Source organism: Tinamus guttatus, unplaced genomic scaffold (genome assembly GCF_059628265.1).
Source record: "Tinamus guttatus ecotype Peru unplaced genomic scaffold, ASM5962826v1 Tinamus_guttatus_pri_ptg000035l, whole genome shotgun sequence".
Taxonomy (NCBI): Eukaryota; Metazoa; Chordata; class Aves; order Tinamiformes; family Tinamidae; genus Tinamus; species Tinamus guttatus.
In genome coordinates, this window is record NW_028288569.1 from 6,126,535 (window position 1) to 6,270,713 (window position 144,179).

Here is a 144,179-nt window from a genome sequence, read left to right on the forward strand (position 1 = left end):
TGCAAATGAAACAAACCATTTCATAAGCATAAGTGGATATGAGAAACACTAGACCAGCAATCCTAACGTTTCAAGTCTGGGAAGCACAAGAGGAATGGACAACAGAATGTAGGTCAGCTCATGTACTCCTCCTGAACAGTGTCCTTTTCTGCCTCCATTAGGGTAGGATGGACCATTACTCTGATCTAAAAGACCCCTGCTCATACTCTGTGTTCATAAATGTATATATTACCATCCCTCACTTTATATGCACTCAGGTATAAATCCTCATTTATGCATACATCAGTTTCAGTTCTCTATTTTCACACCTTCCACACATTCATCCATACCTGTATTCATCCATGCTGTCAGAGAATGACACATTTGAAATGTATTAATGAAATGTGAAGCAGCACAAGGCTTAAACAGGGAAAAAAAGAAGTTGTATATTTGGGTTGGGAAAGCCTGCTGCACCGAGTAGTTGCAAAATACTCCGTATGCCTAAAAAACATTTAGCTAATTACGCTTTACCAATGCAGAGTACATTAGCTACAGCAAAGATGAATAACAAACAAAACTGAACAGATCCGAACTGTTTCTGAAATATACTTCCATTTAGCATCTCTTTACATGTGCTTCCTATCACATTCGCAAATTAAAATACAATGGGGAGTAAGGTCTCCAAAATTAAGAGGATCCATATGATTCTATTCTATTCTATTCCCTCAGCAAGTTTGCTGATGATACCAAACTGGGAGGAGTAGCTGATACCCCAGAGGGCTGCGCTGCCATCCAGAGGGACCTGGGCAGACTGGACAACTGGGCAGTGAAAAACCTCATGCAATTCAACAAGGCCAAGTGCAAGGTCCTGCACCTGGGGAGGAATAACCCCAGACACCAGTACAGGCTGGGGACTGACCTTCTGGAGGGCAGCTCTGCAGAGAGGGACATGGGCGTCATGGTGGACGACAAGTTGACCATGAGGCAGCAGTGTGCCCTCGTGGCCAAGAAGGCCAATGGGATCCTGGGGTGCATTAAGAAGAGCATCTCCAGCAGGTCGAGGGAGGTGATCCTGCCCCTCTACTCAGCCCTGGTGAGGCCGCATCTGGAGTATTGTGTCCAGTTCTGGGCTCCACAGTACAAGAGGGATGTGGAGCTGCTGGAGAGAGTCCAGTGCAGGGCTACAAGGATGATCAGGGGCCTGGAACATCTGCCCTATGAGGAGAGGCTGAGGGAGCTGGGCCTGTTCAGCCTGGAGAAGAGAAGGCTGAGAGGGGACCTGATCAGTGTCTATAAGTACCTCAAGGGAGGCAGTGAGGAGGATGGTGCTGGCCTCTTTTCAGTGGTGGCCACCGACAGAACTAGAGGGAATGGCCACAAACTGAAGTACCAAAAGTTCCACATGAACTTAAGGAAAAAAATTTTAACAGTGAGGGAGACAGAGCACTGGAACAGGCTGCCCAGAGAGGTTGTGGAGTCTCCTTCCCTGGAGATCTTCAAAACCCGCTTGGACGCAGTCCTGTGCCACGTGCTCTAGGTGACCCTGTGTGTGCAGGGGGTTGGACTAGATGATCTCTAGAGGTTCCTTCCAACCTTAAGCATTCTATGATTCTATGACTCATATAGAGAAGGCGAAACATTTTTTGAAGTACTACCAACTCTCCATACCATTTCAACCATTCACCACCCATGCCATTCCTACTGTCCCCCCTTGCATTGCTGTGACTGGCAGGTTGGCTGCATAACAAAGATGGCTACCACTGGCCACCTTGTTACTCCCTCATTCTACCTTCTCTTTTGATATTTTTTTTTCACTTGACCATTCTGCCAGCCTTGAGAAGTTGGAAGAGATTGGGAGATGCACGTGACCGCTCTAACGAGTTCATCCTTTGGGAGTCCGTTGTATAGCTCCTTGGGAATTTACCGGAAGGTGCCCCACACATACTCCTGGCTTGCCTGTCTCTGGAAGAAAGCGCGTTTCATGTAGAAAAGAGCTAGCTCCTGAGAAAGGTCTGATGGAAAGAGGAAGGGGAACAAAAGTAGCAGATGATGTACCCAGCCATTGCTCCCTTGCTCTCTTTCTCAAGGGTTTCTCTGGATTGGCTCCCTGGTGAGCAATGGGAAGGAGAATCTGCGCTAAAGTAAATACACTCTTTGAGGGATCATGGTAGCTCTCTTCATTTAGAGCAAATCAAAGTCTTAATCCTCATACGATGGCACCATGCCTCGGCGATTAAGTTAATATCTGATTCCTAATATCTCCCTGCAGCTCTGTTAACCAAAGTCTCCTTCAGTTTTTCAGACAATCAGTATATAAATGAGGATCCAAATTTTCTTTCCAGCAGTTCCAAGCCATTAGGCTTTCCACATTATTTAACTGTCTAATCATCCAAACCCTCATCCTCCGGGGAATTTAAAATAATGCCCAACTCACAAGTAATGAAAATGAGGTTCTTTTCAAACCTCACACCTTTCCTAAAATCCTTCATGACAGGTGATGCTACCCATATTACTGTGATGAAAAATAAAAGCAGATTCTCCCATCTTATCTTCCTTCCCTTGGTTATTTCCACATCAAGCTGAAAAGACAGAATGAAGGGCTGTGAAAAGGCATAGATAATGAGGATAAAACTTCACATAACTTAGGCTTCCTGTAATAATTCTCCACACCTCAAGCATATGACTTAACATGTAATGTAAAACTAAATACTATATATTTATGTGTATTGACCATAATCCTAACCACATTTGGAAAACAGTGATATAAAAAAACAACTCCTAAGCATTTACCTGCCAGGTGGGAAACTGCACACATCAGAGCAACATTTTATAGAGACTGCAGAGTGGAAAAAGTTCTTGACTACAATTTCAGGGAAAAGGCAGGCTCCAATTAAACAGTTATTACCCACTTAGAGGAAAGAATGGTTCTTCAAAACTGGATCTTTTCAACTACCATTGTGATCCTCAATGAGCCTACCCAAGAACAATCCTACCATATGAGCAACAATTGAGATTGTTTGGAATTTTTATATATTCCCTGCCCCAACCTCAGAAAAAACATAACCCACATCATTATTCTTTATTAGGAACGGAAACAATATTCATCCAGCACTCACTGAGGGGCTTCTGGACTCAGATAAACTATGACAACAAACTTAAAATCCATCCTGTTACTAAACAAATATTGAAGTAATTTTCATGTCCCAGATCAGGTCTGGAATTTAACATCTGAGGACTAATATTGTCATGTCTAGTCAGATTTATAGATGCTTTACTGAAGTCCTTCGAAGATGTCCTTCCAATTTAGGGTGAAAGTATTTGTCTGAAATTTTGGAAGAAGAAGAGCTGCAAGCTCCACTTTTGAGTTTGTTACAGAGCTAATCCCGAATATTAGCCCATGATTACAAACCAAAATGCAATCTCCTTTATATGAACCTCTTAATTCTTTAAGCAGCAGGACAACTTTGGATATAGAAATTCAGGACAGGCAAGACTTACTGGAAAGGAGAAAGCCTATCTATAACAACTCCCAAAGTCTATTCTTATTCCAGTATCAGAATAAAAGCTTTATATCCACAAAATATACTCTGCATTTTCAAAATTCAAGACTTTAAAAGAAGTAAACGGACAAATTCACACTATGTTACAAATAGATGGAAAAACATGTTCTTAGTTTATTTTTACTGACTGAGGTGTGATGCGTTCCCTTCTCAAATAACTATATTTTCTGATAACTGGCCCAGCATGTCATAATCTCTTCATTTCAACATTATTTAAGTTTGCCAGATGATAAACAGTGTTCGCAACGGAGCAGAAAATGATATATACAGTATCATTAGTGTTTTTATGCACTGCAAGATTATGGACACTAGGGATTCAGGCTTCTCACTTATTGTTCAAAACATTCCAATGATATTCACTTTCCATTTTTTGTAAAACTTTTCGTACTTGGGAATTACGGCTTTTCTAGGACTTTTTCATTCTCTCTCTCCATCTGCCTATTTCCACAAGATCCTGTTCATGCAAAACTTTTTGCATGAAAGCACTGGAGGAATCAAGACGAAAGAAAATGTCAGCAGAATACTATCTCTTTCCACAAATACTTGTACTTTCTGACTGCCAATAAGAAGCCCTATTATACTTTGATTTGTCTACTGTGTTATGCCTACCATTCTGACATAGAACAGAGAACAAGGATAGCTTTGCTTGATACCTTTTCATAATTACAAAGTCTTTATCCATTCAGATAAATATAGGTAGACAAAGACTAGCATTCAGTGAAACTGATGAATACTACACTGAATGCAGAATGCATACAGAGCAACAAAGACAAAACATAACATTTCACACTGAAGCTTTCACATGTCTCCAGGGCTTTGTGCAACTTTCTGTCTTCATTGCTCAATATACGTAACTTTTCAAAGATCTTTTCAAAGAGCTGCTGAGGAACTAATTCACATTTTTATCTAAGGGAAAAACAAAATGTTTAATTCTGGTGTTAAGCATACTTACTCCAGTTTCAGCATTCGCTTTCCCTTTAAATAAAAGGTTCTTTAGAGAATGTATGTTTTGATTTGAACTGCCAAGTTTTGCTTTTTTTGAGTCAAAACTGGTTACTGGGGTTGCTAGCCACGTATGAAAACAGATGGGAAAAGATCGAATATAGCCATAGCATCTTACACCTGTTAAGCTTTCGTCTGACTGGATTTGACAGCAAAGTGCTCTCTAATTACTATTATTTTTTTTATTATCCAGGACTGGAACTTTAATTGCACCCATAACTTCCCTTACCAATACATCTGTACACAATTTGCTCACACTTTACTCACCTTCAACTTTTTTTTTTTTAATTTTGTGAGCATTTCTTCCTGGTTCTAAACAACATAAATTTGGCTTCCTCATCAAGCAGCTCATTTAGTTGCAGCTTGATTGCAAGTAATTTGCCCTAACTGTCTCTGTCTCTTAATTGTTTGTGCCTCTTCCTAATCTATAAACTGTAACTTCAGGCAGGCCATTTTTGTCTTACCATTTCCTCTTTGGAAAGACATATCTAATAACCTATCTCATATCCCGTGGCTTTAGGCATGTGAAATCATATGAACAGAAGGGATAGACCATTGATTCAACTCCAAGTTCATTTAAAAAAATCCTCCATAAATTTTTTTTTTTCTTTCCCCCCACCATCCGGGAAATTTGGTTTGGTGAATACGCATCGCCGTTGGTACAGAACTGACTCTCTACTCTGTTTCCACAGTGTTTCCTTATGACCTCCGAGAGACATGAAATTCTAAGTACCAATTTGGGTACCACTACAACTGTTGAGTTAATCAGAGTCCAATGAATTTTATTCCCACAGTTCTGAATTGGCATCATTTACCCTACTGGAGTCAGAACACATGATCTCATTAGAGCCTCTGGACTTGCTCACGTCTATGCATAAGGCAGCTTTTCTTAAAGTAATCTCATTAGAAGTTCTACCAAATATGGTATCCATATCAAATCTCTTTAATTCCTCCCACCTAATCCCTTTTACCCCCAAAGTATAACATAAATGTGTTAGTCAGATTAGCTGCACATCGAGGAGTAATCCCTTCCAAAACAAGACAACTGTGTGGGTTTTTCCTTTTGTTTGTGCTAGTTATTTTAAAACTAGCTGACAGTCGGCATAATATTCCTTCCTCCTCCTGTGTGAATAGAAATCATGGAATTTGCATCTGCTTCTTCTTTTTGTTATGAAATATTTCCTATGCGTATTGTTGTTCTGAGCAATCCCCTTCTTTGACTCCTGCCGAAGTCTGCGGCCAAGCTCCCAAATGAATACTTTCAGCTGTGTCGTATTTTATGGCACCTACATAAAGCACAAAACACACAAAGGAGTAGGGCAGCCTTGGGATGGTGAAAGAAAGCCAAGCACAATTGGATTTCTTACTCTTGAAGGACAAAATTCCTTAGACTTAGATATTTTATCACATGATCTCAAGACCATGGTTAGCTATTGTTCTTGACTGATGGGGACCAGGGATGCTACCCCAAGCAGGGCTTTAACAAAAGAAATGAAAAGGGTTTTGTGATTGTCATAATAAAAATTTAGAAAGCTTTATCACTGCCTTAAAAAAATTCCCTTCCAATGTTTAAACTTCTGCAAATATCAAGGCTACATTACGAAATGAAGATCACATTCATGCAGTTGAACTACAAAAGAAAAAAAATAAAGAAAAACTTTAAATGAATCTTTGTATCAGTTCTCTGTGAGGAAACCAACAAGTGTGCACACATACTTAAACATGTATGTGCTGTCTCTTCAGAGCTTTCTTGACTATTTAATATGCTCTGTTGATGGATAAATAGAACCAATAAGATTGGAAAGTCTGTACACATTACTGACATTACCAATATGCAGCTATTTTAAGAAGAAGACATATTGACTGAGAAGTTCTATTTTAAAAGCTGAATTGCTCATGCCTGCTCATATGAGTATGCAAATTATTGAGGTGTTTCTGAGCTCTTCTCAGAAGAGCATGATTTCAAGAGTTTTCTTTCAAAAACTCTTGAAATCATGCTGGAAGCTTTCTGAGATTATTATCTTGTAGAATCTCCCATGTAGATAAAGGGGAGACTTCCAGCAGGGAAGGCCAGACTGGCATGAAGGAGTGCCAAGGCTCCTTCCAAAACAACAAAATTAAGTCCTTATATTACACTACTAAAAATAGGATAAGAAAATGCTTTTAATTCTGAAAAACAGAGCTTGATATTGTGTGATAATTGTTCTGATGACCTCCCCCCCGCCACATACACATTCACATGCGGACACACTTTAAACAAGGCACCAAGCACTAATCCCCTAACAGATTCCACTTCAGAAACAAAACTCCAGCTGGCTTTATGGAGACAAACTGCTTTTGCCTGAATGACTTGGGATCCCAAGTTCCATTTTTAAATGTGACATTAAGTGCTTGGGAGCCGAAAGGATACAAGAATTAACAAGACTGAACTGCTAAAATACTTCCGAAAACAAACTATTAGCATAACATTTCCAAAAGTCCTTGGGAGAACAAAACGGTGCAATTCCTATTCAGAGACTCTATGATAGGCTCTCTGATCTCATCTGTGGAGGGAATTGTGCTCTCACGTTTACTGAAAATTCCATATCACTTTTACAAAAAAAATCCTCTGGTCTCATGTAGTCTCTATTCCCACTGCAGCTAGTGAGAGACTGAGCTGCCTAGGAAGGCAGAATAAGGTATTTTGGACACTAAGAGCATTAATTCTACAATTTAAGTAGTAAGTTTTTGGCCCTTAGTGAAGTAAATATAGTTAATAAGAAAAGAAAGATACCAACCAAAGTGTCACCCGCATGCTGAGTGGGAGTAGTATAGTACACCATGTCCATATAGACTCAAGGGAGGAATTACATATGAGTGACCCATCTGATCTGATGTTGCCAGGCTTTTATCACAGATAGAAATTTTTCAGTGCTATTACAAGCCTTTTGTTGTAATGAAGAGCATCCTCCCCTTTCACCATCCTAATTACATCTAAGTAATCGTTGTGCACAGATACAGCAGAGAGTGAATTCCTCAGAGCAGATGCATGCTGAGAAACAGTAAAACTTTCTTCATGCAGTCATGAAGAACCTCTGCTGGGTTCATTTATTACAAGTAGATAATTAAAGTTTGCCTGATTTTGGTGGGGAATCCCGTAAATTTTAACACTATCCATGTAGTAAAGAGAACAGAATACCACAGTAAAAGAAAGAAATCAATCAAACAAACAAAAACTTTTTCTTTCAAAAACAAAGTTTTTCTTTTTCCCTCAGAATTACTCAACTTTCATTAAAAAGAAAATACTGAAGGAAAGAAAGAAAATAACTTGCATGCTATCTGTACATCCATAGATTCATTGGTCAGTTCGAATGAAGGCAAAGCACACTACACAAAATGGGAATTAGCTTTGAAAATACAGAGTACTTCCCAGACAGTGGAGTGACATATTCCTCATGGTACTCCAAAAGCATGAGTTTTCTTCCTGTCCCTACATTTGCATCGAAAATAAATTGTTTTCAGTGTGAAATGACTGCTTAGTCCTTAAGCAGATTTTACACAAGAGGCAGAAGCAAGGAGAACAGAATAGCAGTTACCATCTGAAAGGTGCAATTGGGCTTGGAGGGCAATAGTGCAGTTTGTGTTTCACAGGAGAAAATGACAGGAGAATTCTCCTTTTTGTTAGTTGGGTGGGAGCTCGTAAAAGTAAGCGTCCATATAGAAATACTTGCCAGTGTCTGCTTCAGGCAGACCTGTCGTGCACTTTGCCACAACAAGGGCTGAAGGAGAAAGGGTCAGGCTAAAGTGAGACGGGGAACATTTAAACTATTGGATAAATCTTTTTGCTCATATGGAATGGGGACAAACCTGGAGTATTTCCAACTAGCTTACTAGGGTTCTCTACAATGAAACTGAGACCCTAAACAACCATCAGTACACACAATAACAGTTTTGTTGTAGTTGGTTGGTTTTTAACCTTCAGGGGAGCTAGTCAGACACAACACACCTCTTTCTAATGGGCACTGCAAAAACATGAAAGATTACAGTTTCACACTACAGGCAATATCAAAAAAAAAAAAAAAAAAAGAAGTTCATGAACGGATTTGCATCCTGTAGGAAATTCAAACTGTGTTTGATAAAGAATTAGACACAGCTCAGAGTAAAATTTGGTTCTCTTGCTTACTGGCCATAAGTGAAGAACAGAAGAACTGGTAAAAAGTATCCTTTGTGCCAATTTATAAACCGATTACACCATGCTGGCACTAAAATGCTTAAGACAATTTGCTCTGTCCCTGTAAGGGAATTATTTTACTCCATTGCTTATGTATGATTTACAATGTTTTCTCTACACACACACACGCACACACAGGCACAGCAATCATTTGGATGGAGCAAATCTGATTGAAAGAAATTTTCCCTAAAATGTTGGCTAGAGAATTGTAGCCATGCAGGCAGCAGCTCTGACAAGGTCTTCTCTGTAGCTCTGCGAAGAGATATTTGCTTAGACTCGGGGCAAAATGGGCAGATTTCCACACTGTGGTCCAAACTCGTATTTTTCATGAATTTACATGAGGTGAAAGTTTGCAGTGCTTTCAGGGAAAGAAAAATGTCAACAGCTTGACTAAAAAAAAGAGCTCTTTGCTGCAAACACTCATTGTTTTTCTTTCCTGTATACAGGAAAATTCCTTTCCTCTATATAGAAGAAAAGGCATTAAGAAAAACCATGTTGCTTTCTCAGAAGTTGCACATTCCCCACTGAGAACACTTTTTCCCATCTAGCTCCAGGTATCTGAAATCACAGAACCATTTTTTTTTCTAAGATGGCATCGTGTAGTCATACTAACCGCATTAAATCTCTTGTTCCACTCCGAAGCGACGCTGGAATATATCAAAGACTAGTACCTGCACATGAGGATTAGTTCCGTTTATCCTGTGCAGAAAAAAAGGTTCTTGTTTCCTGGGAAGGCTTGAGAGAGTCTTATGATGTGCTATGAAGTTATTAATGTTACTTGATATTTGCTTTGACAGCTGCTCTGTACTCTCTTTAATCATCTTCATCATGGTTCGCAGCTCTTTTTTCCCCTTCATTTCATTTTTGCCTATGCTTCCTAGAGAGAATGATGCAACATACAAGTTGATAAATCTTTCAACCCTTCATGTATCTCCTCTCTTCATCTTTACTCCAAAAGTTTCACTGTACGGTATTTTTTTCCTACTGTTCAATAAGGCAATGGAAAAATATTCCAGATGGAAGTACTGCTGGAGTATAGTATTTTAAAAATATTTTGACTCTCGAGGGAGAAAATTTGTTTGCAGTCCTCATCCATTCAACAGGTAATTTGGTTATTCATTAAAAGGGCTCCATTAATACTTGGGAAAACTTTTTAAAAATTGTATCATGAACATTAGCTGACTGCCTTTACTGTATGTCTGGCTTTCCTTTGAAGCTATTGGTAATATTTAGTGGAGTAATCTCTCCTACACACAAAAAATACTCCTCAGCAGCCACCTTTTGGAATGATGTCATATGTCATCACCTGCCTTTCATCGCCCAGAACAAATTGTTCTGAGGAAGCCGCAGCTCTGTTCTTCCTCTCTGCTGTCTGTCAGTCTCATTAGAGACTTAAGGAGAAAATTAATTATTACAAAGCTTTCTTACAGGGCTGGTAACATATTTCTCACGTCACTGGCTGGTGTCTACATTCCAACAGGGTCTCTGTTGAACCAAACATCTACATTTACACATCCTTTCACAGCCCTGAAGACCTGTATGGGCACTGACTAGCAAAATGATACTCTGACTGGTTAGTATTGCTAAGAGAGCTGATGTCCAGCCAAGCTTTGACCCCTTCGGCCACAGTGCAATTCTGAAAACAAGGAAATCTGCAGAGGTTAGGGAGGTTATCCACCAATTCTGGGGATTCACCAAAAGAAACTATGGAAAAAAATGAAAAGGAGATTCTCCTATTATTTGCTACAACATGTTAGAAATACTCTTGTACTTCAAGTTTTCCAAAAGAAGTCTTGATTCTACATTTCCTTGTTACGAAATTCTGCTTTTCTCAATCACACAGAATGCATTCCCTTTGTGTCAGTGGATTGCACACTTTGTGGGAAAGGAATGCCTCTCAATATCTACCTGTTTGAAAGTCAGCTGATTATGATCAAAGTTTGTGATCTCCGGGCCTTACAGGAAAAAAAAAAAATTAGAAAAGTGTTGAGGGAGAACAAAGAAGCGAGAGTAGAACTACTACACTTTGATTTCTAGGAAGGGTGCATTAGGAACTGAAAAGACACAGGTACAATCTTCTCCCTGCTCCTGAACCTTGCAGTGTTCGTGAGAGCATCTCCAGGCAGGTGTCCTCCCCATACTCACACTCTTTACGCCTCACAGCTCATAGAAAATCAACATTTCACAGAGCAGAACGATTGTAAGGTGACTTTCTCCCCTTTATTAAAATATCTCTGTCCAGCTATACCCAGCTGCATATGACAACAGTTTCCAGTTCGGCTGCTGTAACCTCCAAACCCACACGAGACACTGCAGTCCTCCCAGTCACCGCTCTGTATCACAGCATCAGACTCTTTCTAATTAATTTCTTTTGCTGTACAGAGAGCATCCAGCAGCTAATTGCTCTGATGAGACAGATAAAGCATTGCAGGATGTTTCAAAATGTGCTTCTTAAAAAATGTGGCAGCGTTCACAGTGCTGCAGCCTGAAGCCTACTACACCTGCAGCAGCCCGTGCCCGGGAGAGCTTGTCCTCAGGGGCACTGGAGTGGTGCCAGGGCCACCTGCCTTTGCAGGGCACTCGTCTGGGTTTATGATCTCCTCTCCCTACTTTTGCCTCCTTGGCTGAGCCTGTTCACAAGGATGTGGATTCTCTCAGCTGCAGGGGTGGGTGCTGCTTGCAAGGTGATAGAAAACCACCCCCTGCTCTTCTTTCCCTTTTAATTCCCTATTCCCATGTCCCCGTCGCCTCCACAGACATTCACCGCTACTGATTTCAAGTAAGTCCTAAGCAGTCATCAGATAGATAGCAAGGAATTTTTGCCACTGGCAAGCTGAATGGATTTGAACTCCTGACCCAAGAATTAAAATGCTCCATGTATAGTTATCTGTGCATTCAGTAATTTCTCTGTGTCTCACAAAGTGCCCAGCAAACAGCTTTGATTTCTGATGAAATCCTTCCACCTTCCTTTGAAAATAACAATACCTCAGCTGGAAACAGGAAGCTCTCAAACCTCCACTGCCCTGATGCTTAGGGTTTGGTCTACTTCAACAGACCCGAAACATAATATAAGAAAACTTGTCAGACAAATTCTAGACGCTGTAACAAGCATTGCCCATAACGAGATTGTCCACTTGAAGAATAATAAGAAACACAAGGGAAAGAAAAGTCAAGGGCAGCAAGAAATGGAACGTCCTGATGTAGTCCATAGTCCCATGCTTGTGTGGCGCTGCAGGACAGAGGTGGCGGCACAGTTACTGCTGTGAACAGGGCTGTATCTTTGACACAGGACTGACTTAGGCAAAGAGGAGAGCGGAACCGCAACACGAGCACAGCAAGTATCCAGATCAACCTCCCTCCTGCTGCTGGGCTGCCAGCACTTTTTTGATGCTTGTTGATGTGGGTACCGAGTGGGCTCGGGAGGTCAAACGCAGCGCTTGGAAATGGAGCAACAAGTTTAAGGAACGCGCGCAGTTGTTTCGGGGTCTGATCTCCAACAATACATGAAGCTGGCAGGGTAAAAGAAAAAGAGTTAGGAACATAAACTCAAGAGAGCCTTGCAGAGCTCTGCTTAAAATGTAAATGGGAAAAGGAAACAGAGGGAAAACATTCACATGCGATGAGCAAAAATACCCCCCAAAAGCCTCTATTAGACCTGTGGGAGGGAGAGAAATCACAGCAGATGGATTTCCTCCCCAGCAGTACGTTACGATTCGGGCAGAGTACCTGAGAGGACTAGCCAGCCCAATCCAACTGGAAAGGCTATTTTCCTGCTTCAGAACTCAGACGTTGTTTTAGGTTATTTGCAGCGCTGTTGATGGAAAGAGATTAAGTCTCCCCTTCCCTGTCTCCAACGATATGTGGACAGAATTCATCGCCGGAGCCCAGCTCAGGACTGGGAGCGACGGCATCGTGACACGGCTGCTCCCAAGATGGAGGAGTTTCTCTGAAAACACGGCCACACGCTGTGTTACATTACATTCATTACATGTTCTCTTACCTTGGTTTCTCGGCTTTTAAAGTGAGACAAACACCACATGACTAAAATATAAAGAGCTCAGAGACACAGAAAGAGATCCAACACAGGGAAAAAAAAATGGATATTTGTTAGAAACAGCTGAGAAAAGGATTTTCCTATCTGGGTCCTGACTGTATTTTTTCTTTTCAAATGGTGATAAAAAGTCAGTATTTCCTTTTTTTTTCTTTTTTCTCCAAATACAACTTTGAAAACTTTCCAATCCAATGTTGACTCAATGGAATTATTTTCAATAAACATTTTCTAAGCTTATTTCAGAAATGAAAAGTCAGTGTGAAGGAAAAATTCAAGCTTCCCATTTGTACATACATCAGAATGAGATCTTCAAGCTTCAGAAATCTTCATCTTTAAAAATTCTTATTTGAAATAATAACACATCAGCATAATTATACTGAATTAAATTAGTCAGAATGGAAACTTTTTTTCAAGAAAATTCTGCAGTTGACTGCAATACCAGCAGTACATTTGAAATATGAAGAAACACCAGTATGCTGACCACACAGCCTACACTCAGCCTGGTAACAATGTTGAGCATTCAGCAGCATTTCCTCTTCTGCTAAGAAATGCATTCTATTAAAAGTCAAGTTCAGGATTACCATCTCTGTCTTATGTAAGGCAAGGAGGCTTGCTCAAGGACATGGAGTAAGTCAGAGCTGGAGATGAGCTAGACCTCCGTTGTCCACAACTGCTAATCATGAATTCAAACCACAAGTTTCCTTTATGGGGAGCATTGGAGAACAGAAAGACCTAGCAGTTCATATAATTTAGAACCTGGAAGCCTTATTATAAAGACAGCAGTTCCTTAGGGGAATATTGCATTAAATTGTCAAGAGAGCTTCACTGTAATGGGGATGAAAATCCCTGCACAGGAGACTTTTGTAGCTGGGAATTCACGCACATTAAATTGTGGAATCAGCCTTAAGACCACAGGGCTGAAAGGAGGGATCCGAAGGTTGAACAGGACTAATTGCTGACCTGTTTTTAGTTTCTTTTCTCCTCATAGTTGACATGAATTTATCATCATCCTTTTGGTTAAAAAGGTTACAGATACCATCTAGTTCTTTCCCCTTCATCTTTTCAAGCCTGGAAATGCCGTATTTCATGGCTATGTCCCCACAGCCCTACTTTATAGCCTTCTGTTTATATCATAATAGTGAAATATTGCTTTTTTCACAAGCTGGAAGCCAGATTTCTCTTCCATTCATTCATTATAGAGCGAGAAAAAGAAAATGAATACTCTTATATCCATTATATATATATATCAAGAGACTGAATCTACCTTTTTATTTCAGGAGTTAGAGATGACTGCATAGCTCATGAATTACAAAGCAATTTTGAGACACAAAAGCAGCAGAAACAGTAGTAGCGTTTGGCACAATGTACCACACAGATGTGGTATCCAGAGATTGAAAAGTTGAGGGAGTTTCTATCTATTTATCCATCCATCTCACTATTGTGTTGCTTTTACATTCAATGTGGGAAAATAAAATCTTATTTTACATACTATTTTTTCCATGAATGCTCAACTTAAATACTGTTGATTTATGAAGCCTATATCAACGGCATAAAATATAACTATGTTACACAATTTCGAAAGGAACAGTCAGAAGAATATGCTGGAATACCTGAATCTGTGAATTAAGATGCATAAAATAAAAATAATACACATATTGTTTACCATAAATTAAATCTCCAAAGATTTGCTTTTTTATTTGTTGGCAAAAGGAACGATCTCTACAGTGTCAGGACTGAACTGCAGGGCACTAATAAAACATGACACAAATAACAAATAAATTTCCTCTGTATTGAATGGTTTGAGATTTATTGAGGTCTCTTATACCAAGATCTATAGGGAATTATAACATCTAACATATAAAATTTACAGCTGGGAGATAAAATGTGGATAAAAAAACCATTACCTTATAATATTATTCCAACTCTTGCATCTAATTTGAATATTGTTTAATACAGAACATGCAGCTTTGGTGGAGAAAGGCATTTACACTGACTGAAAGTCATGACAGTATTCTGAAACTCATTCACAAAGAGAAAAGAGGGTACATTAAGTTTTCATGAAGTTTTACAAGTACATAGATTTACATATAAACCAATGATCAACTCTCTTTAAGCTACATGTTTTTTCAGTCATTTATATAAACATTTTTTTCCCCAGTTCTCAATGGATTTCTATTACTTCTAGTTAACAGTTTAGATAATCTGTCTTGGCTAATTTAAAATTCATGGACCAGATCCTTAGCTGGAGATACAGTACAGAGGTGCACTGATTTATGCTATCTGGAAATCTCACCAAGTTCAGCTCCAAAAATAAATTCTAACTAACCTGACTGCATGAATACCTGTCTAAATAAGAACAGACTGTATCTCTAATTCTGTTTTCATTTATTCATGGTAGTGTCAATCCAGAGATAAAGCAACGACTTTGGTATCCATTTATTCAAATTGAGGCCAGCATGGAAAAAAAAATACACAATTAACTCTTTGGACCTGATTTCACCTCAGCTTGATTCTGTGCTGGAGAAACTGCAGTGACATGAAAGTGATGGCACTCCTTGTCTATACTGATTTGGACAGACGCAGAAATGATTTCATATTTTATTCTGTTTCTGTTTGGTTCTGCAAATCTAGCCAGGGCAGCTATATCACCACATTTTCAACATTTCATTATCTTTCTAATCTTCAAATACTCTGAACTTCACTGAAAAATAAATAACTCTTTGTTCAATGAGCAGAACTTAATTTTTCAATTTCCCATATGGAAAACTTGGATCTAGAAGATCGCTACTAACAAATCTGAATACTTTGTACTGAAATGTACTCAGAGATAGAAAAGATCTTTCCTTGTGAAAAATTTAAGGTAGTTGTATTTTCTGCTCTTCCCTTACTCTTGTTTAAAGAGGTCCCAAAACACATTGCTCCCTTACTGAGAAGATCAATCCACTGACCCTCACCACAAAAAATTTTTTGGAAAGAATTCCATGTGAATGACAGGCCCTGTTAAAGTCCGAGTCTTCCCTAGATACCTAAAGAAGTAGGACTTTTGCAGTGGTGAAGCTACTTCCCTCTATTCTGTAAGACCAACATTCAATCACAGTGTTCAACATTGATTTCTAAAAGGTGAGAAGCCAACAGATTCATAGAGTTCACAGATTCCATGCCATTTCTAACCATAAAAACGTTCAGAAGTCAGAAAACTTCTCTTTTTTGACATAGGTCAGTTAGGGATAAGGACACTGAAGAGTTGTTATATAGAATGTCTGCTTACCAGAAAGCTGGCACCTGGCACCTACTCAACGTAGCTTATTTAGTAAAGATCTACCAGCAGCTGTCAGTGGTAATAGTTCATTTACCATTTATGAACTTGAAGCCAGATGCAATCACTGACCTTGGGGTGAAAGGCTCTGTAACCTCTTCCAAATCCTCTGCTACACAGTTTGGCAATAAGCATATTGTTCATCTCCTTTGTAGAAGCTACCCTCAAGACATAACTAGTAGTGTTTTATCTGACTACTTTTACCTCTCTGACCCTTATCCTGTGAACGGCCTTTGGAGCCTACTTTGGTCAGCTGTTCAAAGTGTTATATATTAGTATAAGATCTCCATTCTGCTCTTAAATTCACATATTTATTTTTCGTTTGTGAGTTAGTGTGTTGCTCAACACTGACCTTTGAACCAGCGAATTGAGCAGTTCCTCTTTTGTTATCTCCCTCCAAAAGTGTGCATGGACTGCAGGCTCTTCTAACACAGCCATATCTTATCCCAAAATTACATGACCCTGTGAAGCCAGTAGGTCATAGACCCTTTGCCCGGGAGACTGCATTTTGGACTTTGGTAATGGTCTAACATAATACTGTAGCATACCTGTTTCTGCCAAAGATATCCTTTTTTCTTACAACTCTGATGTCTGCTTTTATGTTTAATATGTGACTGATCCATGGGCCACATATGCAGAACACTGGAAGGACACCTTGACCTCCCACTGTGCAAGGGACTAAATATTATCAGTCACATGCTAAGAGTAATCTTTTGCATCTCAAGGACAGCAATTTAGACTGGAGCAAAGAGAGACTGTAATCATTAATGCAAGTTGGGTACCTCTTGTTATTCTGAGATGTCTCTGTTTTACTGTCTCTGTTTTGTATAACCTATTAATTTACCTATGTGCAAAGCAGGCTTGGTACTTATGCTTACCTGTCCATAAGGAATGGTGTTTAGAGCTAATGAATACATGCTTTTTGAACTCCCTCGATAAAAGAAACTATGTAAGTGCAAATTATCCTCTTGTCTATCCTCTCTGAAGTCTAACTTACTTTGATGTGATTGTGATCTATGTCAGTTGTAGTGTGTATTATAGGAGGGGTTCTTGCAGCAACTAACATAAGTAAACCTCTAAGTAACGCAAAGTGACTCATGAAAGTTTGAGTTCAAACACAGGATGGAAATTATAATTTTAGGCATAGTTCCAGGACTTAGTTAAAGTAGCTTTAGTTTTTAAATTACTTATTCTCCATTTCTGATACCAGGTAGCTTTCATATCCTCCTTAAATCATTAGAGGCCAGACCCTCAGGCTAGTGTAAATCAGTATTGTACTGATTCCAACAGAGCTGTCCTGATTTGTACTTAGTTGCGCGCTTGGTCCAGTGAGATGTATTCACAAAATGTAGTAGTACTCCATCGCAATGATCGGCGAAAATAATGTGAAGAAAAACTGCCAAATATCAAAGCTAGATTTCTTATATTTTTCAGTCTCACTTATAGGGTAACCACATATTTTAAGTAAACCATCTCCAGACTTGTATTGCCCTTCACCTTCAACCACAACACTAAGAAAGCTTTAAGGACTTATTAGCAATTCTTTATATGTATTAATACATATATTGATATTTCTATTACTCCGATGTAAGCCTGAGAAGGGCTGAGAATTACTGTAGACTTTGAAAATGAATTCCTACAGTTTTATCTCTGTGGGTGACTCAACTGAAGTTAGTTATGCAAGTAGGTTTGTTCGTACAGGACTGTTTGGATTCCCTTACTGCACTGTATCTATTCATGTAGCACTGGAATTCCACATTGCTATAGGGTCTTCTCTGCAGGGATAATATTGATTTCTGTTGAAAGCTTTCTCTCAAAAGAAAGTAGAAATAAAATTTCCATTTTTCAAGACCTACAATGAAAGAGTAAGTGGAGAACAGAGTTTATAGAAGGGGAAACGGAAGGAGAAAAAGAGGGAGAAAAGGAAGAGGAAGATGAAAATAGAGAAACTGTAAAGAATGCAAAGAGCTAAGGATAGCTGTCAGAGGATATGTATTGGAAAGGCAGTTTTCGTTCCTGTCTTTTCTGAACAGTTTGCTGGCCCTAAATATCTGAGATCCCAGCCAATTAGTTCCTGAGTTTTCACTCCAAACTTGATTCAATCTCCCCAAACACCTTGCTAAACAGATAGCATTCCTACATATAAATACTATATGCACCTTCCTAAAAGCTAAATACTACATATGTGAACAGAGGAAACAAGAAGAGGAGAATAGCAACTGGTACTAGAAGACAGAGAAACTAATTTCAGGGTCTGACTTAGTCATTGCTGCCCATCCACTGGTCTCCAAGCAGTGGCTCAATCCTGCAACAACATTTCCATCCAGTGTTCTGCCTTTTTACTATCATTTCTCAAAAGACCCTTCCTTTCATGGAAACCATGAGGGAGCAAAATATGCTTGCAGATTTAGACATTCACCTATTGGCTTCTCTTTTTACCTAGGCTTTTCCTCCTTCATTTTAATGTAGAGGGACCTAACACTTAATTCCAGTAAACTCAATAGCCAAACTGTAACTGGCTTTAGTGGAACAAAGGCTTTCAATCGTAACAAAACAGTAATGATGCTGACTATGTTATTAAACTGCTGTATTTTTCCACCCCAGGAAGCATCTCCTCTCCCCGCCCTTCTTTTTGTTTGACTAAGTGACTAAATTAATCTTTTTAATCTGTAATTAAAGTCTTAAACATGTAACTTCTTTCCCTTGATGATATTCCCTCTATTGAGACTGATTTTTTTTTCTTCCAAAACATTTTCATGCCAGTGTTTTTGTTTGTATTGTCCTTTTTCTATATACTTTTACAAAAAGCACAGCAGTATCTCCTTCAAAAATCGGCTTTTAGCGAAAGTAAGACTAAGCCAATAACAAGAGCGATTTTTTTTTTCCAAGCAGTTCAAGAGGTGAGGAGGGGTAATTTTCCAGCACTCTCTCACATCTGATTACCATAAGACATATCTGAAGTATTCAGCCCCTAAGTAAGCTCTAATTAGTCCACTTTGGTAAAGACTATAAAAAGCTAGTTCAAAAAAGAAGAAGAAAAGGAAAGAAAATTTCTCTGTGTGGAAATCATGTAAAGAAAAAACACCCCAAAACTCTAAAAATGCTTGCTAATGTCTTTCTGCCCAAGCGTCAGTACCACCTGCACTGACATCCATTCCCTGCATGCCTGAGCAGAGAGGCTGGGCAGGATCACAACACACAGCAGGGAAGGAGGCTGGTCTGCAGGCTGTTCCCGAAGTTTCTCCTCCATTCTCCTCCATTACTTGCCATTTCTATGTATAGGGTAATGCCATTTCTATGTATAGGGTATGTATAGCAGCTAGGCTATCTGGACCTTTAGTTTGATTCGTATGTTCTTAAGAGCCTTCATTGCACAAGACAACAGCAATGCCAGTCTTGAGTGGCGGGACCTTTGTGAAGGCAGCTGGGACGGTTTGGTACGTCTCAAAATTAGGCACCTTTTCACATACCTATAGAGACCAGAGAAGCAGTGAAAGTCTGAAGCTGTAAAGCAACTGTCTGGAACACATTACTCTATTATCTTCTGAGATGCCACTATAGTGAAAAATTTGAATCTTGTGGGAGAGTGAGAAAAAAAAGACTACACTTTTGAGGCCTAATCTTCCTCCAGCTGAAATGATATCACCACTTGATTAGACATTAGGATTAGGCTTGTCTTGCTCTGCAAGACATATTTTGAATCTCTGCTAGCCAGCAGAGTTCTCAGATGAGTGATTAATATTGCTAACTATTCTGGTTAATATTAGGGCAAAGACACACTCCTTTTGATATGCCATTTTGGTTAAATGCATACTCCTTCTGTTCAACTTGTCTGACACTGTAACGTTAAGCCAAGAACTTATCTAAGTAAAAAGATTAAACATATCTCTGAGGAATGCACAGCATCATTACAGTTGAATCATGAGGTTAAAGTGTTGCACAGAGGTCGCAAAATATCAAGATAGAGAAGCGGAATTGAAAGGATAAACCCTTACACATTTAGCATAGCTGCCCTCTTCCACCTGCTAATGAAATTGGTATGTAAAGTGCACTGGAAAGGGGATCAGCTTGTTAGATATTTCAGTATAAGCTACACTGTGTTCTGCTATGGAGAATGATGGCTTATGGTAATCATTCTTTAGCTTGTTTTTCACTTGAGATCAGAGGAATGTAATTCAAACATAAAGAGAGTTGCCAATAATTCATTCTTAAAGAGACCTATAAAGATATGTGGCCAATACTGTGGCCTCTTTCAGGAAAAATAATGGTCAGACATTTTGCATGAAATTATCATTTCATTAAGGTACCGATCGTTCCAAATGCTTTCAAACTTAAGTATGAATTAAACAATATCATATTCATCTCAGAGCTGTAGATATGAGCCTCATCACCCGCTATAGCATTATATTTTATTTGCCTCTGGAAACAAAGTTGTTTCTATATATTTGAGCATAAAAAGCTCAATGAAGTAAAGCAGTTAGTCACATGCTTAAGCAACTTGGTAGAGTAGAATCTAGGTAGGCTCTAAGCTGCTTCACTGATGAGCATTTCAAAAATAAGACAACCAATTTTGAAGCAATTAAGTACTCATTGTAAATGAGACTGCATCCAAGAGTAATTAGAATAGACTGTTACTGAATAATATTCGGAACATGCTTAGGGATATTTACCAGCCTCTTCCAGCAAGTTTGCATGTATTATCTACAGGTAATATTTCTATAAGGCAATGCATTCTACAGATGGGAAATACAGCCCAGCATACTCTCAAAATTCAAGATTCTGTTTTTTAATCAGTCAGAAAGGGAGGAATTGTTTCTGCTTCACTTTGCATTAGACAAGCGGCATATGAAGATACTTAAAGCTGCCAGAGGACAGAGGCACCTAACAGTGTTTTGATAACCAGCCTTCACATCATAAGTATACTAGAAACATATCTCTAAAACCCACCTAATTTAGACAATAATTACATGCTCTAAGTACTGTTTAAATGAAATTCCCATGACCTACTGGCTGTGGCCCTCGCCTCACCTTGAGAGGGATGAAGAGTTCAGCAAAGTGATTGATAGCTACTTCAGAAAACTGTCCTTAGGCTCATGCCATGTAAGAACTGTCTTACATGAAGTCTGAGCTTCTGATCTAATCACGGAACTCTGTTGGGTCAGAGGCTTCCAGGGATGAATCTACTCTAAGCACAGCTGTGGGGGCCAGGAGTCTAAACTCAACACCCACCCCTGCCACATTTTAGTCCTTTTAGTGCCAATCCCTGTAAAAAGAGTAGTTCCTTACACACCAAGACTAATGAGCCTCATTTCCTGCAAATTTATGGCTCATGGCTAATTGGTTTTGGCAGTTAAGAAGGTAGAAGTACCAACTGATTTTTTCCTTGCAGTTGTAACACTCTATAGCTTTTTCTTCTGTGGGTTCTCGGATATATAACAAGTATTAAAGCATTCTTCGTTTTTAAGGCATGTTTTCCTGTACTCACCCTCCTATTTCTATAGAACTTCTAGGAAAGTTGTTCTATCATTCTACCCCATATCAAATTTGAATGGAATCAGGCAATAGGACAAATATCATTAGCACTAAATGATGCAAGAACAGAAATTGTGCTTCCATGAGAATTCAACTTTTGGAGGGCAGTTTAAGTCTCCAGAGCAAACCTATTATCTGTTTCAGGAAAAAAAAAAAAAAAAAGAGTTGGGAGCTCAGAAAACATGCAAGTGGAGATCAGGCAAATAGTGCTAGTGATACAAGGTCTAGGAATCTAGGACCAAGTTTTGCAGTAGGTCATGGTAGCATGCATCACACGACAGGCAGGGAGATCCCTTTCTGAAAATTTGATATTTTCATAACGGCAGCCTTCAAAAACACTCGGATTACAGATGTTGTCTTATCATTCTTTCTACAACTAGGGAATATGTTTCTTTAAATGGAAATCATCACTGCTGCTTGGAGACTAGAAGAGTAGCAAAAGACCAATGCTTTCACTCTGCACCATTGAGAAATCACCAGACAGCTGCTGAAGCAACTGTTTTCCCAGGGGGTACAGTTGAGGGTAGGAAACAACCCTCCTTTCCCCACCCCTCTCTGCACCTCTTCAAAACTTACTGATTCTCAAGCCATTTCCTCAGCTACCATCTCCTTCTTCTATCCTCCATAAATTACTTAATCTCGATGTGTCTTAGCTTCCTCCTTTGTACAATGAAGTCAGTATTTTTCTTTCACAAATATCAGCTGCAGCTATCCTGATGGGTACTAGCAAAGTCCAGGGAATGCTATTAGCTCCGTCTCTGTCTTATAGATGGGAAAATTAAGATGAGAACTTAAGTGACTTCGAATCATAGTCCAGTGACTTCTTACGAGTCTTTGATTACCTCAAGCATAGATATACAATGGTTTGCATATACTTATAGAAAAGCAATAGCAACTTTTGTTGGTAGGGCTGTCACTTCCTTAACAGGTTAGTCTAATTTTAGTTAGGCTAAACCTCTGTTTACTGTGATCTGGAAAGTCTAGCCCAAGTTACTGCTGTTTGACATAATGGTTTGGGAGTGTATTTTAAATTTTAAGACTGATGTCTTAATTAGCTTTTATGTGCGTTGACAGGTGAAGAGAGAGGCAGCAGACAGACAGAGAGAAAGAGAGGGAAAAGCATGAAATCCTTCAAATAAATGACTCTTGACCACAGATTTCAGAGTACAGAGATTGAAGAAAGGTTCAGAGTTTTCTAGAGCTTTCCCCTAGAAAATCAGAGGTGAATTGAGTAGATCTCTTTCTTATTTCTGGTTGACAACAGGTTAACCATGAGTCAGCAATGTGCCCTCGTGGCCAAGAAGACCAATGGGATCCTGGCCTGCATCAGGAGGAGCGTTGCCAGCAGGTCGAGGGAGGGGATCCTGCTCCTCTCCTCAGCTCTGGTGAGGCCACACCTGGAGTATTGGGTGCAGTTCTGGGCTCCCCAGTACAAGAAGGACAGTGAGCTTCCAGAGGGTCCACCGGAGAGCCACAAAGATGATTAAGGGACTGAAGCATTTGTCATATGAGGAAAGACTAAGCGAGCTGGGCCTGTTTAGTCTGGAGAGGAGAAGGCTGAGAGGAGATCTGATCAACATGTTCAAGTACCTCAGGGGTGACTGTAGGAAGGATGGGGCCAGGCTCCACTCCATGGTGGCTGATGACAGGACGAGGGCTAACAGATGTAAGTTGAAACACAGGAAGTTCCTTCTCCATATAAGGAAGAATTTCTCTACTCTGAGAAGCCCTGGAACAGGCTGCCCAGATAGGCTGTGGAGTCTCCTTCTCTGAAGATCTTCAAAACCCGCCTGGATGCCACCCTGTGCCATGTGCTCTAGGTGACCCTGCTGGAGCAGGGGCTTGGACTAGATGATCTCTAGAGGCCCTTTCCAAAGTTAAGCATCTGTGAGTCTGTGATTCTTTCTAAGAATGAACACTAAGCCTTATAAATAACCATGGTAAGAAACAAATGCATATAGGCAAGCAAAAAATTTCTAAGCTTGAAAGATCAGTTTAATATGCTCCATGGCTGAAATATTTATAATAACATCAACATCATATGAAATTTCACAGTGGTCGCCTTATGTAACCACAAGGCTGGTCTAATTAGTCTGAAGGTGACAAAAGCATGAATGAATGTGGTAAGCTCTTTACACACGAGAGAAACAAGTCCAGGAAAGACCTTCAAGAATAACTTTACTTTCTTTTGTTTTCCAGACACCCAAGGGAATGGACTATCTAACAGTATTTTCTTTTTTGCAGTGCTGGCTTTGCAGCATTGCAAACCTTTACAAAATTATATTGAATTCTGAAAATGAGCCTATGATTTGTCTCACTGCATTTTGTAGCCATAATTCAAGAGAAAGGGAAATAATTATTTAAAAGGGATTTTTTTTTTTTTTTAGGATTATAGGCAACAGTGAAGATTGGAAGCATAAAGTAATTAAAGTAGGAAATAAGGATATTTTGTTAGACAATAAAACACATCAACCATAAAACTATAATAAAAGCCACAGCAACGTAATGTGGAACCACCTCCATGCTTAGTAACTTAAACGTATGTATGTACAAACATGCACCAACTGGAAAGGTACAAATGTATATGAAGACACTGACTTAGAAAGATCTCTTGCAGACTTCTTTATTGTTTTCTTCTGTTTGCTCTGTTTGAGAGAATCCTGTTCAATCTGCTGTCCCCTTTCTGCTGTGGCAGAGCTCAGCCACAGCTGAAGTTAATGCATTCTTTTATATACATATATATTTGGGCTATTAAGTATTTAGTAAACTCTGTGCCATTTTTGTTCACTATACAGCTAGACTATTGGCTCAAGAACATCATGATGAACAGAGCACTAGAGGACCCAGGGCTGGAAAACATCCTGCAAGCCTTTGAGGATGGTCTACCCTCCCCTCAGCCATGTCTCATAACCCCATTAATGACATTTATTGAGGTCTACCTTACATGCATTCAGCTATTGGATCCCAGTGCTCCATTTCTCTTCTATCAACATTTATCTTTCCACTTTTGCCTCTTGTACTTTCCCTCATGATTACAAAGTGTAAACAGATGCTTCTCAGACTTTATTTTGCTAGGCTAAGCCAACCAAGCTTTTTCTGTCTTCTTTTGTGGACAGCTCTTCTGTCTTCTGGTGCCCTAAACAATTCTTCTCTGTAACTGTCCTATTTTCTCTTCATCTTCTTGAATAAAATTCACTTACCACACAAGATGCATTTGCTCTGTCTGTGACACAAAATAGCACTATCATTTTCCCTACCCACACTGGAAACACCCTCCCAATGCATCTCACTTGCCTTCTCTATGGTTGTTCTCTATGCTAGTTCTCATCGTAAGACTGAGGGCAATTACTTCATGCAGATGTTCCCCTTATTTCAAATTGCCCATTGCAGGATGATACTGGGTACACATACACAAACAAAATGTATGCAAAATCATTTACTGCAGTATATCATCTCAATCCATAATATTCTGAAAAGGCAAAATATAGGGAAAAAAATCTCTACCCTTTATTCTATGATACGAAATACTAAATCCAAAATACCAGAGGAACTGAGTCAAGTGTAACACTAGAGTGTTACTAGAGAGAATGTTATTGGGTAGCTTTGGACAAGCCTCCAGCTAACATTTGCTCTTCTCATTATCTTTTTCACTTCAGGGACCAGCAGGAAACCAATGAACGGTAGCTAAGCAATGACAGAAATAAAGAATATTTGAAAGCAAAAATCATCAAGCCAATAATAATGCTGTTCCTATTATTTAGAGAAAAACATAACTGCTATATAAATCAGTCTTACAGTTTTGTATGCCAGTCTATAAATATGCAATTTTGCAGACAGAAATCAGTTAAGTGATTCACTGCAACAGATATAATTATAAAACAAATTTGGCAACATTCTCCCTCCCTCCATGAAAAAATCGTCTCTTCCAGACATAAGCGATTCTTGTCATATCAGAGAACTTTCAATTAAGCAAATACGTGTCCTTGGAGTTATGACAATGATACATACAAAAGGGAGAAGAAGAATGGGAGACAATTTTGCAGTGTTAATCAAATAAATGCTTTTTGTACCTAAAAGCGCAAATATGAATAATTGACAGTGTAATTATCAAATTAGAAGCTGATTAGCACCCCTTAGGAGCTTGGAAAAAGGGAGAGAAAAGGAGGAAGAAATCAAAGGATCCCCAAGATGTAGCACAAAACATAAAGAGAATTATACATTTACATGTGAAAATGGATCAGTTTCTTTTCATGCAAAATTGGAAAATGTCTCCTCAATATTTCTTAATAATAGAAATAAACCCAACTACCACTAGCACAATGCTAGTATTCAGTAGTCAACACTGGACAACAAGGAGAAAAAGAACATGTAATATATGCAAACTATCTACCTGCACATTTACCCTTGCTCAAAAGCTCACTGAATCTGTCTATAGGATACTTTGTGTTGGATGGACTTTGGATTAGTCTCAGTTTGCACTGAAGTAAAGGCAGACTTACAGAAAATATTGACAGTTTGAGCACCTATGTTTTTTCAAGAATCTTAACTTAGGCAACGACTCAGATACTAAAGATTCAGGAAGTTCAACAATAAGGTCATCATTTTCCAAAAGACCCTACAGACATTTTCCCCCTTTTCTGGTAAAAGCTTGAAAATATATTTTGTATCTACAACAGAATGGTCAGAGTTCCCACCGGACCAAAAGCATGACTGAAGATTTGGAGAAGTACTTTTTTATCATGCTTTAGCTTATCAGATGGGTATCCCACTGCTACAAGTCAGATCCACAGGGTCCTCTAACTATGGGCAGGAGGGGAGAAAGCTTCACAATACGTAGGAAGGTTAGTGGCCTCCTGGCATATTTTGGGCTATGTGGTGGATTGATGATGAGCTCCTGCTAGCTATAAAGAGCTCAGCATCCCTTTCAGTTTTTAAGTTGCCTTTTACATTCCTTCATTTCAAATGAAAAGTCTCTATAGCAACTGAGTTGCATTCTGAAGCATCAGAAGGGTAGGAACAAAAGATATGCAGTTTATTTCAATAAATGCTTTAGTTTTCAAAAGTCACTTATTATACTGTCTGAGTGCAATGTACAAACATGCTTTGGTTACACTAAAACATCCAGAATTCATCCAGATTCCAGTGCCGTTGCAAAAAATGCCAGTACTAATAGCTTCATCTGAGAGTCATGACAGGACCTTGTTCAATAAGCACCGTGCCCTCACCCTCTGAAAAGTGAACCCTAAAAGTTTTGTCCCAAAATAATCAAGATGAACAGTCTCTCTCATCTTTCAAGCTGCACTTTACCCAGAAGCATCCTAGAAATGTCCACAAGCTTTTAGCCAAAGGTGTCTCAAGAGCAAAGCATTATTTTCATTGTCATGTAGTAATGCTTCACCAACATCTGCACCATTCATTGCCCACAGTGAGAAAAGAGAATGGTATAGAACAACTTTAAAATGATTATGCACTAAGTTATTGAAAGCATTAAGTCAAGAATATTTTGTGTCTATTGAATAATGAAAAATATCTAGATAAAAAGATTTCTCCCTCACACAAATGCTACTTCCAAAAAGCTGCCATTTTACCCTCACCTTGGCAATGTTTGCTTTTCAGTTGCAGTTCTGAAAATTAGCAAGTACATGCCTTTTGCCTTCTGGGCTAATTTAATTAAAAGTGATACTAGATCTTTTTATACCTCCTTAAAATACTGTTGTATGAAACAGCCTGGGGAACTACTCCCCAGCTGCTTTGGAACAATGCAGGATTCTGTTTAACCTCCCAAGCAGTGAACAGTGCTGGTTTATCATAACTACTTGGACGGTTGCCATACCACAACCTAACACTTGTTTTCTTTATTATTGTAATTTCTTCTTTCTGAAAGTCTGAGGAGGGATACCCAGTGGACTGAGGAGAATATTTTGTGTGATGCTGACACATTAGAGAAAACTAAGCCTCAATGCTTGCTTGCAACTCATTAGACATGATACTGCTCAGGAAAAATACACACACCCCAATAACTGCTATGCATTGGGATACAAGCACTTCGATATAGAGCTACATAGTGGTTACTGAGAAAGTGCTTTGAACACTTGGATATACTGTCATGTGCATCAAAAAAGTCTGTTTTGTGGGTCTTCAGAAAATAGGCTCTCTTCAGAAACACATATACTATTTTTTGAATTCAACATTTATAATTAAATTCTTCAGAAGTAGCTCAGAGTTTTAAAATTACATGTAATGTTAACCTACACAGGTAACTTAAAAGAGCATAAACTTGAGGATGAATAAGTATAGGTCAGTCATAACAATAAGGGGGATTATTAGTGCCTGAAACTTCACAATAGACTTTTAATGTTTATTTCCATATCAAAGGTTACAGAACATAGAAGCAGTTGCTCTAGCGAAAACTAGTGATAAACTGCCTTATGATCTTCATTTCATTAAAAAACAGTATTGCAAACACTTAACTCCTGAGAGAAAACATACCTGCTTTCTTTGGGGAGTATCAAGGAACAACTCAGCAATGTCAAGCCCATTTTTCCCTGCTGTATAGAAAAGAACAGGCTGGCTAGTATCATATCTTAGTCACAGATTTAGAAACTTTTACTTCAATGCAAGCAGAAAAGGAGGAGTTCACCAGGAATCCAAATGTCCAGAGAGTGTGGAAATGTGTTCAGCTCATGGCTTTGCCTAGCTTGGGAAACCATAGGTAGTGAGACTCTCTCAACGATTGTGTGTGCCGTGTTTCCAATAACGCAGGCAATGAAGGGTCACAGCTAAGTCTAATTAGCATTTGGATAATTTATCATCTAGATGGCTCTTCATATTAAGAGCAACAATTCTGGAGCACATGCAAAGATTTCTCCTTTTGATGAAACAGAACCTCCACCATTTAAAGACCTCTTTTCTTTCTCAACGGTGTGGTTTATTCTACTGTTTGAATATCAGAAAGGCCTTAAAAAAAAAAAGAACAGTGATGATACAGTATAATACCGTTGATTTAGAGAAACACAGAAATGAATGAGATTCCCAGTTCTTTTTTTTCTCTTGCAGATTCATTTATCTCTGTGAGTGACCACATCTACAGAGGAATCGGCTTCAGCTACTTCTATCCATTTAAAGTAAAAAAAAAAAAGCAGAGAAGAAACCTCAAAGTTGATGACCATCACTGTCTTCCGATGAAAAATCTTTTTCCTTCCACAAACAATAGGCACAAAATTCTGTGATCTCCACTAATCTTCACTCAAGTAAAATTCCTATTAAATCTAATTAATTAAATTAATCTAATTAAATCTAAAACAGAAAGCTAATTCCCCAAAACTGAAGTATTATACAAAAAATGTTTCAAACCCCTGCAGTTGCAATAAGGTCATCTAGAAACACCTCTGCAATGACTATACTAGTTTTGTGCAATAGAATTGCAGATATATTTATGCAGATACAGACACAAATCAGGCTAAAATTATTCCTGAAGTTGATCTGAAAATTTTGGAATAAATATTTTAGATTAATAATTAAGCTAAATAAATGTAACTAAGCTAAATGGATTTAGCTTTAACTTCAGAAAAGCCAAAAGAAGGGCACTTCTGGCAGATAGGACTTGTCTACACATAGGATTTCCTATCATCTCTTCTTGTTTTTTTAAATAGGATAATGATTGCAGAAAAGATCCAGGAGATAATTTTTTTGTTTTCTTCCCCTCCATGACTCTTCACATGGCCCTCTGTAAATTCCTTAATCTCAGTCTATGTATTTTTTTTTTAATAAATGATTACAGCAGCAACTCAACCTCACAAAAGGTGCTGCACAATTTAATTAATGTTTAAGAGTATTTGGTGATTTTTAGGGGATGGAGAGTCTAACTACAGTGTGACTGTTACGCTGCACACTTGCACAACCAAGGCAAAACCATTAAAAGAAACCTCACTCAGTAGGACACATAATAAATTAATCTGAAAAAAATGTAGCTCAGATGCCACTCAGCTTCTGCAGGGAGGCTATAAAGACCGTTGTGTTTTTGTGTATATGTATTCAAACGCAGAGCAGTACACTGCTATTACTCTTAGTACTCCCAGGTATTTTCCTTTAACCAGCAATCAGGTGGATTAATGGCATGTTGCTTCATTACAGCGGGTCACGTGTCCCTTCACAGGAAAATACAAAGCACTTCGCTAGCAAGACTCATTAAGAAGGGAAGCAGCCAGATTCAAGGCTAGCTCCTGCCCAGCACACCCAGGACGCAGCTGCGGGCGGCGAGGAGGGGTGAGGAAGCTGGATGCCATCCAGCAGCGCTCGCCTGCAGCCAGTGCTGTCCTCGGGAGAGCGTGACAGGATGCAGAGCAGATCCCCACAAAAGACTTCACACAGTTTTTCACATTAACTTGTGCTTCCTAAAGCACAAAAGAAGGTCTCGCTGTCGAGAAAATGTTAAATTAATAAGTGCATTTCTCAGTCCTTCCTGTGTTGCTGTTTCTCACCTCCTCTCTTAGCCCCCAACGCAAGCTGCTAAAAAAAAAATGTAGTACAAAATGCAAAAACACTATGCTAAAGACCTGAACCTGCTAAATGTCTCAAGTCAAATGAGCAAATCCTGGGGATGCTCATTTTGTAGTTCAAACCTGCAGCAGCTCCTACAACCAGTCTGCAAAGCACTCCTCAAAGCTGCCATAACACAATGAGTATTTTAGCATTGGTAGGGCACGACCATTACAGCTGTCATAACCAGCCCTACTTTTATCATGGTTATTGGGTGTGACAGAAAAGCCATGGGAAATGACTTCAGAAAACCAGCAGACACGGACAAGTGGCACTTTTCCCACCCCTAAAGCAAAACATGCAAATCCACTATAGGCCTACTCTTTATGTACCATGCTGTCTGTCTTGTGATATTGCTATTTGTGCCGTTTCTGTCATACATCGCAACACAGATGACTGAATGCTACGACCCTACTGAAAGTGCAGAAGCTTTGACCTCTCTGAGTCTGGATTTATGCACTCTGCCTCCTTTTAGGGTTCTGTTATCCTAAGGATTTTAGTTCTGACCCAATGCCAATTCCATGGCATGCTTCGTAGTGCCAATGTTGTGAATGAAAAAGTACTCTACAGCAGGTGGGGTAACTAACATATACCCAACTCCACAAACACCCATTCTTTTTTCTGTATTCTACTTCTCACTAGAGGACTCTCAGTAACCAGAATCAGATTTTAAGACTTTATGATGAGCCTCTAATCCTAGAAATAGCAAAGCAACAAATACTGACATAAAATGGTTATAAGACAGGAAAGGGATTTGGCTGAGCCTGTCAGATTGCTAGAACTAACTAAAACTAACTTGTCTGCCTTGGTGCATGCCAGGAGGGTCTGGTTCATTTTTTAAGCATAACAGTTTTGAAGGACCAGTTATCCTATGTGGTGCAGTCATTGCTGCTTCGTGCTTTAGGGATAGGTTCTGGGCTCCTTAATTGCAAATTCTGTACTCTTAAATCACTTCCAGAATAAGAGATAACACATTATGAACACAGTGTGCAATAAGGTTGCACAATGAGGTTTTGGGACCTTTCTGCAGTGCTAGATGAAGAAGTTCGAGTTTCCTTCCCTACCGAATTTGCAGCGGAAACGCACACCACCACACCACGCCAAGCCAAGGACGGCACTAGCAGCATTCAAGCTGAATGCTGGGCTGAACAGTCACATCTTTAGATGTTTTGTGACGAGGAAAGGAATTTGGCATACATGAAGGGAGAAGCTGTTCCAGCCATGAGGGGCAGCCTGAAAGGCTAGATCAGCACACAATGAGAGCAGTCACATAGGAAGCAAAGACAAACTGGTGAGAAAGGGAAGGGTAGGGGGAAAACCAGGATAGAGAGGTTGGGCCAGTCCTAGTTGTGATCTGCTGTAAACAAGGGTGGACAGGCATAAGTTACGAAACAAACCTACGGGGAATGACTCTGAAAAGCATCCGCTGCACAAGTCAGGCACATTGGGACCCAGTCTGATTTAAATTATTTTTGGTCGTGCACCACAAACATTTGTGCACTGGTGCTGAACGTTTCCTGTCTCTATTAAAGCAGAACAGGCCTCAGCCTATGTAACACCCATACTGAACCCATGACCTTTTAAGTCATGTTGTCAGGCAGGGAGGGCTGGAGCAATGTGAAGCAAGAACTAACATCCGACTGGCAGAGCACAATGGCCCCGCTGTTGAGTTTGGGTGCACTTGCCCAAAACTGGATAAAATCCTCTGAACAATGTGAAGACCTTTAGAAATGTCAAGTCTTTCTGGCTCCGGGCACTTGCGTCTGAAAGCTCCTTAAAGAGCAGTGGGGTCCAGATGGAAAAAATGTATTGCAGACTGCTTGTGGAGGAAAAGGAGCAGGGGCAAAACACAGTGGGCAAAACATGCCTGGGAAATGAGATTTTCACAGAAATCTGGGAGATTTTAGTTGCTAAATAATTTTGGAATCATACAGTTGTTGCGAGCAAGTGACTTAAGGCTCTGTTCTTAGTTGAAAGCTAAATTTCCTACTTATTGTCTAGCTACCTTGAGGGAGGCTAAACAGAATGAAAGCAGTGGTGGTGCTGAGGAAATATTTATTAAATATATTGCTTTTCAAGTTGAGGGCAAATAGCCAATGAAATTTGGCTTGTGAAATTAATGTGGTTTTGTCAGCATATGGTACCACTCAGGGGACATGAAGGAGAGTTTTTTGTTACATATGTACATGTACGCGTGACAGGCAAGGAAGCTGCAATGAGAAGACTGAAGTAAAAATAGATGTTTCCTGTAAATACATTTGAGTAGAGGAAATGAAGCAACGCTGGAACTGTTCAACATGTCCATTAGTAAAACTAATCCTCCTTGCAAATTTCAGTCTGGACCTTACAGGCTGCACACTCCAAACTCCCCTTGGCAGAAATGCTAACGCACAAAACAGCAAATGCATGAAGAAAACTTTCTCGCTGAAGATGCTCCATCAGTTTCATCACAGTCTTGCACTCAAATTGATAAACCACTCCACTGGGAAACAGTTTTCAGGCTGAATTGTTTGTGAAGTCACTCATACAAAATATTTTTAATCACAATTCAAAAGTTTGAAAAAAACAAAAACTCATCTAAAATAAAAGCTTACTGAATGTTAAGAATTAGTATATAGCAACTTCCTGAAAAAAAAAATGCTCCTTGTTTAGTAAACCATTTTTAACTGCCTTTTTTTTTCCTTAAGAACAAAACAAAACAAAATCCTCCACTAGTATTTAATCGGGAGTTTGAAAAAACTACTATTAGGTCATGCTATGTATGAACTATTTAATTTGACTATTTATTGATAATTATTCTTGGGCTATAAACAACATATATGTGTATTTTCAAATTGCTAATCTAAATCTAATCTAATCTAATTAGTAATCTAATCTAAAAGCAAGTAGCATGTTAAACAAAAAAAAAAAAACAAATATGAGTAACATTCTCCCTGTTTTAACCACTACCCAAAAACATTTGGGATTTTCACAAATTGTCCGTGTATTCATGATGAGTAATTAACTGTTTCAGTATTCATATATTAGGATCTTGATAAAGCATCAGCCAAAAGAGGCTTCAAAATTATTGAGCAAAGTCACTGGTAGTTTTACTATTAATGGGAAAGGAAACAAGGTCAGGCTGCCTCCAGCATGGAACAGATGGTTAGTAAAATGAATCACAACCCCAACGATGATCTTACATGGATGGACTCAACCCACATCCATGCTCCAAAACTCCCCCACACTCCACTGGTGCTCCCAAAAGCTTTTTGCTCTTCAGTCAGAGTCAGCTATTAAAACAAGGTAACTCCATTGCTTGCTTTCCCAGTATACCCTTAGAAAAAATTCTACAGATTTTGGCACAGTCTCTACAAGCTCAAGACTGTGAACATGGGGAAGGCACAAGGTACAGGGGGAAATCTGAGCAAATGAGGTCTGCTGCCCTGATCCACTAGAACATAACCATTCAAGAGTTGTAGGAGATCTTTGCGCTAAGCAGTTTAGTTCAAGTAACTGCAGTAACTTCCTTGTAGTTAATCCCTCCATTTCTGCCCATTCCCGGTTGCCCGCAATTCCAGCAGTTCAGAGGGGCCTGCGCTGTCACTACACTGTGCTGTAGAAACAGTACAGTGATCTGGGATTGTCCCTGTTCTTCTGATAGATCTTGTGCTGCTGGATGAGCAGTCCAAAAACACTCCATCTAAATCTATGACACATGCAGGTAAAATGATACCACTATCTCCTGCAGTCACATTTTCCTTCGTTCCTTGTATCTGTTGTGAACTCATATGGAACCAGAAAGGATTCAGACTTTTTTTTTAAATAAGGAGAAGAAATCATAACATAACTGAGAGAAAAATCACAACAATATGAAGTAAGTTGAACACCATACACCATTCCTTCATGGTCTGATACTTTTCAATCTTGAATCAAAGATGGAAAAGCAAAGTATAGGAAAGCTGGGATCACTGGTTCTTCTACCGGCAAAGCAAGTTCTGCTACCTGATGTGAAAGTTATTTGCCTCCAAAACTAGCCACCATGTGTGACCAGAAATGCACATCCCAGCAAGTTACAACACCAAAAGACAAGCCTCATCAATTATTATCGAGAAAAGATTTTCATTAAAAGGCTTTTTTATTCCAAGTCCTCAGAACATTTTGAAAAATTACAACAGAAAAAAGAAAGTTCTTTTTAAAAAAGGAAGTGATAATAAACAAACAAACATCTTCCTTGGGCAGAATAGTCTTTAAATAGTCCTCTGCCCAGCAGAGACGTCTTAAGAATTCTCTTTAGCACTTTTGGAGGTTGTATGCATGAAGAGAAGTCAGTCTTATACACTCATTTTTACTGCCCTATTTATATTTTATTATTTTGTTCTCTTTAATGAAATTTAGAATTAATTCCAGACTGTCATGTGACTACTGGCGGCCTTTGGCTTATGTTTCCTTCTGTTTATCGTTGCCTCCTGCCACTTCATTTATCAAATGCTGCTACATTTGCTCATCAAACATTTGAGCAGTATCACTATCCATTACTTTGCAGCTCTGTAGACTGACATTCACTTAAAAAATATGGGATGGAAAACAGAAAAGTAATCTTTTTTGCAGAGATTCTAGTAAATAGGCATTAATCTAGTTTGAAGGTCTCATTATTTAAGTCACGATCTCCTTTTGGTTCCAGGCAGATACATGCAAAAAACTCTCAACAGTATGTCTGATGGTTCTTGTAGGATGCCCACAAAAAGGCCAGGAGTCTCCTGAAAGTGTATTCATTATTCACAAGTACGCACTTAGATTCAACACTTGCTTGTAGCATGGCCTGTGCAGAGTTCACCGAGATTTGAAATTTCATTTCTTTTAGTGAACAAAAGTCATAGGATCGTTTCAGTTCTGGGTCGGCCATGTACAACTCATTGAAGAAAGAGTTTGTGCAAATGCTACAATTAAGTAGTGGGTTTAAAAAAAAAGGGCAAAAAAAAAAAAAAAACATTGCTGCTTGCAAGACAGAATACACACCACACACAAAAAGAGGTGTCAACACAGTAAAAACAAATTTGCTTAAAAATCACAGCAAACACTAACAAAATATTGGTTCTGTGTGTGTAACGTCCCAGCTCTATTACTATGGTTGCAAATCCTACTCACCTACTGGGCTGTGGAGTAATACGTTACATCAGATGCGTGCCAGAAGTCCGGCACTGCTGCTAATGCTGGTGGCTGGGGGGATACTGCCCACAAGAGTGTGTGGCTGTTCTAGGAAAGGCGTGATCCTTAGGAGGAAATTGGGTCTGCTCAAAGTCCCACCACTGAGACCCTCTCCTCTTCACTGGGAAGTCACATCCTCACCCCCACAGATTTCATGACCCAGGCACTCCGGACTGCGACTCCTGGCCTATTCCCGCACCCGAAGACCACATCGCTGTTGTGCAAGTGCTGTTGACTCCTGTCGTTTTGATTCTTGCCCTTTGCTTTTCAGGTCCACCTTGCAAGCCAGCATCATATCTCTCAAAGACCTCTAAATAACCAGCTGGTTTCTCCATTCTACAAGCTGATACCAGAGCTCCCACCTTTCTGAAGGACCATCTCTCTTTGCTTTCTTTGCTAAGGGTTCATGATCTCTCTTTGGATTCAAATCCTGATGTAGACATGATTTAGTCATGATTTTTTTGGTTTTGTTTTATATAGTTAGGTTTCAAAATGCCCTCCATCTTTCAAGAATATCTCCAGCCTGCATTTTTTGAGATGTGCAACTACAATACTAGTGCAGTCCTGTTAGTGCGAAATACAGCGGTGCCCAAGAATTTCAAGACAAACAATACTAATGTCTATCTTCCTCTTCTGTTTCTTTACACATCACCAGCCTTTATGGAAGTTCAGAGAACATCTGTAATCTGCACCTAGAGTGAATTGAGAGGCGAGGGCTAGTCTCAAGGAAGAAGAGGAAAAAAAAAAAAAGAAAATAAGAAAAAGTCTGGTTTGATAGCCATGGTGGTAACATGCTAAGAGTAAGTGTAACAATTGTACTCCTGTCCTGGCTACTTCTATCTCTAAATAAAATAAGGTCCATGGATGTTATGGTGTTTTAGAGAATTAGCCTCTCCTACAGGAATAGTTCTTAGCCATAGCTACCCTTGGTACCAATGGGACAAGTTTCTGCTGCTTTTTACTTTCCATGGACCAAGAAAAAAAAAGTTATTAGAAAGCTACTTTAGAGCTGTCCACATTGAGTATCTGCTGACAGTAAATTTTAAATTCCCACAGGCAAACGTGAGAGCCATAAGTGCTTGATGGTTCAGCCAATTAGTGGAAGGGGGAAAACAGGTAAGTAAAAGAAATAATATTATTTGAGTTTTCTGAGTAATCAGAGCTAACAACCTAGTTCAATACTAGAATATTTGTAATCAGTCTACAGAGTGAGAAGAAAAAATATTTTTATTGAACACATTTGAATAATGGATAAATTTAAGGAAACTGTAATCTGTTTCTCTGAGCAGAAAAGCAGGCTAAATTAATTGAATAAATTATTCATTGTAATTTATGGTCTTGAGTCGGCTACTGTCTCTGTATATATACATTCATTTTTCTGGCATCTCTTCTGAGCTTGCTAACAAGGATACCAGTTAGTTACAAAGGCACTGGTGGTTTTATTTGGATTTACTCTGAATTTCCTGCTTTACCTGGTAAAATACCAAAAGGAAACAGATTTTTCTATTTCAACCAAAATCCGAAAATACCAGGAGTTTAATAAAATAAATTAATAGCTAACAGCCAACATTCACGAGATTTACAGCCTGATTCTTTAGGGAGAAATCTCAATCCATTTCAGCAAGTGCCCGGGCGTTGGTGTAGGTATTTAGAATGAGCCTTTGAATGCTCCTGTGGAACTTCTGGTGTTTCAGTTTGTGGCCATTACCTCTAGTTCTGTCGGTGGCCACCAGTGAAAAGAGGCCAGCACCATCCTCCTCACTGCCTCCCTTGAGGTACTTATAGACACTGATCAGGTCCCCTCTCAGCCTTCTCTTCTTCAGGCTGAACCGGCCCGGCTCCCTCAGCCTCTCCTCACAGGGCAGATGACACACTCAAAGTGTTGGCCAGGATGGCAACAAGCCATCTTGAAGATCTGCAGGTTTTTATTTTCTTTACTGCATGACCTGTGATTTGCTGGATCATTATTCAGCTAGAGTTTTGTTGCTATGTAAAAACTAGAGGGACCCAGTACTGCTTGGTGAAGGACAGATGCCGGGTTGTTTTTATTTCCTGCTTTAGAGTCTTTTAGTTACTTGCTCTATGCCCCCAGTGACAGAAGAGCCGAAATATTCCCAATTTATACCATATAGACAATATGTTATGAGCCCCCCAAAAATCTGATTCTTCACTACATTAGTGCTGATTTTCAGTATAATTAATCCCTGTAGTCTAAATGGCATGCAACTGGATACTGACCCTTCTTTTTCAGCTTACCAGATACCCTTGCTGAAACAGCATGGTTCTATTTCAGCTGTCTTTTATTTTGCAATCCAATAAACTGAGAAACTGGCATTCCACATATGCTGTGGTTCATCAGCCGTCTCTATAAATCTTGTTCTGAAGAATAATAAACACCACACTTCTCACTGTATGAACATCCAGTTATAAATAATACAAAGCCAGAGGACTGTGATTCTGCAGTTTGCCCCATGCAAAATAAACAATTTCAGGCTCTCTTTACCCACTTTTAATTATTCTTTCAGGTATATAAAGCTTGCTCATCTCTTCACCCAGCTGCCTCACATATGCTAAACTTACTAGCTTGTAATTTCATTGCCATGAGCTGATGCAGTAATATTTATATATTTAGCTAATAACTACAGGAGAGGGAGGGAAGGGAGAGGGCAGCTACTTAAATGACAATCAGATGCATCAAGGCCTTCAAGGACAATGAAAGTCTACAAATCAAAGAGTGAGTGGAGCCGTGCATTTACAATTTTTTCCTCTTTTCATAATCATAGAGCAAAATAGCTAGTTTTCCACTGAAATAGGAAAGTGGCAAGCCTCTAATTCTGAGAAATTCATCTGTAAAATGCTTTTTTGAAATCTAGAATATTAATTTAACCTGCAGGTACTATAAGTGCCAAACAACACTGCTTTTTATAGAGTTAGAGCTGAAAGATAACTTCTCAAAATGCAATTTTGTATGAAACTGCCTTACTCACTTCAGCTACGGATTTCAACCGTCAGGGTTACCTTAGCTAGCATTCAGAAAAACATGCTTAAAGTACAGACAGTAAGAAATCCATCAGTTACAGCAGGGAAAAATTACTCATGTGTGCTACAGAGTTGTTGTATCAGTTCAATGTCACGTTTGATGCAGGCGGTCTGGAGAAAATAACTAACATTTTTAATAATAAAAATAACTAATGTAAGAAGTCAAATCTGGATGGATAAAGCCAGTCTCCTAAACCAACTTACATACTGAGAACCTGAAAAAAAACCCTGCAGTTATACTAAGGAAGGACAACGGAACTGATGTCAACAGGAAGCACTCAGCACCTTCAGAAATCAAAGCACTTCAGTTTTGGTTGCTTAAGTAGGAATTTGTGAACATATACTGGGTCTCCCTCAGCTGAGCAATAATGTGCAAGAGGGCAAGCTAGGTTTTTAAACATAGCCCATACACAGAGACATCTATCTGAGATCTGCAAAGAGCTTCATATATTGTGCGTTTCTTTTGCTGCAATTGATTACCCCTGTTTGAAATATGCAATCCTTTGCTAACCTGTTGCATTGCAGGGGTCTATGTCTTGGTAATAAATACTGCTTTATTTTTGTGTCCAACCACTTAGGAACACAAGAACAAGTAGAGTTTGCAATACACAAACTGACACTGCCAGAAAGCATGCAGTACACTAAAATCCTACCATCTCCTCTCTAGAACCTTTGTTCAGCAAGGTATTTATGCACATGAGTAGTTGCAGTGACAGCACAGCTCCTCATGCTCTGAATTCGGCATGTATTGAAAAGTGCCACTACATATGTCCCTCAGGCCAAAAGGATGCTTGCAAGGAAGCAACAAGGAAGGATGACCACAGCCCACTGCAACCCAAGGACTGGAAGTTTCTCCACAGAACCTCGTAGATGAGGAATTTTCTGCAGGGATTTTCTCCCCCTGTGATGAACCAACATATTCATCTATGTTACCATGTGGTTGCTTGCCCCAGAGTGTGTACTTGAGTAAGGACACTGGCTAAGCCATGACTACCCAAGGAAGCTTCTGTATTATTTCACTCTATGGGAGAAAGAAATAATATTTATTTCGCTTAACACCAAATAATAAATAAATAAATAAATAAATAAATAAATCCTTGTCCATAAAAAGGCCTCTGTTAACCTCTTAAAAAAACAAACAAGCATGGATTTCTAAACAAAATCATCCACATTGTCCTTCTCGTCTTGGCTAGTAATACTTGTCAACTTTAGTATGAATGTGCATATTGTTTTAGTCAGGACGAAGAACTAGCAGAAAATAACATCAATACCACTGCTGATCTAACTGTTACTGCTTCCTTCAAATATATATTCAACAGCACGTTGAGGAATCCATATGCGGGAAGTACAGCTGTCCATTTACAGATCACCATGCTGAACATGGAAAAAGATTCAAGACAATATGGTGCCAATGACAGTTTCCAAACACTACCATGCCTACTGCATCTCTAACTCTGCATGCACACTGACCTTAGTGGTGCTTTTTGAGAGATAGCGCTATAGCCCTGATCCAATTGCTACTATCTTTAAGCTATCTGTAAAAAATTTTCCACTCGAATCAAAAAGCCAGGTGACCAGATGTGCAGGACACTTAGGACCAAACTCTAGGTAAAGATCAGAAATAATACCTAAAGGGTCACTCTCAGTGCCCTCATTTTGTCCTGTTTCAAAGTCATTTTACAAGTGCTGAACAAAAGAAAATGCAAATAACTCTGCTAGAAATCAGCATGACACAAGAGGTCAAGGAAGAACAATCTTAAAGGTTAGCATCCTTTTTTTTCAGTGCTAAGACCTGCTGGTATGTCTCTCTGGCAAATACATCTGTTCCTAAACACTCTGCTGGAAAGCATCATCACTCAAATTAATATATTCAAGGAAACAAAAGACAAGAGAAAAGAGGAAGACTCTTATAAGTCAAGAAAGGACACAGCATTGATTATCAGGATGTGGCAGCTTCTGGTCGCTAAGCTTTTAATTCACTATTTGAGTTTGTAGATATTTTCAGCAGTGTATGTGACTCAGCTTGCTATGCAGAAGTTCTAGATGTACCTATTTTTTATTTTTTTTCTTTCTTTCTTCTTCTTTTCTCTGGGGAAACAGACAAGATAGTAAACCTTCTGAGGCCATCGAAAGGGGGATTTTCTTTCCCCACCAACATTATTACTGACTCTATCTCTACTAAATATTCTGTCTCCTGATATTTATAAGCCTGGTTGTTGCTAGCATAGCTTTTGCACTACTTTCCTTGACAAATGAAGACTAGGAATTATTCTGAGAAGCGAGTTAGCAGAACCACCCAAGTGCAGCAAATACATTAAATAAAGGCTTTATTGACATAAACATACAAGATGGAAAACTACAGCAGTACCTACCTCACTGACAGGTCAAAGCTCAGGGTTTAAAGGCATAAAAACAAGAATGAGAACAGCCGATATGCTGTGAGACGCCACACTTGAACCTTTCTGCACACCGGACCCACAGATGTCCTCTCTCCAGGCTGCATAAGGCGTTGCACTGCCTTTTGGAGAAACTGATTCCTCTCCACTCACAACACAGGCAGCCTAGGAACTCAAGTCTCTCACCTTGAGCATGTACTATATTTGAATCACTGAGGAACTTTATGCTCTATCTGTAGCTCTACAGGTTTCAACAACAGAATCAAGCAACATCCTGAATGTATCCAGCTTTCATTCGCCCTGAACCACCTTGGGGTGGTTCTTCCTACACTACTGCTTGCAAGTGGGTTTATGGCTTAGTTTCCACAGTGGAGGAAAGCTACCTCTTCCTTGGTGCATAGCTTTTGTGCCAGCTGGTATTTAAGTTTAACATGAAGGCCCCAGAACTGAGACTGGGAGACCAAAATACAGGGGAGGAGATTGGGCTGAACACTAACAAGGAACAAGCCTGGGCAGTAACCCTCAAAAAGTATGTCAGATGTGTAAATTTTGCTGATGCTTTTGCTCAGTCAAGGCAAGAAGGAACCTAAGAATGTGACTTGCTTAGAAGGAAGGACCTTAGAAGAAGGACCAAAGGCATTAAGACTTTGGCTCATATTCCTCTTTTTTCCCCCTCTTTTCAAAGAACAAATATAAGTTACAGAGGTCATATGGGATGCAAGAATTAGGCAAGGCAAGGATTTGAATCTGTTTTCTACACTGCTGCTACCAAATCTGACTGGAATTATTTTTCTGTAAAAACTCTAAAAGCCTCTAAAAGAAATTCTAAGAGCCATTCATTACAGAGCTACAGGATCAAATATTCCCAAAATGGCACATGGCAGAATTTCCAGAACTGCATAAAACATCTCAGAACTATCCAAAAATGACCCACACTTGCTGAGGAAGGTAACATGCTTTTGTGTAGATATTAGCATTAGCAGCAGCAACTGAATGGAAACCACCCAAACAAATGAGGAAAAAAAAAAAGAAAAAAAGGCAAGCCAGGGCAGCATATCTGGGGGCAAAGGGGAGGAGGAAACGAAATCAAAACAAAAAAGGAAAAAAGAGTAAACCTTTTATTGACAGAGATGGCATTGATTCTGTGAAATTAGTCTGTTGTTTGAACAGAAGGAAAACTTCATACCAAGTGGGAAGAGAGAGACTGTGAACAGCGTAAAATGGAGTGGCAGAGCTTGGAATTTCCCCATTCGACTTCCTTCCCAATAACAACAAAAGAAAAAAATGCAGATTTCCAGAGCACCAAACACATTGCTAATTAGTAGTATAATTTGTGCTGCCTTTAATGATGGCTTATTCTGCTCTGGCTGTCAAGAGAAGAAAACAGGAAGGGCATTTGGAAACCTTATAAATAAAACCCACACTTTTAGGGCATTTGGGCTTGAAAAATGTATAGCTATTGATGGATTAAAACATGCACACACAACTCCCGTAAACATCCAAAGAATAATAGATGGAAGGAAACAGGGTAATAAGAGAGTGAAAGATTTTGTTTATAGACTTGACTGGTTGACTAGGGTATAATTATGGGATCTGATTCCAATCCATCCTATGTAAAATAATTGGTGTGTACAGGAGACGGATTTGCTCGTAATAAATGGATCTCCTCATGATGAAGCAGAATGATATTGGTGTGAATGCACTAGAATGACAGCATAATTTAGCACGAGTGATGCTGGAGGGTGGACGTTATTAGCTTCGGCATTTCTGGAGGTATGTTACATTTGCAGGCACATCTTGCTTCCACAGAAAAGGTGCACAAGGCAAAACGAAGCAGCAGCTTTATACATCAGGAGTTTCAATAGAATTAATTAGACTGCACTCATCTTTCAGCAGCTGCGCTGCTGCGAAGCTGTGCCAGGTGCTGCAGAAAGAAAGGTGGCCAATTGTGCTTCAGACAAAACTGTTTGTGTCTTTTTGGTGTGGAACAGGTAAGGAGAAGAAAGATAACCCTACACCTTGACTGTTCCCCCAGGGCCAAACCAACCAAGGCAAGCAAGAATAGAAGTCTATCTACTGCTTGTGAGGGCCATAAAGGACCTGAGCACAAATTTGGTTATTTTTCACTTCTTTCATTTCCATTTTCTATGTACTTTACTCAAAATAAATAAATGAAGAAAGAAAAGTTACAGTAATATCAGGGTTGTTTTGTTTAGTGTCAGTGGCTATTAGACTCAGAGAGGTAGTCTCTTCCTTAAAGAGTATCCCTGGTCCACTACAGCCCATGAGTAAAAGAATCTTCAGAAATGAACCTAGCGGAGCTTTAAAATTCCCTTTTTACTACTGAAAGTTTGAAGTGTGTTCCATGCACATGCTGCTACCAGCATTGGTGTGCATTCATGAATACTCTCTGATGAATTCGGTATTCTAATCAGAAACACAATTCCTCAATTCCAATCAGTTCAGATTTGCTTTCAGTTAACAGTATCCAAGCATGTTATCGAATATACCTTGTCTATCTCCACACCACTGACCCTCTGGCAAAGACCCTACCAATTGTCCTGTACCAACTGACCTTAGTTTGGAACTAAAGACATGGAAACAGTCCTTGCAAATAAGGAAGGTGATAAAAGGGCAAATTAGCATTCCAGTGCTGCTTCTACTACTTCGTTTTTTTTTTTTTTTTTTTTTTTTTTTTTTTTTTTTTCCCCTGCCAGTAGTGGGCAACGTTATAGAAATCAGAAATAGATTTAAATTTGAGCCAATGTAGTGGATCAAACCTTAGCAGAGGAGTTATGACCCTCTGGTTATATGGCCTCCTGGGTAGCCCCCTTTTTTGTGTACTGTTGTATGATGGGGACTATCTTGAGTAAGGTTTTTTGGGTGTTGTGGGTAAAAAGGAATAGATATTGTCAGCATTATGTTCACAGATACTTTAGTAGATGCAGTACAAAGAAGTTTCCAAGTATAGGAAATCCAAAAGTTAACTGTTCTGCAGTCTGTGATAATCAGTATTACTAGTACTCTAGTGAAAACAGTGACAGTGAGTTGCTGAGCAGAGACTTGCAAAGAGTCAGCTCAGGGAAAGACAATGTTATTTATAACTATATTCAGTGGAAAGAAATAACAGGGTGTCTCTATGAAAAAGACATTAAAAATATATACTGTGCAGAAGAAAATATGGTGAATGACTTATGTAACCCACTAAAGATAAAACAGTACATTATATCTTTATATACAGGTATATACACGTATTTTTTTTTTATTAAATACCTAGCTCTAATTTTAATTTTTGGAGGTCTTCATCCCCTACTTCCAATGCTAGGTTGATGAGTCCTCCAAAGTTGTCATAGGTCAAAGCTATAACTTACATTTTAATTCTCTGCATTCTGAGATACTTGCTCCAATTTGAATTTATTAAGAATAATTAAAAGTATATGTCAGAAGGAAGAGGCCATAAACCACACTCTAAGTAAGTCACAAGCTTGCCAAAAGTTAAATAAAAACAGTCTCTTCAACCACCTTTGCATGGAACAGGAGCAAAATCTATCTCTGGAGTAACTCCACCAAAGTCAATAGATTGGCACAGAGAACACATTTGGCCAGTGCTACCTGGCATACAGCCTTCTAGGAAACATTGAGATTTATTAAAAACTTGTCAGTGGCCTCTCAAAGATATCCTATCTATCTATTGTGGAGGATAAAGCTCTCCAGTATGCTATCCCATTCACACTAACAAAAAAACAAGCAAGAAATGACCGACTACAAAACACTATCTACTGTAGGTAGTCTAAGTAAGATTATACTCAGATGATTTACTTTTCCCGCTGCTTTCCACTGGTTCTGTTTTCTTGTATGGAAAAGCCAAAATTTATAGTGTAGTGACTCTTGGTTCCAGGTAAACTCAGAGCTCTGGTCAAAGAGCAGGAAGATGTTCACAGTTTGGCACATCACAAAACAGCCCGAGCCTTGGTCAATGGATTCCAGAACGGCTCATGTTGTTGCTTCTGAAATAAGGTGACTTACGGTGTGCCATCTTAAGATAACAGAAAATCAGTGCTTGCTTACTGCACTGACAAGTGACAGCAGTACTTGACATGGCATTCAATTGCTAGTGTAGCAAAGGAGCTTTCCATGGCCAACACTTTCAGAACTTTTCTTCCAAGTTAAAATCCCTACTCTTTTTCTGAAGGAGAACACCCAGGACATTTCCTTCCGATTCATTTCTCTTGTCTTTACATGGAGGCTGTACTGTGGCCTGCTAGCGAGGGTCCATGCCAATTAAAAGTACTCCAGGGTGGCCATGATCCAGGATGCTCCATCCCATGCCCACTTGCACACACACCCATGGGTAGGCAAGCTGCATAAAATGCACTGGAGATCACTCTCTAGCCACTCAGTAGGGACAGCAAGAACTAGCAACAACCACTGAACTTGCAAATCAGAAGGTGGCAGCATCTAGACTCAACTGGACAATTTTTTGTTGTTTTTGTTCTTTTTCTCTCTCTCTCTCAAAAAACAGAGATCTTGCACCACTGCCAGAAGAGATCTCTCTCTTCTGGTAGAAACTGGTGTGATCAGAGATTATAGCGAAGTTATTACAAGAAATTTGCTTTTCCAAGCAGTAACAGCCTTAAAGAATGGCCTCAGGAACACAATCCTGAAGAAACCATCTAGAAACTCTCTGGTGTTGAAACCAAATCTAAGCAGAAATTAAACAACACTGATGACAAAAAAACCCCACAAAGTCTGAGGAGGCTAATAGCATAACACAGAGCAAAAAGAGAGCTTAGAGCCCCTCAGAAAATGTAATATACTTTTCTACTGCTGTTGACATAAATACTATAAGAAATAGGTGAATTAGCAAAAGTATTCTATAAGCACAAATCAAAGAAATGGTTCAGAAACAGATTTGCAGGTGAGGTAAGGCATATTTTGCCCTGCAGATGCTTATCAACGTTATGCCCTACTTCTTAAATTTAAGCAAAAAATGAAAGCATTAATATGATTCTCCTTTTCATTGCAGACTAGGCTTCCAAAATAGATAAATATACATGATACATGAGTAAACCCTTAGCTACTTGAAAATTGTGCTTAGCTTTTTTTGACTCATATGTACGTGGGTGTGGGAGAAAAGGACATATGCTCTGAAAAGCGTTAAAAGAAGGAAATTTTAAGTTACAAGCCTACATAGTAGCCCTTACTGAGGAAGAGAATATCAAGTTCAACCTGAAGAAAATTATATAGGCAGATAAAACTTAAAAGCTTTTCTAAGTTAAAAACTGTAAAATCACATATTATAATATTTTTCTAAAGATTGTGCTTTTTGTCTCCTCAACATCCCCTCTAGTTGATCTTATAAAAGCCTGGAAAATTTAGAAGTAACTTTGCAAATGGTAAATGGTGTTTTCAGTGAAAATGCCTGCAAATTCCTTCTGAAAAGCTGACTAAAAAGATGTTGTCATTGATATCCCTTCTTCCCCCCACATCTCTATTCCTAGAAAATAAAATGGAAAGAGTAATGAAAGAATGAAAACCTAGATCAACCCATAAATACAACAGCAAGTGCAAAAAAGAGATAGCAGCTGACTCTCCACTGCTTCATAATCTATGTAGTCAATTAGATCTATGCAACATGATCTAAAAATCCAGCTGTGCTTTTTCAATTACACTGTCATCAATAATAAAAATTCTGCATTCAGAACTTATCTCACAATTTTGTTGCCGATACACAAAACAGCAGCATACAGCTTGTTTTCCTTTCCTACCATGCATATATAATATACAAAATCTGAAGCACAGGCTCAAAGGCAGATATGTCAAATAAGAAGCACCTTGTTGCAATTAAAAGTAGTTTAAATTTATTTCTTTTTGTTTGTTTGTTTTTCTTGTCTTTTGATTATTTAAGGAAACTAAAAAAGCAACAGGCTATGACACTCACTGTAAGCACTGAAAGAAAGTCCGTGAGTAGGCTTTACATACAAAAACAACCATGACAGTAGGAGGTATTATTACTCTTCCTGAAATTTTTTGATTAACCATGAGGCTGATCTCCCATACACATATTATCAGAGTTCTGCAGAATAAATGCACAAACAACATGGCTCAAAGGACTAACGAGAATGCACCAGCAGGTGGGAATATGAGACGAGACAACTACCTGTAAATATGCCAAGGTACAAAGATCAACTTGGGAAAGAAATGAACCTGCAGCATGACTCAGATGAAATTGGTTAGGTATAGCAGATGGAGCCTAGGAGAGAAACACCTACTAGAAGCTACAGAGAGCTGTGTCATCTACTCAGGCAGCTAAATGGGGTGAGCAAATAGCAGGCATGTCAAGTGGTATTTCCCATGGGGCTGTGAGACTCAAGAGATGATGGCAGGATCATCTGCTGCTGATAAAGAACAGGAGGATGTGTGAGACCACAGATGGACAGGGGATCGCCTGCACTGCCCTGTCTGGGTGCGTGTCTCCTGGACAGGATGCAGGTTTTGAATGTCCTCCCAGCAGACGAGCTGCACTGCTATGCCTTGGTGTATTTGTAAGCCATCTCTGTGTATTAGAACTTTGCTGAGATGGGTTTCAGTGACCATGGGAGGCAGAATGGAAACCCAGTATTAACACATAAAGAGTTTTTCACTTTCACTTCAGGCCCTTCATATAAGGCCTTCTAAGGGCTACCCTAAGAGCTACCCAGCAGCACATTATGTGCTGAGGAGGGCACATGGGCAGTAAGGCTCTCGTGTAACCTTATTCTCTCCAGCTCGGGTTTGAGGGAGCAATGTCTTCCAGACATAAATGTTTCCCTTTGTCCATGATGGTGCTAACAACTGCCTTGCTAATACTATTTCATCATGGTAGGTCACTTGCTGTGGTATCTTGGCCAGATCCTAGCCACTTTTTGTCCCTATATATTGGCAGGTCCAGGTATTAGATACGCCCCTTCCTTTCACCTGCATGCCACCAGACAGCAGCTGCACTCTATGATAATAATCTTTCATTGGTGGATAGAATGTCCTCTAAAAGCCCGTTATAATTAATTACAATTGTTATTAGGCAACCCTTACCAAGATAGAGACAGTAAATCACCTAATGATCATAAAGGGTTCAAGAGATATTTGCAGATAAAGAGGCAAGACACATGCAAGTATTGATCTGAAAAGAAAAACTGATATAATCGTAAGGATATTTGTTTTGAAGGGAGATATTATTTCAAGCATTCTGAACACTGAATTTCAAGAGAATTATCTCCTGACTGAATCATCCTGTAATGTTCCACTTAGCTTATAATATTTAATGTTACAAGAGCATCCAGAAATTTTCAATCAAGCAAGTTGTTTGGAAACCCACATACTAGCTGAAACACTAAATATATTATAAACCAATGAACGGAAAGATACTTTAAAAATCCATTTAATAGCTCTTTTCTGAGCATTATAAATATCCTGTGGTTCTCTGCTGGGGGCTCAAAGAACAGCTGATCCATGATTCACAGAATTGTACCTTCAGTTACTCACCAGAAAACTTCTTTACTGCTCAGAAGAGGCAGAAATTCATTTGATGTTTGCTGTTAAAATAAGCTTGTCTGACAATAGGAGCTAACAGGGTGGGAGCTTTGTAAACAAACACTTCAAAGGAATTTACTGAAACTCCTGATTACATCTCTTTTAAGGTTAAGAACAAAAATTATCTCAGCCTTACATAACATAGAAGATGCGGAAAAGTGTGACATTGCTTTTCTACATATCAGAGCTTTATCAGTCTTTGCCTCTATGAAAATTCCATAAATTGTCATTACCTGTTTGAAAGGAATATGCTAAAACCTTGCTTCTTCCTCTTCCACTACTACTGGGATATTTCTGAAAGAAGGCTTCCTCAATACAGCTTGATAACTGGAGAATAACTTATATTAGTAGAGAACATTGCAGATAATTTTGGAATTGTAGATAGTGTATACAAGGCCGAATGTTCCGAGGGTAGCTTATTGCTTTAGAAGTGCAATTTGAAGGCAACTTTTAACATTCAAATAGTAAGTAGAATGAGTAACCCAGATATCTATGAAAAACATAAGCCCTGATACTATTCTCCAAAACTATCCTTTCAGGCGCAAGTAGCCCAGGATATGCCCTCTAAGCAAGTATGTGCAGTTATCTTATACAGTTTTCATTTTTTTCCAGTTATTCCCATAACTTCCCATCCCCAACTGGCCTCTCACAAGCACTTCAGGTAACTTTTAGGGCAATAGTTTGGCTGAATATTCAGGACTACAGGAGCACAGCTTTCCCCACAGACTGTGGGGACAGACTATCCAGTTTTCAACAATTTTTCCTCCCCCTTAAATCGGTGGGAGAGCGGGGGGAAGGGGATCCTTGACAGCACACAGCAAATGAAAGTGAATTGGGAGTTGCATGTTCTGGTGATGGAGACAAGTTTTTCTTTCCATTCCCATTTTTCACTAATTACTGCTTTAATTCTCTTCATTAGGCAAGCACTGCACTGGGGAATTTCAGAACTCCACTAAGGCCTCAAACTGCACTGAAAGAGACTTGGTACGGAGCTTGTCAGCATAGAGAAGCAAATCCAGGACACCTGCATTTTCATCTCACCTGTGTAACTGGATTATTGTATGACCTTGGACAAGTCAGCTCAACTCTCCACATGAATGAAATTAAAGCTGAAGACAGTACATAACCATCTCACCGGGGTACTGCATAGACTGGTTAATTAATGAGCACATGCAAAAGCATAGCCTGCTCTGCAAAAGTAAATTCTGGAACTTTATTCTGCATGTCCGACTGTTTTGGTTTTAATCATTGCCTCTCACCATTACCTTTAGCTGTCCCTGAAACATGAGCACTGAGGGAAGGGTCAGCTTGGCAGACCCTCCAAAGACTTTGCAATGACACACTACTTCTCTTTGCTCAAGTAGCAGTAATATATTGTACAACTCCATCATGTGCTTATACCATCTTTGATTATTTTTGTAATACACCAGGATTTTATGAGTGTAGGAAAAGAGATGATATATCAATCAATCAGTAAATGACTCATAAATCTTCCAGTCAACAAAAAGTTCACGTGAACTAAACAAATAGTGTACAGCTAAAGATATTAAGGTGCATGTACAAAGATGGCATGAATGGGAGCAACAACAATTTACCAACCTTGAATCTGTGTCCTGTTATGGAGTGGGGTACTGAATAAGCATTACAATACCCTTCTTCACAGGTAAGGAAGGAGACCTCTGAGTGAGATACATTGACCATGAACTCTCCATAGACTATCAGTAAAAAGCTATTTAGCACAGATGTTGCTGTAATTGTGAGATACTGGGAAAATCAATGTTTAATGGCAAGCTCCCAACTTCATCCTGGCAATGCTCTTCAGTTACTATCACCAGACCAGAACTTAAAATATGTAGAATTAAATTGGCTGTGATAAATCCTCTAAAATTTTTATCATCGCCCACAATACTCTATGGTTTTTAGAGTTCTGAATCATCTAGAAATGCATACACTGTGATTCCTACACATGTTCTTCTAACCTTTGCTATCTGTTGCTTGCCTTTTTAGAGTCCATGTTTCTGTGAAATGGTATGCATACATAAAACATTATTGTTCTGGTAGGGGACATCCTTCTATTGTGTTTGAACCGTATGTATGATGATACATGGTGGATCAAAATAAGGAATTATTTTAAATTATGAGAATCTTAGACAGACATTATTAATCAAACACATAATCATAAAATTTCAGATAAAGGTGACTACAGAAGTGAACACAGAGAAATAAACAGTGCAAAAAGTTGAAAACATTGCCAGCATGGCATTCTAGTCATACCAGCTCGGTGTAAAGAAGAAGGCAGATGTTGATGATGCAGGTGATTTACATAATTCATTCTTTGTTTCATTTAATGAAAGAATGCTAATTGCAAATAAACAGAATTTGTACTTCACCTCTTGCACTTTCTTGCTCTCTTTCTCTCTCAAACAGCATATATAGACACAGAGGAGATTTATACAGAAAATAGATTTTTATGCGCTTAGTTGACATTCCGCATGACATACAAGAGCTTTACCAACAATTTGCAGCTGTATACACCACACAGAGTGGTAAAATGTAATTTGTAGGGATGACTGAGTGATCCGTTTCCATCTGGATATTCACCCTGGGATAAGCACTCCATCTGCTGCAGATGCTAGCTAGGGGGGTTTTGCAATATCCGCGTTTGAGGCAGGGAGGCATCTACAGTGCACCTAAAGGACTAGCTAAGAGCGAGTTACATGAGTAGTTCAGTGGCACAAAAGGGCTTTACGTGGGTCAGTTATCCAGCTGCAAAACTGAAGGACATATTCCATCCGAATTAGCATCACTTAAAACCTGCATAAGCAGGGAAAGCACTGAGAGGAGAGGTCCTCTGTGAAGGTCCGCTTCTCTGCCGCTCACATCCAGCAGCACTTTCATGTATAGCAGAGGGAGCTGGGTGCTAATCTCTGCTACTTCATCCCCCGCATGCAATTGTTTATATGCATGACCTGTCTGCCTGCCCTTAATTCTGCTGAATCTGTCTCCTTTTTGCTTCTCTCGCCCACTGAATTAGAGCTTAAATACTGGTGCTGTGGACTGACACTCCTTGAAGGCTTGTGGTTCGCCTTCTACAACAGAGGGGGTCTCTGCTGGGAGCTGCATGTGCATATACTCAGAGCACAGCCATTATCTGAGAAGAAAAGACAACACTAAAACAGTGTCCCAAGTACCAAGGCAGCCGCTGCAGCACTGAGCCACGTGGCATCCCCATCTACAACCTAAGGCTTGAGAGCCTTCCAGCAAACGACGATGCAAAGTGACTCATGTCTGCTGCAGGGTTTGCATTCGCTCTCGCACTCCCACACCCATGCATACACAAACAAACTGGGTGACTTTGGAAAAAAATACGAAATTTGTCAACGCAATATGTCTAAAAGAAGAGGGAGAAAAAGAACCTAGGCAGCTTCCCATCTATGACCAGTGTTTATGGATTGAGAAAAGACGATATCGTGACTACATGCCCATAATGAATTTTTAACCACATAACATGGTTAGTGGTTTTTGTTTGTTTTACAGAAGACAAACATTTTCAGAGATAAAGCAGACCTGCAAATTGTTTGTGCCATGGGAAGAGTTACATTCTTCATTAGATTCAACCACCAGTAGGAAAGGCCATAAAAAGTATGCAAGCAAAAGTTGTCCGTAATGCAGTGCTTTGTATATAGAGTCTGTTCCCTCAAAGATCACCTTATTCCATCAGTTACTGACTTTTTTTGGAGTATTTGGAGTAGGATATATTTCAATGAATTGAGTGTCTTTATAACTCAGCTGTGACAGAAGGATTTGGATAGAGCAGGGGGAAAGAGTGATTAAGAAGTTGCTAATTCCTGACCGCTTCTTTTAGGGAATTACTCCTACTGTGAGCTTAATTTTCCTGTCTGAATCTGGGAATAAACTGATTAACAGGTTACCTTATACTTTTGATACTCTTTCAAGATCCATCTCATTTTACTGTTTTTTTTTTCTGTAGCAAATAAACTGCTCACAATAAACAAAATCCCTAAAAGAAGAAATATGATTTTCTCCAGTAATTTTCCCTCATCAGGACTAGACCTCAGTGGGACAGGTTCACAGAAAGTTCTTCAGATGTTTTAGGGTGCCCATGTTCAATAGGATTCAAAACGAGGGATAAAATTGCTTCAAAATCAGTGGAAAGAAGGAACACTTTGAGTCTTTTAGCTGCTCTCACATATTGTGCAGTACATTACCAGCTGCCAGGATCAAAGCTTAGCAGGCATTCCTAAAGGGGCAAGCAACTACATAGTGTGACTGCTGATTACACCTTCCCCAGACTGCCTCCAAATGGGAACATTATTAAAACAGGATTATTCTAAGGCTGTGTCCTCAGTGTCTCCATCAGGCTGAGTCCGCACCGTAAAAGTTGTAGTTTAGCACGTAAGGAAACCAGAGGCTGAGATATACTAGATGCAGCCTCCATCCATGCTGTTGATTGGGAGAATTCAAGCCTGAACGTTTAAGTTAGGAACGCAGATGAGTATTATAGAATACCCATAGGTATTCTGTAAGATTTCCTTTTTTCCTGCACTCGACTTGATGTATAAATTGGACATATGCTGCTCAGCAAGCATAATAATAGCAGTGGCCAAAGCCACATGTTTGGGAAGCGCAGCTCCGCTCTCCCTGGCCTCCTTACTGATGTCAATTGGATGTGTTATGCGAGCTCCAGCACATCCTGCTGTGCAGCATAAGCAGCAAAGCAACAGCACAAGCAAGGGAAGAAACCTGATTCAGCTGTGGCCTGACCAAAATACACCGAACACTGTTTGCCTGCATAAAATAAATAGGCTCCCATTTCTATTCCTAATGAACACTTCAGTGAAACTCTCCTTGCTCTCAGAATGAAACTGAGTCCTTGACAATAGGTGAATGCAAAATACGTTTAGTTTCCCAGAGAAAAATCCAGTCCCAGAGAAAAAAACATCTAGGATGTTTTCCCATTTTCATCCTTCTTGGTCCTTGCAAGAAACCACCACCAACAAAACACCTAATTCATTTGGAAATATCACATGGAAATCAGCTTTTACAAAATGTTTCACTTCCTTTCTGCACTATATGGAGCTAAAAGGTTAAAGGGAAGAAAGTATAAGGGGAGAGAAAAAAAAATCCTCTCCCATACTTCAGAAGGAGTTCTGTGCATGTTTGGAATGGTGCAAAACAGACATTTAAATCCCATCTAACAAGATGATATGCATATCTTAGTCAAGATAACGGGTAGGATGGTGCCTTGTCCCCTATTCATTACACAGAATTTTGGTAAGTTGTTTCTCTCCACTGATTTCTGAGCAAGAAGGTCATTCTCCCAGAGGGCTTTCAAAATTTCCTCAAAGGTCTTCCATCCAGGTCCAAGTTCTGCCAAGGTTCAAACATGCTCATCTTTCAAAATATGATCAAAATACACACTGAGGTTCATATAAACACAGTATTTTTCTGTGGGAAAGATCTAACGGGCTGTCTTACACTTCCTTTATCTGCAGAAGTGTAATTCTGGTCCTGTCTAGTTTTAAATTCATCAATGGATGAAGTTTCTACCACTTCCCTTGGGACATTATTAGACTCATAAATCTCAACATGAGGAAGTTTTTCCAAGATGAATTGCCTAAATTTCCACTTGACTTCATCCCATTACTCCCCTTATTATGCTGATTCTCTTCTTCATGGGTACACTCTTCCAATGTCTGTAGACTTACTCATCCACAAGTCTGCTATTGCTTAAGCAAGCTGTAGCTCTTGCTTTATTTCTATTTTGAAAATCAATTTCTTCAGTCCTTAATCCTTGTTTCTACATTTTTTTACTCTATTATTCTGATCTTAGTGTGCAGTGAGGTTAAATGTCAGTCTGTAGCTCAGAAAACGAGTCTGTACCGCTAGAGCAGAGGATGTTAGACTTAACTTTTCTCCAAAAAATAAACAAGATAACTCATGTATTTTTCCTTTCTGTGCTGATTTCGTAATTATAATTAAACATATTAGTACTGCAAATGTTATTAAGAAGTCATATCAACAATCTTTTTATTTATTTCTTCACTGCTCGTTTACCAATGCAAATGATTTTACTAATTTTACACTGTGAAATGGGAAACATCTCACCACTAAGGTGACTGAGCTCAAACTGAGAGGTTCAAAATGTCATTGCTGCCGCTACACACTCTCTGATGTTCTGTAACTAAGGGGCAATGCAACTATTACAATTTCATGCCTGCTCTGTGCGTACTTTCGATAGGAGCAAGCCGTGCTTCTTAACCCGTAACCGATGTCCTTTCAAAACCACACACACAGATACGTTCACATTGCTGTTTGGACTCAAAACAGAGTACATCCAGTTTGAACTTAATGATTACTTTGCCCAAATCCCATAAACTTTCTGTTTTATTGCTTGTGTTTCTGAAGCCATTCTAGAAATCCATTCCCCCTGTTAGTGTTAACTTCATTTGCAGCAACACAGTTCAGTACACCAGGGGGGAGTGCAGATACTGTGTGAAGCTTGAGCAAGCTTAAACACATGCAAAAGCCAGAATAAAATTAAACGCATAAGGAAACTCCTGTAAAAAATGACTTTGTAAATAAGCTACAATATTTCTGGGTAAACATTTGTGTCTTTGTTCATTTTCAACTACTATAATGTTCAGTAAAGAAAATGGTAACACCTGATTTAAATCAGCTAGACAACTTAATGGGGAAAAATATGTAAACTTCGCAGCATCTTGAAAATTCAAAGAAGGAATGGAAAGTTCAGTCAACTGTTCACTTTATTCAAAGACAGGCCCAGAAGCAAGTGCCAGGTTTCCATATGAACATTCCTAAAAAAGACATCTCTATGTCTTTGCCTTGCTTTTCTTATCACATAGCACTCTACTAAAAAAAAGCCTATCAATCAGCTCTATCAATGCTGTGAAAAAGGACTGAAAAAACCATTTCTTTAAAGAAAAAAACAAACAAACAAAAACCATATACAAAACAGAAATTTAAAAAGTAGCTTGCATGATCTTTAACAGAACATGCTATTTCATTCTTAGGTCAAGACTCATTAAGCAGTGCTTCTGAGGTGCTTTATTTCACAAGATATCCTTGAAAACCCGTGTCATATAGCCCTATTAATTAGTTACTTATCTATTCTTTCTTTTCTTAGAGATTACCCAGTAATCACTTAAGCTCACTCTTAGCCATAGATTCAGATAAAGTCTAAGACACAAATGCACTGTCTTTACAAAAATCTGGAGGTGCATCTGAACATGTTCTGTCTATACATTTGTTATTTTCAGCTTCCTGGTACCATAATAAAATTTGCTTTGACATGGGATTTCAGAAGACATGAGCCTGAGTTAAAGCAAACTCTAACAATAAACCTCCTCCAGACACATACTTGGATACATATTCATATAAAATCTCACCATTTCCCTGGAATGTTTCTTTACTTACCTTGGTGTGTCAAGAGACTAATCAGTCCATTATAAATAAATCCAGACTGTTCTTGAGAGTTTATATTTTGTCAGATAATCTAACTGTAATGCACAATTGAGAATTGTTTGCTTTTCACTCAGAGGGATGCTGAAAAATATATTTTGGAGAGGAAAAAAATGAATCCCAAATGTAACCAACTCTGTTCATTTTGCCCCTTCAACATTCATTTAACTTCTACCTCTGATATTTCCCTCATTATTTCCCCTCCTTGCATCCAAATGCAGAGATGGGTAATTCACTTTAGAAGAGCCTTTATTTATGACTCTCTGCCACCCTGCGTTAATTTGGAGGGGTAGGACCGGTAATGTTTCTTTTATAGGTTTCTTTCAATGGATTACAGGATGCTGTTGTAAGGTCACTGACCACACAGGCAGGAGAGAAAAAGACTGTGAATCTGTATTATCTTCAGGTCACTAACTGAGCGACGAGGAAAAGATGAACTGTGACTGAGTAGTGCTGCCTTTCATTACTCTGCATAGTTCGGAGAACGACCTTTCATTTTCACTTTCCTCCCCTACCGCTGCTCTAAGAGTCTCTTCTATTTTCAGTTTTTCTCTGAACTCGCAGTCATCCTCCTTGTAAACTTCTCATGGCAGTGAGGAATCCTGTTAGGAGTCTGAAATGGTTTGTGCAGGGCTGATTTCATCCCAAGCCTCTCCCCCAGTTTGGTTTCCAGACCCTTCTCTATAGCTGTCTTGTATAATTTATACTGTAAGGCTGTAACAAAATGCAGTTTCAGCCTGTGGCAAAGATCCGTACTGCTCAGGCCAACTGGGGGTGGATAACTATTGCTCATGCAGTTACCTCAAAGTGCCATCTTCAGTAACACACAAAAATACAGCCTATTTTTCAAATAATACAATTTTCTAGGGACACTCAACCACTGCGAAGTTTGTTTTTTAGCAAAAGTTGTGCTTATGACTGTTCTGCCTAAAACAGAGAATGACTTAAAATGCAATGGTCTGGGCTAGAAGAGAGTGATATGTAAGAGAAAGTGTCCTGCCTCTGGGCTTACAGAAAATACCCTCCTTTTTATCCATCATTACAATTCTGCAGAGCAGAGCATGTGTCCTTTCTGTAGTACAATCAGTCTACACATTGCAGGTGTTGTGATTTTTATAACTACAACATCATCTTATTTTTAGCAAGACAGAAAAAATAGGGAAGTTGAGACAATAAAGGAATACCCCCCCCAAAAAAAGAAGAAAAAAGGAGAAGAAGGCATAGGAAGGCATCTGAAGCAGAATAGAAAAGAAGAATTGCTGGAGAAGGTCACTAGGAAAAGGTGAGGGGAAAGAAAGGGGAGGGAAAGGGGAAGAAAAACACTATTGATGTTGTTTTTACACATAACTCCTGTGCAGGAAGATGAATTAGTGGCAGCAGGAGATAAAGTAAGAATACACTGAATGAATAAAGAGCAAAAATTCAAATATTGTTTGTTGCAAGAAAATCTTGAAAGAAGGCAATATGATTTCCAGTTCCTGACTCAGATAATTTTGAAGCTTCATAAAAAAAAAGAAAAGAAAAAAGAGAATATCCAGAACTATAATAGTTAATTCTGACATTTTGCTTTGGGAAGGAAGGAATATGAAGACATTCATAAATAAAATATACAAACAACTGAAATATACAGATATTTTTGTAGTTTCCCGATAAAGCTTTGGACATTGTCAAAGAAAAGATAATGGATGAACTGGATCACAGGTCTCAGTCAGCTTTGGGGGAAATAAATGGATTGAGAGCTGTTGGCTGGGAAAAAATCAAGGCCAGACTGAGCAACAGGATATCCTCAACCCTCAACACTTCTTGCAGGTTACCACCCACCTTATCTTCAGTTCTTTCAAGGCCTAAAGTGACATTGCCCTGTGCACCATTAAGCAAGTCCCTGAAAACTTGGAGGCCTGTTCTTTCTAAAGCATAAAACTACAGAGTAACCTATGTCTTCAGGAGGAGAAGGATATTTGGTCTATATAGATGAGATATGATACAACAGAAGTTTTGGGGTTTGCTAGGTTTGAGCTGAGAAAGATCAAGAGACAAGAGTGTGGTAAGGGTAGAGTTTACAGCACAAGAAGAAGCACTCACAGGCCCAAGGCTTTTGAGTGAGGGTAAAACGGGGTAAATTATTCAGGGCAGGAGTCAATGGACAATATGAGGATTCACACCACAAAGTTTTATTGTTACAAATCATTGACTCTTACATACAAAGCTGTTTACTTTAATTCCATATGTTCGTCACCACATCTGTCATTGACGAACTGGTTAATGCTTCCAAGATGTTCATATATTACATTATAGCCACTCCATTTCACACTAACAGCAATACTACATAATTCATCACTGTCACTTCAGGCAATGTTCTCTAGCTGTGCTGACCTGTAAAAGGAGAGGCAATAAAGATGTAGAGTAGTGTGGCTCTTTGAAATGTAGGATGTCAAGCCCTGTGGCAACATGCTTTCAGTGCTGAATTTCTGTAGCAGACTCCAGCTCAAGATGATCCTTTAGTGAGAGGAAGAAGAAAAGGGGAAGTTTCTAATGCCTGTTCTCAATGATTAAAATCACCAGCCCGTTATGGGGATGGATAGGTTATTCCTAGGCAGAGGTGTCCATAGTTTTGAAGACTTATGAATTCAGCACAACTCATGCAACCTTCTATATCCACTAGGCAGTGTCTGTTTTAATGGATGTACATACTTGCCAAGGCAAGCTGAAATTAGACAAGACTGAACATCTGACATCCATCTGTACACACAGGATCTGACAGCCTTCAAGGCAACCACATTTTCAAAAACAGCTAGTGAGATCCAAACTACTGTAATGTCAACCTATGCACTACAGCAGATCACAGCATTATGCAGCAACTTTTTATTTTTACATCCATGTAAAGTCAGGCAGACTTTGCAAGAATTAGTGTAAATCCAGGAAAAGAAAACAAGAAGAAGAAATTGCAGGAAAAGAAAATACTGCTGTGTTTTAACAGCAATATTCCCAATAAGGTAAATCCTCAACTATGTAAAAGAGATGGCTAGAGAACTTGGGCCTATTCCTTTATTAATATGCTCTTTCTCCAGGCTGTTCTTTTCCTTCAGAAATAAGAGCCTAAATATTTCCAAGCTTGATGCAACCATAAAGAAAGTTGACTAAAACACATTAAAAAGTTTATTGGTCGCCTGCATGGCAGTTGCTATTTATACTGAAGCAATAAGGAACCAATGACGTTGATAAAGAACAAACATACAGAACTTCACATAGACTCTCCAATATTTTGGATAGACGACAAGAATCAAAACACACTCCCTCCTCTCCCCCTTTACCCCCATCAAGACTTATAGGTATACATGCAGGCAGGAGATAGTACTTTTTCTCTTGAAATTTGCCTACATATTAAAAAAAAATAAAAACTAAACTTCGGATGCTGAAGTTTATTTTAGTTAGCCAGAGCAGTCCTACCAAGGGCTCACACAAGAGATTCATTCAGTGTCGGAAGTCACAAGGCAAAATGCAAAGTACCAGATAAGGAAAAGTATCCTGTTCCTGTCCTCTATTCTTAAATGAAAGGAGTTTTGTGCACAGAACTTGCAGTTACAACACAGAAAACAAAAATCAGTCAGGAAAAGCTGATGCTAGTAAACAAACATGGAAAGAATTTGTTCTCATAGCCTGATATCCGAAAAGGAGCATCAGTACCTCCTGGAATGATACGGAATGCTAGAATTTTGGTGGATATTTCCAGGAACAGCGGTTTGAGAATATCTTCCTGGTAAATAATGGCAAGTGCTTGGAATTCAACATTGCAGCTGGACGGAGCCTGGCAATTTTCAAACAAGCTTGAATGACCTAATGACAAGCAACAGTAACATGTCTGATTACCTCCGCCTTGACTTCAACATTTTTCAGTACTTGGTCAGTTAGAGAACCAGGATTGCAGAAAGAAAAATAAGGTTTCTACAGGAAAAGAAATATTACAATCCCTCACGCCTGTCAATTAGATACTCCAAAAATCACATTAACTGCCAGGTCCTAAACCTTAAAAACCATCCCATTCCCTTGGGTGATATTCAGCTTGTCAATTCTTCATGCTGGAAAGACTAAGCAGCTAATTTAGTTCCCATCAAGACTATTCCAAAACTGCACGCCTGTCTGACAAAGACATCAGCCAGACTCTATGAATAGGGAAATAATTGTCCAGACCTGGCTTTCCATCTGTATTTCTATTTAATCTTGAAGATATAATCTGTTCATGACTTCTACCAAAATCATTGTCCATGCATTCATTTCCACCTAGAGCTCATAAGAGTAATATTAGGTATGATAACTAAGAGAAAAGATGCTATTTCCAATCTCATTTTGATACTTGATACACTTGATGTTTATTTATTTATTTTTAAGTTACCTAAGAATTACTCTTGATTACAAAAAGAAAAATTACAAAAATATATTCCTCTGGACCCAGAACCCCTGCAGTTTTCTGAACTATTTAGAAACACAATTTGGAAATATAAAAGTTGTTGATGCTTAAGTTACCTGGCAGCGTTAAACAACTTTCATAGTAATTCAGCACATAACACATGAAAAGTTAAATGAATAGGTTTAGTCATAAATAAACAAGTTGCTTTACAATACGGTCACCTCCTTTGTAGTCACCTGGGAGAGCTAAATGCCTTCAAAGGAAGGCAGGAAGCTGAGTACCAATCTAGAACTCATGTTCATGATCTTGGAGTCCTGTATGTCCAGGCCAAAGCCCTTGGGTCTCCTCTAGTTATAGAAAGCCTATCCGGAAAGAGGCTATGGAGAAGGGTAGGAGGAGGGATTGCATCCTCTGTGTGTCACACAGGTACTGACAGTAAGCAGAGTGCTGAATTAGAATAACCTCTCTCTCATGAGGACGGGACCATGACCAGAACAGTCTGTAGATGCTTTGGAGTCTCTGCATGCAGAGCTTGTGGCCTGAATCACCACCGTCTCTGCTGAGGTGGAGCCATATCTCATCTACAAGATTTTGTCCATTGTTTATTTGCAAAAGATGAAGCCAGAAAACTATTCCATGCCTCTCCATTTTTCCCCCTCTCCACACTAGACAGAATTCTGTAGACATTGTTGGTTATGTAGCTATTCATTGCTATTCATTTAGCTTGGTGGGGAAAAAGAAAAAACAAAAAAAGGCACAGTCTCAGATTGTGGTTTTCCCTTCCCTAGCATGATACACAAGTTTCAGTGCTGAAAAAGAAAACCTCTCTGAAACTCAAAGGCACTCAGGAGTATGGTCAAGTAAAAACTGACTAGAAACATAGGGCCAAATTGCTACCCTAAAAACTTAGAAATTTTTTTACAAACATATTTAGAAAAGGAAAGAGATTTAGTAAAGGTGATGAAAGTTTTCTTTCCCATCCTTCTTTTCCACAAGAGTTTGTTTTCCTTTTCATATAAATAACCTCAATGGGGAAAAGAAGCTGTATTGTGAGCAAAGTTCTCTAATAGCAAAAGTTGTTTGATTCATTTTTATTTCTGATGCTCAAATTCTATTCCTTCCCACTTCTCCTCTACTCTAGTTGCTATGGTAACAAAAGTATTGAAAAACCCTCTGCCCATTTGATAATCATTTAATCATTTAACAACAAAATATATTGGGAAAAGGAGAGTGGAATAAGAAGAAATACCAAAAGGAAAATAAAATCTGGTTTAAAAATAAAGAAAAAGACCAGCAGAAATGAGTAATTGCCTGCAGGACCTCTGTGTCCTCACTGATAGCAGGTTTAAGCCTTGTGCTCCCTCAGACACTACCCACTTTTCAGGGGAAGCTGCATGCTTCCTGAATTGAAAAAAAATCAGAGGAAAAATCCAGAGGATGTGTTAAAAAATCAGAATAATACCAAAGAACCCAGGATGTTTCTAAGCAATAAAAGTCAAATTCTGGAGTTTATCATATGTCTTTCTTCTTATCAGCTGAGGAGGAGCGAGCATCCTCATAGGAAATCTCTGAAACACTCAATAATCCTTTGACAGGATGCCCTGGCAAAAGTGACATCTCTACCACCTTTAAGTAGCAGGATTATGCTCTCTTGATGGTCCCAGCAACTGTTGAGCAGTACATGCTCTGGACCAGGGTTCATTCCCTCTCTTGGACAGATAATGCCACTGCAGCGGACTTCCTACAAGGGACCCAACTCACCTACCAGGTAGAATAAAAGTTTCCTGTATCATACATTTGCCCTAAGCATCCATATAAGATCAAGTTCAGTTCAGTTCTTAACACAGCAGAAGTTCCCTCTCTGTCCCTACCAAATCTGTGCCTCAGACAAAGCTGCAGGATGGATAGCAGGGAAGCAGGGACATCTACAGAGGGTCTTAACGGCTAGACACAAATGTCAACAACTCCCCCATTCTTCTGTTGCCCTGATTGAGCAACTACAGGACAACGCTGGATCTCATGTTTAGCACATGCTCAATATCTAAATCCCCACCATACTGCTCTTGCTTTTATCCATACCTCAGTTGTAAGTAAAATGAAAATTAGGTTGTATTTTCAACAGCCTTATAATATTCCCCTTTGAAACTCTCTCCAAGCATCCCCCAGCAAACATGCGTGAAAGATTCAGCCCATTTATCAGAACAACCAGGTCAGCTTATTAACCATCTTTACTGATATTGATATAGAAGATATTAAAGCAGTAGATGATTTGATGCACACTTTACCCTCCTATTTGACATGGAAAACCGTATCTATCCCGACAATGTTTTGTTAAACTGTGGCTCATTTGTTCCAGTTTGCTTACTGGCATGGAAACTGTTTTCAAACCTTGTTGTTCAAAGTCAGTAGCTCCTATGTCACCAGTCCATTTGACCTCAGAAACTGCCAGTGAGCGAGTGCTCTTCACATACCCTTGGCAAAATTTTGCATCCTGGAGAAGCTGCTAGAGAGAGGGAAGACATTTGTGGGACAACCTTGGCTGCACATGCTTGCCGTAGGAGAGCAGCTTTGCTCTTCAATAGATAGTATTGCAAATACTTTACAGAAAATATCATCTTAGTATGCCCCAATAGGAAGACAGATTTTATTCAATGGGTTTAGCTGAGAAGGTTTACCATTGTTTATCATTTTTAAGTAATTGCTTTTTCTCACCGAGAATTGTTCTCAAGAATATCTCTAGGGTTTTTAAATTATATGTAATGATTTCTCTGAGGTGCCACATCGCTGTTACATCGTTGAATACTGTTTGATGCAACTGTCCAAGGAGAAGCTATATTATTCCTATCGCAAAGAAAGAGAACTGCACACTATAAAGTTCTCCTTCAAAACAAACAAATCCCCATACATATACAAAGGTCACTTGTACTACTAAGTTTATTAGCATGAGTACTGGTTCCTTGTGCCATGCTTTGACCACAAACCTCTGATTTCTTGTATAATGGAGGGATAGTGAGCACTTAACACCCTAATAGCTTATCCCAAAAATGATCTTTTCCACTTATGCTTTCTATTTTATTTAGGAAAGTCTGAATAGGGAGGCACAGACAAGGCCTATTATGCAGAAAACTAAAATACTAAACAAGGAAACAACAGAAATAGGCGTCTTTGGACTTGACAACAGCTTCAACCAGGAAAGACTTCTAATTCTGTAGCTGCCATTACATCTGCCTGGCTTCACATTGACTGTAATGCCTTTTTGCAAACCAAGAGGTCTGAATCCAGGTTGTTGTCATAGGTGTTGAGAGCACAGCGGCAAATAGAGATCAGTGGGAATTTCAAGCCTGATTTGCTTACATATTCATGTAATATTGTTATCTGAAAGGGCTAGCAGCACTGTTAAATACCTATCCCTGATCTGAAGCATGACTTTCCAGATCTGTGGAGCCTGCTCAGAAGAAAAAAATATATCACACAGGAAGTAGAAATCACTGTTCTTCAACTTGTTTTCTCCTGAAAGTCCTCCTATCTTTCACACTCCCAAACCTCACAAAAGAATTTTGGCCAGAGCTTGTCTTGCTTATTTCCCAAAGTCCAGGAAACAGTCACCAGACTACTAATATTCAGCTTTCTGCAAGTCTAGATTGAGATCTAGTTGGTAACTTGTCAAGGTTGGCAAGCTAAACAGATATCGGAGGTTTAGAAAGCCTGCCAGGCATGTCCTAATGGTGGCTAACCAAGCAACTGACAGACAAAACAGGAGAGATCAGGCTGTGTTCCGAAATTTTCATGCTACCATTGCAGTACTGCAATTCAGACTGAGGTCGCCCAAGCTAGTAAGAGAACGCATGCATGAAATGAGGTGCAATTTGTACAAATCAATGCCTCATAACCAAATCATAACATTATGCTCTCTGTGGATGCCTGTGCTGCAGTGCAGTGCAGAAATATACCATTCAGCCTTAAGTTAACTCACTTAAAATTTTGTCAGGATACATTATCCCATGCTGAACTCTATGCTCTGGGGTCTAAATTGCTACCAGTTATCTGAGCTAAAATTTTTACATATTTCTGTATTGCATTACATTTTGGTGTATAAATATTCTCTTATCTTACCTACATGCTTGTAAAATAGGTGTATCTTTAGTCAGCAAAATCTTTGTTGTTGCTTTTTGTCTTTCATTCTTCACTTGCATTTTCTAAAAATTGCTTCCACCACTCTCTTTTTTTTTTTTCCTTTCTATCACCCTACACTCAAGAAACAGACTAAAAAGTATGTCTCCTTATCTATTTACCTGAGTATAGAAACCAGGGTTTTCAGCAGACCACCATATCAGCCAACACTCATGCTCATATTGTAATTAAAGAGGCATGAGCACTGATGTTCCATGCTTGGTCTTCTAGCTCTGGAAGAAGAGGCCAGTATAAAGGGAAGCAGAAAATATGAGGCGATTAGCCACCTCAGTCTTTCACCTGTTCCTGTCTTCATTTCAACTGTGCTATGGAGCAGACAGAACATAAAAATGAAAGCTAGGTAAGAGGAAACCACCAAAAAGTAGAAGGCAAAGCTGGATGCTTTGGATATGGAAAACACATAAAGAAAATATCTCCATGCCAAAGACAGCAATACAATCGATACACCTTCTTATGAACTGTGTCTCTGTGTGCTACAAGCATTCTCTAGTGACCATTTCTAGGCATAGGATATTGTGCTTGTCAAACCTTTCGTATCACCCAGTATAGCATCACAGACAATCTTTGCAAGCCTATGTGAATTCTATGTGAAATCACTGATTGTGATTTTACTAGATGTGTCATAATCACATTGGGCAAAGTACCATATAAGAACAGGAATAAAAAGATCATTTCTGCTTCAAAGAACTGCAACGTTTAGTTAACATCTGGGTCTATTTTTATTTTGTTAACTTAAAGAAAAGCTGAGGAAAAAAGAAAAAAAACCTTTCTTGGTATCATAGGCAAATGTCATCTCCAATGTACTGAAAGGAAAATTCTCCAAATTAAACATAGACAGATGGGAATAGTAACCCTTCCCCCTTACCTATAAACAGAAATTGTAGCTATCTTTAGCTCTCTGAATGCAGCAGTTATTAGTAAACCCTGCTGTAAGAGGGGTGCTACATCATCTCTTTGAGAGAGAGACCTTCTAAGAGGCAGAAAGGGTTAAAGAAAGTTTGACTTCATGTTCAATAAGCTTAGTATTTTGTAAAAAGTTTATTCAATCCAATAGTACGCTTACATGTTTATCTCCAGTTCTCTCAGACATCTTGATTTAAGTCCTCACAAATCCAGGAGTTTAACAGTTAGTGCACTGAAGCATCTTTATTATTGAAGAGTAGCTGCCTGCCTTGTAACACAGCTGCTTACTGCTCCAGTGGGATGAAGCAAAATAATTAAGAGCAAAGATGTCTGACATTTAACTAGCGTTATATTTAAATAACTTGCTATTGATATTTTGTAATAAGACTATTGCCTACTGAAATAAAAGCACTTTCAAGTCACTCATATTATTCCTTTTTTATAATAAAAAATGACTCTTCAACATTAAACACTACCTTGATTTCAGAAGGATCCCAAAATGTCATAAAAATTAGTTTCAGAGTACTTAGATTTAACTTAACCCCAAAATGCAGCCATCTCTGAGTGAGATCTCTTCCTTAATGGATCAGACTACAGTTGGAGATAAAATATGAGGAGATTATTCATTTGAACTACAGGAGGAATTTAGTTATGGAAAAATAAAAACAATTCTCTATGCTTGAGACTGTCTAGAACACTTACCTAAAAACGTTAAGCAAATTAAAAAATACAGTGTTTAATTTTGTTGATAGTAGGGTAATTAATAATTTGCTATTTATATAATTTACACTAATTACCTATCAAGTTGGCTTGCACAGGCGGGGAACAGAGCTCTGGTATTTAGACCTGTCTCTTCTTTTATCAAATGAAATATTTAAATATTTAAAACCAACTGTAACAAAATTCATAGTATTTGATCTTTTACCAAATAGGAGGAATAATAAAAGAACGTAACAACTGTATATGTTAATATGTCAGAGACATTTAAAATTTTTATTAGGTGATGATGAAAAATGCACTGTCTTGCCATTTCTTTTCACCTAGGCAAGTTTTCAATAGAGAAAAGTTTTCCAGTTTTATGGATCATGTCTGTGACAGATGAAATGTCTGTGCAGCACATAATTTATTTTTCTAGCAGAAATAATGTTCTGCCAGTTGTGCCAGGAGATGGGAAGTTTTATGTGCTTATTTCAGTTGAAAACATCTGCACTAGATAACTTAAGCCATTGGGTCACACGTTAAATAACACTATTATATGTGACTGCATATAACGGCTGTTTTGCATCTTCTTCGTAATGTGTTTGCAACTAAGCAGAATTGTATTGGATCATTATTTGAAGCTGCTGCACCATTAACCCTTAACGCATTTACATTTCTCAGATTTTCAATTAAGAGCTAATTCAGTAAATTACTTGAATATGGGCCATATTCACAAAAAATAATTTAGGTACCTATATTAAAACAAAATACAAAAGGCATTTTCAAAGTTGCTAGTTGCCACCTAAAATCTCAGATTTTGCACTTTTACAAGAATTTCCAAAGCAGCCAGTTTTCTGTTTCTGAATATATCAGTGCTAAATGTCTCAGAGCCAAAAACTGTGAGCACCATCTTTGATAATTTCAAAACAGACCTACTTGATCAGCCACTATTTTTTTCTAATTGTCTAGATTAGGGATTACCTAGTAGTAGCACTTCTATCTGTAGTCATTTTGGGCTCACCCAAGATGTTGACCATCGGTGTCCAAGCACTTCATTTTCCTGGAAGATGTAGGTCTGAAACCCCTTGGATTGATGCACTGATTTTATTTTCCTTGTCTTGCAACTAGTGCACTATCTACAAAGCTATTAGACAAACAGGGACTGGTATGGGTACTTCTTTCCTTCAGTTGTCTTCTGAAAGAAAGCAGAATCTTTCCTTGATTTTTCCAGGTGCTCCGCCCCATTAAGGCTCCCTGCATTTAAGAAAGCGAGATAAGATTAAGTGTAGAGAGGGAATGTTTTGTATCCCTTTTGCCCTAAAAGTCCAGAAGTTTCCTTTTAGACATTTTAACTTTCTAGTTATACTAACTGCTGATTTGTTGAAACTGCCATCTGCCTGGTTTCCTGGTTTTCCCTCACTTAGAAGGTAAATCTAGAGCTGTTCTGGGTAGGTTTTACATCAGTGCAGGATGGGTGTCCACAGCCCTATTCCCAAATTTGTGCAACTCTGGAATCCTGCACATTACATCACATCATGACAGATCAAAGGGTTAAGAAAAAATAAAGATATCTTAGAAAGCAGTGGAACTTCTATAAATAACTGAGTACAACTTGTGGGACCAGGTTTCCAAAAGCTGGGTGCAAACTTATTTAACTCAAATGGTTCAACAGGACTCCTTGCATCATGATATATATGCTGGTCCTTTTCTTCTGCTAAATTAAGGCATTGACAATTGGGTCCTCAATGATTTACTTTCCTGGAAATCTACATTGTAGGAGAAAACAGCTAATGATTGAAGTTCTTTCAGGCAGCCAAACCCAACTCCTCCGCAGTACTGCTAGCAGGAGATACAACAGATGATTGTTTTATGCTCCATCAGTCCACGCTGGTTCTATTCTAACAATTAAAAATAGATATGAAAGGTGCAGAACAATAAAACAAGGCATATTATTGTACCAGTAGGTCCATTTTAGAAAAACTCACATGCAACTCACTTGAACAGTCTGTGGCTCTGATATCCCTTAAATGCACTTGTAGACTGTTCCAATAGTTTCAGTTCAGTTTCCCAACTTTGGTCAGAACCGCAGAACTGACACATTTATGTGTGTTGTTTGTTTTCAGGATTTAATCTCATTTGTTTAACAGTGTTATAATTTCCACTGGCAAGACTTCATTCATTTATTTTGACACTCATATGGATTACCATTGTAATTGTTTCACTATCTCAATATCCATCATAATGGGATCTCAGCAGGGCTTTCTCCTACTAATCTCACTTTTTAATTAGGGGTATCACATCCAGCGTCCTAATGAAGCTGGCAGTAGTTGCATTTAAAGCATTTTATGTGCATTCCCGGGTGAGCAACCTGTGAAGCCCAGATCCAAGAAGCGTTCAAATGCCTTTGCAATCAATGAACTACTGCTAGTAGCTTTCTGATGACTACTTGATATGGTTATCTCATCCTCTACCAAAAGCAATTCTTTGTTTCTAAGTGGTGAAAAAGCTTTTGTTTTGGAATCACTCATAGCATGGTCTCCTTTTTTCCTTCACTCTTCCCAAGCAATTTGGCATTAAATAATATTGGCTTTATATTCAGTGTGTTATTAGGTAACCCAATGAAGCACAGCACAACCTATCATGTCCTAACATAATGGGGTGAGAAATACTGGAAATGATTTTATAAAAATTCTTTTTTTTTTCAGTCTGTATACCTGCTAACGATTGAAATAAATCCTAATTCCAAATTAATCTTGGGCAACACACAGAAATAATTTTGGCTTCACCAGTATAGCCCTTCCCAAAAAAGATAGCTTGCTATGAGATCCCTGCACCATTTCTGAGTCATCTGTTGCTGGCTAAATTTTTCTTAATGCATTCATTATGATGGAAAAATGCAAATGCATTCTAAAAAATTTCTTCTACTCCCTTCCTTATTTGTTGATCCAATAAGAAATACAAGAGTCCTAAAAATACGGCAGTAAAATGATGTTCTGTATTAATACAATTTAGGAATGAGTTTTCCTGTAATATATGCATACTTCCTGAAATGAACCAAATATGCAGCAAATTGCAGGCCATGTCCAAAGACAGCAAAATGATACTGATTTAGCTAGTACTTTTACATCTCTGATAACAGTTAGGAGAGCTTCCTTGTATATTTAACACAGCTGCCTTCTAAATTCCGAAATGCCAAAGAATAACTATGTATGTGAAAAAGGTTGGGAAAAAGGTTGGGATCTGTCGCACAGAGGGACAAACAAGCTGTCACAACAAACCACAAAGTCAGCAAAGATGTTGTCTAAACTATCACACAGACTATACGATGACAAAAGACAACACAAATGCTGTTTTATCAATGAAGTTTTGGAACCAAAGAGCATGGGATAGGGATATAGACCTCTTACCATCTCACACTGATTTAAGGAGAATGAATTTGCTACCTAATTAAGAATACAGATAATAAAATAAGGCAGAAGTAAGGTTAAAGCTGACATTGGAGAGCTGTAATTTGCAGCAAAAATCTGGAAATGAAGAGCCTGCTGACAAGACATCTACTGAAATGAATAAGGTGACAAATACAGTCACTGTCAAGAGAGTGCCTGTACATTCAGATAGTGTTATGTTACACTATCTTACTCAAAAAAGCTTCCAGGGTTATGAGCAGAGCTTTCCATAATAAAATCAATTTTTGTTGATTCGTCACAATTGAACCTCTTTTCAGGAGAAGGATCTGCATCTACAATTACCCCCATTTATAACTTATAAAAGTTTTTAAATTTTCATTGTTGAGGTATTCTAGTTGAAATAAACTTTTCTCCAATACTGCAACACTCAGAAATCTAGGCTGAAAAGTACCCAGTGCCCTGAATTGCTATGAAATCAATTACAAAATTCAGTTGAATGCATCCTTTCCTCTCTAGCCTTTAGAAACATTTTTGAGACCTTCAACATGACAACCATGTTTCAAATAGGAAATCAGTCTGAAACCTTGTGTGCTACGAAGCCCTACTTCAATTATTCTACCAGGGATCTTTTTCTGTCATTTTCTAGTTGCCAGAAGCGTCTGTTTTTACACACTGTTGTTTCCGTTCACAGTCTGTGAATGCAAAGTTTGCCCACATCTAAAGGAAGCAGCTCTGTGAGCATGGGTTTTGAAAGAGGACTGCTTTATTAGAGCTGCTCTTACCATTCTAGAACAGAACAGAAATTTGTTTTCCTGTGCAGGCTTAGTTATTTTTGTTTGTTTGTCTGTTTTACTTTTAAGGAAAAATAAAAGAAACTCAAACAGCCAAATCTTTTCCAGACTTTTTGTGAAAAAGATGAAGTAAAGGGAGAAAATATTCTTGTGCAGGAGTAGGAAATAAATCAGTGGTTTGGGGGCAGGCTGAGAGGAGAAAGAGATCCTGCATCCTTTCTTGCTGCATCGAACCTCTCTTGCAATATTTTTATTCAAGCCAATGAGATCTTTGGAAGGCTGTTTAAAAATAAGCACGGAATCAATGAAAACAGGACTGGAAAGGACCTGTGAAAGTTTAGTTAACCCCTGTAATGCAGCCAGGACATACAGCACCTGCCCAATCCTGATGGCAGCCCGTTCTCAACCTGTAGCAATCCCACAGCCTATTTAGATTTAACAACTCATTTCTCTCAAAGTCTTCCTGATGAGTATTTTCTCTTACCCTCCCTCTCCCAGTTGTCCTATTCCCAATCCCTGCTGAACTGCAGTATCCAGAACAAAACTGAATATTTTAGCCATAGCCACTTTTGAAGAGAATGAGAGAATTATATCATGTGCCTTACAAATACTAGTCTTGTTTACATACTCAATAAGGTGTTTGCATTTTTGGGGGGCAGAATAGCATGAGGTTGTTGATAGTTATTTATTGTTTGATTAACTACAGCCCTCTACCTCTTTCTTCTTGTCACCGGGTAGCAATAGGGTAGGCCAACTGAGAGACAAATTTTTACCCCCCAAAAGTGCGAGTTATGATAACTGTGAGAAAAGAAAGTGGCGGGGGAAAGGATTAACTTCAAGGTCTCTGACATAACTGCAATACTTAGCTCTCTTGAAACGAATACATGATCTACAAAGTCCCTGAGTTGCATGAAAATTGAAAACCCCAAGACATCGTTTTTAGAAAATCACTTTTCAGAGAGTAACTGTGAAGCAAGAAATTTATAGGTCTAGTAATTTTGCCCTTGATAACGTAATTGCCATTACCATTCAGATTCCTAAAGGGTCTGATTTTAGAGAGGTGTTGAGCAGCTGCATTTTCCATTGATTTCTGGTAGAACTGAAAATGATCAGGACTTTGGAAAAATCCATACCTGCTGTGATCCAATCCTTACAAAGAAATACTACCCTATTTCATATTACCTGAAAGTTATTTATTTCCCTCAATAGGTATTTCCAATACATTCTCCAATAAGTAATAAATCATTGAGAGAACATCCCTCAAAACATCAGATACCAGACCTACGCTTTACACGTCTAGAAAGCTCTTTTTTTTTTTTTTTTGGAGAGCTGTTTTTCACTATGAAACAGTCAAAAGATTTCTTCTTGGACCCAGGCTCTCTGTGAGCCCCGTGAATGTGTGTATGTATCTTGGCAGACGTTGGCAGATGCTGCATGCAGCCTAATGAACCTCTAACAGCACTCGAGGGTTATAAAAATAACCTGGTCAGCGCTCAACAGGCCATCTGTTGCACTGAAGCAAACCCCATCCGCAGCAAGATTTGGATGCAACAACTTTCTTTTTAATTGCTTTCAGCATTTGAAATGGGGTAGCAAGAAACACCACCAACATTTTATCCTCTGTGCAGGATTAATTTCCAAGTTATTTGAGAACGTAAAGCTCGGGCCTGAAGGGCAGCTGCTTTTGGTTTGCACTTGAGACAGTGGGCAAAACTAGACTTCTGTATGGGCAAAATTGCCACGGTGCTGCTAACCAGAGAGTAAGCAAGTATTGCACATTCGAAAGCAATGAGCCATCATTTGAGTAATGCACACCTTGAATGAATAATTAGGCATAAAACAACAGGTAAAGGCGTTTTACCTTAATATAATAAATGTCAAAACTAAAAGGATCTTCAGGGGAATCCAAAATCAGCACTGTCATATAAAATAGGGTGTTTGATTATCATCATAAACATATTTCCATATTTTATATATTCCCATTAAATAAAATCTGCAAGGATGCATAGCTGATTTACAGCAATTTATTTGGCTCAATGAGCTGAGTTTTTATTTGTGCTGAAGTTAACAAATCCTCAAGCAAAAAGTTCTGAGGCCAGATGCATGCTCTCTTAACAATTCTGTACCCGAGTATATTGTACTGAAGCATTTTACCAGAATTAATTGATAGTTCTTGTGGGTTTTTTGGTTGTTTATTTTGGTTCTTTTTTTTTTTTTTTTTTTTCCCCTAGTTAAGAGATGACAGTCTTCCAGTCTGGCTGGTTAAAGCGTGTCATATGATTAATCATTCAACACAAATAAAGAATAATGCCCTGGCAAACAGTCCTGAAAAATCCTTAAGCTTTAAGCTATTCTTTCAGACAAATTGGTGACTACTGGCAAATAAAAATTGCATTCACAGAAATGAAGACTATTCCATGAATGATTCACAAACAGAATAAACTTTTAAGCTGAATTGATAATTAATGCTCTCTCAGTTCAATAGTTCAATCAAATCTCTTAAAAACAATCTTATTTGAATAAAAATAGTTACCTGAATTGCTTACCAGGTAACTACATAACACTATATAAATGTCCCAGAGCATCTCAAGAAAAACAAGGTAGCCCTAGGAGAAGACACATTGTGAATAGTAATCTATCTAGTGATGAACCTGATCAATATGCTGTTTCATCACTCTAAATTGTTCTAGAGATGCATTCTGTTTATTGTTTGCTGACAAATTCTGAAATATATGCCTTTTTAAAAAGGTTTCAATAGATTTCTGGGAGTATAATACAACAACTACTTTTTTTTGAAAATGTTCAAAAGCATCCACTTATTAATCCAAAACATTTTTTCCTGAGGATTCATTGTCACTGACTTTTCTTAAAATTGAAAAATATATATTCTCAACAATTTGTACATTTAAGTTATTAATTATAAGGAAGATAATGTTTAAGTACTAAATATCTTCAGAAGATTTTCCTTTATTAAAAAAAATCCAAAATGAATCAGGTTATGACACTTTAATCAGGTTAGAAGAAGGAAAAAAAAGCTTAGACTTTCCTTCATGATAGAACTTTCTTATTTTTCTGAAGCTTCTTACTTTTCAGGAAAAAAAAAACACTTTTATCAAGACAGTCAACAAAAATGTCACATAATTTGTCTTGCATGTGAGAACATGATTTCTAATCTCTTTTACACTTTTTGTTTAATTGAAGTTGTCAACTGAAAAGAAATAGCCAAACATGTTATTTTGACTAAATTATAGTTTCAGGAGAAGGGGGAAAAAAAAAAGAGAGAAAAAAGCAATGTTCCCATTTTAATGCAAACTTCACTAAAATTTTTTTAAAATACTTTTCCAATTTTCTTTTGATATGGAAAAATCTAAATCCTACTTTATTAAAAGTATTTCATTTTCTTATCTTTAGTAGAAAAGGAAAGATTAAGTAAGAAGGAATATTTTCCTCCACTGTAATTAAAAACAAAATTAAAATACTAAAAATGCTACTATACTCATAGGTTCCTCTTTTTAAACTAATTCTAATAAAACTATTCCTTACACCTTCTTTTCTGCTGGGGTCATCACTCTCTGATGTAATATTACCACAGTTCTCCTATAATTTTTTTTAACTCCTCTCTGCACTGTACTTCATTTAATTTACTTTATTTTACTTCATTTTTTTTTATTTTAATTTACTTCATTTACTTTCATCTCTTATTTCCAGAAGAATGTCTTGAAAGCCTAGCAACACTTAATTTTCCTTGTTCTCTGTAACCCCGTAAATTCTAAGTTAAAGCCTGGAGAGACTGTCAAGCCTGCTTAGGCCTACAACAACATTTTCAAGGGCTAGCTGGGACAACTATTTTTTCTTTTTTTTTCCGAAGTGAAATGGATCCTTCCCGGTAAAACAAGCAGCAGGCATGAGGCACTAAGAGATTTCAGAATTCTGATTTTTATGTGAATTGCTTATAGCAGCACAGACGTCGAAGTTTCACCTATATCTTCAGGCTTCTTTTGCCATAATATGGAATCTGCATCCCTTCCATCCATAAACTCCAAGTTCTACTTTTTTTGTAACAAAGAAAAAAGACACAAATTTCAAACAATGAAAAAGAAAAAAGGAACTGAGCAAAATGTAGAATTTCTAACTCTGATAAGTCTGCTACTTTGATCCTGAAGCAGGGCAGGAACATTACGCAAATTCCAAGGAACAAAATGCATTCAAAATGTGAAAGGCTTCAATTTTGACAGTCAGTCAAAGCATCTGAATATAGTGAAAACCAATGATTTAAATATTCATTTTTATTTTAGCATTAAACTTCATCTTCTTATTCCCTTAATCCACTTGTGCCTCCAGTTTCCATGGCAGGTAGACAAGAAGGCATAGGGACTGAAATAAAGCTACTCATAGCATAGATTAGCTCACAAGTCTAATGATTCCAGGAAATGCCTTATGGAATACTCATTTGACCAAAACCCTAGTCTACAGAAGAAAACAGAACAGAAGTTCTGTAAAGGTGTAAGTTATCTATGGCAAAATGGTATTTTATTTTATATTTATTTAACATTGACCTGAGGCAAAATAATTTAGATCAGTGTCAAAGCAAAAATCAATACTCTGATTCAGGTCAACTAATATGAAATAAAATAGCAATTTCAACTTTAATTCTCCATCAGAGAAATATGACACCTCAAAAATTGCTACCATTTTTTCCCTCCTTGGAAATTATACTTCACATTTGGGTGAAAAATTCTCAGATATTCAGGTACTTAACCAAGTGCCCTGCCTTTGCAGAGGCAGAAAGCTCTGTGCACCAGAATGGATTCATGAACAATGTACCCAAAAGCAACCTTCCTATTCATTAGTTTCATGTCCTGCATCATATAAGCCATAGAGATTCCCTGAAATACGCTTGCACTAGAAGCAAAAATATGTAGCAATGAAAAATCTACCACTATTCTTGGCAAGTTTAAATTCTTCCAAAGATTAAGTACCCTCACTGCTAAATATTTGCACCTGATCTTTAGTCTAAATTTATCCTGTTTCATTATCCAGAAATTGGGTCTTGTTATACTTTCATCGGCTTGACTGATGAGTTTTGTATTACCAAATTGCTGTTACCTATTTAGTTACTTGGAAATTGTGATTAAGCTCCCTCTTAACCTTCATTCTGTTAGAATAAACAGATTGAGCCTGTTGGTGTCTTTGGCCATAATGCCTGCTTTTGAACACTTTATTCATTCGTGTGGCTGTTCTCTGATGAGCACGTTTTACTGTTAAGAGATTGAGTGCAGTGGATCCACAATTTGATCACTGTCTTCAACACGACCCCCCCCACAGCACCCCTTAAGCTTAATGCAAAGCAAGGGGCCCAGATCTATTCTCCAGAGTACGTGCTCTAGAGAAGGCAGGTACTGAGGAGCGCTGAGTACTGACCAGAATGCTGCCTGCTCACCTGCCTTGCACCTGGTTTCTCTCTAATCCTCATCCACGATATTCTGTGCATCCATTTAGACACCTCTTATCCCACCGAGAGCTTGGCCTTAGCAGCATGCCCATTAAGTCAAAATGAAAACAATATAAAAGGTACAAGCCAGGACGTCTCCAATGTGCAATCTGTGAATGCACTTTTTATAGCTATGATTTAAGTGGAAGGAAATCAGAACTGAGAATCTCTCTCCTGTAGCCTTTTACAGGGTAATCAATGGGTTTTCATTATCTAAACACTTTGATGATTTGAGGCTAAACATTACTTTTGCTGGTGCAACAAAAGTATGATGTAAAGCCTCTGGTTGAAATAGGACATTTTTAACCAAATCTCGGTAAGTATCCTCTCACACTAAAACAGAAATTGTAATCTTTGCTCTTTGAATTCTTGCAATATTGCCTTAAAAAATGCATCTTTTGTACCAAGCAGTGTTGGGCAGGCAAGTGCTCATCTACCTAGAGCCAAAAACCTACCTGAGCAAGCTGATTTCCTTGGGCCCATCTCTCTGTATAAAGTTTCGCACAATTCTACATCTCTTCCACAAGACACAGTTCTTCCATCAGCATTTTTATCTGCTGGATGATGAAATGGGCATTTTGCAGAGAAGGTGTCTTTATTTAAAGCTCTTGCTGTTGTTTGATAGCTTTGCAGTAGCTTAGCTATTCATTGTCAAGTAATACAAGACCATTTCACCCATTTCCTTACTCCAATATGCCAGTATGATCTGTTCATCTCCTAAGTTGTCTGTGCAAGTGCCATTCAAACAGTTGATCAGGCTTAGTGATCACATAGGCTTTATGACATTTTATTAAGTTAACCTTGAAGGCTTTCATTTTCCCTTCATTCCTCAAAGTATCAAATTGAAAACTGCTTTATTATAAAGCAAGACATTCCTGCCAATTCATTGTTACATATTCCTATTGATCACCTTTCTATTGTAAATAAACAGCTTTCTTTGAATGACTCTTTATGGTTCAGTTGTCTCGGCAGCAATAGAACTTTGTGGAAATTCTGTCTCTCTACAAATTTTCATATTTTGAAATTTGGTTGCCTTCAGAAGCAAGTCCCAAACAGCAGAAAGCCCCAAACAGTGCCTTTACTCTACACTAGTAAGGAAAAAAAAATGACTTGTTGCTCCATAGCTCCAAGATTACCAATGTGACAGCAATTTTCTTAGCAGACTGCTGAGAAGGAGGACGGAGGATCTGGCAAGGAACCAGCCACCACCTTGCTGGGTGTCTTGGAGACTCTTTGCTAAAACAAAACCTTACCTAAGGCACATTTTAAATTCAATGAATGAGAAAAGTCCAGCAAGAGTTATTTAGTCACAGTTTTGCCAGCTAGCTCCATTTGGCAACTCATCAAGTAAAAAGGGTACTTTAATGAATACTTCAGTGTAGTATTTTATTTCTATTTCGGTGTAGTAGCGTATTTTCTGGGTAGCATTTTGGACCTCTCTCAGCATCTTTACTTTCCAGACTACACAACAATAGCATCAAATTAGTGTGAAACAACACATGGATAAATCACATTAATTCTAGAACTATTACATACAAGGCATAACAGGAAGGAGGAAAACAGATGAAGAAATTACTTTCCAAGTCTAGCCCCACCTTTCCTCCCCCGAGCTTGATGCTTAGCCTAGGCCAAGTACCACTGACAATTAAGTTTATTCTGTTAAATTGCAGAAGTAATACCTGCTCTTTGGTAAGTATTAAATATTTAATCCTATTGCTAATGTCTACATTTCGAAATTCCATATACATAGCCCAGGTTGTTAAAAATTTAACATGCCCTCCCCTGTTCAGTCATGTTTTATACTGTATGGACAAGGCATGCAGACAGGAAAGAGCTTCTGTTGACTCAGGTAGCTTATTCAGAGGATGGCCCAGCCAGATGCACCTACCCTTGCATTGGCAACATAAACATATTGTCTTTCTTACACAAGAAGTCTATTCCTACACAACCAGACATATATAACTGTATCAGAAAAGACTTTAGTAATATAGCAAGGAAGGCTCAGGTTATATTGCAATTAATACACACATTCATGTAAATATCACATCAGTAAACGTATAAAACTTCTTTGTCACAATAAAAACAAAAAGAAAAAAGAAAAAAAATCTGCATGTCCCTACAAGGGAAGAATGATACGAATTCACCTCAGATGGATATGCTTTTAAATACACTTATATACAACAGTCCATCTCACAAAGAAGCATGTAGTCCAAAGGCTCCCATCTCACCCACTGGAATTGGTGGCTAAAACCAGAATTCTTATTTGTCACTCAAATACTGAAATACAAAATGAGGCACAAACACTGATTTACACCAAAAACCTGATGCAAGGTATCTACAAACTAGACCAATATAAAAAGATTAGACAGAAACAGATTGAAATCACCTAAGAATTATTCTTGAGGCACTTGAAATGTCTTCAGTGTTATGTGTTCTGCTGTCTTTATTATAAAGAGTTTGATGAATCTGAGATAGGACTTTGATGCGCCCAAACATCTTGCAGTTACTTCCAAGACATTAATAAAAACTTCACCATGCTTTACGTGTTTTGGGAAATACCCACAATGCTGCTTCAGAGATCCAAAAAGTGATTAAATAATATGGAAGTGACAATCATATACTTCTGTGCATGCAACTACAAAATACTGTGGATTTTCAAGTTACTTTTCCCATTACTAGCACAGGTCATCCTTAACTTACGATTTAGACTGACGGCAAATATGAAGCTGGCAAGTTGTATTTTTTTACGTAGTTGGTGAAGAGAAAACTACATTTGGAATGATAATTTCTCTCTCAGTTAATATACAAAGGAAGAACAATTTAGTCTATTGAAGAAGAATGTCATAGTGCATAAAGAAGCCTGGCTGGGTACCTAATCGAGAATACAAATTCTGCATCTTTGCTGAGCTAAGGTAAACACAGAATAGCCAAACACCGAGGGCTGTATACAGAAAAATTATGAGAAAACACCTCTTCATTAACCTTGCAGATGCAAGAGAGGCTGAGTATGTGCACTACTCCAAACCGTAAAGAGGGACACCAGGAAGTAAATGTGGAAGAATGGCTTGAAAAGGGGGAGCTTAGAGAAATACTAGGGCCTAACAGAAGTTTTGGCATTACAGAAGCTCTCTTGGGGTGATACACAGTTGCCACTTCCAGGATGGTCTGGTTTGCACAGACTGCTCCCCCATGGTTCCCTGGGCAGCACAATGTGTCCTCCTTGCAGCTGCAATGAGGAGTAATGGAGAGTGCAGCACAGTGAAGACGTCGCGACCAAGCTCTGTTGTACTCCCTGGGCCGTGCCACTGATAAACCGCACAGTATCTGCCCAATGGGAGATATATGAAAAGAAATCCAGTGCTGAGCCAGCAATGGTGGCAAGTCACTCCTTTCAGATGACCTTTACTTGAACTTTGCTCATTATAATCTCATTATAATGCTAACGCACACCTCCACCCCAAAAGTTACCCACCTCCGAGGTACAACCGCTCCTCACTGGGCATGCTATCTCCATCTTTGGAGATCTTCAAAACCCGCCTGGATGCGACCCTGTGCTCCGTGCCCTAGGTGTCCCTGCTGGAGCAGGGCGGTTGGACATGATCTCTAGAGGTCCCTTCCAGCTTCAACCATTCTGTGATTTTTGATTGACTATACATTTAAATGAAAGCGAGATACTTTTTCACCAATCAGTAACAAAAGTAAGCACGACTGTGGTCACTCGAGCTCCACCTAAATATAAAAAAATGTAAAAGGTGAACTAAGGTGGATTCTCTTTCTCTGGAGATCTTCAAAACCTGCCTGGATGCCACCCTGTGCCACGTGCTCTAGGTGTCCCTGCTTAAGCAGGGGGGGTTGGGCTAGATGATCTCTAGAGGTTCCTTCCAACCTCAATCAGTCTGTGATTCTGTAAGGAAGGAAGAAGTTGGAGGGAAAATTCCATCGTAACTTCTGGGACTGGTTGACCGGCTGAACCCCCTTTCCAGCTCTCAAGTCACGATGCTGCCTGAGGAGACTGCTCAAGACTGACAGCCCTCTCCCATCTTCTTGGGTAAGTGATGATTGTGCATTTGTACATTAGAGCTAGCTAAGAACCACACACTGTAGTAATTTTCTGTACTGACACCTGAAACCTGCTTTGTAAATGTTGCATTTGAATAAATCATGCTATTTGTGAACTCAACTACTTGTTTTGAAGGCAATCGAACCTACAGTTGACAGACTGTTCATGAATCTGGTGTTGCCAGACTTGGCCCTATAGCTACCATAGTATTTGGCACCCCTATTATGAGATGAGTCCAGCTGCCCCCAGTCCTTCTAACCTCTGAGGACAGGCTGGAATGCAAGGGGATGCAACTCTTACCAAATTAGCCCCCTCTTCAAACTGCAAGAGTAAATCAAACGGTATACGCTTTTAATTTAATTTTCTTAGGACTTGTATGTCTGGACATAAAAACACAGATAGCATGAAGACAAATGTCAGCTAGGAATGAGAGCTGCAGACTTGTGTCACAACTCTGATGCGTATCATTGCTCACAGCAATTGTGGAAGAGAAAGAATGGCTAAAATAAAGATATTCTCTTTCTCCTTTAAGCGTGCACTGGGCTTAGATTGATGAGGTTACTGTGGTTAGGTAAATTGAATTTCTCATAGTTTAGTGTATTGAACCATTTTGGTGCGTGGGAGAAGTCGTTGTTCAGCTGACTTTTGGTTTTGGAGAACAGTTCTGTTGACAAGACCTGTTCATACTGCCCTATTACTCTGGGACCCTAGCTATGCATGGTGTGCAAGGTACTGTATAGGTATAGGGTAAGAGTAAGTCTTTTTCCAAAAAAGCTTAGCATTTAACTAGCCATATGTAAGCAAGTAAGAAAGTATTATCCCCATTTAAGTAAAATGGCAATGCAATATCTTCAGCTCAGCCATCCAGTCATGCACAAAATCTGAAACAGAAATAAGCCCAAGTATCTGAATCCTAGTTTACTTGTTATTGTAACTGGCTCATTCTTCTACCCACTAGTTTTCACCTTTGTTTCTGATCAGAATATGCTTTCCTCCAAAAAGCTATGCTCTGTATTTGTTATGCAGTTGTACACTTTATTCTCCACTCAGAAATAATTCTGTATGTATTTGGTGTTAAATCTATTGTTCCCGAAGTCAGTTTTGTTATCAGGACAACAAATTCCCTTTACTAGTTGGTAAACTGAGGTGAAGCTTGCACATTTCCATCACAGTGATGTATCTAATGTGACCGCGTTTATTACAGCTTGTTAGATACTATAGCTCAGATACTGTATCTGCTAAAAAAGAAAAGAAAAAAAAGCATAATCATGAAATAAATAATTATGTGATTAAATGGAGTCATACACAGTAGGACGATGTCTGATTAAGATCTCAGGCATTTTAGCATTATTATGTGTGTAAATGTTGATGTCATTGCTACCTGCTCAGTCAGCACATGCGGCCTAACTTATTCACTGAATTTTACAACTATCCAAAGAGCTCATAATAAAGATTAGTCTAGAAAAATCCACAGAAGATGCTTATCCAGTGTTGACGCATACTATGCATGTCAGGTACAAGGTTACTGTAGTTGGACTATATCAACAACTCATACATTGTAATGTATTCATCACATGAGTATAAACCCCATTTTATGAAGAAACTAAATCCACAGAGGACCTGAAGAAAGAAGACCCTTATGAGAAGTAGCTTTAAGATATCAGTTGTGGTTGACTTATTTAGGTTGCCAACTATTCCTCTCTGTAGCCCACAAAGAAAAAAAAAAAAAAACCTCCCCTGAGGAGTAGAGTTCCAAAAGAATTAAACAGAAATCCCACAGTAGAGAAACACAATGAATCCAAGTCCCTAAGAGCTAATTCTGCATTGTACTGTTGATACCAAGAACAATCTAAAAAGATTTAAGCTCTCATTTGGGATGATCACATATAGGTGCAGCTAGGATCTGGCTCCATGTTGGTGTGTTTAACTGTGTTGGAAGAATGGAAATAGAAAGGATGAAGGATGGACAAAAGCACTGCTGCTTCAGCACTGTAACCTGAAGCATACGTACCAGTAAAGAGCTCTCCCTTCCTTTGCTTTTCTTTTCCCCCTCTCCTCACAAATTCACTTCTGCATTTATATAAACTAGAAATGGGAACAGATCCAGGATATCCTCATTCCCTGGGAAACATCATGCTCGCTAGACTAGTGAGCCAATGCTGACTCTCACATAACCCAGTGAATTCATAGTTAGTGTCAAACAATGTGAAGTGCTCCAAAGAAAAATTTGAAGTACCAGTCACTCATAACACATTTGTAAGCTAAGCAAGGGTGGTCTCCTAGTAGGAACGAAAAATGGGTTTTAATACTGGGTCAAGAAAAGGAGAAATAATACATGCAGTGAGTCACAGAACTATCGGATTACGACTGTGGAGGAAGAACGCAATACTTTTCCATCTTTGGAAGAAAAGCTCCAATTTTCCTCAGATTCTATCCTGGCATATGTTGTGCCTATGAAAATGACCTTATGAAGTCATATTGTTTGTTTTCCTGTCCATTTCCCTCTTCATAACTGCTTGAACATGGCCAATTTCTGCCAAATTTGACAGGCTGGCAGCAGTCTCACAGGTATCCAGTTCCTCCAGGTTTCATGCAGATAAACAGCAGCACATTTGTCCTTCTCACCAAGGGAGAGATTGCAGTTTGAGCTCATTCTTTATTTTATACCAGGGAGCCCATACAAAGAGGAAGTCTACAAATACCCCAGTTATTAAAAAAAAAAAAAAAAAGTTGCAAAGGAGCATGCTTATTATTAACTGTTGGGGTTTGTGGCCAGCAGAGTCAGAGCTGCAGGAAAGCAAGCTGCAAACTCTGTGTCTTGCAGAACTATTTCCTAAAGAAAGGTCTTCAGTGCTCAGCTTTTGTCCCAGGTTCAGACTCAGGAGCTCTTCATGAAGGGAGACACCTGCCTGCAAGACTCCCAGTCTCCGAAGAGAGTGGGATTTGACGTGTATTTTTTTTAAGGATACATCCAGTTTTATGCTACTTTTATTTTAAAGGCAGGTGTGAAGAAAGGAAAGGTAGGAAGAAAGATGGAAGCAGGTAAGCAAATTGGCTCCAGAAAATCAGCGATACAATCCCCACTGGATAGAATATCATAATATCTTATTAAAAAACACTGGTATGTTTAAGGGAATTAATTAGTTTACAGTTTCTATAAATATATTCTTGAGTGGCAGGTGTTCCGGGATCCATACGCAAAGCTGACTGCCCAAATACAATTGTGAAACCACCCGCTAAGAAAAAAATCATGTTTATCTGCTGAGAAAATAGATATGTTGCGCCAAGTCGTTCTTCTCAGAGTGGCGTGCCCAGCAAACCTCTTAACTCTGTCATGTCCATGTAATCATGGAGTGAAATATGAAAATAAGAAGAGCTAGTACACTGCACAGCTGCTGAGGGCATTATTTTTTAATTGATGTTCTTTGTATTGAATGTTTCTTTCTCAGATAGTTTATAAATAATCAAAGACACCAAAAACATATTCTGCCCTCTGCAAAGATACTTCAGTTTTTGACTGAGGTGAGTGAAAAATGGTTCAGCTACTCTCTTGAAAGTTTGTCTTTGTAGTGAAGGTCTACATTCGTTATATCTGCATATTTCTGTGCCTCAAAATTTAAACTAATGTAGAGTTCAAAATTCGAAACTCTAGCATTTAAGCCTTTAAATACCAACAATTAATCTACAGTGCAAAGAATTCTCTTGCATTGTAAGGTGCTATGTTTACTTGGTTACAGAAATGCTCTGATTATACTCTTTTTTCTACTTGGACACGACTTACACTACTACTACTTACACTATAAGAGCATCAGTTCTCGACAACAAGGGCTATAGAGTGCTTTTTATTAACTGGGTCTCCAGTATGCACAGCTAGGCAGAATACAGAGTGATTGCCCTGTTTCCCACCTTATAAATAATGCATTAATAACCCACTCTAGCAAATTTTGTAAAGTACAAGGGTGCATGTGCATATGCATTACGCAAATCATTACAAGAACTGGCCAACCATCTGACCGTTACATAGATGCCAGGAATTACTAAATGCTTCCAGAGTGGTGATCTTCACCAAAGTCAGGAGCTTCTGTTTTTTATCACTGTCTCAATCACTCATGCAACACTGCTTACTGCCAACTTAACTTTATACTGTACATATGCATGTCTGTACAGCTGGCAATGCAAAGAACCTGGCACAGGACAGAGCTGTAGTCCTGAAAGTAAATAAACCCAGTGATTTTTATTTAAAAGGGAAGGTAATTTGCCACACAAAATAGAAGTGTGTATGACTGCAGTATTACCCTGCCTGGCTTCAGGCCAGCTGAAGTATCTTCCCTCACAGCCTGGTGTTCCTGAGCTTCCCTCAGGGCAGGGCTGCCTAGGTGAGATGAACCTAGTGACAGATGAGCTCAGGGACAGAAATCCAGCCCTGTGGCCACATCTTCTGGATAAAGCAAATTCTGACCACTTCCCATCCAAAAAAAGCTCTCTGTCCTACTTCTGCTAGAGCCTGCCCCTTTTCTGCAGCAAAAGAAACCAGGACAAATGTCCCCTGAGCAACGGGCTGCCTCAACAGCCTGTTCTCCCTGTGCTGCACTGCTTTCAATCCGGATCCGGACCCGGATAGGCCCACCCTGTTCTGCACACACTCAGCCCCATCCCAGAAGCCAGGTTGCTACGAGGTGCTGTGCGTTACAGGGTGTTGTCTGCAATATGGGGAGACTCATCCCTGTGGTCACGGACGATGCAACCCTTTGTCATGGCAGGTATGTCACTGGTAACATATATTAAACTAGACTGAGGTAATACCTTTTTTTCCCCACTATTTATAAAAATAAAAACACGTATTTGACAAAAGACTATTTGTTTTGATACCAGCATGAGAGAAAAACAGTGCTTGGAAATCTCTGTTATAAACTCTCCTCTGCCTGCAGCTGACATTTTGTAGCTTGAAGGCAGTCTTGTCAAGTTTCACCACTTCCCTTGCCATTTATACAAACTGCTGCCACATACACAGAATTTATTTAGAGTTAAAATAATAAAAAGACTTCAGGCTCCCCCAGCACTTTCATTAATTTATACAATACAGTGAAATCCAGCAGCATTAAACTAATCATTCTGGTGGGGATGTAGCAACCTAGAGAAATCCCTCTTTTCCCATCACTGCTGTGGCAAGTTTGCCCTCAGCTTTCTCCAAATTCTCTCAAACGGCTGGCCTGCAAAGCCACCACAGAAAGGCAATTTTTGACCCTAGGACAGGCAGCAATTTCAGTTTGCTCAGAACCATCATAGCTGCTCCTGTCTTTCATAATGAGAAAGCTTCAATTTAAGGATTACAGTTGCTACAGCATGGCCCAGAGAAGAAATCTCACCATGTATCAAGTCCCAGCTTAGAGCCAACGACTTTAATTTCAGCTTAAAGCCCCCACAGTGTCTAGAGCACTGGTATCACATTTGACCATATGACAAGTTCCCCCTAACAAATAGTTGGAATTCCTCACTTGCTGCAGTCTGTAAATGATTTCAAGTCACAACCTTTTCATAAAGGAAGGTTCTAACATTTAAGCAAAAGATAGGAATGGGGGCAACTGCATAAAGGGCCTAATTCAAAAGGAGATATTGTGGTCTTATAGCTGGAAGGAGATGGTAGGGTTGCAACCATAAAATATGAGTAGAAATAGTAACATGCACTGTCAAAGCACTACTGTAAACTACTTCCACTGACTGCGCTCTCAGTGAAAAGCCACCACTCAAAATAATTACCAGGCTAAAGGCTTTAGGAATTACTTTATTTTTTCCCTTTTGTTCTTTGTTCAAGGAAGATTAACCTTGATAAGCTCACTTTAACCAAACGTTATCCCAAGTCCTGAGATGCTAAGCGTTGTCAATTTCAGCATTCTAGGCTGTTCTTCATTCTCATGACCTCCATTACTGCCCCTAGTGAGCTACATTCACAAGTTCTAGGACAGCTTTTCAAAATTCTGGCCCAGGCATTTTAGCTTGCAAAATAAGTGTTTTTAGGACACATAAAATGCACTCTTTTTTGAACATTTCCATGTAAAAATCAGTATGCTCAGATGGATGAAAAATAACTTTTGACTCTTTTTTTTTTGCAAGTACAGGCTGACACTTGTTTTTATACAGCATTATTAATTCTATTTATTATCATGGAGCTCAAAGACATTAATATTTTATAGTATAGAGGAAAAAAATATCCTCCGTCATAACGGCCCGACCACACTGATGCCATCAGGTCATAACTCCAGATTTAAGGACAGAAAAATCCAACAAATAATTTCACCAAAAAATCCCAGTACTGTAACTGGGTCACTCAGGGGACTCAGATTACTACTCCCTCTGTTACTGATAACATGGTGGGGCTTCAGAGAATAGCCTTAGGGAGCTCTCTCAGAGTCTGTCCTAGGTAGGCAGCAAGCAGATAGTGGTCAAAGGTTTTTAGTAGTTTCTTCCTCTTCTCACGGTCTAACCTTTTGCAAATCCATCTTCCTTAAATTTTTTAGCGGCTACCACCAGCTGTCTTTGGCAGGTGAGTTCCCAAATAGAAGTAAGTATGTCCATAGACAGAGCTTTTCCTAGAGTCAGGGTATACAAAATACAGAGAAGACCTTTATTTAACCATAGGTTTCACAGCAAATAATTTACAATAGCTCCTCTGGAACAGATCAGTCCGACTCTGTAAAAATGATGAAAAACAATGTGTCCACCCATACTGTTTCGGCCCACTTATTTTTAATTTCTCTTTTAAGCTCAGCTATGACTTCTGACGTAAAGGAACAAAGGTAAATTCCTCTTCTACGCAGTGATCTCAGACTGACTTAGATAATGACGTGTGGGGACAAAGATTATTCTTACATTTGTAGGAGAACTAAATTTATTCCCTGTGTACAGTAATTGTTGGTACAAACTGGTCAGTAAGGAATATTCCTACGCTATAATAAATTATTTGGCTAATTAGGAGATGAAAGCACATAAAGAAAATGTGAGCTCAGCCTACTCTTCTCACACAAGCCTTCAAATCACCTATACCATTAACTGTACAGTACTAGCAGGCTCTCAGGGGAATGAAGATCAGCAACTATGTTCCTGGCACATTGTCTTACTCTGGCGGTACTGAATAACTGATATTCCAGGGGACTTGGTTGCTCCCCATGGTTTCTTGCAGTAACACCTGCATTTAAAACACTAGGAAAAAGATGCTTAGAGAGTGTGTAACTAGTGGCATTTTGGTGAGATTGGTCACAGTTTCCCCAGTGATCTGCCAGACAACGAGACTTGATAGACAAAAAGGAGGAGAGATGGAACGATGAAGCAGAGCAGTGTAGCATATCCAGATCAAGTAGGCATCAAAGCCTTTATCCGTGCCATTAGCTAGTGGAACAGGCAGATCTGGACCAACAGCTGGCTGACAGCACACTAGAGGTATTCTTCAGGGAAGAAGTTCCCTCCGAAACCCCGTTGATAGCCAAAAATAATACATGGTGTACACTGAGTTGCAGAGATTAATCTATAAATAGGACGAGTCTTTCCTCTGTCTTGATCAGCAGACATATTGCACAGCAAAGCAGCCTAAGTGGATGATGCAGCTGGCAACAGCAGAAAGTTTTCTGTCTAAAAGAATACAGTGTAGAAATTGTTCAGGAACAAGTAACCCATGGGAATGCAATTGCTGCAATGTTTCCTAGATCAGTACTTGCATGAGTTTTTTAATCTGTTGGCCACATAAATAAAGTTATGCAGGAGCAAAGTGAACTAGCCTCGAGGTTTCTCTTGAAAATTAGCTGAGGTTTTTACCCAGTTTTCGCTATTATATTAGAAAAAAAAAAAAAACCTACCAACAAGCTGATTTTGACATCCTGTCAGTAAAACATTGCACTGATGGAGAACTACAGAGATAGACACAATAGGAAGAAGGCACTAAACAGTTACATTATGTTGTGATGTGGACTTCAGGCTGCATGTGTTAACTTGAGGATGCTTCAGGGCCTTTAGTGAATTGATATATCCACCACTGAGAATTTCCACTTGAACCAAAAAGTGAATTATTTGAGCGGGCAACTTTGGTAACCTCACACGAGTCTACAATCCCTGTTTCCCTGCACAATTGCATCCATGCTGAGAAACCAACGTTGCCTGAGCATTGTTTTTCTGAGAAGAATAATAATATAATATTTTCAGTGCTGTGTATTTCTCAAAAACTATGCAGAGATAACATCACCCACTGCTGTGACGAAATGTGGCAGCTGCTTAGCAGAATACAGCTACAGATGAGGTCAGGAAATAAAAATGATATTGGGTCAAATTGGGTCTCTGTTACACCTTTGAAACACAATGGTAGTTACTCTGGATTTATACAGTTTAAACAAGGGAGTCCTCAAAGACACTGCATAAGGGATCATAAAAGAAACTGTAGGAGAGTGGAAGGCAATTACCTGTGTTAAAAAATTGTTGTCTGTCCTTTCCTTAACAAATTGATATAGGCATTTCTGAGAGAACTTACATCAAACCTCTCCTCTACCTTACCCAGGTAGCTGAAGGCTAATTGAATCTTAACATAAGCCATACCAAATGTTTTTTTCAGTGAAAGTCTATGTGCTATCCAGAGTTACTAACCATTTGGCATACCATCGTTTAATTTAGAGAAGCAAAACACAAACAATATAGAACAGTACTATTTATCAGCAGAGGAGAACACATCTCATTGTCGCAGAATATTGTGTACAGTAAAAAGTTTACATCATTTCAACTAAGTCACTTAGACAATGGAATAAAAATACAGCAAATACTATTGAGTACAAAAATAAATACCCCTCTTAAGGAGTATCCATACTAAAGATGGATACAAGTTGAAACACAGGAAGTTCCACCTCCATGTGAGGAAGAACTTCTTTCCTGTGAGGGTGACAGACCCTGGAACAGGCTGCCCAGAGAGGCTGTGGAGTCTCCTTCTCTGGAGATCTTCCAATTCCACCTGGATGCCACCCTGTGCCACATGCTCTGGGTGTCCCTGCCTGAGCAGGGGGTTGGACTAGATGATCTCTAGAGGTCCCTTCCAACCTCAGTCAGTCTGGGATTCTGTTATTCTGTAAAGATAGCTAAAAACTGAGAGTGTATACCAGGGAGGTATTTGTCCTAATGTTTCACTTTTTCCCTGGGCATTCACAATTAATCACCATCAGAGTCAGGATCCTGGGTGGGACAGATCTTTGGTTTGGATCAGTGCAGTTATTCTGTTCTTCAAAATGATAATTTAGAGTTTAGTGTTATTATCACGCATTACCTGTGAGCTAGTTGTTCAGATAAGTACAATCATGTAAAAGCAGGCACCATTATGAAAAAACCCCACTAATCATTAAATCAATATTCACATCTACAACAGTTAAATTTTGTTGCTATATTTTAAGGAAAAGAATTTTGCAGGTCTAGTGCAGCAAGTGTTGATTACTGTATTTTTAATGACACACGCCAACTATACTACTAAAGTTGTTATTACTTTGCTGCAGTAACTGAACTGAAGTAGTAGTAACTTAACTGAAACCACACTTTAGAAAAACTCTCAAATATTGATTTTCTTTCCACTCTGCTGTTGTAAACCAAAAAAAAATCTAAAACAGTGTCAGAATTAAAACCATCATCTTAACACAGACAAAGATAGAAATGTTGCCCAGTGCACCAAAGCATCAAATATACCTCTTTCCCTTTTAGCCTGACAACAAGAGCTCCAAATCAATCACAAGAGTTTGGCTTCATGGCTATCTTTACTGCGAGTCAACACTGCGGACTGTACCTAACAAACCATTTATATACTCTTTTTTTTCAATACATTGTACAAAGATTAATTGAATATGAATGCCTACGTTTATTTCTTTTGCTGTATCATTACTGTTAGATCTAGCTGGCATACTGTACAACTTAAAGGGAATGGATTGCTGTTTCACTTGTGAAAGATGACCTAAACCCTAATCTTACATTTAATCAAAAAAGCATGACTTTACACACAGCCATGTTGTAGGTAGAAATATTATCTGCGTTAATGTTAGTCAATCTGAGTTTAACGGTTTAGATGATTAATGCTTAAATTTATAACTATGCATAACAAGCACCCGGTGTGCTACACTTCTCACTCTGCATAAGTAATATGAGACAAAAAATTAAATATACTAAAAAGTTAAGACTTGAAATACAGAGAAAAACTTACTCAAACTAAAATAGTCTTTTAGCAAGTCCTTTAAGAAAAAAATCAATCTTTATGACTTCTGAAAATTGATATATTAGTTACGAGTCTTATGTGGCTTCAAAAATTGCTTTCTGTAAAATTTGCCAAGTATTCTTTTTAACTAAAGCTGTGTATTTTATGTTAAAATTAGAAACCCTTCCATTGTGGCCTTTTCAACTTAATTATACCTCACAATTGTTCATGATTTTAAAGATATCACAGATTTAACCTCAAATATATCTCTCTCTCAATAGCTAACTCCTTCCTGCCTAGCTTAGTAATAAAAATGCTTATGAAAATACCAGGCAAAAGAATAGCACAGACAGCTCCAAAAGCAGCAAAGCCAGCTCAAAAACATTATAGTGGCTCTCCCCTTTTTAAAAATATCTTGCACAATCTAACAGTGTACATAAGTTTTATTTGAAGATAGGATTTCAGCATTGCAATCCATTTCAGCAGGAATCAAACCCCTAATTGATCAGATATCCCCAGCTGCATCTAATCCTAGTATTACCTCCAAATGGAAATTTATGTAAACCAGGAATAAATCCAACAAAGTTAATATGGTCATATAAAATAAATCTAGTGTAAGATAGAACCGTTTTCAGTCCTCTTCTCTGGTATGCTGCACATTTTAAGAGTGACTTGTCCTTCTTTCCACTATGTGGCCGCCCATCATGCAAGTAACATCACTTTGGTCCTTCTTGCTGGTATTCACATTACACCTCATTACCATGAGGACTGCAGCTATTTCTGAGAGTTGAACAGTGAATTAAAGGAAGCAGATGCAGCGTTTTGGGTATAAATTTTGGCAGTGTGAATGAAGCCCAGCTACATCCACTCTATCTGTCAAAGCAACACGCACCAAGCCCATCAGGCAACACAATCTCTCATGGGGCAAGACAAACTACTGCAGAGGACCCAGGGGCCCATCTCCCCAGCACCTTTTTTGGGTGTCTGAGTGAGCCTGCGTTTTGGGTGACAGATAGAGTAAGTAGTTAGGAAATATTCAGGGAGAGCTACAGAAGAGACCTTTTTCCACGCTGTCAGAAAACAAGGCCCTTCTTCAGGTTTCAAACAGAAACTACGGGAAATAATGCAATATGCCTTCATCCTGTATCGTCTTAGATTGTGTGTTTTTTTTGTTGTTTTTTTGTTTTCCCCTCCCAACAGGATCAGTTGGTCTAGTAAGAGATAATATTTCTTCCTACAAACTTTGCCTCATCTCTATCCCTGGCCTACCAGGGCAAAACTGTCACTGCTGCCAGAAGGTTTTTTCTTTAAGACAGCATGTGTGCACCTGAGGTAATGAAATGAAAAAGTGAATGGCAAGCTGAAATAGATTTTAATGCTGTTGACACACTATTTCATTTATCTTTTGCACAGTTAATCTTATTGAGATACCTAAAACAATTAATAGGCGTTTTGATTCTTTTTTAAAAAACTAACTAAATAAATCACATTATTAAGTGCAGTTTAACTCAAGTGAAGTTTAAAATCAGGTCACTCAAGGTGAAGCAAGAAGTATTCCCTTTTGAAGCTATCTACCTCCTTCACAAATGCTTATATAGCTAAGGAACGGTCAGTGATTGATAGTCTCTCCCTCCGCAAAGCCATTCATTAGAGGAGGGTCATTCATCCATTTTTACAGATGGCACTAACAAATTTGTAGAAAATCTGTTGGCTTAACATTTCCTAGCTTTTTTTTTTTTTTTTTTTTTTTAAAGGAATGTATCAGTAATTCTTTCTATTCAGAAAGTCCAGTGAGGAACCTCCTATTTTGACAGAATCTCCTTGCTACCCACCCCCCTGCTCTTTGTAGCCCACATCTGAGTACTTCTCCAGAAAAATCAGAGAACGCAGTATTTTTCTTACTGACATAGACTTCTGTGAACAATCAACAGCATTTTGCTCTTCAAAACAGCAGGGGTTTCCTTTAAATGTCCTTGGGCAAATGTCAGCTCAAAAGTCCTTCTTAATGGTGGTTACATTTGGAGTTGTTGGGTTCCTAACCACTACCTGGGAAGCCACTTTTCACTTGTGGGGGGTACACAGAGATCCAGAGAAACATTATTGCCCTTTGGCATAAGGAAGTACTGCAAAAACATCAGATCAACTTTTTCCTTTTTTTCTCTCTCTCTTGTTCATTGCTGTTTTACAAAAAAACACCTGAAGGATCATGGCTATATTGCAGAGAGAGAAATACACGCCAGCTTGCTAGCCCAATGTCAGACAAGTCAGGTTTGGCTTGAAACAAATGCACAGAGTCTGCCGATATGCTCTGAAGAACAGCTCGGCAAACGGGACGTCTGTCAAGGAGCGCATACAAATGAGCTCTCCTTCCTCCAGCAACTTTCCATTAATCCTTCTTTTTGTCACTGAAGAGTTACTGCAGCAAAGCTCCTGTGCCTCTGCTGGGAGGGCGCTTGATTCGGAGAGTTAAAAAACAAGCAGCAGGGATATCCTAACCTCCCAATACCAGGCAACTGAAATTCAAGGGCAACTCTTCTAGGGATTTCCACAGCTAGTTTTCAGTGCACCCTGTATCTGCCTGGTTTCCAAAATTCTCTGGATCCTCCATTTCTCCTAAACTCTCATAAAAGCAGGATTTTGAAAGCAGAACCCATGTTCTTCTAAGCCCAAGTCCACCTATACCACCTACACTGGCAAAGAGAGCACAACACGTTCGCATACAGTCAAGAAATTTTATTTTCATGGCTCTTGTTGCTGAGGAGAAGGGGACAGGAAAAGTCAGTTTGGCCCCAAGGAGATGGTTAGCTGCAACTTTCTGAAACCTCCTTATTTTCTTTCCATGCTTATTTAGGTAATCACCCTTCTCTAGAGCATGGACTCGGAGCGTGCGTCTCAAGCTGTGCTACAGCGTATTATGACACAATATAACACAGGCTAAGGGCTCGGTTCCTCAGGGATGCTCCAGTCTGAGGCAGCACTAAAATAAGTTTTTAAAGCAGAAGGAATGGCAAAATCATAAAATCAGGAAGCACTGATTCCATCAGAAAACATTAACATTAGAAAAAAAGTTCTTAAAAAAAAAAAAAGTGAAGGACAGAAGTTATAAAGACCTTTGCTACTTCTAAATACAAAGCTTTTTGGCATTCATTTCCTCAAATTTGAATACAGTCAATTTCCAAAGAGAAAATGAAAGTCTCCATTTCCTGCCTAGCTGCTTATTGCTACATAGTATCCAATTTCAGTAACTGTAAAAAAGGCATAATTAGACTCATGATTACAGATGTGGGACACCTACTCCTACCACATTTCAAGTGGAAGATTTAAGACCCACTTTTCACAGACTGTCTGCAACTACTTTTATTCCATATATCTCTGTTCGAAATCTCCAGTTGTTTGTAAATGTTTAGCAATAAGGTGATACAAAAAGCCAGATATTAAGCTATATAAAAATGAAAGACACAAAAAGCTGGATTTACATTATATAAAAATGAAAGACACAGCTTAAAAAAAAAAAACAAGAAATTCTATGATGTCAATAATAAAAATAATTTAAAAAAAATCCTGGGCTCTCAGTTGTCTATTGGAAATTAAATCACTTCAAAATAGATCTCACTAAACAGAGATTCCTGTTGTGCCTTTTATAACTCCCCTCCTTAGGGATAAATTGCTGGATAGAACCACTGTTGAGCTAGGAAGCATGTGTTCCCTGTACCCATGTAGCCAAGCATGCAGTGGGTAATTGGCTTCTGTCACATTACTACTTTTTAGCTTCAAAACCCATGTTGTCCTAATGGGAACAAATGAATGGCCACTCCTGAGAATAAACACTGCTGCTTGCTAAGAAAATTGCTTAAAATTGGACCAGCCTGAATCAACAAATCTGGGGAGACACTGAGCTTTTGATGTGACTAATTTCTTTGTATGGTTTAATTTAAGGCTGTCACCTACAGTATATAGAAAGCACCGTCAGAGCAGTTCTCGCACAGGAAATTCTGGAACGTGCTACATCTCAGCCAGAGATGTGTCACTCTCCTGTCTTCCAGCTCAGGATGCAGTGATCACAAATATGGAGGGAAGGCTGGCATTTATTAGCAAGGCAGCCATAAGAATAGCCCCAATATGCTCACCAACCCCTTTCCTTCTATCCTTGCCAAAATGCATAGGTATAATACCTGTTGAAGTGCTGCTTTGCTGATACTGCATCAATATGATACTTTGTGGAGAAGAGTTTACTTCTGAACTCACCACAGATCATAAATTCAATAAAACACCATGTAAGAGAATAGTCAGAGAGTGAGTGAGTTTTGGACCAGTCAGGTTCCCACTGTGTGCAATTCTCTGCTAGGATGAAGGAGTTATTTTCAGATTATTATTGTTGCAAGCTCTAGCTATATTGTTTGGATCATACAATTGACATCACCTACTGTAGGGAAAGGATATACCCAGACACTGATCAGAGGTTGAGGGCATACAAATGTCTTCCGTCTTTGGTGTTACTCTCTTGCTGCTGCTCATGGATAGAGCAAAAATTGCATATACCGTTTCTGTCTGTGGCATCTGTCTTGCCAGACAGTCTCACTCAAATGCCAACAGCCTGCTTTGTAATTGTAAAATGTGTAAACACTGGATTTTAATAACACTGAAACATGCAGAATTAGAAAATGTTAAAACTGTACTCTCACTCCAGGAAGGAGCCCAGAGGAGTAGCAGTAGCAACATGAGCTACTGGGTGAGGGAGAAAATTACAGTGACCCAACATCAAACAATCCATTGCAAAATAAATAGATTTCTTTCAAATGAAACCTGCAAAGGTGCACATTTCTCTAGATGCGATGCTGAAATGGCTGCTTCTCCTATCCAAAGGCTGACTGGCATAAGAAAGAAAATCCTGAGATTTGCAGGCTGCCTGGGCCACTAAGGAAATACAGCCTAGCAATATTTGGCAGAAGTACTGCTTTTATTAATGATGTCAAAATTTCTAAACATTGTGCTATCAACCACAAATCCAACCCTACCCGAATCACTGAAATTTCCTCCTCACAATTATGTGAATATGACTTGCAATGTAAAACATTTATCGTTGAACAGCACAATAGAGCCTCTTTGTGTAAAACAAATACATGTATAACTTGATTAGTTTCTTTTTGTTCCCATGGGAACAGCCAGGATCAGTCATTTAAGGCATATCAAATAATTAGCTTCTCATTCTGGCAAATGACACAATCTCTCCAAATCACTCTAAGGCTTTGTCCAAGCTGCTTAATTGTTTTGCCTTAATTTTTCCATCTGTCAAGTGAGAATAGTGCAACACTTCCTGTCTCTCGCCCTAACACATTGATTTAAAAATTATTCATTATATTAAATCCTGACATATCTAGGCAAGTTCTTTGACATCAAAGACTAGTTTCTACTATCATTTCCACCAGGTCTTCTCACAAATTTTCTAATTCAGGATAAAGACATTCATTTTAATTTGCTGGCTGTTTACCTTTCACACCAGTGTGTTATCCTTATCTTTGATCACCAATTATTTTTTATATTAGAAATTCAAAAAAAAAAGAAAAGGCAATCCCACAAAACTAAGATTAGAGAAAGTCACTGGTATTAGTGGAATACTCACAGAGTATTTTGCATGTCTTGTATTACTCATGTTTTGTGTTTGGAGTCCTGGAGTTCCAGGAAGATTACAGATTTAGACACATTACATGATGCATCAGGCAACACAGTCTTTGGCAATCCTGAAGACAGCAGGCAGAACTGAACAGAGGTGCATCTGCAGGAGCAGAACTTGCTTCGGTATTTCTAGATGTAGAAATCGCAGAATTGCCACATGAGCACTTAATATTGCTCACAGTTATAAGAAAGCTTGGTAGCCTAGCACCAGTCTAGCACTTAAGCATGTGCTTAAAGCTAGGCATGTCCTGAAGTGTGTGGGTGATTATGGGTCCTAATCAGTTGTACAGTGCTGTATACGCACAAAGAGAAAATACCTGTCCTGACCCCCCGTGGGCAATCATCTCAGCTCCTGAAGCATGAAATTACAGTGGCCTTATCTTTGCGTGCATACTGTAACTACAAATGTTATTAGCCATCATAAATTTAACAAGCGCCATTTTAAAATCCAGCCTTATTACATGACTTCTGAAGAAAGTCCTTTTCGAGAACCTACAACTTTTTTCCTTTCATCTTTTAGTTTTATTTGGATGAACTGGAGAAGGAAGGTCACTGTCTAACCTGCTGAAAGGCAAATATTAACAGTAATGCTTAACTCTATTTCAACTGTCTTAGAACAAACAGCCACTTCCTGATGCGTAGAAGTAACAACATTAAAACAAATATCACTCTGTGCTACCCTGGAGTCTATGCAAAGACTTTGAAACTTTACACTCTCAGTACAAACCTCGGCTTCTCAATTACAAAATGTTCTGGTCAAATTAAAGTTGCCACCTGACCAACTTTATATCAGATGAACCCACAACCAGGGTTTGCTTGTTCTTTTAAGGCAAAAGGCCACTGAAGCTCAGCAGAAATGATTGCCCCAATACAGGCAAAATCACTAACACAGGAAAAAGATAATTGCCTGCATTTGGAAGATAGCAGGTAGAACGAAAAGTCTTCCCAAGAATGTCATTAATGTATGTGTGTATATATATATATATATATAAAAGTATATATAAAAAATATAGGCACACATACACATGCAAAGGATGCAGGATATATATGCCTATAGATTGGCATAATCTCTCTATTCGGAGAAGGATTCATGGCAGGCATTACTACTGTCTGGAAGGAGAGAAAAGGAGAATAGCAGTGCTGCCTCTCACACATGGTATATTCATCTCCCACGCACAATAAAAAACACATGTTTTTCAATCCAGATGACTTTGTAGTTTAGCTGGAGAAAAAAACAACAAAGATACAGTGAAAATAAACCCTCCGTGACCTGGGGTGGAGCAGAGTGTATTTCTCGCTTGACCTTACTTGAAACACTTTCCCCCAGCAGATGAGTTCCCACTGAGACTTAAACCATGAACCACAGATAAACAGATGTTAATACGGTCTTTGCAGAAACATCGTGCTAGTCCAGAACTCCTGCTGAAAATGCTACTGGGCTTTATGCTCCTCCCAGGCAGCTGTACTAAAGGAGGGATTCGGAAAGGATTACAATTTCTATTTCGTGAGCCTGCAGCAAAAAGAGAGTTATGAGGGAGAAATCCCTCTGCTGAATGTATTTTCAAATACATTTACTTAGCAGTCAGGTGAAAAAAGACTGGACTCTCTTTTCCTTCATACTTCCAAGCCTTTGCCAGGGTGAATACCCTGAGAATTACATTCCATTCAGACTTTCCACATGGAGGCCACTGTTCATCCTCCTGGAAAGCCCTTACAGCTCTTCTATTCTTGATCTCCATGTCTTTGGTAACACCTGTCGAAATAAAACTGTTGCCATCAGAAGCCCAGCCAAGTAGTTTAGAGGGTCATATTTTACTTCACTTGGAGTATTCGCAACAGGAAAAATAATCCTGGGTGCTAATGACCTGCAATCAACAAAAATAAGAGAGAACTAAATAAAATGAAAAGGTTCCCTATGTGATACCCTCACAGAAGCCTCCTAAAGAAGCTGTATCTTTGGCTAAGGAATGAAAACACAGACTTTAAGACCCAAACACCGTCAGCTTAAAATAATGAGGGCTGTAAGAGCTTCGTTTGTCTGTAGAATACACACAGAGAATCATACATCAACTTGTCACCTTTGTGCTGCCCAAATTGACATTTGTACCTGTCTCGGAAAAACCACTTCGGAGCATCAAGGGGAACCGAACAGCATCTGCACTCAAAGTAGAACAACATTTCTTCCTTTTAGAATCTGGGCTCTCCTGCTTGACTTATCTTAGGTCAAAGAAAACCACCACGCGTTGTCTGCCTCAGGTGGATGCTAACTCAGTACCTATGTGAACACAGCTCAAATTTGAAAGTTGCTTTCTAGAAAGCTAGATTTAAACACTTTCACACTCAATTCAGAATACAAGTGAAGTTAAAGAACTTTATGGGGTTGCTGTGATCCAAACAATTGACTTGGGCTTAAATCAAAAAAACACTGGTTGATAAAAGTGACAATACAAGAGAATAGACAACTTTTTCTCATTTGTGGGGTTTCTAATTTCTGTGCATTCAAGAATGTGGGGGAAAAGAAAAGTTGAAGAAAATGAGGACACACAAAAAAGTAACACCAAATTTAATTCTTACAAGACAGAACACAAATGACCTCGAAAGGCAGAAGCAGAGCCTCATCCCAGTCCTGCTAGATCAACTTCCAGGCCAAGGCATGTTAAGAAGCAGTATGGAACAGGCCTGAGTACAATCAGATTTTCTATACCTTGGACTCCTTTTCAAAAAATAATATATGCACATTTTTTCCCCTCTTAGAAGAGAACAAGCTTCTAACATGGAGGAAATGGAGGTGCAACAATGGTTCCTAAATGTGTTAAAATCAAGTCTCCAGTTGGTAAATGGGCAACAGCTTCCCATCTTTTTTCTTCCCTTTGCTGGAGCTTGTGAACATTATTCAAAACTAAATGCATGTCAAGTGTGTGAATGCAGTTACGTGCAAAGTGCTATTGTATCACTTTTTTTTTTTTTCCCTCCTTTCGCTTCCTTGCTCCTGCCTAATACAACCAAATGATTTTGAGCTGCAAGGCTTTTACATTAATGGACGCTCCCATTCAGCTGAATTCAAAATCCTCTTTACTATGAGTACTGAAGGAGAACACAAGCAACTTTAACACTATCTGGCTGATTTCTTCAGGCTTCAGTAATATTAATATGTGTAAGAAATTACATCAGATGTTTAAGCACGTAAGAAAATAAAGGGGGCTGGGGCCCAGAGGGAGGAGAGCTCTGCTGACTGGAGAGAGAAAAGGGAGGATCCTCACTGCTTTGTGAGAAGGATGATGCTAAACTAACAGAGATCAGGCTGGCAAGGCTGAAATCTAACTGTGCCCTTTGTAGTGTTTTTTAAGCCTCACAAAACACCACTCTGGAAGCTTTAATTCCATATTAAGAGCTTGTTTGATGCTTCAGTGGGTTTGCACCAGGCTCTGATCTGACCTGTATTGTTCTGATCATTATTACTATTATAAATACAAATAACGAAATTTGTCATCCTGATTGCGCGGTCCCTTCCTCAAAGCGAACGAACTGCACCTAGACATGTGGAGAAAGTTTCAAGAGCACACTGCGTCCTGTGCTGTTTTGCCCCAGTGGAGTTCATTTAATTGGATATTGGGACTGACAATGTTAATGCACAGCCTGACAGGAGGTGATAGGGGCCCATCTGTGGCTGGCAAGCTGGACTGATCAGATCAGGAAGGCTGCTGGCCTGATCTCTGGCAGAAGCTCAAAGCTGGAATTAGATTTGGAGGCAATGCTTCTATCCTTGTATGATAAATTGAGGAAGTGAATATGCCCTTAATTTGGAGATGAGGTATTCAGGCTACAAAGTTGACATTTGAATTTTGGTCAAATATTTATGCCTTATTCTATATAGGGATAGATAAAAACACTCCAAAAAATGAATATACTAACAGGCCTTTTTTTTTCTCCTCAAAGTTCGAGCTGTACATCTTTCAACAGCATAAAGATAAAACTCAAGCAAAACAAAAACAGCAAAATCAGAGTATTACACCCATGGTATGCAAATTCCAAAACAACAAAAACATTAGCTAGTGAATAGGCGCTTCCAGATATAATATGAAAAAGATAAAGCTGCAGCTTATCACACAATTCTGAATGTTACCTATGCATTGTCACTGGAGCAGCTCACGCTCCCTTTATCTTCCATACACAGCTAAGCTCTGACCGAAGGAGACCTCACACTGTGAAACACGTCTGAAGAGACATGTGAACACCTTTTACAAAAAGCATGAAGCCTCAGAAAGATCAACCATAAAGAAAGACTAGGGCAGCGACATTTGTGTGATCTGTCCAGTTGATCACTGCACATCAGCGCGTGAAATTGCCCCCTGCACCTTTGGTTAGGAGGGATAATGTTCCTTTGAGGATGAGCAGCAGATTGAAGCTGCTTTCTATGGGCAGATATACAATTTTAGTGAGTGGTCAGATCTTGCTGTATGTAAATATCTGCAAACCAGAGTCAGCTAGCCTTGGTTCTGAGAAATGCACTTTGACAGTTTATACTTACATACTCCATATACCAATATAATTTTATCTTTAGTGTGAGTTCAAACCCTATGTGATTCATTTACACACGGCAAAATGCACATTTGCTGTTCCTTCCCAAGAAATACATTCACTAGAAAACAACAGCCAGTTGTATCCACCCAGTGGCAAACAATAATACCTAGAAGGGACGCGAGTAAAACAGAGTAACCCACTCAAAACGAGTTACACAGAATGGAATGAGGAACTTATCCAACCCTAAAACCTCCATTTCCTCACTGCCTGCCTTTAAATTGAAAGCTATTAACCAGTTCCTGTCTGAAGACAGCTTTCAGCAACTGAGTCATGCCCAGATATTGTTTAAAAGTCTTCAACAGAAGCTTTTGCATGGGAAGTGCAAGGGCATGAGAGGCACTTTAAGATTTGCTCTCAGTTAGCCGAAAAAGCCAAGGCAACACGCTAGTTAACTGGAGAACGTTTGGAGCAGAATCTTGAAGACAGTGGGGAAGGAGGAATGGCATAAGGCTTAAAAAACAAAACTGTTTTCTACATTTCTATCATAAAGACAGATCAGAGAAGACTCTGGTAAAACAAGACTTACCTGGGTCTTTATATAAGACATGAACAGATGAATAAGGAAAATGGAGAAAAAACGTTATAATAGTTTGGAGCATGCAATACAAACAAAATCAAGAATATAGGAACAAAGTACCCCTCTGCAGCCTGGAAAATTAATGTCATCTTAGGCTCACGTGCATGAGTTCGGAAGAAAATTTTGCACAGGACTAACTCATAACTAGCTTTTATACACAAGCTACTGCCTCACAGGAGGCTTAGCAAAGGTAGATACACCTGCCCAGGAGTGAGGAATAGTCTTTCTCTTTTGTCCCATGGCTATACAGAGGTCTCCAAGGGACAGGACTGCACTGCATATAACCTGTGCTCTGACCCTGAGCATCTACCAAAGAGGAGGAGGCTTTGCTTCAAGTTAAAACTAGCTTTCTTTCCCTTTGCCTTTCATAATTTGTAGGAGACACGACTTCCTGAAGGTAAATGTCTAACCACCCTCAGTGTGCCCACCAGGGTATTGCTTTTCTTAAGGCTGCCTTTACCAGCTGTCAGGGCTCCTTTCATAAAGAAGCTGGACCATTTGCCTTCCAGGTGCTTGCCCCTCTCTACCATGCTGCAGACTAGTTGACCACATTTCAAACACGCTGCCCACAAGCCAAAAGCAAGTAGGAGGAGGCAAGGAGAAAGAACTGGTTGCAAACATTCCTATGAGTAAAGCTCCAGTCACTGCTTGTAGTGCTTTCCTATTAGCAAGGAACACAACAAATTTCCTTCCACAGATGCATGGAGGACAACCTTGTTTTATTTAATTTTTATCTTTCTTTCTTTAAAAAGGACCATCGACATGGGAATGGAGCATGAAGTCAACAGCAGAATGTCAATGCTCTGAAATGTTCTGGTTGAGGCACAGAGCACCTGTGGTACTATATTTTTCACCAAGCATTTGCAAGAGAAATAGTGTTCGCAAGGTGATAGTTTAGTCCTTTTAACTCCAGCGCATCAAGGCATGGCTATCTGAAAATTCTTAGAGGAAACAAAGTTTCACTGAAAAACACCAACTTCTTGACCCTGACATATTTTGTTTGAAACAAGAGCAGTGATACAAATGTCTGCCAAAGCAAAGCAGAGTCTGTAGGATTCCAGATAGCTTGTCCTTCCTTTTGAGGTACTGGGAACTCTGCCTGGCAGTTTTGTCATCAGCTGCAAAATAAGGACATTCACAGTTTGCCTTTTGTTTTAATTGGCCTTAGACTGCTAAGAACTGACTCAAAAAAAAAAAAATATTACACCTCAAAGCAAGTAACCAACCCCAACATATATGGCAAAACCAAAACCTTCTAATGTGAGCTGAACTCTCTTTTCTTTCAACAAATAAAACTTGACTAGACTGTAAATACTGGATGTTACTAATCAGAGTTCACTTGGGCTTTATCTACACCAGGGAACTTGCACATGTTTTCCCACGGAGAAGAGGGAGCAGAAATAGCAATAGTGGTTGCAATGCGTAAACTCTGGAGGCAGACATAACTTATTTGTATTTTCAAATTACTTTGCTTCTTCAGCTGTTAGAATATATTTCTCATGAAACAGAAGATCAAACAGTGATGTTGCTACCTTCAGTAACTGTAAGGCCAAGCACTCACTGAGAATAAAACTGGTGCAAACACACTTAAAGCCATGAATTAATGCTTCATCGCTACAACGTGAGGATCTGTATTTTCATACATAAATATAAACCCATAAATGGAGTTGAAACAGGCGATACTAGATTGTTTTTCTCATTTTCTGAATCTGGCAGCATGTTATGCATCCCAGGAGCAGATTTGCCTCTAGCTTAATACTTGCCTAAATATATAACATTTCAGAGGGTAACGCTAAACTCTTTGTTATTACTAATTTTGGTATACGGCCATTTCACAAATCTCAGCTCACTTTCTCCTGCTTCATTTTCTCACCATTTTGTGGCACAGTAGCTTACTGCAAATGAAAAAATACCAACTCTGCAAACTGGCAGATGCAGAAAAGACCTGCCTCAAATCATTTTTCTTAAAACACTACCCACTATGACCACTGGCTCCAGATTTTAAAGCACTTGTAATTGCATTTATCCGGTCTGGAAACCAGAGGCTGTTTATCCACACTGGGTACTTACGTGGGTTTGCTCTTTTCTGATACTACTTGCATTATGTTGATAACTCTTGAGCAGCCCAAACTCCTAGACACCACACAACACATTACAAAAGTGCTAATGAAATTACTGGACACATCCTATGGCATCTGAAAGCTTCCTTGATTAAGTTGCCCAAGGGGAAACCTTTTCATTTCTCCTTGTAAATGACATGAGCAAGAAAAGAAGCAAAGTTCTCCACAGCTACTTGGTGCCTGATTAACACAGTGCATGCTGCCCCAGAGCGCTTGAGGGATAATAATTCAATTTAAAGGTGTACATTAGAAACACATGTGGCAGCTGATTCTGCGCAGTTTTAATTGGCTTAACTACCAGGTTTGGAGAGAGGAGGTGGAGCTCTTGCTGAGATGTTCCCTCAGTACAGAGGAACACTGCACCGTAGACTGTCAATTACCCAGAATAAAGTCACAACACCACTCAAATTTCTTTCCCAGTGTTGTTTGTTAATCCAAAAAAATCCTCCTGTTCTTACCTACAATCATCCATCCAAATACTAAAAGAAGCAAATGAGTACAAGGGGATTTGATACTGTATCACAAAAGCTTGAAAATAAAAAAGCAGCACAAATCATTACTCATTCCCGACATATATATGCACTTCTGACATATATCCATTCCTGCATATGCCCTGCTCCATTACTGCACTTTACAGGAGAAGTTTTATCATCAGTGTTGGGTCTTTCATAAAACAGTGATCATCAATAACAGTGTTACGATTTTGCCTACTACCTCATTAATCTGGTATTACTCACTTTTCTGCTCATGAATTCAACAGTATTATCATAATATTGCTCTTCTTTTAATTGCTGTTAAAAAGCACAATAATCAGAGCCCCATCATTTGTGGCAGCAGTTTCCAAATTTTCTACCAGGTTTACTTTGAAGTTGACAATTCCCCTCCAGCTTGCAGCCCTCTTGTTGAAGATGCACTTCTATTAGGGTCAGATGCACACTTGGGATAGAGGGCCCTCATAAAAAGAAGTGTTGTCCTGTAGTGATCTGGCCAGGCCATAAAATCCTTTTCCCCATTCCACCACATGTTTCCCATCTATCCTGCAAATTTATTGTAGCAGAAGAATCATAAGATAGAGATTCTACATTTGAGCGGACTGTGAGATGCATTTATTTTTCTTCCAGGGAGACATCTCGAGCTATGGGGTATGATAGAAGTTCCATCAGCCAAGTCTTTCACAGTCAGCTGGATGTAACAGTGGAAAAAGGTATCATCTTGCATTATCCCCTGAGGACAGCACATCTGATGATCTATGACGCCTTTTCCATTTTCTAAATTTACAAACACCAAGAAAATTGTGGTGTCATGCTTTCCCCGCAACAAGTTCAACACACTTAATAGTTAAAGGGAAAATAACATCTCAAAAGTATCACCACATTTCTAAAGTAAACTAATGGGTCAGTTCATTTAATCTTTAAATTTCATACCTGGAAGCAGGTATAAATAAAAGTTTCTGAAGTTTTACCATCTTGGCATCTGATAAAATCTGAGCATTTCCTCTAAACTTATGATATATCCCTATGGTGTGTCCTTTAAACTCTAGTGTTGGGAATATATATTGCAATTCTTAGGATATTATTGTAAATGGTGATATAAAATATTTCAAAATGCATTTTGCAAAAGTATATCATATTTAATGTTTATATATGTAATATATACGTATACACACACACACACACATATAATGGCTTATACAAAAAGATGCAGCTGGCTTTGGATTATAAAGCAAAGAGTTTTGAAACATACAACCATCATTTGAATGACTACAATTACTTGTATTACCATTTCCTTATTTAATGGTCTTCTTTGAGATGATAATAACAAGTCTTAAACTTCTACTATCATTAGAACCAATGATTGCCAATGAACCAGACCTGTTCTAAGTTAGAAAAGAAAGAGGGAACAGCCTCCAATAAGCTTCCCTGAATGATTCTGAAAACAGAATATTCAAGCTTCTTGTCAGAATCATCCTTCAGCTCCTCTCTATTTTTGGACGAGTTTAATTTTTTATTTTTGAATGAGTTTAATCGATGACCAAATGAGAAATAAGGGAATAGCCGCCTCATAACTTCGGTGTGCTAGCCAAATGCCAGCATGAAAGGGAAATAAAAACCCATTCACCCATAGACCAAACCAGGTGGCAAAAGGCAGCCAGGTCGAGCAATTTTTATATCTCATCATCTTTTCTACCACACACAGATTTATATTTTAGTTGCTTAGATATTATTATCTTCTCATGCCCAAGCATACCCTGCGAGGCTACACATTATGAAGCAACACAAAGGATAGCAAAAGCAGTATCTTTCAATACCTATACCCACAGATCCGTCTGTGAAGGCTAATCACAGAGCCCGTTCAATTTCAGTCACTCAAGTTGTTGAACCAAAGGTCTGATTATGTTACCGCATTGCTTTATCACATGCTTTCACCGGGATCACTCCAGCTCATTCTCCTCCCTAACACTCGATCTGCAACTATACTGTTATCTAAATTGCTTTAATTTCTTACCACTCACTACCCCAGTGCACTGCGTGAACTGAGCTGACTGTCCCAGTCTTCCAGGCTGTGAACCTCAGGCGTTCAGTTTGTCTTTGTACCCCCAGGAAACTACTTAGAAAAGTGCTATTTTCTTCTCAACCGGAGAGGCAAATATTTGCATTTCGTTGCATAAATGACCATGGGAAACAAAATAAAACTGTCAAGGCTGACTGTCAAGTTGACTTTGCTTTGGAATTGGACAGCTGGCCATTTCACCTGTGCTGTGCACACAGGCACACACATGCATGTGTGTGTTTTTAATTTGCCACTCACTTCCTTGCTGTTTTACTGCTTTAGAGCACACGTGACTCCCCCACTTTTGCCATCTACTTCACACACATCCCTGTTTAGAACCATATTGAAATCAGCAGATTTCTCCAGAAATGCAGCCTGGAGCCTGAGCCGGCATATCTCAACACAGGATTAGGGTTAAATGGAAACATTTCACAACCTTAATTACATGGCACCCTTGCCACAATTATCAGTAATGAATGCTTGTTTAGTTAGCCAAAGAAATCATTTCTACTACCTTCAAATAAGCTGTTAAAACTTAAACTCAGACTTGTTTAAAAATCCAGTGCACATGTATATTTATAAATAGTTTCAGTAAGTATAGCATGCTGGATAGAATATAAAATCGGCAAGTAATATAGCATGACAAAAAATATGTTCATGCGTTTATCGAATGCATGACCTTTTAAGGGGACAGCTCTCAAACAGCTTTTGATTTTATATCTGGACCCAGCAGCTTTCTTCAAGATGCATCTGAAGTTGTGATATTGGTGTGACAGATAGAAATATACTAATATTACCATGTAAATGAAAGATACACTTAATTACACAAGTCCCCATTTCCTTCTGGGTTTAAAGCTGCATCAAAGATTCTCAAAGATCTTAACACAATTTCTTCTTAAATACATAATTCCTTAATTCAGTTGACTTAATTTCTGTTTTTCTTCTTCCTGACTCAGAAGTAGGCTACGATAATTCAGGTGAAAATGAAATTTCCAGCAGGCTACCACACTCAGCCAAATATATTCTTCAACTCCAGCTTCTTACTGGTATGATTTAGATGGCATAGCACTAACAAGGCATTTTACACATAACAATCTTTAGGGATTTTCTTGGGTGGTACAGCTACTCAGCCTGTCTCTCAGGCTGTAACACCACACGGATCAAGCAGTTCTTAGCAAGTGTTCATTTATGTGGACCAGACCACATATTGTTGATAATCCACAAAAGCAGAAGTTTTCCGCCTTGCCTCTTATCCCAAGAGGAAATTGGAGGCCTCTCTCTTGCATCCCTCATGTGAATGCCATTGTCCTTCAGCCTGTGACTTCTTCCCCTCTCCAGTGCCATCATAGGAGGGAATCATTTCATAAGCTGCTGAAATCAATCCCAAAGGAGCAATTGCTTTTCTTGTCTAGTAGGTAGTCCTGGCATGGACAGAGGGAGGTGACTGCCCTTTCGAGTTGCTTAAGTGTTGGTGCTTCAAAAAATGGAATCAGAAGACTATCTCATGAACAGGGCTTACATGGCAACACTTCAAACACATGAAAATTTACTCAAGAAATTTCCAGACTGAATGGTTTCACCCTACTTTGAATAGCGAGATCTGCACCATTCCAAATTCTACAACACGAAATCAAGAGTCACCAAATGACAAGCAACAAGTTCTCAGAGGTCCAACAGGCCTCTGCTGAAATCCACCTGAAGGTGAAAGGCAGCTTAAATGTCTCATTTATGCTTGAAACACCACAAATTCATTGGTTTTTGCATGATTTTTTCTTATGTTTAGAAGATTCAACTATATGACATTACTCAACTGAGATGAACTTGAAATGTGTCTTGGATGTAAGTTTTTTCTATTTTTATTTATTTATTTATTTTTTACTAAAAGGGTTGTAAAACCCCGTCCGATAATGTAAAAATATTGTGATTGAAATGTAACTCAGTAATAACCTCTCAGATCTCTATCATGTTCTTTATGTTCTTATTTTCTCCTGTTCTCCAAGGTTGACTCTCTTATTTTGTAGACATTTACACAGTGACTTCATGGCTCCCCAAGCCCAGTGCATATCTAGTTAACTTGCTCACATCTGTGGGAAAAATAACTGCATTTTGCCAAAAATTCAATGCATTGGCCATTTCAGCCAGGTCATCCAGAGGTCATGCAGCAACAGAACAATCTTAAAGGGGCATTTGTGTATCACTGTGAATAGCCCATGCTTTTATAAAATGATTACAAGCTCTGACTCATGGCAGTTGCAGACAGCTGGGTTACTTGCCTCCTCATGCTCAGCTTGATGCTGCTCAAGAGGAAGAATCTTTTTCTTGCATTCTGTTATCTTCAGCTCTCTTTAAATGAGATGAGATGTTTCTCTGAGAGAACAAGTAAGAATTAGATTTCTCTGAAAAGACATACTGCTGTAGCCAGGTTAAGTCTGTGCCCTTTCGGCGATGCACCCACTCAAGAAAAAATCCCTGTTTATTTCAGAGACTCTTTACTCACTTAGAGGTTCTTCTGTTTTTGTTATTAATAAAGCAGGATAGTTTAAGTTACCATATTGTGAGAATGCATCCCTTTCCCTCTTCCCAAAACGTTTTGTAACTTTCCATTAATCTAAGCAGAATCAAAATTAACCTGCTTGTATTGAGATATAGTTTTAATTCTGTACCTTAACAGTTTCATGTTAAGTTTCCACATACACATGTCAATAGGTCAATATTTTTTAGATAGACACTATAGGTAATATAAACTAGATTAACTATGGACACAGGTATATAGCTGGATATGCTAACTGTACATACATAATAGGGTGGAAAAAGTAACCTGAAGCTAATGGAGCATCAGTACCATATGCCTTTAACATGGTTTGCAATTATGTCAGTTAAAATTTTAGAAACTTTTATATGTTCCTTTTTTGGAAAAAAAAAAAGCTTGAAATCATGGGGAAAAGCCTTCTGGGAAAATATTTGCAGGCTCATGGTTGAAAGTGCAGAAGCTGATTAATATTAGTAATAATACTACAAAACCAAAGTAAGACAACCCAACAGAACTCACATACTTCTATGGGCAGAACAAAAAGTGGAAACAAAAACAAAGCAAAAATTGTTCTGGGTTTCCCTCTAAATAGAATTTAAGATCCAAGATTTTCCAGTGTATTTCAGTACTATTTATATAGCTCCATTCTGTTTAACTTTGCTTAAATATTTATTATCTGGATAAGCAACAAGGAGGAGTGCATGTCATCAGAGATAAATTCACAAAGAAAACCAAACACATCATATTATTATACCAGCTTTGTTAGTGCTTATGCCTGTATTTTGAGGAAGTCAGGCCTGGATTCATACTACCATTCCAGCTTTAGGAGTCCACATGTGCTGGACTTCTCCTATAACAGAGACTGATGCTGTTCTTCAGAGGGATTTCAACTCACCCATAGTTAGAAATCAGCCCCCGAAGAGTAACCACCAGTAAGACGCTTGGGAGAAATGGAAAAATACTGTGACAAAATGCCCTTGCTCTTTGATCATGAGCATAGCTTTCATAGATATCTGACATAGATACATGTTTTTAGGGGAGCATTTGGAGGCACACATGGATGATAAGAAACATCTTTTTGAAGTACTTTATTCAGGTCTTCTAAATACGGCAGCCCAAGAGGACAAGCATATGAGGGGTGAAATGAATCTGTACAGTGTAGATGTTCCAACTGTTAAGAAGAAAGAAATTCTAAAGCATCATTCAGAAGAGTTTATTCAACTTCCTCTATGAAACAGGAATGACCTCCATGTCAACAGACGAGGCAGGACAAGAATTGTCAAGATTCAGGGGCAATCAGCAGCACTGGGGATCTACAGTCACTCAGATCTAGTAGCACCAAGTTACATGGTAAGGGCAGCATGCAGCGAGAAGATTGCAAAGTAACCCAGACCCTGAGCTATACTTGAAGTACTATGAAATTTTACCTTTGCCTCCTTCACAAACAAGCCTGGTAACTGTGGAGATTTTTACTTCAGATTCATATTCCAGAGCAATCAGCAGTGAAAATATTGATTATCACATGATTTAAATAAACATAGCTTTAAGACAACTAGATTTTTAAGATGAATCAAATAACTCTGGGGAACCTTTTATCTTCATGGGTCCAGATTCTTTTGTGGAAGCACATGGGTTTGGCAAATACAAAACAAAATGCATCACTCGCGGCAACAAAATTGCAATTTAAAAGACTGCAGAAACCTGATTTCCTTCCTTCCTATAATAAAAGTTTGCAATGAGCAGCAGGGACAACTAGACTTTGTTATGACAAGATTTCCCTCCAAATCTGTTAAAAGACAGAAACATTCAAAATCAACGAATTTCCTAGCAGTCCATCCATATGTTAGATAAGCACATGGGACAACATTAACCCTGTATTCCACTCTAACACGAGCATATCTGCATTTTAACAAGAGAATGAATAACTGATACCCTCCTCCCTGCCTTAAGTCTGCACTTGCACTATAGCCTGTCTTACAGTGAATTTAAATCAAATCTACAAATGTCCAGGACATATAAAAGAATAAATTAAGCAAGAATCCAAAAAAAAGCCAGCACTGCAGTAACACTGCCTAGCTATCTTCACTTTCTCTAGTCTTTGATGCTGTCAGAGCCCCCGTAGGTGTTATAGCTGGGCTTGTGTTTAAGAGTTGGAATTCCAGAAAATGCAAAAGAAAAAAAAAATTCTCGCACAGCCTTCTTGGCACTGCTGGAAGAAGCTCTGAATATGAGTGAGTGGAAGGACCCAGTCCCACTCAAGGAAGTTCCAAGGAAGGAGCAGACCTAGGAGAATAAGGTGACCCCATAGTTTCATGAAAGGGATCACAATCATCTGCTTGCTGCCACTTCCTCCTCTCTGTCCTTTCACTCCACTTATCGTTTTCCTTTGTCACTCTGTAGCTTCTTCTGTTTTATCACAGAAAATCCCTTTTTTGGCAAAGATCCACCTCAGCTATCCCCTAGACCATTCCTCTCCTCCGCTTCCCCTCATGAAACCTTTGCAGGCCACTGCAAATCAAGCACCTTCCTCTTCCCTAAGGCTCTTACATTTAAGCGTTAGCTAAAAGAAGACAAGGTAATTCCTCCAAGTTTCTAAAGTACCAACCATCCTAGGAGGGTGATGACTCTATGAAATTCCACCAACCTCCGGGTCTCACAGTACTTCTGTGTTTGGCAGCCTTACAGTGTTTTTTAAGTATTGTGAAATAATCAAAACTGCCACCACCACTGCCCAACACATTGAGGAGACAATTAGCAGAGTACACAAATAACACTAAAAAGGCTTTGACTTGTGGGTGCAATGAAAGTTACTTAATTTTGTGAAAAACACTTCTGTCATTTAATAAAACAAGTAAAACCATATTATTCTCCTTTATTCTGCACACACACTCAGCCATCTACCTGCCTGTATACAAAAGTATCTCTTAAAGGCAATTTCACATATTCTTTCTAAAGGTTATAAATAGCTCTCTTAACACACTAAGTGATGCAATCAAGTAAGAAGGTATGATAAGAAAATGGAGAAAGAATGAAAGAGAAAAGTCACATATACAGGTATAAAGTTCCATATCCTTGTACAATGTGAAATTATTCTAAATATAATTTTCTGAAGCTTTTAATATAGGTACTAACATAGGACCGAGAAAAGAGGAGTGGAGAGACCTCAGACTCCTGTTCTCTGCTTCCCTGCCAGTGAGACATCATGATAGATGTCAAACAGGAGAGAGTATACAGACATATATAAATAGACAGAATAAGAAATACACAACACTACTAGGGTTTACAGTGCACTGTGTTCCGGGTTTTGCAAAGCATCTGCACTAATTCACTGTCAGTCTTCCTCCACACACAAAACTGAGAGCAGACACAAAAGCCTCCAAGTCCGCATCAGACATGCAGGGATCTGTGCCGCAAGATGCCCACAAGCCAAAAAGCCCTCTGCCATCCCTGAATCCCTGCTGGGAAGACTTGCCGGTATTTATAAGTGGCCATGATCTTCTACAAAAGCAATCTGGCACAACTTCATAGCCTGCTATACTGTCCCTCCAAGAAAGGCGTCTGCTTGCAGAGACAAAAGTATTAAAACAATTAAAAGCCTCCCCACTGCTGCTCCCACCCGTCCAGCCTGGACTGGGCTTGTGGGCTTTAGCATCCACACTGTGAATTGGGAACCCTATTTTATCCCTCTGCCACCTCCCTAGTGCTTTCTGTGATCTCTGTGCATCACAGCTCCCTACTCAATATTGCTTCTTCCCGCACTACTTCTGCCAGAAAATGATCTGTTGACTCTCAGTCAGAGAAATAGTGGTATAGCTGCCCACCTGCAGGCTGCCTCAGCACCAGAGCAACTGTGAGCTTCTCGCTCACACTGTGCTTCCTAACACTCAACACAAATGAGTTTTCTCCTCTTACTTGCCCCATAGTCATCTCTTCTCAGGCTTTAGGGGTCACAAATTCTTGGAACTTGATCTCAACCAAGCTGGTAGCACAGGTAAAGGCCAGGGTCCCCAGCCCTCATGCACACTGGTTTCTAGGGTATACAAAACACCCTTACTCCTTTGGGCCAGCTAACCTACTTTGCCAGTGAGGGATTTCCTACTAGAGCATCTTTAGCTTCTCTTAGCACCTTTAGCTAGGCCAGATCATGGCTCATTTTCTGCATCTTGTAGCACTTGTGAATCAGTACACTACATTTTCTCAAGTCACATCAGAGACTTGGACCTAGGTGAATTTTACCTCTTTGGGAAATATTTGGCCCTTATATAAACGTGCAGTTTATAAATGGAGCCTTATGAAGCAATTCAGTTTTGTATGCAAGTGATCTGACTGCTTCACAGTTATAAAAAAACTGTCTAATTGTCTGTTTGTAAAAACTGTCTAATAGTCCACAGCACTAGAAATATTTCTGATTGCTTTTCTGTAGCTATTTTGAAAGGCTTTTGATTGTTTTCTTTGTCCTATTTATTAACACTTTTGCTTTGCCTTAAGGCATCTAATGTGAGCATTAAAAAGTTAGGACAAGGGATCCAACCACATACTAGTCTATGAATGATTTTTTTTCCTTGAGCTGGAAATGTTTTGAGTTCAGCATGACTTCTAATCATCAGTTGGAACAAGAAACAGCAGGCAATGCAATCTAATTACGTGCTCAGTACTGTCTGCAGGAAAGTTACAAATACTAATATAGGTTAAGCTTAACAATAAAAATCATGCTACATAAAAATACATAAGGGTATGCTGCCTTTAAGCACTAAGGTAGCATTCTTACCCATAAATGTAAATGTCATCACAACCATAATGCAAATCCTGGTAGTGACCACATAAACCAACCTTGAAATGAACATAATAAATTAAAAGCTCTTATAAGGAAGAGGCCTAGATGCTCTGGAGGTATATTCCACAGATATCCAACACTTTGGATACTAGTTACCAATTTAAATCCTTTCCAGATCATGAGGGTCTGAACTGAGTTATCTACAGCAATCAATTAATGCTAGCAAATTTCTCTGGTTTTGTATTCTCCATAAATCATTTTTCACAGTACATGAGTCATGATTTAATCATTTATAAATCCATGTTTTTTGTATCCTTTCAGCCTATGGAAAGTTTGCAAATTATTTCCTATTCATAATTTGTTGTTTGCACCACAGATTTCCTCCCTGTCCAATTCTACAAAGTACGATACTGTTCTTTTCACAAGCTCTGTGTCCATTCTATTAAGAAAAGAAAAAAAAGAAATCTGTTATGTACTTGTTCAAAAAAAAATCTAGTAAAGTAACACTTCCGTGGTGAAAGTTGTTTGCTGTTGCTGTCAGAACAGAATTTGATCCGAAGACAAATACATTCCTGGATAGAAATAATTCAGTCTTTAAGGGCTTTTCTTTCAAGCAAAGAGGAAAGAACATCTAGCATCATAGCACCACAAGGATGTAACTAACAAGGAACATATTGCCCAAGGAGATGTATGATATAGCTAAGACTGAGTAAAAATCCATATACGTTTACATTTCCTGTGCAAGCAAGTGCTATGAACAGAAATTTGCACAATGTGGCATTAAAAATCACGAGGAAATCATTAGTATGTGAGACAAATTATTGAGCTTGGAAAGCAGTAGAGAAAGAGGTTAAAATATTTTCAGCAAAAAGAACAACTCCTGCCTGTTGTCACTCGGCATTTGTAAATAACTGGACTACTACCTACGACCTCCTCTGCCAAATTCCTACCTGAAGCAACCACATCTTTTCTATTACTGTGGAATTCTCTGGAATTCTATGACGAGCATCCCTTTTACATTGCATCCATCATTTCAGCAAACAGCTCATCACAGAACACATGGAGTGAAACTCACAGGAGTACAGAGGATATGTGTAAAAGCCTGTGGACTCAAAGTCTGCCCTGAAAATCCTAGAGCATAGTCTCTACAGAAGTTGCACAGTTCTGTTACCAGATTCTTCCTTTTTGCCTATTTTTTTTCTCTAGAAAAGTCCAAAGTGCTAAAAATAGGATAAAATTGAAGTACAGGACAGGACTTAAAAAAATATTCCTGAAGAATTATCTTCATATAAATGTGTTTGAGACATCTTCTATCTACGAACATGCTAATAAAACATTTATCTGGTATTGTGACCAGAGAAATTCACAGAGGTAACAGAGACCTTCAAAGAGAATTTCCAGTATTTCTCTAACTGGACATTTGGATAGTTTTTGTCTCACTGAAATTAATAAAAAGTATTGATGCTACTCCTGCCGGAATTTAAGTCCAATGACTTAATGGCATATGTGATATATATTCTCCGTCTTGGTCCAGCTCCAAGAGGGTGCATCACAGAAGTATTTAACAAAACAAAATGAGCTTAAAACTCAAGGTTTTCAGATTTCATTAAAAATTCACAAATTGGTCTATGTTCCCAAAGAAATGGGACAGGTGTCAAGTAAAAATAGACTCCTTTTCTGAGAAAACATGGGTTACCATCAAAAACATTGCAATTTGTGTTTAGGCATTTTTCACTGTGAAAAATAGCTACCCTAATGAAACTGTGAATGCAGCCTGATTTGGGAGAAGAGTTGGAAATGAAACATCAAAAAGAACCCTAAATGTTAAAGTCTGCAAAACAAAATACGTAAATTTTGCAAAGCATTGTGTTGGATGAAACCAGAATAAAAATGTCACTCTGTTCTAGCAGTTTCCAGAAATTATAGGAAGCATTGAAGTTAAAGCTAGGTTTTACATGAGATTTCGTATAACTGTTTGCTGTTATTCATTAAGAGAGGCAGAGAGAGAGAGAGAGAGAGAGATCCTTATGCCACAACTGAGATGCAGTGGTTGGACAGTTTCTGAAATATTGTACATTTATTGTTTGTATGAGCGAAGTCTTCAAAAAGTCAACACAACATCTCTTCTGAGCATTCGGTTCTCTTTAAAAAACATTTGGGAATATACTTGAATGCAAAAAATATAACAATGAGTGCTGCACACATCTCCATTAAATGTACTTCAGTACATCAGTCTCTATCACACTTTTACAACATTCTTTTGACAAGCGATTATAAGGGAAAGATAATCGTAGAGCTACATTTAAAAGGGAGAAGCACCTTGGCTGTATGGAATATGAAAGAAGGCTACAAATTAGATGCAGTAAAACAGTATAAAAAGTCATTCATTAACATACCTACAAAGCACCAAGATAGCTCTATAATTATTCAAGAAGGTCAAAATTAGCCATTCATGTATACTCAGTTGATCAGTGATCTATTTGCAAGGAACTTTTTGAGCCTTCTAAAGTACCACAGGAACCTATGGAACATTTAGGGGTTTTATGGAACTATTTTTATTCTTCCAAGGAGAAAATATTCTGTGATAGGGCCTGAATAATCCCACAGTTCAAGTGATGAGCAGTGGCTACTCAGAAATATAATATGAAGTCCTCCTTTCCTGCTACTAGTTATCTTTGCCTTGGTGATCACTGTACATCATCAGCGATACAAACAGGCAATTTCGATATAAGATATGAAAAGATGTCTGTTTGTTTAAGATTCTTAGATGGCATTTATGACAGAACATAATAATTAATATCCTAGTTCTACAGGGCATCTTTACCAAAATGTTTTCCAGTAACATGCAAAAGGATTACCACAGCCAAAGTGTTGAAGTTAGTCAGGCAGCTTGTGGCTTGGTATAGAAATGTTTTTCTGCCTTTTTTTTTTTCCCCTCTCTGTCCTGCATAATGCAACTGTAGAAGTTGTTCTAACCCACAGCAAGTCTTTAAAGAAGTCTATTATATAAAGGCAAATGGATTTTGAAAATAACACATGATTTGGATAAAGTACAATTGATTTTTTTAAGAACAGGCAAACACCAACAGATTCAAAAGTTAAACTAATCAGATAACGTATTTTCAATTTACCCGCTTCTACTTCAGATGCATGGGTCTACACAAATGATGACAGTCCACTAATTACCAAGAAATAACTCAAGGGCAGAGATAGCCCCAGTTTAAAGAGAAATCTTTGAGAAACATTGCTTGATGGACAAAAAACTGTCCTAAAACAAACTAATTTTGAGTTAAAAAGGATAAAAGCATAGTACAGAAGGAAAGCAGTGGAATTAGGAGGAAAAAAAGGTACTTTTGGTTTCATGGTATATGAGTCAATATTGCTAATTAGCTTATTAACTGAACAAGACGTAAAGCAGGATCATCGGTTTATCATCTTTTATACTATGTGAAACATATATTTCACCAAGAGGGAAGGAATTATATTGAAAGTAATTATGCAGTGACAGCCAGTCCTACCAACTAGCTGCTGGCCTGCAGTGAGCCTCCAGACCCAGCAAAGGTGATACATGGAACTGGACATTTTCATTTCAGAGCTTACACACCAACTTTGTCATCTTCCATGCAGGGACCCTCCATTCTGCACTGGGTGGGAGAGTAGACAGAAGGATAAAGCATGCTAGGAATGCATTTATTAACACAGTCCCTCAAAATCCTGTTCTTGCCAGTTAATTTCACAATAAAGATAAAACTCTGGCGTGTAGGACACAACTCACACCAGGGCAGCTGCAGCAGAATGACTGTCCATTAGCACAGCTAACTGCAATAAGGCCCAGGTACCACAGAGAAATATCTAGGTCATCTTTGTGAAGGAAAATGGGAAAGTCACAAGGCTCACTGATGAACTATGCAAATTGTTTAAATGATGTGGGCTCATGGAAGAGTAAGGACACTCATTCACCTTGTGAAAATGAAAAGACAGGTGAAGAATCTCTGCAAGAAAGTCGTGAAGAAAAAAAGAACACACCCCACAAAGTTTTGCTGTCGGTTTTCCTGCATGAGGAAATGATCCGATTGCCTGTTAGCATGGGGCCCATTTCATCTAGAATTTATTTGCTAGGATAGATATTGAGGCTGCATTATCCCATATTGGTATTTTTTTTTGAGCTGTGGGTGTTCTGCATGATTAACAAAGACAAATATCATTTTTTACTAAGGTTTATTCCCATCTAGGCAATTTGATTTAGTCCATAACAGAGCAAATCAAATACAAGATTAGGAAATGCTGGTTTTTGCTCAAATACAAGCTCGTCAACATATGGAATTTGTGTAGAAATATATTTAAATGGGCATTTGCATGATGTTTGAACAAGGAATAGTGTTTTCTTTTTTTCAGTTGAATGTATTACTTCTCAGAGCAAGTAGCTAATAGAGTTGGCAGAAGACATGGAGTGTGCTAGTGGTCACTGAAGAATTCTGTTTAATAAAAGTACCTTGGCCTCAATCTGACACATCCTTCTCAATGTTACTTTATTCTGGGGTTTTTCGAAGAAATTCAGAACTGTCCCTCTCAGCAACTGTTCTCTGACTTAAAATATTTCTGAGAGGCAGCCAAAGCATCAGAGACTCCCAAAATAAAGCTAGGGTACTTCCACAGAACTGGTGTTGTCCATATTTGAAGTCAGAAGTTTGCTATAACAGGAAACACATATAGATACAGAGACACATATATACATACATATGTGTATATATATATATATATATATATATAAACACATTGTAAACAGAACCTCCATGTCCATATTCTGGAAATGATCATTACGATCATTCATTTGATTATGAAATTTGTCCACAAAGGCAATATTTAACCCTTAAAACACATTATACTTTAAAGTATATTGGTTGCCTAAGGCTCTGCTATGAGCATGGATAGTCTGGCCCAAACATCCAGTCCTGAACGGGACCCAGAAATTAAGATGTTCTTTTCTGCTTATATATCCTGAGGTTCCCTTGAGTTTGTTGAATTGAGAGATAAGATGTGTCTGCCATTTTCACCTCATATTGTACACTGTAGCCAAATAACAAAGAGGAGAAATGAGAGAGAAGCTCCACTCCTCCTTCAATCTGAACCCATTGTAACCTATTAGTGCTAAAGTCATCAGGACAGTGGCTGCTGTTGGGTGGAAACATTCTTTATACTTCCTGAAATGTGTCCTCTACTCCTGTGCACAAAAAAATAAAACTAAAATTGTTTTTACAATTCACAGGACTAAATAAGACTCCTAACTTGAAATACAGAATCACTTGCTCTAGTCAACAAGTAAAAGATGGTACTGTGTGCTTTAACAGTGTTTTGCATGTCGCTTCTCTAATTATTTTTCTTTTTGTCCTGCCTGCTGGTACAGGTTTATGCGAGCCAGAAGCCAGCCAGATTCTCCCCTTTTTCCAGACTATCTTTAAACCTGGCGGGTGAGACACTATCCTGAGAGGAGATGCAGATTTGAATTCCATCGAGATTAACAGAGGGAAGCATGTTTGGGTCTCCAGGTGCCGTGCAAGTTTGCTAATAAGAAGGCTAAGGAATAAGGAGGACTGAAAAGAGGTGTGGGCAGCACCATCTGCTCCTGTTTTTAAACGAAACAGAAAGATGCCCTGCTCTAATCTCCAAGGAAAGGACACGAGGGTCTACTTCAGAGGGATGATTTCATTTCGCCCCCACTAACGGAGAAAGATTCCCATATGGTTTTGTGCAATTCAAACCCTACTTTTGCGTTTCCAACAGGTCAGCCCAAGCAACTCCCCGGCTGAGCATGCAACTTCAGCGCCACATCCCATTGAGAGGCAGCTGCCTTACGAGTAGAGCCGCTTTTCCTTTGCCTTTCAGACATTCCCCCATTGACACAAACATCTGCTGTCCTCAGTTACGACAGTGGAAAAGCGGCCGTTACAAACCAAACCACGTAAATCGTCAGCATTTAAGCTGCCTTTGCCTCCAACCAGTCGGAAAACAGCAGCAAGGGCTGCAGCAGGTTCCTTACTATTGCGTGCCCCTCTACTGCTCACTGCTCTGGTTCCCATGCTTCTCTCTGCTTGCTTCAACAAAAATATTCCTTTGAAGGTTACATGATGAAACTGGAGTTTCTGCCTATTTGGCTACACGCTACCAAAGGCCTTAAAAAACACAGGCTCCTGCCAGAACCAGTCTGAAATCAGTGGCTTTTGTCCAAAGAGCATGAAGTAACCCCAGATCCGCTGCATGGAGCGTTAACCTTGGTTGTTAGCATTCCACAGGAATCTGCAGCAAGCACATGCCCAAGAGTCAGAGCTCATTTTACTCTATACCAAGATATCCCTGTAAATTGTATTTAAATCCCAGCTTCCAGGAGGGAGGACAGAAAGCTCCATTTTCATACAAGACATCTGACTGGTTGTTTTTGGGTTTTTTTTTTTTTTTTTTTTTTAAAAAAAAGAAGACAATATGCTCCCTCTCCAAATATCTAACAGGCAGTACAAAAGCATGAAGAGGGGACTAGTCTGATTTACTTAAATTATCTGATTTTTAACTAGTACATTGTTTTGAGGCTCGTTATGTTCCCTTACACATCAGTTATTCTCTACTACATTTTTCATTTTGTGCCTTTAGAGTCTGATTAAACTTTTTTTAAAAAAATCTTGTTCACTACATCCCCCCGCCCCGCTTCAGTACCATTCTTTCAATTTCTTCTGTGTTCCCTGATAAGTAAAAGAAACTTTAATCTTATTAAGCCCTTAAAAGCTTTAAGCTCCCTTTGCATTTGCAGACTAAGTCTTTCCTTTATTTATCTGAAATACTATTCTATCTTCAGTCATATTAGAAATGTGGTTATGATGCATATCCTTTTGAGCTGAACTAATGATGAGAAATGTCGTTCATACATACCTTTAACTTCCTGGTATTAAGATCAACAGTACACTGCAATTCATTGCTAATAGAAATAAACAAAATGACTCAAAAAAAATGCTAATCTCTTGTACCGAAGACAAGATTCTCACAGCATTCTGGACTTTATTTCTCTTATTGCAGTTACAGTATCTGTTTTAAAAGCCCGTCTTCCATATTACAGATTTTAAGGCAGAGGAATGAGACCTTCAGCTGACTTGAAGTTGATGAGATGCCTGGGCTGGTGGTTATCCAAAAAACTAGGCTTTAGCAACAGCTGATGCCACTACCGGGGCTGAAGCTACACACGTTTCATGACTATTTGAGATAAGATATTCCAAACACACTATTCTTCTGCATCAAGCTATGACTAAGTGACCTAGCTCAACACGTTACCATGAATCAGCTGAATGACAGTAACTATCTACGCTCATGTACAACACACAGCAGTCACGAGATCCCTTTGACTTAAGTTTCCTTGCTGATGGTAAAGCTAGATTGTTTTGTACTGCATTCTGCCATGGTGGCTCACCTGGGTGCACAGGTAACATCAACGTTACTTGAGACTTCAGCTACAGGGCAGAAGTGTTAGGTAAATCAGGTAAAAATCACACTCACAAACCACATTACATGAAAGACAGACCAACAGCCTTCTAAAATAATCTCTCCTCTTCTGAACAAATATAACCAAAGGAAAGAATGAAAAAAGGGAAGCTCTAGGCTCCGCTTCCATGCCATAGCATTTCAGGCTGTTGAATATGAAACACAGTAGTAGATAAATTAGGTTACTGGTATTTAATTTATTGAAAGGGAGGTAAGGGAAACAAACTGCACACAATGCTGAAGAGTTGCAGGGAGATAATATTGATTTTACTCATGAAATAAAACTTATGTTATTAAGCAACAGATTAGAATATAGACATCTTAAAAAACAGGGTAGTGTAATAACAGAGAGAAAGCAGCAGCAGACAGGTCACTGCTGACAATCTGAGCATGTGCTAAACAGGACTTATTTTTAGGCTTGCTGGGAAAACAGGCAAATTTATGATGGCTTTATATATAGAATAAGAAAGACATAAGAAGGACAACACCATATGCTATATTTCAAAATTTTAGAGTAGTATTTCTGGAGACTTAGATAGCATAAATTCCCTTTTTGAAACTAATGATAAACAAAAAGACGGAGATAGTAGACAACACTGGAGACAGAAATTTCTGTTTCCTGATGCTATAGACTACGCCAAACAGCAAAAGGGGGTTGTGATTGATTGTAACACAATGCAGCACCCTCATATTAACTTTAATCTTCTCAGAACAAACAAAATACTATCAAAACATAATGAAAACAAGCAGTTAAGGACAGATGACTTGAATTCCTTGCCAGAAGCCTTGATCTCTGAGGCTGCACTGTGAACATAACTGCATTAGCTAAATTAACATATTTCTGCATGGGCAAGTCCTCTGAGTTTCACCAAAACAGAGATTTTCACCAAAACAGCAGTAGGTGTAGGAGGTTTTTCTGATGATGGCAGCAGATGCAGAGAAAGGATCGAGAAAGGTACTCATAGGGAGTTCTTAAAAGATTTTCTCCATATGTTCATAACATAAGGGATTGTAACACTGGTATGAAAATGTTACTCACCAGCTACTAGAGTTTTCACTGTTGACGTGTTTCTGGCTTGCTCTTAGGTTATCATCAGGCACATTCAAGTGGGTAGAGTTGTGTTAAGAGACACAATTAAAGAGGATGATGTAACCAAAAAGTCAAAACACGCAGGTATACATTAAATTCCACACTGGAAAGCAACATTAATAATAAAAAGACCAACAAAAAACAAAACAAGATAGATGACCTACACAGAGTATAGGAGGGGGCTGTCCATACGATAAACAGAAGTATGAAGAGGTCAAAAACATCCACTGACAGAAACAAAACTGGAATATTTAAACAGGCGCCAATTCCTTGGTTCCTTTCAAGGTGTGTTCTGAAGTTCATATATTGGCCCATATAAATGTCCCAAACTACACGATGAAGCAACTACAGAGTAAAAGACGTTGTTGAGGACATTGATTAGTAGGGAGGCCATCTACATTAATCTGAAATGGAAATACTCCAGAGGATATCAAGAAGAAAGATTATAGAAAACTGGAAATAGAGCTTCCAAGGAATAAATGAAGGACTTCGGCCATTTTGTAACAATGGTAAATTTATGACTGTATGACTGTGTTCAAATATAAAAAGAGGGAAAAAAAAAGCCAAGAGTAAGGGAGAAGATCCATTTCACATGCCTGCTGGGCTAGTACAAGTTAAAAAAAAAAAAAAAAAAAAAAGGTGTGTTTTAGGTAAATTAAGACAGTTGGGAAATACAGGTCATGGTATATCCATCACTGGAGACTTTTAAAGAATAGGTGAGACAAAAATCTCTCAGGAACACTTCTTCCTGCGTCAAAGAGAAGGACTAAATAAATTCCCGAGCCTCCTTCAGCTTCATTTCTAGGACTTTCTATCAACTCAAGGAATGCCTGGAAAATAGGACCCGGGGCAATCTTAGTGTTTGTCCTCTGTACCAGTCATGCAAGCCACAGCATTCCTAGGTGTAATCTGAAAATGTGCACAAGTTCTGCACAAGCTTTCTGCAGAAGATGTAATACTGGGCAAAATCCTCTCTCAGGTACTCCCCAGCCTCACTGTTAAGGACTGGGTTCAGAGAGGAGACATTTTCTGGCTCTGCAGCAGAACCACTGTATGTTCACAAACAAGCTGCTTCATTCGCCTGCACCTGGAAATGAGGAGCGTGCTGCTCACCTCACTCATACAACATGGGAGACGATCATGAAACTTACGTGTTTTGAATTCGTAAGTAGTCTAAGATCATTAGACACCAGGTGAAACACACATACAAAGTGTCTACATTCTGTACGCAAAGCACATTTACACTGTCAGAAGACTAATCTTTAATATGGACATAGCAACAAGAACAGTTTGCACATTGTAAAATAAAAAAAAAATCCCTGTAAACTTAAATATTTCATGAATAGGTAAATGTCATTAACAAGCATTGAGGCCATGCCACTTAGCTGCGGGAAGGTAGGGCAGGGAGGGAGAGCAGAGCACCACTCCCAAATCCTCCAGGTGCCCCGCAGCACAAAGAGGGGTGAGCTGAGGTCAGGGATTATTTAGCCAAAAAAAAAAAAAAAAAAAAGGAGGAAATACTGGATCAGCAGGTGATTAAAGAACAAAAAGAAAAACAGGATAACAACATTCAAACCACTGTATGTATGTCAATAGCAAATGAAGCCTGCAGGGAAAAAGCCAAAACATTTATCCTGAATTAAACCCAAACAGTGCAGTTTACATTAAACAGTGAAATTTGCTCTTTTGGAAGGAGATTTTGAAACACTAAGTTCACGTGATAATCATGAAAAGGTTTCCTTCCTTGTCTGGACAAGCTATTAATGTAAAGCTCTTTCCCTGAATCCATAATTCTAATTCCTTTTTCATCTTTGCCCAGATCTCATCTGGAGTACATTTAGCAGAATCAGGCATTACAAGTGACTCACTCAGAATTGGGCTTCTGCTTCCAAACAAACAGAGTACCCTTTGAATGTGCATGTGGAAGGACTGTTTGGGGGATGCAATTTCTTGGGAGATAAAATTATAAAACAGAAATGTTTCTCCAGAAGAAATGCACAAGGAAATCATTCAGGTGGTAAAAAAAAGATGTTTAAACTTCAACTGCACAGTGGGAAGATGATGTTCTCTAAAAAATGTCAAAAGCAGCATCCTTACAAAAATTAGATTGGAACCATGAATTGTATGCAGCCTAATTATATTAGCAATGTCACAAAAATCCCGAAGCTTAACAGCTGTTTCACATCTGAGCTATGGTAAACAGAGCCTCAGCAATCTCTGCCTGAACCATTCAAACACCAGAAAGAAAATTCAAAGCTGGTTCGGATGTTTATACAGTAAATACACAAAAGAAAGTTTAAAAAAAAAGAAAAAGAAGAAAAAAAAAAAGCACAACTCAATTTGGCTGCTTTTCCCTAGCTCGTTAAATATAGAATAAAAAAGAAACACTTATGCCCCTTTTCTGCTGCTCAGTCTTCACCTAAAGAAGACAGACACGTTTCTGCTTGCACCCAGCATGCTGGGCTGATTCCAGGCACAGGCACTCACAGTGACCAGGGTCTGACAACAGCCAGAGGGGGATTTTAAGGCAGTGTGATCCAGCCCGCACCCGCTGCCCAGCTCAGCGCTTCCCTCCCGCCGGCGTTGCCGACGTATCCGTCCCATCCCGCTAGCCACGCTGGCACAAGCGGCAGCACAACCAGCGTTACGCACTCCCGTGCCCCTGAACGTAGGCAAAAGCTGATCTCATTCAGAGAGAAGAATTGTCCAAAGGTGCTTTCAAAATTTTCCATGAAGAAAACATGAATCCCTTTTTCCCCTTCTGGCCACGATCCTAGCATTAAATTCAGTTCAATGTAACTGAAGTATTTCATGGGAAACATAAAAGGGATTTATAGGTCAATGTATTTCAATGCCCCAGGTTCCTAAGGGAAATACCTGTTTCAAGAGCTTCCAGGCTCTCCGTTAGCTGCCAGGGAGGGTGGACAAGGCCTGGAACCGTAGCAGCAGTGAGCGGGCCCAGGCTGCCCGGCTCAGGCTCTGTGTGAGCCACCTCACAAGGCACCACCACCAAACTCGGAGCTGTGACCGCAAAGCAGTAAGCGCCCTCCGCTCCCCAACTGACCCAACTCTCCCCTTTCCAGAAATTCCAAAAATCACTGCAGGAATCCAAAAGTGGTGGCAGAACTCCTATTTGGAACTGCAACAACTATTCATGAAAGAATTATATTTTGTCACCGAGATTACTGGTATGATCCTATGCATTTTTATTTTCAAAGCAAAGACAACCTATCATTGGTCTAATCGGTGCCTTTCCTTTGAGCTAAAAGCTTTTTGGCAGAAAAGAGTCTGTTTTATTCTATAGCTGCTGATAAACATAGTGTCAAACTAAAGTTTACATTGTTTTAAAGTTTTACATTGATTAATTTTTAGGAATTTCAAAGGAAGGTTGCTATTAATTAAATAGAGCAACTTCAGTTAAGCAGCAAGCACCCAAGCCTGGTTAAGATGACAGGAAAAAAAAAAAAAAAAAAGGAAAGAAAAAAGGTGGGGGCTATCTCACTGTGAAATTCTTCTAATTTTACTTTTTTGCCTATTAAAAATATTTCTAGTATCTTATAATATTTAACTTCTCACAGAAAACATGTAAAACCTACTGAAAACAAAACCCTACTACAGATTTCTAATAAACATGGCAGGTAGTTTAAAAAGTTTAAATTTCAGTTTTATGCAAAAAAAACAAGCAGTTTTGAACAGCTTCCAAGATTATATCCACAAAAACAGTAGTTCCACCATTCCTTTTTGGTCACCCCTTTAAGCTAACCTATAATTAATGTAAGTTGAGTATGTTCATAATGCTTTTTCCCATGTGTCATTCATTCCTTATCATTTACTGCTTGTTCCCTGAGGATTCTGAGAACCAGTCTCACACCAGGAGCTCACACTGGCTGCAAAATACTTATTCCCCAGTCACAATCAGCTCCCAAACTAGCCTGAGCTGTCCTGTAGCCTTTGGGAATCCCAGAGTGTTGCACTAGAGCCCAGGGCATGTCAGACATTGCAAGGTGGAATTGCAACTTTCCTCAGATGCAAAGGCATGGAACAACTTTGCGTTTGTCAACACCTTGAAAGAGTAGAGGCATGTATGCATCGAAACCAAAGAGTGCACATTTACGAAACTTATAAAACTGCTGAACAGAAATGAAAAACAAAAACATGTATATTCTGGCCACCTATTAATTAGATAAGAAAAAAAGGCTTCTCTTGAGTACTCTACTGGTAAACTGATGCAGATGCTTCGCACACTCGGGGGTGGAGATCCAATTCTACAGCATCCTATATCATCAAGTCACATGTGCAGTTAAGGATACGGATATTCATCCTTCCGTTTGTATCCCACACCATTTTAGGGATGTTATTTGCAAACAGGACTCTCTTTTCTCAGTTATATGCTTTTTTCTTTTTTTGAATTGTAAAGATGCTGAGTAGTTTTAACTACTCATAACTGTTTTTGTTTAATGTCTAGGCACGTAGTACCATTTCTTTTTCTTCCTAGGAGATATTAACCTTTCCAAAGGAGCAAGAGAAAGTCAGTAGTTAGAGGGTCTAATGAAAAGATAACGTACTGACTTTTTTCTACTGCTTTAGAAATGCTACTAACATTTGGGCATGGCCCTGTCCAGAAGGTAACAAAGGCAATCAGAGGCTACTCTAGCACCAGAGTTAAGTCCTAAATAAATTTCTAAACCATGGCCAGGTAGAACACCCCTTCCTGCCAGGTAGGCAGCATTGACTCTCAAGTGGAAACTTCTTCACACTCTACATGCTACAGAGTTATATGCAATTTCACACTTTATGCAATCACATAATTCAGATTAAAACATGTAGTTCACAGCTGGCTTTGTTAATGAGCAGAAACAATCATTCAGAGTAATGACTGGGTTTGGAGTAGCCATCTCCATAGGAGATATTATGGTACAATTGCTATGCCATGATCATAAGACTGTTGACACTCTGAGCAGAAGAAAGCCTTACTTTTGAGGACTAGGAAACACTCTTCCTATGCAGAAAAGGCACAGAAATTAGGATGCGTAGAAACAACAAGCACACATGTTCAAGTGGGCCAGAGGCTCTCCCGTGGAAGCAGACAGATGCTTGTTGGAAAGTTTTCCAATTAATAAAAATATATTAAAAAAAACACAAGAGCAACAACAAAACACCTCCACTGTAGTCAAGGCAAGCATACGATGTATATGCACACACTATGGCTGACATATTCACATCATTCTAAAGGCATTTTAATGTCATTATTTGTAAACAGTTCTTAACAAATTGCAGAATAGTGAATAGGATTACCAATTAGTATGTCACCCAAAACATTCTCATGAAAACAACACCACCACCACCAAAATCACCACACAACACACATACATAGGCTTTCTTCTGTGGTCTGCAAACTATTACTCATATTCTGGAGCTTTGACTAAACATGGCAGCAAAGTAACGTCTCCTGACTTCTGCATAGCCCTCAGAATATCGCCGGTCGTACAGACTCAATGCCTTTTTTGAGGAGCATTTTCAGTGTCAAATCACTGATAAAACAGTTGATACTGCAGCACTTTGAAAGCACATTCTTTCCTATCACTTAAGATGTGCATTAATTAACAATCATTAGTGTTAATTACAGCACCATTACAGACTGTTAGCATTTTACACCACGGTTAGTAGCGACATTAGTCTGTTTTGGTCTTGATCATTACTGTTACAGTTTCAGAGCTAAATGGCACTTTCAGACGTTGTCCTTAGTATAGGCGATGAATATACCACACCGTGTTACTCTGGAAGCAGCACTCAGGAACTCAGAAAAGAGCCTAAGTTTCCCTGGGAAAGACTGTTAGGGAAGAAGACCATGGCAGCAGTGATGAGGGCATCCTCCTTGGCTCTGAACATCACAGCATGCTCACCAGGGTGAGACGGAGGTTTGTAGAAGAAGAAAGGGTCCTGGTTTCTCTTCTTCTGCTCCTGGATGTCCTGGATACTTATTTGTAAACGTATCTATATAACTCCCACATGTAGAGGAGAATTTTTACATTTAATGTGCCTGTGCAAAGAAACCTAACTCCTCTATCCGATTTGCAATACTAATCCAGGCTGAAAACACCTTAACCCTGAGTTAATTAGGTATTATTAAGGAAAATTTACAAGATTCCCTTTTCCAGAGTCAATATTGGTAGCATGAACTGTAGCCCTATGCATGTTATGCCACACCTAGTGTGATAGCACACTAGTGACTCGCTTGTATTGAGATCTCTCCTGGTAAATAACAGAAAAATATTGGACATTGGCATACAGTTAACATACTACCTCTTAGTCCAGTACAGGCTATTTTCACTTCTGGAAGCTTTCGTCATGTAGTTAACAGGTCACATTTAAAACAGATGCTCATTTCATACCTAAAGCAAGTTTCTAGGTGCTTTCAGAAGCTCTTAAAGACAAATAGAACATGATTCTGAGACATCCTAAGTTCTGAACAGAATTATTAAGATGTGCCACAAAATCACTTCTACTCCACAGCATCACTGAAGGTGAACAACACACAAGTCAACCTGTAACTCAATCATTCAAGTTTTCTGTTAAGGTAGCCAAAATATTGTCACAAACCTACCTTTTTTTTTCCCCTCTCCTTGGCAATATGTGAGCCAAATAAGTAATGTAAATTGGCCAGGCAGGCCTTAATCAAAGTTCCTCTGAGATAAGCTGTAGCACTGGTTAAGAGGATGAAAAAATACTGAGTCTAGGAGAAGGAACAAACAATCTCCAAGAAGATTGTGTATTTGGAGTTGTTGTGAAAGGGACCAGTTGTGACTGGTGCAGTAGGATGCAAGTAATCTAGTAGCTTATTAGTAATGACAAGTCTTCACAGAAAAATGAAAAAAATAATCATCTTAATGAAAATCAAATTATCTGTAGAAGCAGAAGAAAAAAAAAAATCGAAGGGACCAGTTCCCAAAGGGACAGTGGTTTTACACATATGGATTCTCTCCCATGTTTCTGCCCCTCCCGAGTTCCTTGCAATTAAAACAGTGAACTCGAAGGGTATGTCTCACACCTGCAGTGGTCAGAAGTGTCACAGCCCTCTTGAATCTAGTTGCTCTTCCAAGACCCTCAGAAGAAACAAAGTAATTCTAAAAATGAATAGCAGCACTATTCTCAAAAAAAGCTATGCTTTTACTCCAGGAGTATTGCACATGTTCTCTGTTAGGAGAGATAAAGATGTACTTTTTTAATGACCTATTTAACAGTCCTCCCTTCAGTACACAAGCATAGTCAGCAATATTATTAACAGGTTGCAAGACAGAACAGCGACTTCACAAGCTCTCTTGAGTATTTTTTCATATCAACCCACAAAGTAAGCATCAGAGCATTTTCAAATCAAAATTCACTGTATTACAGCTACATCCCAGGCCATTCAGGTAGAGGCGGCATTTTTATTTGATCTTCTCTTTTAGCAACATCAGATCAGTTAAGAGGAACAAAATCTAGGTTGATCGTAACAACTGGGCTAACAGCAGCCAAGGACTATTTTTCCGACCTCTCTTAAGATTTCATTATTCTTAATGAGTGGAGTTAGAGAACTCAGTATTTTCCATCTGGCTATCAGCTATCCCTGACAAGTCTTCCTTGTGAGTGCAGTATTGATGATACATCACATACATGTATCATGACATCCCAATGCTGGTCACTTAAATCTCTATTAGGTCTCACATAAAATTATTTCTGAGTGGGACATTGACATTTCCTTTTTAAAGTCTCTAACCCTTAGGGGAGTTTCTATCATCAGAGCTATTAACAGTGATCTGGATCTAAATACTGTACTGCATTATCTGCATCCCAATGGCATAAAAATGGAAATTTATGTAACATTCAATCTTGACCTTTGGATGAAAACCATTCTTCCCCTAGTTACAGCCTGAGGTACTACGAGGTGTTTCTTTTCAAGCATAAAAGTAAAATGGTGATTTATGATTAACTTAAGAGAAAAATAGCTTGCACACAAGTTTATGACAGGGTAAGTTTATTTCCATGCCATTATTAAAATAAATCCTAACGTTACTACCTATTCATACTTTCACGGTTAACATATCTGGGTGTCTGCATCACTATCTCCTTTTCCCCAACTCCCTTACTTTTATTAAAACACACAGAATATATATATTCTATATTTTACATGAAGTGTACATTCTGCAATTCTAAAATGCATATACAGTGGTAAATCTAATCTCTTTGCAGTTAAAATATGTCATATTTGATTTAGAGGTAGAGCTTCTGTTGCATATTTAGTACAATTTGCTCAGGAGGTAAAGCTCATCCTTCTTTAAAGAGACAGCACAAAGCGTATGTGTCACTTCATTTCTACTTCAGGAAACTTCTTGAGTGCTAACCAGTAGCACAGGCTTTGCAACAGTTCCCTGCATAGGTTAAATATAGCAAAGACCACTCACGGATGCAAGTGTGCCTTTCTTTAAACCCAGAGTAACCACAGTTTGTGCTTCAACAGGCCCCAAGAGCTCAGTTGCAAGAGAGCTCCAGTTTGAAGGTGAAACTAGAAAAATATAAGTAAGTTTGTATTCTTTTGGTAAGTGAAACCATCTGATGCCACAGACAGAAAAATATGTGCTCTTATGGTAGCTTGTTGGTCAATGTTATGAAACAGCCTCCCACATTTTTTTAGGTAACATGCAATACCATAATTCAGTTTAATATACCGATTGTTTGGGGAAAGATGGAATTTATTTGGCTTTTATTTTTCCTCACATATTGCTTGCTGCTCATCACAAGCTTATTCCAACCTTCCTTGAAATTTCCACCTGTTTTTTCATGGGTTCCCATCATAGTACTTCAGTCCAAACTAGGATACATCATTGCTTTCAGTAACAAGGAAAACTCCATCCAATGCCTTTAATTGGACTTTTCCTGCAAGATGACTATAAGGCCAATCATGCTGATGTTACCACAGTTGTAACTATTTAAAAATTATTATTATGCCATTAGCCACATCTGCAGATGCCATCCAAGACCCACCATGAGCCACTGCACAACAGCAGTAGAATTTTGAAGATCTTCCTCCAGATATATCTGAACAAATTCAAAACATTTTTGGTGGTAAGCACCTGGATTTTGCAATTCAACCTTAGTCAGAAAACAGCAAAGCATATGCTGAAGTCCCACAGCATGTCCTTACAGCTAAATATTTAATTTTGCCTTGTTGGATAAGATAGATGCACGTACTTTAATGTTTTGCTGAATTCACTGACCTGGAGCCAGAGATCAGCTAGAGACAAGTAACATATATTTATTACTGCAGATACCTTACACAGGTAACCGTATATTAAGTCTTAATAACATCCACTGTATAATGAAATCACTTTTCATTTGCAACCATTACATCTCCATTTACTAATGGAAGTTCAACGCATAAAACTGAACTATTCTATTTAAGTTATTACTATTGTATGATAGTTCATGCTTGTTCTCCATCTTTTTATTCATTTAGATCCAAGACTGCTACAACTGTTAATTTTCTTGCTAGTAAATTTTCTCCATCATCTTCATCCATTTGATATCATAAACTCTATGGCTGTGATTATCTAGCAGTAAATACAAAATTGTGATTAATTACTGTAGATAGGAGAAACGAATTCAAGTGTAACTTGTTTTCTGACATCTCCTTACTTTATTGCAGAGAAGCACATGAATTCAATTAAATGTACTTTGGCCATTTATCTAGTTAATGTGATTCTCCAAGATCATTCAGTGCATGCAATAATACATAATCAATACAGTCTGCAAGAGCCAGTCTGTGCTCTGTGCAAGACAAACCAGGAGGTCACAGGGACATGCAAGTGTTCATTTGGTTTGGGTTAGCTTTTAATGATTTAGCACATTAGTGTGCTAAACCAAACAGCACAGAGCTGTCTTGAAGCTGACTTCACCAGAAAATGTTATTTTCATAGCGCGGGAAATAACATTGATGATTCCTTTTAGATTCAGGGGTTTTCATGTTGTAGTTAAACTTGGTTTAATTGGAAAGTTGGTAAGCATTTGAAACATGCCAAAACCTTCTCAAAATAAAGTATTTAATACACTACCTCTCAAAAACCTAGATGCTACAAAGTTTGAAAAATCTTTTTTTTTTTTTTTTTTGAGAAGTGTTAAGAGTTAAACAAACCTTCCAGTCTCATATGAAGAACAAATCTGAAGATCTACTGTCACACTTAAGATTACTGCATCTATTAGATTAATACTGTAATTCTTTCAGGAGCTAATGATTCTCCAAAGCAGGTCTGAAGTTTTACAATGGATTACTTCACTGTTGAAACATTTCAGCTTTGTTCCCTCCCTTTTTTTTTCTTTTCATGGTACCATTTTACAGCCTTGTTTCACCCCCTCCTCAGAGGAAAAAAAAAAAAAAAAAAAAGCAAATGTGCCTCTTGTGAGGCACAATTTCTGGTGAAATGGATAATGATCATAAATGAAGGAACTACCAGATTTAAAAGTATACACTTTCTGCCGGACTATGCTAAATAAAGACGTTTGCCAGAAGGGTGGAGTGAGCTGATGTGGTGTCAAACTCATTAATGTCGGAGCAGCCCTGAAGATGGATATCATCGTGTTCAACTTTGTATTAGCAGCATCCATTATTCACTAAATTATTAAATTAATAGACAGACTGTAACAATAGCCATATGTCCTTAATTAATTAGTGAGAAGGAACTCAACTTATGGTCATCTTATGTCTATAGATTTAATAATTTATAAAATAATAATTTATTGATTCCCCACTATTTCTACAGGAGATAGAATTCTATTTCAATAATCATCCATTATTGTCAGAAGCTGTTATTACCAGCCACTCTGGTGGCTTTACATGCACTAATTGCAAGATGGGCTAATCCTTCTGGGACTTATTTCTAAGCTCTGGGACTGGAACACAATTTAAAAAAGTAAAAAATAAAAGAGAAAGAGAGAGAGAGAATATAGAAACAGACTTACTGAAGCACAGTCACAAAATTGACCTCTAAAGAAATGAATGTATGAAGGGAGCAAACGGTGTTATGTTTCATTAGTTTGAACAGAACTCATTTTGCTCTTATTGATTAATTGAGCTTTTCTAATTGAATAAAGTGCAGATTTTACAAAAATATGTATTTTTGATAAGCATTATACAAAGCAGAATAAAAGTTCTTTTTTCTAAGTAATCTTTCCATATTCAAATCCCACTGTTCACATTGAAATATATTTTGATATAGCATCAAATATGCAAATTAAGAAATACTCAGCACAATTATTCACATGCAATAACCATTTTCCTACTTCTGTATTTTCTTGTTCAAGTAGTAAGCTTCTGGAAGACAAATGATACTTCTCTCATATTTGCCTTTACAGAGAAATCTGAAAAAGCTAGTTAAAAAGCATGATTTTTTAAAAATTTAATTATATATTTCGGATGAACTATTTTAGGGTATTATATGAAAAAGCATATTTCTGGTCACTGTTTGCTGGCTTGCTGGCTATTTGTATGAATCTGCAGAAACAAAGATGAGATGGAGAAGAGAATGAAAAAGTCAGTTTTCCATCCAGTGCAACAGTACATCCAGAAATGAAATTCAAAGCATATGCAGTAAAGTTAACACAGAAATAGTTTTACCGCCTCGTTTTGAAACTTCACAAAAAAAAAATCTTTACAAAAGAGATTTTAGGGGTTACATGTACGACTAACAAGGATTGAGAAGCGTGGCATGGTGAAGGAATGTTGAATGAAATACTCAATAACAGTCCTAGCTATTATTTCCCTTGAGCCAGCTAATCAAAATTTTGGCCAATTTTATAATGAGCTTAGGTTCTAGCCTCAATTATTTGGAATAGGCTCTAAGATATGCAGACTTTCACATTAAGCAACGCAGGTCAGTCAGGAAGGAGCTGCTGAGCGTTTAAGGAGCCTTATGATTGTTTTCTTCACTGTAATAGGTTGCCAAACAACAATATCCCAACTAAATAAACTACTGACAAATAGAACAGCACACAAATAAGCTGCAGTAGAACTGAAACTCTCTGGATTCACAGGAGAAAAAGGAAAAAGATTTAAATGCTGCTTCTATTTGTCAGCAAGAAGCAAGTGAAAACAGAAAAGACAAGCAAGAGTAGCTTTACTTCTGATAATAGTTGATTCTGATGCGCTTGATGATGTTAATAGTTTTCAGTTAAGTTGGCAGAAGAAACTATATTGAAACTGTATTACAGGCACCTGAAGAGAAGTGGGCTCCATATAAAAGGAGAGGTGAAAGACATTTTTAAACAAAAAATAATGTAGCACAGCATCCTGTCTAGCAATTTTGCAGGTGTTAACTGAATTCTTTAAGCAAAATTCAGTTGTTCTTGGGATGGATCTGAGATAAGACTCTCAGATGTGCTGAAAGACCCAGAATTAGTTTTTGGCACAGGCAACTGAAACTTGCTTTGTAATAACAGGCAATAAAGCAAACAAAAGTTTCTAGCCTAGCCTGGTCACAGTGCTCTTACATGATGTTTTGATACTGTCACCATGAGGATCTCTAAATGCCACAGGAAAACATCCTAAAGAAAAATATTATGGACGGCACAAAGTCAGCTTATGCTCCCAAAAGCCCTCCAACAGCACATGAATGGTCATCAGTGCCAAACACCTGAAGGCAAGACAATATTACATATTTAGGAAAAGAATCTTGTAGCAACTGCAATAGTTGCTAAAACTTTTCAAACATAATAGGCAAATGTTAGACCACAGGAGCAACTAGAGATTCACAGGAGCAAAGGATATGGTTCATCACAGGATGAATAACCCATGAAGTTATAAAGTCCATTAGTTATAAGTCAAGAAGAGTTTGTCCTGCATTTAATGCAGCAAAGGAAACGGTGTTAGCAAAGGCTACAGGCAGGAGGAGGCAGGTGAAAGATGGGGACAAGACCCCATCATACCTCCAAAGCAGTCAGTGGACAAGACAAAGGGCAAATGAGACAACCATACTCCACCAAGTAAAACCAGAGTGAGTATATCCACTATCCAGTTAAACTAGATCATATATTTGGTCTCACTAGGGGCTTCCCTAGAGGAAAGGCTAGCAGAAACCACTATGAATTTTAAGGTCATCTTGTGCACAACTGAGGAGTCCGCAGCAGAACACAGGACAGGGACGGATGTGTTCAGTTTTCCAAAACTCAGGTCGCCAGGAGAATTAACTTAATTCCCAAATAAGGGGGAAAGTAATCAGAGATTAAATCACCTGATGAGTTGACAGCTTGCCCACTAATAGGTTTTATTTTACTGAAAGGTGGCTATCTTTTATGGAAAGTTATCATGCAGAAAACAGGCAGATTTCTTTGCTACTCTCTAAAAAATTAAGGGGAAATGAAAGGGGAACTTTCAACATTTTCATGTTAAATAGAACACCAGAAACACTGGTAGGACAGAAGAAGAAAACCTAAGCTCAAGTAAAATAGGTGTGGATTTGTTGCTGGTACAGACTGATGGGTATGGGGGAAATGGCAACAAAGAAAAGAAGCACACTCACACAGACAAACTACCACCCAATAAGACATCTGTAAAATTTCCCTGAATTAATACTCCTCCTCTCTGGAAGCAAGAGCCTATCTCAAGCCTGCTTTCACTGCTCACGTTACAACCATTTTCACAACACCCGACCACAGCACAGAGTTTACTAGGCAGGACTTTTAGCAGAGTGAAGCTTTACGTATGTCACTACAGTTATCTGCCATTCCCAATGAAAGTACTGGCAGAAAACAGCTTCAAAATATGAAAGTTTTGTAAAAAGGCTGCTAAGGCCTGGGTCCCACAATTACACAACAATAATAAGGTGCAAGCTGGCCTCTAATGATACTCCCTTCACTGAAACTGCTATTAGATGTTCACATCACAGTCCTCCAAGAACAGAAACAGGAATTAGGAAAAAAAAATCCATGTGGATTTGGGGGCCCAGAAACAGCCGCAGCTTTCTCAGCAACACCGTATACTGTAGTCAGATGCACAAGTAGAAGCAACAGAGAAAGTCTCTAGATGTTTTCAGGTTTTTATCCCAGGCCTTTAGGAGGAGAAAGGCACTTTTTTTTCTCAAAATGTCAAACTCCAGCAGTCTGGTTGAATCCCAGGACACAGCACTCCTAAAAATAACAGTGTTAGCGCATCCCGACAGTGCAGCAGCTAGTGTTTCAAGAGAGGTCCTTACAAAAGCACAGGGGATCCCAGAAACTAATCAAACTTTTGTCATTAATTTGATTAATAAGAGCTTATAAGCAGTAGAAATTCTGTATCATGCTGTGTTCGGCTGGAAAGGAAAACTTACATCTTTACAAATGAGCTGGTTAGAAACAGTCTGATACACAGAACCCAATAATGCCATACTGAACAATCAGAAATTCTGTGTGAATTAAGTTTGCTTCTACTGGATGCAACAGCAGAGCCTTGGTTTCCATTTCAGGAAAATTAAACTATTTAAAATGATCTCTGGTCAACTAACAGCTTAAAGACAGGCTTAACAGTAAGCGATTATTGCTCTCAACCCCAAATCAACTTAAAATAAAGACAATTTATTTCTAGCTCAGAAACAGAAGAGCTATCAAAAGTCTTCATACGTGCACAGCACTACATTTTCAAGCAGCAGAGCAACCACATGTCAAGTTCTCTTTCCTCTTGGGATCACACTCCTTTAAACAGCTACAAATATACACACTGTTTTCTTTTTTTTTTTTTTTGTATGGATGTCCATATCACTATTGCATACACAAGCCAAGAGTCATAAGGAAAGAGAAACATTTTCAGAACTGTTTAAAGGATATTTAAACTGGGTTTAAATGTTACTATTCTAATGCTCACTGAATTACAGTCATTTTAAAGTTGCTAGTAATAATATGAAATAAACACATATACAAGTCATGAAGTTTTTAGCAAGTTTTGTTAGGGGAAAAAAAAAGCTAATTTAAGAAGCAAGTTAATTAACTTTCCTTGTCAGTAGTGGTGTACATCGTGTATTATTAAGTGTACAATTACTGTCTAATGTGGCACAGCTGTAAAATATTTAGTGATTTTCACTAATTTTAGTTTGGCAAAACTGCAAGAGTTCTGATAATTCAAGCATTACTAACATGACAAAGAAAGTCAGTCTCCAACAGACATTTTGAAAAGACTATCACACAATTATCAGAAAGAGTTGTTCTCTTCATGGAGAGAGAGTTCAAGTTTCCAGAAGTGCCCAAACTATAAACCCTACTTTCAAAAACAGATTAAGCACTGATAAGATGATGTTCAAAAGTTTCTTTTAAGCCAACAACTTCAGTTAACATTTTCTTGGAACTTCTTTGCCCACATCCAGGAGTCTTGAAGACCTCGATACATCTCAAGCAGCAGTTCTGGTGGCAGACTAGCCCAAGCAGTGCACACGAGCTACTCCACCGAGCTCATTCACTTGAGCACCAACTCTACTTTCAATCTTTTAAGTCACTGGGAACTGACTAAAGCAGCATACCCCCTCCATTATTTCTATAATGACTTAAAAGTGCTATAGCAAGCTTAACCCTAAGTATCTGCTCTATTTTCACCATCCCACGGTCATTTTACCAGCAGAAGAATGCCAAAATGCTCCACTGGCCAAGCACTCTTACACATTTCAGGTTTGGGGCCAGCTCGGGCCTCACAGCACTGTTCTCCCCAAGGAAACAAGTCACTCCAATTTTACCAGTGTGATATTATATGTAAAATCTTACTCAACATACATAGATTTGCTCTCAAGGATGTGTGGGTGGAGATGCAACTCACTTCTGTTGACAGCAGAATGCTGCTGTGCAAAAACTGCTAAGTCAGGTTAAAGCAACGCAACCCCTGTTCTATGGGTGTAAGTAATTTAAACAGAAGGAACCAGTTATTGCTGAGCACCACACCTTCCTAACAGAACAAGGGCAAACATGTTGGGTATGAGAATCGTTCCCTCTCAGCTACTTCTAAATTCTGGTGCCTGCTTCCTTTGTACAAAGTTAGAAAAGAGATAACCTCTCCCAAGGGACTTCTTGTGCTGCTAGAGTGGCTTAGCAGGAGACAAGGACAATCATTACAAAATGACGAATGTTTTCAAACTGAACTTTTTTCAAGCAGAGGTAGCAAATAAAGCGCAAACACAATTTCTTTTATAAAACTATCATCTCTCTCAGCACTATAACCCAGTTCCTAGTTTGAAAAAGCAAACCATGAGACAAAGACAATGGAACATTCTTTGGCTCTACCTGTATGAGCACATATTTTGGCAAACAAACAAAAATATACCAAATCCACCACACCACACTAAGGACATGAAGGTGTGGGTTTTTTTTTTAAATTCCAAAATAATAAAACAAAAAGTTTTCAGATTTTTATTTCAGTTCTAACAATGAAAGAAATAATTCCATCTCCACACTTACGTATCTCTATCCTGTATCCTGCATTTGTTAGCTGCAACACAAGACAATAAAGGTATAACATGATGCTTGAGACATGTAACTTTCTACAATAACCAAAACATGCTATTGCCAAAATGTGGAAAAGTTCTTTGTATAGAAAACCACAATTAAAGAACATGAGTCATCTGAAGCCATCTACATAATCATTTAAGATAGGTGTTTGAAGACTGCTGGACTCTTCTCTGTGAATATTTATGAAGGATTAGCTACAGAATCATAGCCTATTTGCAGGCTTTGGCAACACCAGGACTTGCATCATGTGCAAGTAATATAGCCCAGTAATGTGACCATCACATTCATATGACATAACACTGTTACAGAGAAATATGACTTAGATTCAATATAGCTTGTAGCCGTATAGTCAGGAAATAAATAAGCAAATGAGTTTTGATTAAGGGGAAGACTAATACTGAAATTCAGTTTGGAGGTGGTCTTCTCAAACACTGTCAAGAACCACTGTATATACAGCCTTACAGCCTTGTGGCCTTTGGGTAAAAGGCTATAAGCATGTGAGTGCATGTATGTATACACACATGCACACTGTATTCTCAAGGACAGGTGCATGATTGAGATAAAGAAACAGCCTTGAATCTTGAAAGACAACCAGTCTACTCGGATCACACGCATTTTCCGCACCTTCCATTTTCATTCTCCAGCCTCCATCTTAACTCTGGCTACATGCAGACTAACACAAGAAAGTGAGCAGCCAGTGGCCATATTTTTGAAGCATGATTTATCTATCCATTCCACTTCATTTGTCCTCTGTATATATATGTGTGTATATATATATGTATCCATCTTGTTCTTCCTCCAGACTGTGCCACTTTGAAAGGATGGACTAGGCAGATAAAAGGCAACCAAGCTAGTGAGTTTTAAGAATTATTCCCTTCAGTCCCATACTCATGGAGACACAATACTTTAAACTGGCCTATGCAATGTCCTATGTTTGGTTACTCCTACTGCTTAATTACTTTGCATCATCAGATGAAGTATGAACCCATTACGTTGTTTCTAAGTCTGAAATCTCCTTTGTCTACTATCTGCAAAAGGGAGGCGGGTAGCAGGAAGGATTTTGTTGTCTCAAGATGGAATGTGCGGGACAAAAAAGTAAATCCTACTTACCTGTGGAGACAATGGAGACAGGATCCTGAGTTAGACACATCCCTGGTCTAGGACAATATAATTTGACAGCATTACAAGAGAAAAGTGGTATGTAAAGAACTTTGCTCATGCTATTCTTTGTTTATATTTCATATCAGAATGCATATAAAAAAAAATACTAAACCACTAGTGACAAAGGTCCAAGAAATTCAAAGATATCAATCATGATTCATAAGAAATATTTATTAAAAACATGCTGTCCTTAGCATAAAAAAAAACACTGAAAATCATCTGCAAGTGTTTTAGTGCCAGCCCAGTAAAATTTTGTTCCTCTTTCCAAATGATTCTTTCTGTAGCTATATACTACTTCCTATCTCAGTCTCATTGAAAATACAATACTTCTTCATATGCTCATATACCTATAATTGGCATGGTCTCAGGTTTCTACACTTTCTTGGAGCAGAGGTTAATCTTCCTTAGAATTTTAGATTTTATTCCCTTTTAATTTTGCTTAAGCAAATTCTTCTGCATTACAAGAAACTGCTTTGGAAATCAAGCGGTGATGTTCAGAGCACATAACATTTGACCTACAGAAAAATTTCCAGAAAGATTTCTTTTAATTAAGGAAAAAAAAACTTAAACGTTCGTCCATTGCTACTTTTTAGGCCAATAGTTTTCAAATAAATGAACTTACTGCTTATGGCTACAGAAGCACAGAGAGATTATAAACGCTAAGTAGAGCCTTATGGATTTTTTCAGACTGAAATAGATGCATCATTAGAAGCAACAGAAGCAGCTTCTTCTATATATCACCTCCCTGTACATGTGTAGTGAAAAAAGGCCAGCTTATGAACATCACATTCATAAATGTCAGTGGTTCATTAAAACAGCAGGTGGATGCTGCTGTGGTCTATGTATCCTGTGGAAATACATGTTGATCTTTCAGAAACTAAGGCAGAACGAGATACTAGTTTAACTACAAGCCATGGCTAAATACACATAACTTTTTCCGAAGGTATTGAGTCCCAGCAGGATGAAACAAGTTTTCTCTTACCTTGTTTCACGCTGGGGCTTACAATTGTTGGATTTAGGTAAGCCATCAGGAGCATGGATAAGCGAAAGGGGCAATGAGTACAAAGCACAGAGGCATGTCCCCTATTTAAGTCCTGAAGCAAGACTTAGCAAGGGTGTCACGGAAGAGCCAGAGCACAGTGGCCTAGAAGGAAATCCCACAGAAGGGCTTAGGGAAGAAGTAGTCTGTTTTCTTCTCCGCTGCAGAAACTGTCTGCTTCGGGAGTATTATTAATGGAGATTATGGATATTATTCATGGATATGAATAGGAAACATGCAGACTCTACACATCAGTCCCCCATCTCAGAAGTTTCTTTCTCCTCGCACCTCCAAGTAGCCATGATGAAGGCTGTAGCCTTCTATTGCAGAATGGGATGGAGATGCTGACATAGGCCTTCGTTAGGCATTATTACTAATTGAAGCTTTTCACTGAAACTCCACTTTAAAGAGGTCTTAAAGCATGTAGGTTTAGCTGTTAAACTGATAAATTGCAAAATGCACAGGTTTACGGGTAAATCTGTAAAAATTTGCAACAGACTATGGAAAACACTTCCTTACAAGTTTGAATTCAACAGGATCTACTACAAACGCAATCCTTAAAAATCTTTTCAATACACACCAAATGATTTGAATCTGCTTACAAATGTATGACATTTTCCCTTCTAAAACACATACAAGAATGTAAGGAACATAATATTCCCATAGACTCATTCAGAGGTAGTTCACTGGTAAATTCACACCTAGTTTAGGGATTTTTGTTTGTTTGTTTGATTGCTTTGTGGTGAAAAAACAGACATGCCCAAATATCTGGTAGAGGACAGGAAGAAGAGTTTGAAGCCTATGGCAAAAACAGTAACCACATATTGTGTACCTGCAAGATTTTCACTAATGGATTGTGCAGCCTAGAGATACAATCCGGATAAATGCAGGTTCATTATATATTCAAACACAAGATGCATTTTGACACTAGAAGACAACCAGTGAGTTGGGCGTGAATCTTAAGGGAATTATGCAAAATAATTTCTCATGGGAAACAATTCATTTATAGAGCAAACACCATGTAAGACAAGTAAAATACAAGCAAAATACAAGCATCTTTCTTTCCTATTTCTGCATGTGTTGAGCTACACAGGATAAGGGGAGCAGCACAGACGTGGGATGCTGAAGGGAGGTAAGAAATAAAAACAACCAAAATTACTAGTGCTTCTGATAAACAGCTTCCTCCCACCACGGGAAAGCAGAAGTGGTCTCAAACTCCATTTGTACTAAATCATACGAGATTCATTATTCCATCCAAAGCACAACGCATGTGTTAGCACTAAATCATTTCAATGAAATCTGGAATATGTAATTCATTCTATATTGCCTCCTCCCCTGGAGATTTTTATTTCATTAATGAAAAACAAAACTCTTGTTAAAAAAAACCTGTTCAGCACTTCCACTTAAAAAAAAAAAATGCCTTGATCATAAAGAAAGCAGCTTCACCAGTTGATGACATTTGATGATTACCTTCCATTAAAATGGAGAGAAAATACAGCTTGGCAAGTGACAATTTAACCTTTTAATTAAAAGATACCTTCCTCCACCCACCCCCCACCCCTTTTTTAGATATTTATTACTCATCTCCTTTCTGCTGTGAAAGCTTTTATCAAAGAATAATATGATGAAAAAGCAAAGCCCGATTCTACTCAGACAAGAAACCATCCAGGAGCCCAAGGAAGCTGTTGACAAGATGCTCCTTGGCCTCCGCTCTCGATTGCCACGGTCAATAGGACGACAACTGAAATGGTTTTTGAACAGGAGAGAACTATTAGCAATGCGTTTTGCATCTCTGCTGCTTCTGTAGACCAACAGTTGTCCTCCTGGCAACCACTTCCAAGCGAGACAAACAGCTCGGTACTGCTCTCTGCTGCTTGTTTCAGCTTTTGCAGCAGCAGCTTTAAAACTGTTATTGTTTGAAAGAGAAATCCATGAGGCATAGAGAGAGAAACAGAGAAGTATTAGCTATAACTTTAAGTACCTGAACTGATCAAAGTCAGTCCAACCCACTTCCCATTCTCTCCTTCTCCCACATGTGTATGAGACTTACTCGCTGAAGTATCTCCCTTTTAAATTTTAGAGAAGAAAAAATCCTGTTTTCAGAGTTTGGTGCCTAATCTCATGAGATATTCGAACTATCTAGCATCCATCTTTTCAAAGAAGAACAGGCAAACAAAGGGCACGTTATGCATTATTTGTCAGTCCTCCCCATTAGCACGCTGTGGCTGAATGCATCTAAAGCCAAGCTGCTTTTAAAGCAAATGAAAATCTTAAGGGAGTGTGGGGGAGGAGGCAAGTGACAGCTACCTCTGGAGTAGGAAGCATTTGTGGGAGTTGGAAAACATAGCTGGTGCTTTCCTGATCCTTAGCATCTTTTAGCTCCCTGACCTGGGGCTCAGCCAGCCCCTGTGGTCTAAGGAGGTATTAGAGAAACTGCTTTCAGTCTAGTAGTAGATCTGCAAATGCAACTGGACAAGCTCCATTACACAGCAGGGATGACGATGAGATGACCAGAATAACACAGAGCTCTCGGTCTCATCTCATCTACAACCCTGGGAACTAATGAATCAGAGTTTGCAAAGTTGCTCAGCTCCACTTCGAAAGTCTCACAACAACCTATCTTGTCTGGAGCAGTAGTCAAGGTAGTACATCATATTCTGCCATCAAGAGCCAAAGAATGGAGGCTAGCACCTTGCCTAGTAATTGAGGTCTTTTCCTTTAATAGGCACCCGTAGAAACCTTTAATCAAACACCCTGGCCACCACTGAAGCTGACAGCCCTGCTGTCAAAAGATTTACTGCTATTAACAGCACACAAGAGTACAATATGCTGGAGCATGTTATCTACTGAACATGTGAAAAGGAGTTGAAAATGAGGCATATGCACATTAAAGCTAATATACTTTAAGAGCAAAGTGTCAGAAAATGTCAAGAAGGTTGCTGAATACCACACAACGCCTTCTCTCTTTAGGCTCATCTGATCTGAGCTGTTCGGGCATGCAGACTCTTAGTAGGAAAGCAGACACCATGCACACAACAGAGTGAATATGCCCTCCCTGGTGAGCTCCCAGAGCAGCCTGTCCTCGTTAGCCAAGGAGGCACAGGCAACCGAGATGAGAGAAATTGCCAGCTCTGACAGCAGGCTAAAAAAATCTGGGCAGGGCAGTATCATTGCGAAGCAACCACACTTAAGAGCTCTGATTCAGCTGCAGCTCTTTGACCTGTATGAATTCCCCACCTGTAAAAATGGGGATTTCTTCCTTCTTTCTTCTACCCAGAACACCAAACAGGAAGCACATTTGTGTAATGTGCACCCCAAAAACCTTGCTGACTTTAGTTCAGACAGCAGTCAGTATTTGTCGAGATGTCCAGGCCTCAGTAAAATACAAGCAACACACAACAGCAAATGAGAAACACTGCCTTTCCCAACTGAGCATCCTCTTTAGAAATTAAACGAACAGTACTTCTACAAGTTAGGCTGAGAGCCCTTATGGTCAAGGACTTAAGGACCAAGAATGGCAAGGGTGATGGCACAGAGATGAAGGAGATGAGGCAAGACAACTTGGATTTTTCAGATAGTTTTGTACTCTCCTTTGATGCAGATTTCAGCTTAAGCACCTGAAACAATTCCACTTTGTTCCAGGGGTGTAGGATAAGTCAAAAGAGCTGCCCATATCGATTCCATAATCTACTCTTGGCCTTTCTAGGTGCTATTGCAAGTGGCTATGACACATGCTTTCTGGAGACTAATGGGTTCAGCCCGGTCCATTTAATTCCTCTCGGCAAGAAATTTTTATTGCTTCAGTACTTAGGAAATGAAGAGGGTCTTGTTTTAATTTTGAACCAGTGTCAACGCTGGTATTTCCACACTTGCAACAATAACAAAATAACATCAAGAAAATTAAAAGACATGCTGCAGAGGGACAACCGCGGGGCTTTAATTTATTCAGTCAAGTTTTATCATCTCTCCAACTGCAAATCTTAAGGATATAAGCAAGCCATCAAACATGGTTCCTGTAATAAAGCAACAGCTAGATATTCTT